This window comes from Garra rufa, chromosome 13 (genome assembly GCF_049309525.1).
Source record: "Garra rufa chromosome 13, GarRuf1.0, whole genome shotgun sequence".
Classification (NCBI taxonomy): domain Eukaryota; kingdom Metazoa; phylum Chordata; class Actinopteri; order Cypriniformes; family Cyprinidae; genus Garra; species Garra rufa.
The window spans coordinates 26,868,253-27,012,431 of record NC_133373.1 but is presented as its reverse complement, the minus strand read 5'-3'; the positions used below and the strand labels follow the sequence as shown (position 1 = coordinate 27,012,431).

General features: G+C 36.2%; 3 protein-coding genes across 7 annotated transcripts in view; 2 read left to right on the top strand and 1 right to left on the bottom strand.

Moving 5' to 3' along the window:
- The first annotated feature begins 41,890 nt into the window (after positions 1–41,890).
- rnf144ab (ring finger protein 144ab) lies at positions 41,891–77,791 on the top strand. Its single transcript, XM_073816483.1, has 8 exons — positions 41,891–42,122; positions 64,814–64,967; positions 65,909–66,013; positions 66,134–66,194; positions 69,833–70,043; positions 71,744–71,891; positions 73,468–73,557; positions 76,396–77,791. The coding sequence occupies exons 2-8, from the start codon at positions 64,833–64,835 to the stop codon at positions 76,525–76,527; spliced, it is 882 nt and encodes a 293-aa protein (XP_073672584.1). The 5' UTR covers positions 41,891–42,122; positions 64,814–64,832; the 3' UTR covers positions 76,528–77,791.
- Positions 77,792–120,564: 42,773 nt separating this feature from the next.
- Positions 120,565–123,320, top strand: id2b (inhibitor of DNA binding 2b). The gene is made up of 3 exons (XM_073817005.1): positions 120,565–121,747; positions 121,927–121,987; positions 122,817–123,320. Exons 1-2 carry the CDS (start codon positions 121,415–121,417, stop codon positions 121,981–121,983), a joined length of 390 nt encoding a protein of 129 aa, XP_073673106.1. The 5' UTR covers positions 120,565–121,414; the 3' UTR covers positions 121,984–121,987; positions 122,817–123,320.
- Positions 123,321–124,460: 1,140 nt separating this feature from the next.
- Positions 124,461–144,179, bottom strand: part of kidins220b (kinase D-interacting substrate 220b) — a 36,522-nt gene continuing 16,803 nt past the window's right edge. The window contains exons 14-30 of one of the 5 annotated variants that reach the window (XM_073817000.1): positions 143,984–144,163; positions 143,731–143,896; positions 141,942–142,093; positions 141,551–141,840; positions 141,331–141,471; positions 140,499–140,736; positions 138,988–139,076; positions 138,112–138,256; positions 136,641–136,803; positions 135,382–135,560; positions 133,812–134,032; positions 132,839–132,961; positions 130,294–130,326; positions 129,231–129,368; positions 129,041–129,139; positions 127,164–127,394; positions 124,461–127,089 (exon numbers count right to left, since the gene is read on the bottom strand). In XM_073817000.1, the coding sequence (XP_073673101.1) occupies positions 125,962–127,089; positions 127,164–127,394; positions 129,041–129,139; positions 129,231–129,368; positions 130,294–130,326; positions 132,839–132,961; positions 133,812–134,032; positions 135,382–135,560; positions 136,641–136,803; positions 138,112–138,256; positions 138,988–139,076; positions 140,499–140,736; positions 141,331–141,471; positions 141,551–141,840; positions 141,942–142,093; positions 143,731–143,896; positions 143,984–144,163 (3,716 nt within the window). In that variant the 3' untranslated portion in view covers positions 124,461–125,961. The remainder of the gene's footprint in view (positions 127,090–127,163; positions 127,395–129,040; positions 129,140–129,230; positions 129,369–130,293; positions 130,327–132,838; positions 132,962–133,811; positions 134,033–135,381; positions 135,561–136,640; positions 136,804–138,111; positions 138,257–138,987; positions 139,077–140,498; positions 140,737–141,330; positions 141,472–141,550; positions 141,841–141,941; positions 142,094–143,730; positions 143,897–143,983; positions 144,164–144,179) is intronic. The other 4 variants (XM_073817001.1, XM_073817002.1, XM_073817003.1 and 1 more) reach the window with 4 other exon arrangements.

Genomic DNA, 144,179 nt, shown 5'->3' with positions numbered 1-144,179 from the left:
TTGTTTTTCATTGGTTAGTTTATGTCATGTGATCTCATTGTCTGGTATAAATAGTGTTTCAGTTGTCCCCTGTCGTGTATTGATGTTGTAACCTGCTGTTGGTGAGTTGTGTTTTTGATAGTTAAGCCTGTTTATGTCAAGTCAAGTCTGTTCAAGTCTAGTCTGTTCAAGTCAAGTTTGTTTAAGTTCATGCCAAGTCAAGTCAAGTCTGTCAAGTTTGTCAAGTCATTGTTTGGATCATTGTCTGTTTGGATTATGGATTTCTCGTCACTGTAAATAAACTGCACTTGGGTTCACCTCACATCTCGCCGTTTCAGTGGATTCATCGTTACAGTATATTATTATTATTATTATTATTTGGGAATTTATTGTTATTGTCACGTATCTGGTCTATCCTGTCATCATGAACTCTTGCACCACACTTCATGGACTTCATTTCCCACAAGCCACTGCTCTAATCACTGCATTCACCTGCTCTCACTTTACTGATTACTGCTCACAGCTGCACCTCATCACACTGTCTGCATTTAAGCCACTCACACACACAGCCACCTTGCGAAGTCTTATTGTTCCTATGGTCGTAATTCTAAGCGTTTATCTCTGTGTTGGATTCTCTGTGTATGACTCTGGACTGTGTACCCCATTGACGATTCCTGCTACCTGCCATTGCGACCATTGCCTGAGTATTGAACTGTTTACTGGATTTCCTACGTTGTTCCTGTTTTCCGGTGATTACTCTTGATTGTTGACGATTCTCAATAAATGCTGCGAATGGATCCGCACGTCTCTGACCCTTCCTTGTGACAGAAGACTTCGCCACTACAAGGATCCAGCAGCTAGCCCTGAGCCACAGCATAAGATGTCTGCCAATCCTGAGCCTGTTAGCAAGATGGCTGCCACGCCAGAGTCTGCAAGCAAGATGGCTGCCACGCCAGAGTCTGCAAGCAAGATGGCTGCCATGCCAGAGTCTGCAAGCAAGATGGCTACCGTCAAATCAGAGTCTCCGCCGCCGGAGCGCCCTCCAGTGACTGCGCCGCCAGAGCGCCCTCCAGTGACTGCGCCGCCAGAGCGCCCTCCAGTGACCGCTCGCTCAGAGCCTGCTCTTCCAGAGTCTCCGCTGGAGACGCCCAGCCCTCCTGAATCTCCGCTGGGGTCGTCCAGTTCTCCAGAGCCCGCTCCTCAAGAGCGTCGTCCAGAGCCCGCTTCACAAGAGCGTCGTCCAGAGGCCGCTTCACAAGAGCGTCGTCCAGAGCCCGCTCCTCAAGACAGCCTTCCAGAGCCTCTGCTGGTTCAGCCCAGCCTTCCAGAGCCTCCGCTGGTTCAGCCCAGCCTTCCAGAGCCTCCGCTGGTTCAGCCCAGCCTTCCAGAGCCTCCGCTGGTTCCGCCCAGCCTTCCAGAGGCTCCGCTGGTTCAGCCCGGCCTTCCAGAGTCTCCGCTGGTTCCGCCCGGCCTTCCAGAGCCTCCGCTGGTCCCGCCCAGCCTTCCAGAGCCTCCGCTGGTCCCGCCCGGCCTTCCAGAGCCTCCGCTGGTCCCGCCCGGCCATCCAGAGCCTTCGCTGGTTCAGCCCGGCCTTCCAGAGACTCCGCTGGTTCCGCCCAGCCTTCCAGAGCCTCCGCTGGTTCAGCCCAGCCTTCCAGAGCCTCCGCTGGTTCAGCCCAGCCTTCCAGAGCCTCCGCTGGTTCCGCCCAGCCTTCCAGAGGCTCCGCTGGTTCCGCCCAGCCTTCCAGAGACTCCGCTGGTTCCGCCCAGCCTTCCAGAGACTCCGCTGGTTCCATCCAGTCGTCCTGAGATTCCTGTCTGCCCGGTTCTGGTCACGGAGCTCATGCATGGACTGTTCCCACCCACCCTCCCTGCTGCTCCAGTCCCGCCACCTCTGTCTCCTGACAGTCCCTCTGCTCACCCACATCCCACCTTGGGTGCAGAGGACTTGCTGTGGGACTGCCAGTCTCCATCGGTGTCCAGACTGAGGGATCCCTCACCATCACCTCCAGTCTCAGAGTCCTGGACTCCACCTCGGCCCTGCGACCCTGCGGCTCCACCCCGGCTCTGTGCTCTCTCGTCTCCGTTGTCGGCCGTCGGCCCACCAGCTCCTCCGGGCTCCATCGTCTCTCCGGCTCCGCCCCGGTCAGTCGTCGCCCCACCTTCGCCTCTGGACTCTACTCCTCCGGCTGCGCCTCGTCACTCCGTCCTGCCGGCTTTGTGGACCTCCTCCCTCCCGTGGGCACAGCCTCGATCCTCTGTCACTCCGGCTCCGCTTGGGTTCCGCCTTGGCCCTCCGGATCCTCTGTGTCGCCCAGGACCATCGACTCTCCGGTTCCGCCTCGGGCTCCACCGGCTCCACCTCCGTCGGTCGCCCCATGCAGGAGCCAACCCTTCCTCCGCCATGGCTTCTCCCTCCGTCGGCTCCGCCTCAGTTCGTGGTTCCAATACCCCTACATGGACCTGGCCCTCCATCCCTCCCCCTGTTCCGCCTCCGCTCCACCACCCTCCAGGTTGTATTAGGTGGTTAGAGCGTCTGGAAGCCGCTCCTTGGGGAGGGGCTCTGTCACGTATCTGGTCTATCCTGTCATCATGAACTCTTGCACCACACTTCATGGACTTCATTTCCCACAAGCCACTGCTCTAATCACTGCATTCACCTGCTCTCACTTTACTGATTACTGCTCACAGCTGCACCTCATCACACTGTCTGCATTTAAGCCACTCACACACACAGCCACCTTGCGAAGTCTTATTGTTCCTATGGTCGTAATTCTAAGCGTTTATCTCTGTGTTGGATTCTCTGTGTATGACTCTGGACTGTGTACCCCGTTGACGATTCCTGCTACCTGCCATTGCGACCATTGCCTGAGTATCGAACTGTTTACTGGATTTCCTACGTTGTTCCTGTTTTCCGGTGATTACTCTTGATTGTTGACGATTCTCAATAAATGCTGCGAATGGATCCGCACGTCTCTGACCCTTCCTTGTGACAGTTATGGATGTATTAATGTGTATTAACTACATATTCTATATGGATTATAAAGCACTGTTTATAAATATAAAGTTGTTGTAAATATAAAGATATATTTAAAATGAAAATGAGGTGGCACATATATGACAATTCTGTGCACATACTTCAAAGTTCAGGAGCATTGTGTGCTAAATCATTGTGATGCATTTTAAATCAAACAAATGGACATGTCTTCTTTCGTTCTTCATACAGAGTAGACAATGTGGTTATAAAATTGACATTTCTCTCCCTCCCTAGTAGGTTGCTTTAGCACTCAAGATTGTCCATCTCTGTAATTCGATGAGAGCAGCCATTTAAAGCAGCCTGGGCTTCTTATACAGCCTTTGCAGGAGCACCACAGGGACTATGAGTATCGATCCACAGCCATAAGTAGGTCAGAGAAATTGCGACTAAGAAACAGGGTTTAGTCTGACACAGTTCCCCTCAACCTCCATCTCTGACACTGTGAGGCCATTTGCGTTCATCCATCTCAATGATTCTTCACAGGCTGTCTCAGTGAAGAAGGCACATTCTGTCGCCCCGAGTCGACTGAGGCACAGTACATCCTGTTTAGAGCATCAGGCATCAGTCTGCTCCCACTGGCAATTCCATGTTCCGCTTCAGGAAACCCTGCAGTGAAGGTCAATGGGTTTACAGCATTTTTCTCCTCCTTTTTTTACATTCTTACAGAAGACAAGGCATAAATTAGTCCTGTTTGTCTAACGGATCAAAGCCATGATCGTCTTTGCAACTAAACCTCCAGACCTCAGCGCAGCGCGCAAATGCTAATCATAAATACACCGACATTAAAGATCCAAGGACTCGGCTGACCCCAGGTTAGTTTAGAAAAAACCCGCTACGGTCATTTATGCTGACCTAAAGTCTTGGAAAATGAAAGAGTTCCAGCACTTTGAGTGATTAGAAATGACTAATCAGCCATCCCTAATGACAGCACTTTAATTATAGTGCTCTGTGAGTGCAAGCTTTGCTTTCGGCCCTTATCTGCCATCACAGGCAGTTTGCATATTTGCAGTGTACCTGAAAGAGTCCGGCAGGAGCTTTTCCTTATCTCGGCCTGCCTGGGATGTAAAAACAGCTCTCTGTTTGCAAAAGAGATGGGCTTGTGTTTATGTGTGAGTGTTTGTGCATGTGTGGATGTTTATGTGAAAGCTAGTCACACCATAATGTGCTACAGTGGGCTTTTGTATTGTGTCTTGACATGGTTATCCACGCTTTCATATGTGCTGAATACATCTGTAGTCATAATATTTACCTATTTCAGGCCTCTAGCAAAGTCAGATGAAACCTAGTAACTTGTCATTACATAAGTACATTATAGACATCCATTAACTCATTATATTTCTATTCAAACAAGCGCTGATGGTGAGTTAATGTTTCGCCAAATAGGAGAAACCTAACCTGAACTGTAATACGATATACTGAATATCTTGCATGAAAACTGTTGACACAGTTATCATTAACCATGGTTATGCTTATTATTTTTCATAAGTTACCATTAAAGTGCCTTAGGCCATTGGATCATTGGCTGGCTGTATCCAACCAATGGGCTGTGACTCATATAATTTATTCAGATCAGAATCAACTAGCATTATCTTCAGGGTAAAAAAAATTGAGAGAGGCTGGGAATAATTACTTGAATATTTTTTTGTGCACTTTGATGAGTGATTTGTAATCTGATTCAGATATTCCTTGTTTAAGGAGTATGAGAACCATATTATGGGAAGGAACAATGTGATAGTTCCAGAGATTTCCTCTGATCTCTCAGATATGATTGTTCTTGCTCAGACAAACCTCTGGTGGAGGACTAAGAGATTTGGCTATTTGCATTGGACATTCCTCTGCTTCTCCAGTCCAACCATTTTAGAGTAGCTGTGTTGTATAAGCACATTTAAAGGGATAGTTTACCCAAAAATGAAAAATACTACATGATTTACTCACCCTCAAGCCATCATATGTGTATATGACTTTCTTCTTTCAGACAAATACAATCGGAGTTATATTAAAAACTGTCCTGGCTCTTTCTAGCTTTATAATGGCAGTGAATGGGTGTTGAGATTTTTCATAAGTCCAAGTCTAATAAAGTGCATCCATCCATCATAAAAAGCAGTGATGGGAATAACGGTGTTATAAATAAATGCCATTATTAACAGCGTTAGTATCGTTTTATCGTTTTTTTAGCAGCGTTTCTAGTATCGAGTAATCAAACAAATTACTGTTTCCCCCGTTACAACGCTGTTACCGTTATTGACGGTTATATATGTGCCGTTACTAATTTTGAGTGAACACAGACATGTGTCACAGGGAGTCAGACTGAGACGTGCGGATCCAATTGCAGCATTTATTGAGAATAGTCAACAGGCAGAAATAATCACCAGGAAAACAGGAACAACGTAGGAAATCCAGGAAACAGTTCGATACACAGGCAATGGTCGCAATGGCAGGTAGCAGGAATCTTCAACGGGGTACACAGTCCAGAGTCATACACAGATAATCCAACACAGAGAAAAACGCTTAGAATTACGACCATATGGAACGATAAGACCTCGCAAGGAAGTGTGTTGCTGCGTCCCAATTCGCATACTATCCGTCCTAAATAGTATTCGAAAATAGAATTAGTATGTCCCAAATCGTAGTATGTTCAAAAAAGTATTCCAAAGATTCCCGGATGGTCTACTACTTCACTTCAGAATTCGAAGTGCGGATCAATGCATACTCTAACGGCTAATATTGCCCACAACACATTGCGCGGTGAACGAGGATTCGATTAGAACTACAAACACGCATAAAAAGTGTTAAAAAACTACAAAAATGGAGGATATGCGCGAACAACAGGTAGAGAAAGGGGTTTGATTGAGTGATAAATAATCAGTGTGTAACCTGATAAAAAATATATATTTTAAATGTTATCCTCGTTATATTTCATGTGCAGCAACATTATGAACTTTTATAATGATAGTTTGGTCATTAACGTTTAAATGCATAATTATGCAAACACAAGCAGAGTTCTCGACATAAAGACTCCTGAAAGAACGTGCCTCTCAGGAAATTAAATTAAACGAAATGTAGATAATGTTAACTGTGATGATTGACAGGGCAGTCAGGTAACCAAGCAACAGAGCGTCCGTTTAAAAAGCAGTTATGACGAAGTAGTATGTCCCAAAGCTAGCCTACTATTCTGCTACATACTCAAAAGTATGTACTTTTTCTTCACAAAAAGAGTACATACTTTTAGGGCGTAGTATAAGTAGGCGAATTGGGACGCAGCATGTGTGTCTGTGGCTTAAATGCATGTGGGTAAATGTGAAACAGGTGTGTGCAGCAATCAGTTCAGTGGGAAACAAGGAGCAGCTGTGTGCAGTGATTGGTGCAGTGGCTTATGGGGATTGCAGTCCAGAATGTGTGTGCAAGAGTTCATGATGAGAAGACAGACCAGATACATGACAACATGATTAATATTCATGAACCCAGCAGCTTATTAATCCTTGGTGCATTTTATATTGTTATTAGTATAGAATTTGTAGTAGTTTTTTATCTTATTATTATTATTTAAATTTTTTTCCCTTTTTTTATAGAAACACTAAATGACAAACGATATCTTAAGCACCTAAACCAGTCCTAAGTTCAGTCAACATGACAAATATCCATTCATGCATGGTTATTCTAATTACTGAAGTTTAATGCTAAATTATCATAATATCATATTATAATGCTTGACTGACTGATGCTAAGTGTACTTTCAGATATTTAGAAAACTGTGCCATTAATCAGATATTTAATATTAGTCTGGTAAGTAAACTAAAAAAGTTACTAGCCAATGGTGATTCTATTGCTAAGGTCCGTAGAGGGTTGATAGGTAATATTTACAATAATTTATTAAAGTTAATAGGTGTCTCTCACATTGTCCCAAAGAAACATTAAAATAGTTTAGATTACAATACAATGTTTTATAATAATTATTTTTCTATTTACTGTCCATTTCATTCATTTAATATATTATTGGGGACAACCAAGTTATTTGACATTTAAACATTTTTTTTAAAGTAACACAATAGTTACTTTCCCTGGTAATTGGTTACTTTTATAATGATCAGTTACTAACTCAGTTACTATTTGTGAGAAGTAACTAGTAACTTTTTTAAAGTAACATTCCCAAGAGTGATAAAAATTGCTCCACGCAGCTTCAGGGGGTTAATAGAGGCCTTTTGAGGTGAATTGATATGTTTGTGTAAGAAAAATATTTTTAAAATTTTATAAACTGTAATCTCTATCTTCCACTAAGAGAGAGTGGCATTTTAGCAAATGACATAGGATGTAGGCGAAGCATTAACGCCGATGAGAATTAGCTCGTCGTGTGAGAACCAAGTTTTGTTTACAGCAAAGGAAAACCAGTCTCCTCTTGACTTATATTTACATATATATTGAAATCCTCTGACATTTTTCTTCACAAATCCTCATGTTTTGTTTTGTTTTGCTCTGTTCACTGCGCTTCCACATTCGTTGCTTCTGCATTTGCAGTTTCTACGTTATTCACTGGAACGCCACTCTCGCGTGAATGTGCGTACGACAGTTAGCGGAAGCTAGAGATTACAGTTTATAAAGTTTTAATTTGGATATTTTTCTTACGCAATTGCATCGATTTGCAGAAGGCCTTTATTAACCCCCTGTGAGCCATGTGGAGCACTTTTTATGATGGATGGATGCACTTTATTGGACTTCAAAATCTCAATAGCCATTCACTGCCATTATAAAGCCTGGAAGAGCCAGAACATTTTTTACTTCAACTTCAATTGTATTCATCTGAAAGATGAAAGTCATATACACCTAGGATGGCTTGAGTCTGAGTAAATCATGAGGTAATTTTAATTTTTGAGTGAACTGTGCCTTTAAGCTTTGACTTCTCTAGCTGTTGGGCCTAAAGTGAAAATTTTGTCAAACTTATGTCATTTTTTAAACTCTGGTAACACTGCTGTTTTCCATAAATTGTTGTTGAACAGTGGCTATAGTCTGTCAGGTTCAAAATATAATAAGTCTTCTGAAGTCATACAAGTCGCACAAGGAAATTATCCAAACAAATGGTGCGTCACAATGTATCATTCAACGTTTCATGTCAATCATGTCAAACAAAAATGGTTCTTAACCACTTATGAAATGCAATATCTAATATCCACATTTTTAAACTGTATGTATGGCAATTTATTGAATGACATTTCTTATTATTGTCATTTATGCGTAGGTTCAAAATAGCAGCATTTTTGTGAATTCAGTTTTTGTAGCAATGAAAATGTACAACTGTCACTAATGCATCCCTGCTGAATAAAAATAGTTTCTTTACAAAAAAAAATATTACTGACAAAATGTTGTGAAGGATATTATATATCACAATGGCTGATCTGTCTTCAAGACTATGAGTGCTTTATGACTAAGTGAAGGAGTGTGTTTTATAGCATTGTGACGCACTGTACTGTACCAGATGACAGTGACACATACTTTTTATCAGAAGCGGTCATATCGCAATGACACATATTGTATCAGGCTACTGATTGTGCTTGGATCCAGATTGTATAACTGACTTATTATGTTTGAATACGGTTGGCCTGTTTTTTGTCATGGAGGCATTTGCACTTATACATCCATACCTGGATTTCCTTGATGTTTCACACTGCACTTGAATCAGTGAATGATGGTCAATAAAATGGTCAGATGAAAGAGAATGAGGGCAAGTGCTGAGGTCATGAACAAGAATCCAGTCGGTACATTGATGACATCTTCATCGATAGTACTGAGTACAAGCGCCCACCTTTGGATACAGCTCTGTCTGTGGGCTCCAGCATGCTGTGAGAGTCTGTGTATGTGTGTACAGTCTGTTCTGTTCATGCTGTTCTGTTCATCAGTACATCATCTCCTCTCCTCAGTTCGACTGTCAGTGCTGAAATGGTGAGTGGGTGTCCGACACAGTAATGGGTCAATCACTCCGAAAATAAGACTTTTTCTTCTGACTGAGCACGGAGGAGCTCTGTTCTCACCTAATGTTGTGAAGGTAATGATACACTCTGCACTTCAATGATGGTACTGGGTTACATAATGATACAATAATGATAATGACTATTCAGAAGCTCAAAGAAACCAGGTTGAATAGAGAAACACGTCTTCAGTAAACTTAAAAAGGCAGAGCTGAATGGAGACCTTATTTTAAAGAAAGGCTTGTTGTATCATAACAGCACAATTTTTGACGAAAAATAAGACAGTGACACAAAAGGTGACTGTTGTTGTGAAGTTATCTCCCAACGATCAAAGATGAGACACTGAAATTAACCAATCACAAACTTTTAATAATCCACTGACGTTATCTGTTTAATACTTTTCATATCGCTCACGATTTGGAGATTTATGTAACACTCGTAGCACTTATGTTCTCTGTGATTCATCCGTGAGTTTTGCTGTCCTCACAGAACATTATTTGGGGGCTGGTGTGTTCACATGTTCAGAACAGTGTGTGTATTATGGTTATTTATTTATTATTTTTCTTTGGAGCTGACAGGCAGAGATAGAGCATGAATCATGTTCTGCCTACTCTCAGACAGCAGTGATAATATCGGCGTGCTAATGCAAAGTGACCGGCGAGCGCATAGCACTTTCACACCATCAGTCATGTTCCCGTAGCAACATGATAACGCAGGAATAACATTGAACAAACAATGTTGGAACTGTATGTTGGTGTGGGAGGCCAGAGGCTAAAAAAAAGTACCCAGCAGAGAGCTGTTGATTATGCGTGGAAATGTGTGGGAAATTAGTCGTGTAATGACTGTACTTCTTATATATTGATCAATTTATTTGCAATGTTCCATTGTTTCGGTTTGCAGTGGCCAGCTGTTTACAATGTACTAAATTAGTACCTTGGTTTTAGCATGTTGTTCGGGCATTCATCATGGTAATAATATGGCGTTCATTGAAGTATCTTTTAAAATGACATATTACAGAATTCTATAGAGAATATACTGTATGTAACTATAATTGGAGGTGATGCTTAAAATAGCATCTCATTGGAATAATTATTATTGATGTGCAGAAGTATATATTTGTGTATTTAGTTAGGGCTGTCAAATCGATTAATTGTGATTAATTGCATACAAAATAAATGTTTGTGTTTATACTGTGTATATTTATATGTATATATAAATACACACATGCATGTATATATTTAAGGAAAAATGTATGTTTTTATATCAAATATATTTTTATATAATATAAATCATATTAATATATATGCAGTCAAGCCCGAAATTATTCATACCCCTGGCAAATTCTTAAGTCAGAATTTGCCAGAGGTATGAATAATTTCGGGTTTTATTCAACCAGCAAGTTTTTTTTTTTTTTTTTTTAATTAGAAATGACACAGACGTCTCCCAGAAGATAATGAGATGATGTACAAGAGGCATCATTGTGGAAAAAAGTATTACTCATCTTTTATTTACATTTGAACAAAAAGTGGCATGTCCAAAATTATTCATACCCTTCTCAATAATCAATAGAAAAGCCTCTATTGGTTATTACAGCAATCAAATGCTTCTTATAATTGCTGATCAGCTTTTTAAGTTAGGATTTAAGTCAGGACTCTGGCTGGGCCACTGCAAAACTTTAATGTTTTTGTCTGCTAACCATTTCTTCACCACTTTTGCTGTGTGTTTTGGGTCGTTGTCGTGCTGAAATGTCCACTGGTGCCCAAGGCCAAGTTTCTCTGCAGACTGTCTGATGTTGTTGTTGAGAATTTTGATGTATTGCTCCTTTTTCATGGTGCCGTTTACTGTGATTAGGTTCACTGGTCCACTGGCTGAAAAACACCCCCAAAACTTTAGGTTCCCACCACCATGTTTGACCGTGGGGATGGTGTTCTTAGGGTTGAAGGCTTCTCTTTTTTTACACCAAATGAAGGCTACATCATTGTGGCCAAACAATTCAATTTTTGTTTCCAGAAGTCTTCTTCTTAGTCCAGATGAGCATTTGCAAAGGCCAAGCGGGCTTTTGTGTGCCTTATCTGGAGAAGTGGTGTCCTCCTTGGTCTGCGTCCGTGGAACCCAGTGGTGTGCAGTGTCTGTTGGACTGTCTGCCTTGAGATGTTGCCACCAGCAGAGCCCAGATTCATCAGGATGGCCTTGGTGGTGATCCTTGTATTCTTTTTTACCTCTCTCACTATCCTCCTGGCCAGCACAGGTGTCACTTTTGGCTTCTGACCACGTCCTCTGAGATTTTTCACAGTGCAGAACGTCTTGTATTTTTTAATAATACTTTGCACTGTAGCCACTGGAACTTCAAAACATTTAGATATAATCTTATAGCCCTTTCCTGACTTGTGAGCAGCCACAATGTGCAGCCGCAGGTCCTCAGTGAGCTCCTTTGTCTTAGCTATGACTGTCCACAAACCAACAGCAGAGAGCTTCTGTTTTTCACCTGTTGAGTTGATTAAAACAGCTGTTCCCAATGAATCAGGGTAATTAGGATGCTTTAGAACAGCTTGGACTATTTGGAATGGTATAGAACTTTGGATTTTCCCATAGACTGTGACAGTTTGCAAAGGGTATGAATAATTTTGGACATGCCCCTTTTTGTTCAAATATAAATAAAAGCTGAGAAATATTTTTTTTCCACAATGATGCCTCTTGTACATTGTCTTACTATCTTTTTGGAGGAGCCTGTGTCATTTCCAGTCAAAAAAAAACTTGCTGGTTGAATAAAAGTAACTTTAAGTCAGAATTTGCCATGGGTATGAATCATTTTGGTCTTGACTGTATATGACATGTTAAATATTGACATTTTTTTATTCCGAATGCAATTAATCATGATTGATCTCGATTAATTGATTTGACATCCCTAATCCCTTTCTACTCATTGGAAGATCCTGAAAAAAATGTATCACAGTTTCCACAAAAAAAAAAAAAACATTAAGCAGCAAAATGAATAATAATAATGTTTCTTGAGCATTAAATCATATTAGCATATTTGAATGATTTCTGAAGGATCATGTGACGTTAAAAACTGGAGTATTAGCTGCTCGAAATTCAGCTTTGCCATCACAGAAATAAATTACATTTTAAAATATATTAAAAATGAAGTAATTATGGACCACAAAACCAGTCTTAAGTCGCATGGGTGTATTTGTAGCAATAGCTAAAAATACATTGTATGGGTCAAAATTATCAATTTTTCTTTTGTTAAAAAAATCATTAGGATATTAAGTAAAGGTCATGTTCTATGATGATATTTTGAATATACCTAAACTTAATTTTTGATTAATTAAATTTTTTTTGTTTTGCACCCTCAGATTCCACATTTTCAAATAGTTGTATCTCGACCAAATATTGTCCTATCCTAACAAACCATACATCAACCGAAAGCTTATTTTTTAAAAAATTTTGACGATTCTTTTACTGTATTTTTAAGGAAATAAATGCAGCCCAATAGTGAGCACAATAGACTTCCTTGAAAAACATTAAAAAATCTTATGAACCCCCAAATATTTAACAGTAGTATATATAATTTTAATGTAGGAGGGCCAATAAAAGTTTAGCATTTAAACTTTAGCTTTGGTTTAAGTTCACATCATTTATTTTGTTTAATGGAGACAATAATTGTCAGACCTCCTGCAGCACTACCACAGATCCCCCTGTTGAAGACTCCTGATGTGGTATATGAATATGGTGATCATTTAGCACAAAGATATAAATCAAAGTACTATGATCTGATGCGATACCGCAGAAGTACTTTTGTAAGAGTTATTTGTTTGTTTTAACCAACATGATTTAGTCACAATAGCAGTGTCAGCTCGATCAATACAGTTTAGATCACTGTGTGTGTCTGTTTGGAGCCTGTGCTTATGGGAGGTGGAAGTGAGCGCTGAATCAGGTCCTTGTGGCGCCTGTGGCTGGGGAAATAGGAGAAGTAGGTTACTCTCCAGACATTTGAACTTGAAACACTTGGCCGACTGCCTGTGGAGCTGCAATCCCAGTGCACATACTGGATTACTTTACTGCCACCTGCTGGCTGTGGAGATTCAGATTACATTGCATTTAATTGCTGTGAAGCTCATTCTCCCTGATTATGCTTTCATTCATGCAGTCGCATTCGCTCTGTCAGTCCCTCGCACACGGGGACACTTACTGTTGTGTTCTCTCATTGATATGCATGGTAAGATCCGTGGGCTGAAGGTGGTAGTGTTTGTGTATTACCAGAGGAAATTCCTTCTGCTGTGGTGGTCTGCTTTATCATGGGCTGACAGAAGACAGGTGTTACTGCACACAGACTACCCACCGTCCCCCATTTCTCTCTTATTCATCTTTTTCTGTTAAAGGTGAATTGTGTAATTTCTGGGCCACATGTGGGCAACACTCTGACATATCGTGCAGCAGTAAGTCGGCCAACCCAAGTGCTAGAAGACTCACTTCTTCTATCATGTCCTGTTTCACCTCATAGCTAATAAAAATAAAGAAATAAAGTTTTATCATGACAACTCTCTGAAGATTTTGCATGGTAACAGATATGGCAATGTTAATGTATTTGGTCTTGGCGGAATAGATCTGCTACGCTGCTGAATTGCTGCTGCTGTTGGTTATTGTAGAATATTGCTGCTGCAGGAGCTTGCTACTGCCAATACATACACCGATACAGTGCTGTGATTATTTAAGACATACTGCTGTTGCACAAATAACATATATAATAACTCGTAGCAGATCTATACAGGTGGAGCTGGGGAGGTGGAGGGTTTCAGAGGAAGTCTGAAATTGCGCTGCAAATTACTCTAGTGAATGCTAACCAGCCATAAGTAAAGTAGTAAGTTCACTGGCTGTGAATGCCGTGAATATCATCAGTTTGCAATAACGACTCATTAGCCTCTAGAATTTCACGACAGAACTTGGCATTAATGATTGTTTTCAAACATGTTTCCCAGTTACTCAATCTGTCTGCCATTGCTTGTTCAAAACAGATAACCCACCGTTTTTTTTTTTTTTGTTTTGTTTTTTTTTTGCAAATATAACTTAACAGCTGACAGGAATATAGTTATAGTTTATACTTCTTAAACAAAATAAATTTATGAATCAATACTCCATACGATATTAAGATTTGTTTTTATAGGTGAAATCTTGAATATGTGTATTTTGTCTTTTAAAATAATGCTTCTCGAATACATTTACACTACCAGCCAAAAGTTTTTGAACAGTAAGATTTTCAATGTTTTTTTAAGACGTCTCTTCTGCATCTCTTCAAGCCTGCATTTATTTGATCCAAAGTACAGAAAAAACAGGAAAAAAATGAAACATTTGTATTATGTAAAATAACTGTTTTCTATTTGAATATATTTAAAATAAAATGTCATTTATTCCTGTGATTTCAAAGCTTTGAGATTACACTGACTCTACAAACTTTTGGTATAGTGTAAAATAGTGTAATAGTGTAATAAAAGCTTTTTATTTCAGATAAATGCTGATCTTTGGATCAACAATTTACTCAACTTTTTTAAATATTGATAATATTTAATAATAATAAAATGTTTCTCGAACAGCAAATCAGCATATTAGCATCTGATCATGTGAGACTGAAGACTGGAGTAATGATACTGAAGATTTAGCTTTGACACAGGAAAAAAATATTTCATTGTAATGAATTTATTTTAAAATGTATTCAAATAAAAAAACAATTACCATTTTTTAAATAGTAAAATATTTTAACATTTTACTGGTTTCTGTACTTTGGATCAAATAAATGCAGGCTTGGTGAGCAGAAGAGACTTCTTTAAAAAACATTAAAAATCTTACTGCTCAAAAGCTTTTGACTGGTAGTGTATCTTAATTTAGACTGTTTAGATATTTGTACTGGAAAACAATACAAAAGTATAAATAGCGTTTTAGAGATTTTTGGATTAAGTGAATGAGATTGTAAAGAAAACTCTGATGATTTGTTTAGTTTATATATAGAACGAGGTACAACTCTGTTCTTCTTGAAGGTTCCCTGTTGTGTCTATCAAAGAAAAAGGTAGATGTAGGTTTATCACAGTTCTGCAGACCTCTGCTCCTCTCTTCTCCTGCTCTTTCCCTGTCTGCAGCCTCCCCTGGTAGTCGCACCCCTAGTCTAAACAGTATTCCCTGTTATCTGGGGCCCCTGTGTTGCCTGGTACTGCAGGACCTTGGAGGGCCCTCCACACCCTCTCTGAACAGAGCAGCTCCCCAGTGTAGAGGCTCCGTTGGCTGGCTTATCTCCTCGCCTTTTGGTCCCGAAAGGCTTGTGCCCCATTCTTCTGTGTCTAATCTACAGCCACTGCTCCTGCTGGTTCAGCAACACTCATTTTCTGACACACTGGAAATGAAGCATGCAAAGAGCATTCCCAGAACTGATATTCACAAACACTTCAGAGCGGAAATACAGTCTCTGTTTATTATGTCACTAGTTTATTATTCATACTGTATAAAACAAAGCACAAATCACTTGAATGAGATATAGCTCAATAGCAGCAGGATGTATTGCCTTCTCATCACCGGATTTATGTTTGATATGAGAGAATGAGTGAGAGGTCTGAACAGCCATCCTTAGAGAGCAGATGAGGAAATGACCTCATGCAGTCTGTGCGGAGGCGCTCGCTAATCAGTGGCTCATTTCTGCTCTCTGCCCCCAGGCAGCTCCTCTCTAAAGCACACTTCAGTTCAGATACTGGATATCCAACGTTCCTGTTCATGTTTTTAGGGGCTAAGCGCTGAAGGTTCACCAGAGGTGCATAGCCCCTATTGTTTTTGTAAGAGAAATGCTCTCCCTGCCATGGGAGTCTTTGGCAACCCGTTTGGAGGAAGGCTGTCAAATTTGGCACACTGATTAAGAGGGGTCTTTGCAGTCAAACCCTCTAGCCATCAACTCAGATCTACTGCTTATAACCTTTAAACCCTTTGGTTTAGAAAAAAAATAGTTTTTGCTAACCATCTTGAGTTGGTGTTATAGGGATAGTACACCCAAAACTGAAATTTCTGTCATTAATTACTCACCCTCATGTAGTTCTAAATCCGTAAGACCTTCATTCATCTCCAGGACACAAATTTCTGAGGCTGCATAGACAGCAACTCAACTACCACATTTAAGGCCCAGGACATTGTTAAAATAGTCCATGTGACATCAGTGGTTTCTATTGCAGTTGAGCAAAATATTCCTTTGTCAAATTGCCTGAAAAAGCACCTCATGCGAGCATAAAACATTTTATGCGATATGGAGCAAAATTGACATGTTTCCATTAGACATACTTTTAATTCGCAATTTCAGTTTGCACAATTTGAAGGGTAATGGAAACGCAGCTGTTTTAAAACACAAAACACATTACGTGTCAATTGGTCTTTAGGGGTCCGTTCACAGAAACCATTTTTGTTTTGATGCGTAAGAGCAAGTCAAGCCGTAATTGAAACAGATTGCATGCCACGTTTGTCCATTCAATGATGCTGACATCGCAAATACGAGCATAAACCTGGGGTTTACAAATGTGAAACCTTGAAACCTGAATGTCCCAGATTAATCTATGAGATTAAATGTGATTCATTGTGTCGACCTTTTGTTAATTTTAGTATTTTTTTTTGTCACAGTGTATGTTTTATAGGTTTTCACAGCAAAACCTAAAGAGATGGTTCACCCAAAAATGAAAATCTGTCATTAATTACTCAACCCCATGTAGTTCTAAACCCGTAAGACATTCGTTCATCTTTGGAACTCAAATGAAGATATTTTTGATGAAATCCGAGAGCTTTCTGACCCTGTGTAGACAGCAAACCAACTATTATGTTTGAGGCCCAGAAAAGTAGTAAGGACATTGATAAAATAGTCCTTGTGACATCAGTGGTTTAACCTAAATTTTATAAAGCTACGAGAATACTATTTGTGTGCAAAGAAAGCAAAAAAAAAAAAAAAAACTTATTTAACACTTTCTTCTATTTCGTGTTAGCCTCCATCTGGTATCCTCCACAGTTACTGAGATTAACTGTAAAGTCACTCTGAGATCTTCTAAAATCTTTTAATCGAACTTTCAACAACAAATAATTAAAAGCGCAGTACCCTTGTCTTTGTAACAGGCACGACCTGCGCATCAGCATTACACAATTTTAAATTAGCGGTGTGTTAATGGTTTGGTCCCAGCTGCAGATGCCTGTAAAATGCACTTAGATAATGGATCTGGGTCTGTAACCAAGCTATCATTAGCGTGTCCAGCGCTCATTAAGACACATACATTAATGCAGATTGAATGAGACTGGGGGCCCTTCGCGTTTCACAAATGACTAGACAGCTGTTCCATAAGACTGAGACATAACCTTTTAACACACTGTGCCACTTTGTAACCTGTGCGGTGATTAAGGAGACGCTGCCCGGTAGCCGGACTGAAAAATTCACCTAATGCAATTCCCCTTCAGGGGACTTGGCCTCTTATTCCCAATGATTTCATGTGTGCAATCTATGAATGCCCGGCCCACATTAACAGACATTGTCCTTTAGGTTTATGGGCTTTATGGGATTAATAAATAAGCTGCCTGTTCAGTGCTTCCACCCCTCTGTCTTGACTCTGTGGTTTGTCTGAATTTGTTTGAGTATGTGTGTACTAAATGAACTCGTGGGAGTTGTCGTCCAAGTTTTCGTCTAGTTAGGGTTTATTTAATGAATGCAAGAGGCATGGGGTGAAAATCAGGCTGGCTAAATATTTGGCTGTTTGAGAGGCCCTACTGTCGCCGGTGTGAAAATACTCCCTCTTGGTCTATCATCACTATGTAAGTCATGTTCATTATTCTGCTATAAAAGTTTATTGCATTATGAATCATAAAATAAATTGGGCAATAATCAAAACAGCTCCTATCATCATGTGGCGTATGGGAATCTGTCTTCACCACGCTGATACTTCATGACTAATCCACAGAGTGTCAGAATGTTGTATACTTGTGTATAATAAATAAATACATAAAAACTGAGTCTTTTCTCAAAGTAAATCGTATTGCTGTATCATTCAGTATGTGAGCTCTGTTGCCATAATTTTAAACACTTATTTGAAAGCCATACAGTGTGCTCTGCTTTTTCATTGTTTTGTCTTTGATGTCTTTAACTGACCCACACATGTCTTGCATTCTTTTGCATCTTTCAAAAAAGTTATAAATTTATTTGCATTTTAATGAGCGAAATAAGTATTTGACCCCCTATCAATCAGCAAGATTTCTGGCTCCTAGGTGGTGTCTTTTATACAGGTAAAGGGAGTGCTCCTAATCTCAGATTGTTACCTGTATAAAAGACACCTGTCCACAGAAGCAATCAATCAATAAGATTCCAAACTCTTCACCATGGCCAAGACCAAAGAGCTGTCCAAGGATGTCAGGGACAAGATTGTAGGCCTACACAAGGCTGGAATCGGCTACAAGACCATTGCCAAGCAGCTTGGTAAGAAGGTGACAACAATTGGAAGAGGAAATGGAAGAAACACATAATAACTGTCAATCTGGAATCAGTCCAGAACTACGTGGGAGGATCTTGTCAATGATCTCAAGGCAGCTGGGACTATAGTCACCAACAAAACAATTGGTAACACACTACACCGTGAAGGACTGAAATCCTTCCTTAATGACTTGGAGAGGATCTGCAAAGAGGAGTGGGACAAAATCCCTCCAGAGATGTGTGCAAACCTGATGGCCAACTACAAGAAACATCTGACAGAAACTATTTTTGTTTTGCTGCATAAGAGCAAGTCAAGCTGAAATTTAAACAGATTGCATGCTGCGTTCGTCCATTCAGTGATGCTGACATTGCAAAAACCTGGGGTTTACAAATGCGAAACCTTGAAACCCAAATGTCAGAGAATAATTTATAAAATTAAGTGTGATTAATTGTATTGACCTATTGTTAATTTTAGTATTTTCTTTGCAAGTCACAGTGTATGTTTTATAGGTTTTCACTGCAAAACTTGGGTTAGTTCACCAAAAAATTACATTTCTGTCATTAATTACTCATCCTCATGTTATTCCAAACCTGTAAGATCTTCGTTCATCTTTGGAACACAAAGGATGGCAATTAAATGATCACACAATCTTGGAGTTTGTCAAAAAACAGTAGGTAATTTTGTCAGTGATTTTTACACAGGTTGTGAGACATAAACATCAACATTCTGGATTCGGACGGCAATAAAATCACAGACTACCCTCTATAAATGGTGGAAATTACTTATGTAACTTATGAAACAGTTACCGTCCAAATAGCGCTTTAGAGAATAAGTTTTGTGTGCAAAGTAGACAAAACAACTTTATTCAATAATTTCTTCTGCTAAGCCAATCACTCGACATTAAATAATTCTGTTCCAATGTACCACATATGTCAGCACGCTGGATGCCTTTTCCTCATTAACACAACTGTGGAGAAATAAGCTACCTAAAGATGAATGTGACTGCTCTCATTACTGCCTTTAAGCACATGGCTCCCTCCCTTTGCATAACTTAGATCTCAGTGACAAATTGCTTCAAATTGTCTCTGCGCCGTATTAAATCAGTGGCTCAAAAAAAAAAAAAAAAAAAACTTGGAAAGTCTGGCACTGCAATGCACATGAGCTGCAGGCCTCCCACGGTGAGATTATTAAAGTGAGTCTGTAGCTATTCATCACCCCCAATAGAGACCCGCAGGCATCAAATGAGTGTATCGTCACCCAGTGACTTATTGTAATATGCCAGCCGACAACAGGCCACATGTATTGCCCTTAATGACTTTGCACCGCATCATGGGTCATTCTGCGGTGGGATTATACAAAATAACAGGCCTGATATTTCACATGAAGTAATTTGTTAAATGTATGCAATGTGTTCATCTATTTGAAACCATGCAGTCAGAGGCAGCAGAGGAGAAGGTAGAATAAGGTAGAATCAGCTCATGTGGATACTCCTCAGTATTATATCTGAGATATCAGATGTGTTCATTATCACACTACAGTATGTATGAGTTGCTCGCAATGCATTACACAGTCAGCAAAAGGCACAGTCATTCTAGAATTTCAATAACAATGTGTTCAAAATTTGTTTTTGCTCTCTCTTGATTTTTTAAGGAAAACAGCACTGTATCACTGTATCAGCAGCCGTGTATTAATGACCATGCCAGGCTCTCTTCATTATCATGTTATCTTTATTTGCTAAGTAAATTGTTGTGCATGTGCTTAACATGCCTTTTGAGTTAATTGGGCTTAGACTGTTTCTTTAAAGTCATGGCTGGTATTTTTGTCTGTGAAAATGTGGACTGTGGTCTCTGGTTTCCCTGATCAATAGATAAGCACACAATTCCCTGAAACCAGGCCCCTACTTCCCTCTTAACATCCAAAAGACACAATAACAGCTTGATGATTTCGATTGTGGAAGGAAGACCATTATCTTAGCTGAGGGATCTGTTGTAGTTTGGGGTTGGTTGTCTAGATTTAATATATTACATTTATCAAAATACATTAAAACCATTATATTGTTATATATTATATACAATTCAGGATTCTTTGATGGATAGAACGTGTGTATATATATAAAAGCAATATCACACAGGTAGACGTAAGATATGGCTGTATTTCGGCACAGCTGTGATTCAGGCAGAATGCCGTAGGTAATCACAGCATGCCGATATACAGCCATATCTCACATCTACGAGTGTGATATTTCATTTTTAAAACAGTTCGACAGGATGAGTGTGTAAATACATAAGAAAGAACAACAGAGTGTCTTTGTTTCTTTTGTGCAGAACTACTTCCTTCCAAGTAATTACTAGTAATTAAGGTACGGTGAGTTGCTTCATAGAAAGCTTGTTGTATTTCAGTATTAAAAGCTTATTGTTGTATATGTAAAGTATTATGAGAGAGATGGGCTTGTTGAGTGTGATTACCTTAAACTGATACAGCATTCATTCTTCAGCTAAAAAAACAAAAAACAAAAAAAAAAAACATTATTTTGAATGTCCGCTGAGGAAAACGTTATCTTTGTCGTAACGTTAATATCCTTTCATCTGTTAATGGTGATTTCTGATGACAGCGCTGCTCAGTGCATTTGTTCACTGCATCATGCTGTTGTTAAAATTAAAAATAACTTCTGTTTAAAAGAGTGTTTATTTTTCAATGTAAAAGGCTTTACTGCTGACTCGTAAAAACAGTCTATCTAATGGCGGAACAATATAACTAAAATCACCATCACAAGCACGCACACCATTTCTCAATACTGAACAATAATAAATACTATTATTTTAGTAAATACGGTATTAATTACTGCTATTATTTACATAAAATAGTATCCATCTAATATTTATTAAACGACAACAACAGCCATCATAAAAGTTGCTAGGCAATTCAGTTTTTGCCAGAACTATTTGCTCTGGAACAAATAATAGATTAATGAGACCAAAAACTGTCCTTTAGATTTACCCAAAACTAATTATATCTCATGTTTAACCACTACATAGACATCAGAGTCAGCGGCAAATTCCAGAAGATCTGGCCACGGTGAAGCACTCTCGCCGAATTCATGAGCACTAAACGGCAGCTGACGCCCTAAAGCTCACATCTCAGAAAATGTCAACCCAAATTTTCAAATAGACATTATCTTTATTAACAAACCGCATATCTGAAGTCCAAACAAGTACATTCTAGCCTAAATATGTCTTGAAACTACATTCCGTGACACAAAAATAGTATTGTTCTTAAACTGTAGTGGATTTGGGTGTCTGCCATGACACCCACTATGAGAAGTACGGCAAGTGAAGTGATACATAATACAAATGTTGAAGGGGTTGGATGAGCTCCGAGGACCAGAAAGAACTGTTGTATAAATATATACACACACACATATATGTATATACACGCAAACAATAGTTCTTTCTGGTTCTCAAATCTGATTGCCTGAGAGATTTCTTCAGGTGTGCAATATTTTAGTGATAACAGAACTCAAATTGTTTTACCATTTGTATTACTCTGTTTGCAGTATTTCTAACAGTGAATGTCTTGGCGGATGCCCAAATCCAGTATAATTTAATAAATAAGACTGCTGTTGTGCTCGGAATGTAAGTTTAATAGTTTTTTTAGGGGAGAATTTACTTGTTTAGACTTTACATATGCAGTATTTTTAAATAAAGATTTTAAATAAAGATAAGTTCTATCTGAAAATTTGTTCCATGTTTTTGGAAATGTAAATCATGAACACGCCTAGTTCAGCCTCACCTCAGCTAGATCTTCTGGAATTTTCTGCTGGCTCTGATGTCTCTATAATGGTTAAACATGAGATATAATTCATTTTGAGTAAATCTAACGGCAGTCTTTGGTCTCTTTAATCTATTATTTGTTCCATAGCAAATTGTTTTGGCTGTGGGCTCATAACATTATATTTTATAACTTCAATGCTGTGTATTAGAGTGCTGCATTTGTACCTGTGTTTTATAGTGGATGTTGTTGTTTATTTAAGATAATTATTATTGGAAAAAAAAATATATATATAAATAATAGTAGTATTTAATAATAGCATTTTTATGAGTCAGCAGTAAAGACTTTTATATTAAAAGAGACTGAAATGTGGTTGTAAACAAGGCAGTTATTTTTACTTTCAACAACACCTTGTAAGATGCAACAAATGCACTGAGCAGTGTTCTCATCAGAAATCACCCTTAACAGATGAAAGGATACTATGACAAAGATACCGCTTTCCTCAGTGGACATTCAAACTAATGTTTTATTGTGAATATGAGATTGAGCTGAAGAATGAATGCTATATCAGATGCAGGTAATCACACTCACTTAGTCCATCTCTCTCTTATAAAACTCTACATAATAAAGTTAAATACAGTAAGCTTTCAATAAAGTAACTCAACATTCCTTCGCTACTAGTTCTAAAGTGATGTTTTCAAATAGTAATGGAGGCTTGAGTTTAGCTGTTAAGCTGTCATACTGTGATTTGATTCTGTGGCAGAAGAAGGGTTTTTAAAGACACTAGTTGTCTCTTTCTTTATTTACACACTTGTGAACTGTTGTATAAAAGCAATATTGCTCATATATTTAGAATAAAAGCATGAAATATGTACGTGATTTTGGATGCTCCATGTAATGTTGCATGCCAGCTGTGATCATGAGACACTGAGGCAGGCACATCCATACAAATACATTTTTAAACATATTCTAATGTATTCACAGGTCCGTTGACATGTTCCCAGAAATCCGTCTTACCTTATCTGAACCACACTGTGTGCTGTAGTTTATAACCCTGCTGTTTACATCAATTCCTCAAATGTATCCAGGGCAGAAGCATGTAAAGTGCTTCTTGGTGAAGGCATGTAAATGTAGAGCATGAATATTTAATCATGAAATGTGTCCAATGACTTAGGTTTGCATTACTGTACACTATTTTTATAACATATGTAATTTGACAACATTCTCCATATACAGTTCTAGCTATTAAGTTAATGCACAGCTTATGTCTTCTGTGTGTAATGGATGGGTGCTGCATTAATGATTCAGCACAGATGCAAACTCCACAGAGTCTCATTCACAGTCCATAGGACTCGTTTTTACTGTGCTCTGGAGTGGCACCACATCTGAGGGAGCCACGTGGGGAAACGGGGAACACGGCTCCTCTTCAGGCACGCAACGTCTGTCTAGCTTGCTGTGGTAATCTTGTGCGACGTCGTGAAACCACTGGCCTGAATGACTGTTGTCATGAAGCGAGAGAGTATGGATGGTTCCTGTGTGTGTGTACAAACTTACCTGAGGGCATACAGGAGGATTGCGTGGTTCAGTGCTTAATGGCGCTTACTACCGCCGTGGGCATGGACATGGGGATACACACTGACAGGGTCACGCAACAACCGTGCCCCAGGTCACATCTCTTCCATGCAAACCTCCAGTGGATAATGCAGGATAACTGTCACATATTGTAACTAAAAGCTTGATTCTCTCTTTTCTGACATTGTAGGTGCAGGGATTTGTATGAGTGTATGTCTGCCAGGTCAGTTGCGGTTAATGTTAGAATGGGCTCGGTTTGGGGCTAAATCACTTTGAAACATTCCGATCATTGGAAGTCTTGCTGAAGAACCTGCAAACAACCCAGCTCAAGGAAAAATTTGACCCTGGACCACAAAATCAGTCATAAGTAGCACGGGTATATTTGTAGCAATAGCCAACAACACATTGCATGGGTCAAAATGATCAATTTTTATTTTATGCCAAAAATCATTAGGTAAATCGTTAAGTTCATGTTCCATAAAGATATTTCATAAATTTCCTACTGTAAATATATCAAAACATAATTTTTGATTAGTAACATGCACTGCTGGGAGCTTCATTTGGACAAATTTTAACCCGTGTGCATCAATTTTATGTGAAGCTTCAAAATACAGCAAAGTTTGGTCTATGAAAATGATTTATGAGCATTTTATTTATATTAAATATATATTTTATACAACATTTTGAACTCAAAAATTGATAGAAAACTAAAGCCATAAATCTAAACAAGTTGTGTTCTAAATTTGAGGTTGATATCTCAAAAAAATGAGCTTTTACTAAGATTTTGTTTGGATGTAGTACTGTGGAATACCCAGCGGAAGGATTTGTGATTCGCAGTACAGTATAATTTCTCTCTCTCAAACATAACAGGTGCGCACACACAAGCACACAAACATTATATTTAGGACACACATACAAACCATACCAACATACACACAGTTATAGCTGCATAATTTATCCAATTGACTCTATAATATACTATAATATGCTTAAGCAGAAAACCGAATAAAGCAAGCATTTGCCAAACTTGAAAAAATAGCACCATCTAGTAAAAAATAGTAACATTTTAAATTTTGAAGCCTTTCCAACAGAATGAAAGCCTAATAACAAATATAGCATAATTCGATAGTTAAATGGCCCTGGGATTAAAAATTTAATTTTTAATGGGTTTAAATGAGGACATTTTTGTCCTTAGGGTGCTTAAGAAGGACTATTTTTTGTACCTAGTGTAAAATAGATTATTAAAGGAAATGAGGGTAAAAAATGAAAGTTCCAATAAAAATACACACATGTGCCAAAATGTATGCAGTTTGCATTAACACAGGCAATATAATAATAATAAAATAAAATAAAACTGAAAAAAAAATGTCCATAAGGTCACACGAGGCGATTTTCTCAATATTTTGATTTTTTTTGCATCTTCAGATTCCAAATTTTCAAATAGTTGTATCTCAACCAAATATTGTCCTATACAACAATCTATAGATCAATGGAAAATGTCTATATTTTTGTTTAAAATAAACCCAAAATAAATTAGCATTTATTAATGTTCAACAAATAATAATAAAATAATAAACATTTTTTCAATTGCTTATTAATAAATTTTCACTTTTTGATTATTGCTGATGCCTCTAGTAATTGTGTAATCATTTTAATTTACAACCTATTCAAGTCAGCCAAACAGTTTTAATCAATAATTGAGTTACATAAAACTACTGAGTTTGTCCATATTTCCTAAGCTGGAGCTTCAAACCACCATTAAAGTATTATGTAAAGTAAAGTAAAATGTAATAATCTAATATAATCTATTAATATTACTCTATATTTAAATTCTTCTGAAGCCAAATGATAACTTAGTGTGATAAGCACTTCAAAATAAGTTTTTATTTATTCATTCCATTTTTATTTATTTATTGTTGCCTTCTCTGCATTTTTATTTTTGCTGTATCTTGTATAGGAAGCCCATTTACTCATTATTATGACATAAGTCATAATTATGACAAAACAAGTCATAATAAAGATGTTATTTTTTAAGTAAATATATTAGATGATAGACTACTTTGTAAGACTTTGTCATAATTCTGACTTAGTATGTCATCATTTTGCCATTTGGCATAATTAAGACTTGATGTCTCATAATTCAGACATTTATGTCATAATTATGTTTTTTATATTATAATTATGATTTACCAAAGCATTCTTTTATTTTTTATGTGGCAGAAATGAGCTTCCATTAGCTTGTGTGCTACCATACTTTGCTATTGTGGTGTTGTGAATATTATTGGCTTTTGATAAATTGCTATATAAAATTTATGTAATAGCCAAAAATACATTGTATGGGTCAAAATTATCTAGTTTTCTTTTATGCCAAAAATCATTAGGATATTAAGTAAAGATCATGTTCCATGAAGATATTTAGTAAATTTCCTACCGTAAATATATCAAAACTTAATTTTTGATTAGTAATATGCATTGCTAAGAACTTCATCTACAACTTTAAAGGTGATTTAATTTTTTTATTATTTTGCAATATTGCAATATTTTGATGATTTTCAAATAGTTGTATCTCGGCCAAACATTGTCTTGTCCTACATAAATCTCAATTTCAAAACATGCCATATTTGTGACATATTTAGAATGTAAAAATGCAACATTTAAAAACACTTTTGCTACATAAGAGACATACTACATAAAAGAATAATCCCCGCTATAATGATAATAATAAGAAATGTTTTTTGACCACCAAATCAGGATATTAGAATGATTTCTGGAGGGTCATGTGACACTAAAGGCTATAAAAGCATGTTTCTGCCACTGAATAGAAAAAAAAAAAGTAAAAAAAAAAAAAAGGTTGCCACTCTTTATTTCACAATTCTGACATTTTTTTTCTCAGAATTGAATGATACAGATTTGCAATTCTTTTTTTCTTAGAATTGTGAGATATATACTCACAATTGTTAGTTATAAAGTCAGAATTGCGAGATATAATTGTGCAATTCTGAGAAATGTAGTCAGAATTGCGAGATATAGTCACAATTCTGACTTTTTTGTTAGGATTGCATGATATAAACTCAGAATCACAAGAAAGAAAGTCAGAGTTGTGAGATAAAAACAGACAATTCTGACTTTTTTCTGCAAATGCGAGTTTGTATTTTGCAATTTTGACTTTCTTTCTTGCGATTCTGGCTTTTTACTCCCAATTGCCAGTTATAAAGTCTAATTTTGAGGGGAAAAAAGACTGATGTTCTTAGAATTGTACATTTATGTCTCACAATTCTGGCTTAATAACTTGAAAATGGTTATATATGGTATTTTATGGTATAGATGTAGTTATAAACTCGCAATTCTGAGAAAAAAAAGTCACAATTGTGAGATAAACACTTGCAATTCTGTCACAGTTGCAAGATATAAATTCAATTCTGAGGAAAAAAATTATGATTTTATATCTTGAAATTATGACTATTTCTCAGAATTACAAGTTTGTGTCCCGCAATTCAGACTTTATAACTTGCAATTACGAGATTATATCATGCAGTTCTGAGAAAAATAAAATAAAATGAATTTTGAGTTTATATCTCGAAATTCTGATTTTCGAAAAAATCATAACTGGAAGTGTGTATCACACAATTCTGAGAAAAACGTTAGAATTCCGAGATGTAAACTCGCAATTGCAAGGAAAGTCAGTTGTGAGGTACAAAGTCGCAATTACCTTTTTTTTTTTTATTCAGTGGTGGAAACAGGCTTACACTCTTATAAATAAAGGTGCTTCATGATCCCATAGAAGAACCTTTTTTGTTTAAATGGTTCCATGAAGAACCTTTACCAAACTTTATGTTTCACAAAATGTTCTTTGTGGCAAACGAAGGTTCTTCAGATTATAAAAAGGTAAGAAAGAGATGGTTCTTTAAAGAACCTTTGACTGAATGGTTCTTTGTGGAACCAAAAATGGTTCTTCTATGGCATCTCTGTGAAGAACCTTTTAAAGCACCTTTATTTTTAAGAGTGTACATAGAAGACTTGAGTAATGGCTGCTAAAAATTCAACTTTGGCATCACAGGGAAAAAAATCAATTGTTAAATGATAAAAAAATTTGTACAGTATTTTTTTTACAAAATAAATGCAGCCTTGGTGTGCATTTTGACCCTAAACCTTTGAACAGTAGTGTATGTGATTTAGGTTATGCAGGATTGATTTTATGCTTTTGAAATAGTCTTGTAGCCCCTACCAAACGAGATACCAGCATTCAGTTTAACCTTGCATTTAATTTATGATTCTGACCCCGAAGCTTTTTACACTGACACAAACGCTCTTGATAGTGTACTGTGTTTTCTTTTTTTGCTCCTTTTTGTCCGCTCCACATTTGTATCATGTTGCTGAGTTGAATGGGCCAAGCCCTGGAGTGACTACTTTGTATAGAGAGAGATAGTGCAACACAGAGGAGGGAGTTGAAGGTAAGCTCCACTCCCTTCACACACTCCTCAATCTCAGAAACAGGATCTCGCCCAGCCCTATCGTGGCTTTGAAGAGATGACTGCCGTTGTAAATGGCAGCAGTGGCCAGGGGCTGTGCGTGAATAATTGAATAGAAGAAACTCCACAATGCCACATTTCCGTTTCTTAAGAGCTCTGTGGGGCTGTCTCAGTTACCGGTTATGTGCAGAGAAAATGGAGCTCCTTTGAGTCGATGCCTTGGTTTTTTGCAGCGCTGAGGGCTACGGGTGAGGTGACAAAGACAGGGAGGCAGCCTCAAGATAAAGTTTGGCCAGCCATTATGTGTGCTTTTTCCAGGCTTTTAGTCTAAGCCTCAGGCTGGACTGTGCGCAAGCCTTTGTGTGAGACTGATGACATTGATCTCAGAGAGGTGTTTCAGCATTCCTCACTCTCCTTCTCATTACCTGACTCATCCGCTTTCTGATGCCTCTGACCACAGCCTGTACACACACACACAGAGAGAGAGAGAGAGAGTCTGGCGCTAGCCTGATGACCTTCAAGATTTGTGACTCTAGCACAGGGGTCCCCAAACTTTTTTCTGAGAGGGCCACATAATTTTCATTTCTTTAATGGGGGGCCGGGTCGGTTTACAAAAGAAAATTCCATGGGCCGGACTGACTACTATTATTATTATTATTTTATTGTGATTTTACCTGTATTTTTTATACCTTTTAATGCTAGAATAGTTTATTATTTTGTTATGAACCACACAGACAAATGATTTTTTTTTTTTTTTTCAAAAGATATACAGGTGCATCTCAAAGTAGAATGTCATGGAAAAGTTCATTTATTTCAGTAATTCAACTCAAATTGTGAAACTAATTTAATGCACACAGACTGAAGTAGTTTAAGTCTTTGGTTCTTTTAATTTTGATGATTTGGCTCACATTTCACAAAAACCCACCAATTCGCTATCTCAACAAATTAGAATATGGTGACATTCCAATCAGCTAGTCAACTCAAAACACCTGCAAAGGTTTCCGTCAAGCTGTCAAAATGGTTTCTCAGTTTGGTTCACTAGGCTAATCATGGGGAAGACTGCTGATCTGACAGTTGTCCCGAAGACAATCATTGACACCCTTCACAAGAAGGGTAAGCCACAAACATTCATTGCCAAAGAAGCTGGCTGTTCACAGAGTGCTGTATCCAAGCATGTTAACAGAAAGTTGAGTGGAAGGAAAAAGTGTAGAAGAAAAACACCAACCGAGAGAACCGCAGCCTTGAGAGGCTTGTCAAGCAAAATCGATTCGAGAATTCGGGTGAACTTCACAAGGAATGGACTGAGGCTGGGGTCAAGGCATCAAGAGCCACCACACACACATATCAAGGAATTTGGCTAGAGTTGTCGTATTCCTCTTGTTAAGCCACTCCTGAACCACAGACAACATCAGAGGCGTCTTACCTGGGCTAAGGAAAAGAATAAATGGACTGTTGCCCAGTGGTCCAAAGTCCTCTTTTCAGATGAAAGCAAGTTTTGTATTTTATTTGGAAATCAAAAACACTGAAGTCCAGTGTTACTTTTCCACAGTCTGTGATAATTTGGGGTGCAATGTTATCTGCTGGTGTTGGTCCACTGTGTTTTTTGAATCACACGTCAAATTCCTCAAATGCTATTGAGTCATTTTGTCATCACTCTGTATTTTCTAGCTGCCTCTTGCATCACCTCTTCGATTGCGATGACACATTACGTTGAATGTACATTTCTGTTGGTGAATTTAACAAATAATTAGGCTATGTTAATAACTAAGGGAAATTTTAGTTTGAAAGCCAACTTTTATTATCAAATACCGATATGATATGTGACCCTGGACCACAAAACCAGTCTTAAGTCGCTGGGGTATATTTGTAGCAATAGCCAAAAATACATTGCATGGGTCAAAATTTTTGATTTTTCTTTTATGCCAAAAATCATTAAGAAATTAAGTAAAGTTCATGTTCCGTGAAGATTTTTTGTAAAATTCCTACTGTAAACATATCAAAATGTAATTTTTGATTTGTAATATCCATTGTTAAGAACCTAATTTGGACAACTTTAAAGGTGATTTTCTCAGTCTTTTAGATTTTTTTGCATTCTCAGATTTCTGATTTCAAATAGATGTATCTCAGCCAAATATTGTCCTATCCTAACAAACCATACATCAATGGAAAGCTTATTTATTGAGCTTTCATATGATGTATAAATCTCAGTTTTGTCAAATTTAACCTTATGACTGGTTTTGTGGTCCAGGGTCACATATAAGTAAAACATATTTAAAATTACATTTTCAAAATATGTCTCTGGCATTGTTCAGAGGGCCAGTCCAAATGTGGGGGCGGGCCACATCCGGCCCCCGGGCCTTAGTTTGGGGACCCCTGCTCTAGCAGGTGTAAGAGCAAAGATATTATGACCAATAGGAAAGACTGCAGTGTGCCTTTTCTTCCATTATTGTTATAGGACCTCCAGAGACCACAATAAAAATCTGGGATTGTAAATTTTATTTATACCTTGCAATGAGCAGGAGGCCAGGTTTCACCTGAGAGTATATAAAATAAAAAGGTAATTTATTTCTCATAATTGTCACCCTGGACCACAAAACCAGTCTTAGCAGGGGTAATATTTGCAGAAATAGCCAAAAATACATTGCATGGGTCAAAATGATCGATTTTACTTTTATGCCAAAAATCATTAGGATATTAAGTAAAGATCATGTTCCATGAAGATATTTTGTACATTTCCTATGGTAAATATATCTAAAATATGTTTTATTAATAATGTGCATTGCTAAGAACTTCATTTGGACAACTTTGAAGGTGATTTTCTCAATATTAAGATTTTTTTTGCACTCTCAGATTCCAGATTTTTAAATACTTGTTCTATCCTCTCGACCATACAATCAATAGAAAGCTTATTTATTCAAAGCTTATTATTTATTATGTATAAATCTCAATTTCAAAAAAAAATTACCCTTATGACTAGTTTTGTGGTCCAGGGTCACAATTATAAAAAATATTTAAAAAAAAAGATCTTATATGGCAAGTATCATAGTTTCACTCTATTTTAGGCAGAACTTGACTGTTTGTGCAGGATCTTTTGAGTTTTACTAGCTGTAAGGTTGTCAGAAATCTCCACAAAGTGATGGATGCGTGCAATGAACTTGTCATATGCAGGAAGCTTGAAGCATTTCGACTGGCAGATCTTTCAAGTCCTGTAACAGAGAAACAGTTCAGTGGTCCTGTGGTCTTTATGTAATGTGGGAGAACAAGGACAGAAGCTCAGCTGTATCAACTCAAACACTATAGAAGAGGATTAAGATCTATATGCAGAGGGTTTAATGCCGTAAGACGGTGACAAAAACCCTGAATCAGGATGTCAAAAATGTCTCTAGAACATGCAATAATAAACCTGTAAATCATCCAATTTACAATCAGCCTCTGATGCTGTTTAAGTAAGGCTTTATTATTTAAATCTTGGTTTGAATGCTAATAAAACTAAATAGTTGTTATTTTGAAGTTATTAGAGATCATTAAGTAGCCTTACTTCTCTGAAGCAATGTTAAGGTTGTATTATTAGCAAAAAAAGAAACTTGTGTCCACTACTACTTGATTGTGAGGATGTTGTGTACTAATTTGCTCCTTCTTAACATCTTTCTTCCTTGAATGTTTTGTATTATGGTGTGTAAGGATTAATAACAGACTGTAAATCCTCAGTACATAATTGTGTCTTGTATTGTATAATAGAGTGGCCTGGCCTTCATTATCTGCTCAGTGTACTGGTATTTAGTCATTTACAAAGCTATTTTGGGACTTTTTGCTTTGAATCATATTGTTTCATTCAACATATTTGCTGAAAACAATTTTTTTCTTTGTCAAAATCATTATACTCTTTCTGGACCTTGAATTGCATGATACAAACTTGTAATTCTGATTTTTTTTTACTCAGAATTGTGAATTATAAACAGAATGCTGTAAAGGTATAAAGTCAGAATTGCGAGTTTTTCTCAGAGTTGCGATACTGTAAACTCAATATGCTGTACGTTGCTAGTAATACATTCAGAACTGCGTGATACAAATTCACAATTTAGATTTTTTTTTCAGAATTGCATACTATAAACTCACAATTGTTATAAAGTCAGAATTGCGTGATATAAACTCACAGTTCTGACTTTTTTCTCAGAGTTCCATAATATATACTCGTAATTGCTAGTTATAAAGTTAGAACTGTAATATTCAGACTTTTTTCTCAGAATTGTGATATAAACTCGCAATTGCAAGTTATAAATTCAGAATTGCAAGATATAAACTCACAGTTCTGCCTTTTTTCTCAGAATTGCAATATCAAAAGTCAAAATTGCATGACATAAACTCACAATTTTGACTTTTTTTGTCAGAATTGTGTGATATAAACTCTCAATTGTGAGTTATAAATGCAGAATTGCAAGATATAAACATAATTCTGACTTCTTTTCTCAGAATTGCGATATAAATTCGCAATTGTGAGTAATAAAGTCAGAATTGTGTGACATAAACTCACAATTCTTATTTTTCTTGGAGTTGCCTGATATATACTCGCAATTGCAAGTTATAAATTCAGAATTGCAAGATATAAACACAAATCTGACTTTTTTTCTCAGAATTGCGTGATATAAATTCGCAATTGCGAGTTATAAAATCAGAATTGCATATAAACTCACAACTACGACAAATAAAGTCTGAATTGCAAGATAAAAACATCCAATTCTGACTTTCTCGGAAATTCGAGTTTGAATCTCGCAATTCTGACTTTTCCCTCAGATATAAACTTGCAATTGTGAGTTATAAAGTACAGTTTTGAATTATTGAGTTTATATCTCACACTTTTGACTTAGTAACTCCCAAATGCTTTATTGTTTAAATGCTTTGTGTTTTTATTGTCTGTTTTCTTTTGTAAAGCACTTTGGTCAACATCAGTTGTTTTTAATTGTGCTATATAAATAAACATGTATTGTCTGATAGACGTTGGTCCACTAATGTGTAAAAAGTACATTTATAATTCAACTCATTATATACAAGTGATGGAAATTAACAATGTAAAACTGTCTTATTAGGACTGTCTATTGGTGGGAGGTGGAGCTGCAGGCTCAGATATTAGTAATCAGCAATTACATAAGTTCATAAATGTTTCTGCATTGATTAGTTTTGATACCTTTCATAAAGAATTAAAGATATTCATGTTCCTGCTACATTTTTAATTAATTTGTCTATCCATTCTCCCACTTACAGCATACAAAAAAGAGAGAGAGCCCTAACACGAACTGTCCTGATCCACATCCCCATCTATTCGCAAAGTGGTCCACGATCCTGCGATGCGAAGCAAAGCGACAATGGGATCAGTCCGCATTTGCATTATGAGCACACAATGCATGACACAAGCTTGCCCAGAGAGATATTTCTGCTCAGAAAATATCTGGCTTCAGAAGGATCTGTCTGTAGTGCTCAGCGTCACTCCACTGACTCTGTCTCTTGCTTATTAACAAACCAGCCTGTCACTTTATAAACCCTGTTTCAGCTTTCCCTCAGCCGTACACACATACACATCATGAAATACACTTAGACAATGGCAAACACACAGATTGTCCATTCATTTTAAGTGAAATTGTCCGTCACAGAGCATGTTGAGGTAAAAATAATTGTAACACTGTAATGCATATTAGAAATTTTGGGGACTTGACCCTCTTTACGTCATCCTCAATGCCAAAGCCTGCAATGTTTCTCACGAAAGGAGCAAAGAGAAGAAAACTATGTTTGAACATTTTAATATGCCTTCCAGGATATCTGGAAATGTGAATATCCAAAAATAACTGAAGTAATGACAAAACAAGAGAATGACACCTACTCTGAAAATCGCACATACTGTACTGTAACAGAGACGTGGAAATGATCTACGCAGGGATTTGGCAAGCTTCTGTGTTTGGATTCAGCTCCACCACGGATGGTGAGCCGCCTGAACTGATGTCTAAGTATTATTTATTTATTTATAGCACATGGACAATATTTCTTCTTCCTCTGCGGACAATGACTTCACTTTCCTAGTCTATTAGTAAATGTTGAGAGGAACATTACGAATAAGAAAGGCTGTAGATGTATTACTTCATATTAACTAATATACGGTGAGGACAAAAATTAGTTGATCCCCTGCTGATTTTGTATGTTTGCCCACTGACAGAAATGATTAGTCTGTAATTTTAATTGTAGGTTTATTTGAACAGTGAGAGACAGAATAACAACCTAAAAAAATCCAGAAAAATACATTTCAAAAAAGTTATAAATTGATTTGCATTTAATGAAGTATTTGACCCCTTTGCAAAACATGACTTAGTACTTGGTGGCAAAACCCTTGTTGGCAATCACAGAGGTCAGACGTTTCTTATAGTTGGCCACCAGGTTTGCACACATCTCAGGAGTGATTTTGTCTCACTCCTCTTTGCAGATCCTCTCCAAGTCATTAAGGTTTCGAGGCTGATGTTTGGCAACTTGAATCTTCAGATCCTTCCACAGATTTTCTATGGGACAAGGTATGGCTAGGCCACTCCAGGACCTTGATTTGCTTCTTCTTGAGCCACTGCTTTGTTGCTTTGTTCTCACCCAAGATTTGACGGTACATGGCCCTCTCCATCGTCCCTTTGATGCTGTGCAGTTGTCCTGTCCCCTTAGCAGAAAACACCCCCAAAGCATCCCTTTAAGAGAGTGCTCCTAATCTCAGCTCATTACCTGTATAAAAGACACCTGGGAGCCAGAAATCTTGTTGATTGATAGGGAATCAAATACTTATTTCGCTCATTAAAATGCACATTAATTTATAATTTTGAAATGCGTTTTTCTGGATTTTTTTGTTGCTATTCTGTCTCTGTTTCTAACATAATATTAAAATTATTGACTGTTTATTTCTTTGTCAGTGGGCAAACGTAAAAAAATCAACAGGGGATCAAACTATTTTTTTTTTCTCACTGTAGTTAAAGGGATAGTTCACCCAAAAATGAAAATCACCCAATGATTTACTCACCCGCAAGCCATCCTAAGTGTATATGACCTTCTTCTTTCAGACAAATACAATTTTATATATTAAAAAAAAATGTACTGGCTTTTCTAAGCTTTATAATGGCAGTGAATGGCTGTTTTAGATTTTGAAGTCAAATAAAGTGCATCCATCCATCATAAAAAGTACTCCACATGGCTCCAGAGGTTAATAAAGGCCTTCTGAGCAGAATGCGTTTTTGTAAGAAATATATCCATATTTTAAACTTTATAAACTGTAATCTCTAGCTTGGTGACGTAGGATGTAGCGTAAGCTCCGGTGAGAATGGACGAACGTGGAAGCGCAGAGGAGAGAGCAAAACAAAACACTGATCACGAATTAGAAGTACAAAACAAGGATTTGTAGAGAAAAATGGCAAAGGATTTCAATATAATCCAAGAGGAGACTGGTTTTCCTTTGCTGTAAACAAACCTTCTCGACAGTTAGCGGAAGCTAGAAATTAGGGTTTAAAGTTTTAAACATGGATTTTTTATACACAGATGGCTCATTTTGCCTCAGAAGGCATTTACTAACTCTCTGGAGCCATATGGAGTACGTTCTATGATGGATGGATGCATTTTCTTAGGCTTTCTTGGCCATTCAATGCCATTATAAATCTTGGAAGAGCCAGTAAAAAATTTTAATTTAACTCCAATTGTATTTGTCTGAAAAAAGAAAGTCACATACATCTAGGATGGCTTGAGGGTGAGTAAATCACGGGGTAATTTTCACTTTTGGGTAACTATCTCTGTAACTAGTGTAAACAAGTGAAACCTTATTGTCTTTGTGTGTATTTTGTAATCCACTCCCCTTGGAGTCTAGACATTTTCTGATAGGTTCAGATTCTGATGTTTAAAGGATCACCGGGGCCCACGGGAATCAATGTAGGGCTCTTATACAACCCCTCCAGTCTGCAGGGAGAACAAGGCATTAGCCTTACAGCTGCTAATGGAATCACTTCCACCTGAAGTGATGGACACAGTCCGGTTGGTTTCCGCTGGGAAAAGAACTGCAGCTGGGCCGAGGAAAGAAGCGTTACGGCTTGTAACAAATCCGCACATACCGGTCTTCTCATTCCCTCCCCTGGAGTCTGTCACCGGCCCTGTTCATCTAGTAAATAACAAGGCTGCTCCTGGTTATGTCATTAATTATTCCAGGAAATAAAGGCTTGGGGCTTTGGGTATATAAACTCAGACGAAAACCGCAGCCAGATGAGTGAAGTCATTCAACTGCCTGAGCTCGAATGAAACTTGTATTATGACAACAATGGTGAGGTAATGCCACCTAGTTTAATCAAGGTGCGCTAGGACAAAACTAAGAGGGGGAAATGATAGAGGGATCATCTGGACATTGTCTGACTGACAACAGTGCCCCAACCATCACCCTTGACCTCAGGGGTTCATTAGTTCAGACCAGGTGGAGAAAGAAAGGAGGGGGAGATGTATGGTTATGGTGCAGGAAAGAGGAGAGGGACACTGGGATTGAATGGCCTGCGGTGGTCCGGTGTCAGACTGGGTGATGGATAACAGATCCAAGCTGCTGGTCTCTGCCCTGCTATAGTCCTGTAATCAGGACTTTTCAGATGAAAAGAGACTTATTGTGTTGAATTTGGCACAGCGATTCACCCTCAGGTCCTCTGCTTCTTTGCATCACTTGAAAAGTTTCACAAATACTGTATGTGTGATCAGAAATCAGTTCGCATTTTCTCTAATGACCATAACGTAAAGAGGTCACATGGCTTTGCGCTCTTTCCAGTAATTCAATTAGTGTCAAAGGGGTTCATTGGACTGCGCCGAGAACGGCCCTGCGCACACAACCCCAGAGGTTAACGTAGGAGCAGAGAAGACAGCTAGATGGATCAGTGCCTCCGGTTAGCTCAAGCATGAAGATTTAATCAAGATTTTAAAAAAGATGAATTGACTCCATGTAATGAAATTGTAATGGGCATGGTGGGCCTAACAAAACAAAGGGGTCAGCAGGTATATGACATGGATGTTCTGCATCTCTAGCCCTTATCTAACCCTCTTCCATCTTCTTTGAGGAAAATATATCAGAGTCAGGAGGACGGAAGAATCCAGACAAAGCTGAATAGAGGTATGAATCATTTAAAGTACGACATAAGAGGGATGTGTACAATAAGTAAATAAGTCAAGATAGGGTGATCAGGACCCTGCTTTTTACAAATGAATATGAAATATGGCATGAAATATTGATTTGGGTTATAAATTGGGGATTGAATTATAATTTTACCTCTAATAAGTTTCTGCTAAGAAAAAGTCCATCACAATGTACGAAGCAATCGGTCTAGTGACAAGACGATATCGTAATATTACAGTATTATTAAGTCTTCTTTACTTTACTTTACTTTTACAACTTTATTAGTCCCACAAGGGGCAATTGAAAAGGGGCAGTAACATCACCACACATTTGATAAAACACAATACATGCACACTACAAGAAAAGATACAAAGTTCACAACCCATCATGCTTGTCTTAATTCCATAAAAAATACCATTGTGGAATTCAACAAAAAATAAATAAATAAATAAATAAACAATAAACTCTGCTAAGACTTTGAATTATACAAACGAATAGCCTCTGGAATAAAACTAAATTTATATCTATTAGAAGAGCATTTAATGCTCCTAAATCTTCTGCCAGAAGGCATTCTGTGGTAATTTGACTGATTACATTGACTGTTATCATCTGGTCAGACTAAAACTTCAACTAAATTAAAGGAATAGCTCAGCCAAAAATGAAAATTCTGTTAATAATTCCTCTTCAGAACACAAATTAAGATATTTTTGATGAAATCCAATATCTTTCTGACCCCACATAGACAGCAATGCAACTACCACGTTCAAGGCCCAGAAAGGTAAGGACATCTTTAAAATAGTCCATGTGGCATCAGTGGTTCGACTGTAATATTATAAAGCTACAAGAATACTTTTTGTGCCAGAGGAAAACAAAAATAACAACTTTATTCAACAATTTCTTCTCTTCCGTGTTAGTCTTCAATGCACGTTCATTAGAGTACAACAACGTGTATGTGTGGTGCTGCTGAAGCAGAAGCCAGAGATTTGCGCACAAAAAGTATTCTTGTAGCTTCATAAAGTTACAGTTGAACTACTAATGTCACATGGACTATTATATCGATGGCCTTACTACCTTTCTGGGCCTTGAATGTGTCAGTTGTGTTGCTGTCTATGCAGGGTCAAAAAGCACTTGGATTTTATTAAAAATATCTTAATTTGTGTTGCAAAGATGAACAAAGGTCTTACAGGTTTGGACCAGCATGAGGGTGAGCAATTAATGACAGAATTTTCATTTTTGGGTAATGTATCCCATTAAGCAGGATTATGGCACTATTGTTTTCTGTAGAGCTGCTTTACAGCTGTATTGTATCTTGCAACATTGACACTGGTATTGAACTGAATTGAATAAACAACGAACTGACTCGAACTGTATAATTACATTGCTGCCTTTTGTAGAACTGCAGAAACTGAACCATCTCCATTGCTGAGTTTCTATAATTGATTCTGCTGCTTCCTGTTTATCTCTGTGAAGCTGCTTTGACAAACGGTATTATATTTAATGTGCTATAGAAAAGTGGCTTGACTTGATTTGATTTGACAAATGTATGCTGCTGTCCTGAAAAACATTCACAGGCAAAAAAAAAATGCACAGCTCATACAGAATCACCTTCAAACCAAGCTTTCTGTTGGTCAATAGCTATGGCGAATTTGCATGACCAAGAATGTGAAATCTGTGGTGGGAAATCCTTACAATTGTAAATTTCTCTTGAGAGCTAAAGATTTCATCACACAGATTTTGCAACAAGTTTGAGTTGGTCAGCAGATTCACTGTGTTGACCAACAGACACCTGCTTGGCTAGAAAGTGACTTCTGTTTAAACTGCTTTGTACATCACAACACTACTGACAACAGACAAATGACCTTTTTGTCTGCAAAATTTCACAAATGTTACTGTTTTTCCAGATTGCATGGATCTCTATTGAAATAACTGGTTTCGCCCACAAACAGTTTTCTAGAACTGCTTCACATACTGATTTCGGAAGGTGTTTGTGTAATACTATGTCCTTTTAACAGCTTTATCACAAGCAATTTAACATTTCCTTCAGAAGATACCACCCAAATGCAGGCAGGAAAAAAGCTGACAGATTAAAGTGATCCTTCATAGCAGAAACATTAAAAAAGAAGAGAATTTATCTCCAAGCCATACTGGAGCCGAAGAGGAAAAATGCAGCTACTTAAAAAATGGTATGACTTGGACTAATGAACAAAATCCCATATGTCTTCTTATGACATAAAACATGGCAGCTCTCAGTGTTGTATCCCTTTGTACAGAAGCAAATCCACTGATTTGCAACACATGAACACAGAAACCCACCACAGGATCCAGGTCGATATATGACTGTTTTCTTTAGTCAGACAGATTGCAGTATCTGAATGAGAGGCACAAAACTATCACCTTCAACACGGCACACCATCCATTTGGAATTCCGAACTGCAATTATTCCCTTCCTGGTGCAAGGAAGTTGCCATAGTGACTTGGCCCTGGGCTACATGGAGTGCAAAGGTAAACACCAAACCACAAGGCAATATCTGACCTGCTGTGCTTGCCAACATTTTTTACCAAGAAAGCTGCATGCTTAATATTTTCTCTCTCCTAACAGCTCATTTCTTCCATTGCTGTCTTGTCAGTATAACTGTGAATATACCCAATAATATTAAATGAATGAGAAAAGAAGTACTTAGACGTTTGGGTTATTTTACAGCCGTCACAAAATGTTATTTCACAGATGTGAAGTAAATCTAGGAAATACTTTTAGACTTATTAATATTAAAATTTAATGCATTCATAATTACGCAGTGTGTAAGTTAACTCTGTGAAGCACTATCCTGCAAAATACAGTGTGCATGCTTTGCAAGACATCCTTTCCAAACATCAGATTAGCATTAAGATTATTATGCAGACTTCCAAAACAACCAACATCTTGAAAAATAACCTGCTCTAACATGTCCTGACATGTTCTGCGGTGTAGACAAGTGCATTTTTTTATTGCAGCATGAATTAAATGTTTTGTGACGTTGCCACATGCTGTATTGTAAACTTGTAAGCCTCACACTGACACCTTGTGGCGAAAAATGGTACTGGCAGTACAAAATGTGCCAAACTAGAACAAATTGTATAACATTTTTTTATAATTATAAAAAAGAATTATATCATAAAATTGTAAAATTTTGCATATTATTTGCATATATTTTGCTTATTATTGCTGCTAAAAATGGTCAATGATTGTCATGTTTTGGGCTGTACTAATCGTCAGACTAGAAAAAACATTCGCCCCGGTTTCACAGACAAGGCTTAAGCCTAGTTCTAGACTAAAATGTAAGTCTGAGTTGTTTCAACTGAAATAAAATTGCACTGTTTGATCTTAAAATATATCAGTGCCTTTGTTTTGTCTTAAGATGTACACCAGTAATATATTTTTGTAAGCATATTTATAAAAATTACTTAATTGTCCTAATTGAACTATGGCCTAATCCTGGTTTAGTCTAAGCCCTGTCTGTGAAGCCGGGCCTTGGAGTACTAAAGACTGCCGAAGATTAAAACAAATCAAAGAGAAGAGTGCAAAAAACTGTCTGAGGAACATAAGGCATTTGTGGTTGACCAAATAGAATCTTGACAACATTCGTGTTTGTTCTTATCATTTCCAGTCAGGTAGGTGAAATATTAGGCTAATATCTTAATTAATACGGTTTGTACATATCTTTACCACCTATTAACTTTAGTTTGTCAAAGCATTGCACCCTTTCCTGCTTACTAAGTCCTTCTCTATATGATCTAACAGCTTCCACATGTTTTTCTGTTGTTTAGACAGCATAAATTAGCAGAACAATGTATTCAATAGTACATTAACCATGCAATTTACATCCAATTATCGTCAATATGGCCGCGCATCCAGGTAACTGACAAAATCGTGATGTACAGTAAGTGCAAACTCTTTATAGGTTTTAATTTTGGTTGAACTATCCACCTTATTCTTTAATGCTGAAGTAAGCCCATAGGTGAGATTTCCGGTTCATTAGCCACTATAGGTAAATAACGAGAAGAACAACGTGCAGTAAACAGTAAAACTGTTTGTACTACAAACCAGTGTGCTTATAATTAAGATAATACATTAAAATAATATGATAAGACACACCAATTTGCAATATCAAGCCTCAAAACAAGCTGTTTTGTACAGCTAAAAATAGCTGGATGTGGATGAGACCGGAAACCAGACCCATACCATTTACAAAATTGCCGCGCCCACTCTTACAGTAAGAAAAAGGTGGATAACTATATAAAAAGCAATATTTAAATGTATATTAACTGCACAATGAATGCTGTTGCTGTTGTAACGTCTCATGCACAGGTCAAATTAGGACATGTACGATGCTGCTAACAAACACCAGCAGATGGCAGTTTTTGTTTATCTGCTGTACACCTAAAGCACTATCCGCGTCGCGTCAGCAGAGGGCGCCCGTGAGCGCGCACGTCGGTCGCGTCTCAGCAGCAGCAGCCAAGCGCCTCCAAGCGCAGTCAAATGGCGCCTCTCCAGAGAGCCACAGCGACCAGTGCGACCAGCTGATGTTAATTAGGGCAGATAACGCTTCTCTGATATATCAGTCTCTTTTTGTGCTATGATTTTTTTAATTTATTTGTGACAAATGTGGACGTATAGGAACACAACAGTTGTGCGTGGAGCTGATAATATTCTTATTACGGATTGACGGCTAATAGATTCTTACTAAGGTAAGCGATGCATGCAATGTTGTTATTATGACAATGAGTAGAGTGGTGTATTCATTGTTAGTTCTCTCCATTCTGATGGCAGCAGTGATTTGTTTTGGTTGCATGCCACCTTGCGCGTTGTATCTTAAAATGTGTCCGTTTTACACGCTGTCTCTTTAAAACACGTATATATTGTATATAAAATTTATTAGTACACTGGTGTTTGGGAAATCTCAGCTTGTTGTCAGGTTGAGGCGATTCACATAATCCAGGGAAACTCTATTATCTTATACGTGTCATTAAGGAAGCTGGTCATACAACAGGTTTCCCCAACAGGGCTTTCCCTCTAAATATGACCACAGTGGCTTTAATGTACTATAATAAGAACAGTTAGCTATAAATGGATGTTATTTTACTTCATAAATGTACTTTTAGTAAACCTTAGTATTGTTTTCGGACAGCTAGACCACTCAGAAAACAGATAAAATCGTGTGTTCCCCTTTCCCAGGATATAGCTCAGTCAAAACATGACCTTTTGCAATGTTTGTGGGAGTTGTTCTTAATAGTTCGTTATATAATGCCTGACAGACTACTGTTGATTCATTGGAAGATTGTGCTTCCCACATTGGTTGTTTATTCAGGATGTTTAATAGATAAGAAAATCAGTTTGATGTGAAAATGCATTTTGAACAAAACCAACTGACAGTAATGACAACCAACCTATTTACAATAGTTTTTTTCCCTTATTTTTCTTTTGGATGTTTTTTTTAAATAATCAGTTCAAATGGTAGTTTAAATATGCCTGTATTTTTGTGTTATTTAGATGCTTTTATAGTTTTTATTTTTTCTTAATTTTAGCTTTGGTTTTAAATATTACTATATCGATTTTATTTGTTTTTATTTTAGATTTATTTTTTATTTTTGTTTATTTATTCACGTCCATTTTAGCTATACTCGGATGTAAAGGGGGCAGAGGGGGCTACCTCTGCCCCCTTTACATCAGAGTATAGCTAAAATGGACGTGAATCTGGGTCACTGACCAAATCTTGAATGCAAACCCTCTGTAAATAAAAATAAAAAATAAATCTAATGGTGAGAGAGTTGGGCTTGTAACCCAAAGGTTGCTGGTTCGATTCCCACACCGGCAGGAATTGAAGGTGGGGATTGTGAATAAAACAGCGCTCTTTTGTGCATGGCACTGAACACTCGTGTGTGTGTGTGTGTGTGTGTGTGTGTGTGTGTGTGTGTGTGTGTGTGTGTGTGTGTGTGTGTGTGTGTGTGTGTGTGTGTTTTCACTTCTCACTGCTGTGTGTGTGCACTTGGATGGGTTAAATGCAGAGGGCCAATTTCGAGTATGGGTTACCATACTTGACAATACGTCACGACTTTCACTTTAAACAGCACCATGGATTTCATGGTTGATGTACTACTGAATACATTGTTCTGCTAATTTATGCTGTCTAAACCACGGAAAAAACGTGTGGAAGCTGCTAAATCATATAGAGAAGGACTTAGTAAGCAGGAAAGGGTGCAATTCTAAGTCAATAGGTGGTAAAGATACATATAAGCAGTATTAATTAAGATATTAGCCTAATATTTCACCTATCTGACCAGAAATAATAAGAACAAACACAAATGTTGTCAAGATTCTTGCCCTGGAAATCCTGGTTCAGTTTGGCCAACCAGAAACACCTTTGTTCCTCAGTTTTTTGCACTCTTCTGCTTTATTTGTTATAACTTTTTGGCTCCAAATGTTTTTCCTGGTCTGACCGATTAGTGCCTCCCAAAACATGACAACAATTGACCATTTTCAGCAGCAATAATCTGCAAAATAAGTGAGTTTCGTTCAGTTCAGTGGCATTGTTTATGTTCAGTGCCGCCTTGTGAAAACACTCTACTAATTTTCAGTTAGTAGCTCTTTAATTAGTTCTGGTTTTAGTTAATGCTAATAACCCTACATGTAACCACAAGTGTGGTTTACATCCAGCTTACACAAACACAATTTATTTCAGTTTTTATCAGTCTGACTATATTTTCATCCTGTCCTCAGTCCACTATAGAAGAGCAGGGCCGAGTTGGACATATGCCCTGTTCATGCATACAGACTCCTGCAAAGCCTCTCAGCTTAGTTTGACTCGACTAGCAGCTACAGCCCTAGCAGTTGCTTATTTTGGTCTGTGGCCAATCTGAGAGTGAACCAGATGATGCTTGATTCGAGTAAAGAACTCTAGATATATTGTAGTATCTGATCTTTTGATTGGCAGCCTGTTTTGAGTTTTGAAATTAAGTACTTATGAACTGTTTTTTGACAAGAATGATAAATATAACCTGTAGTGTGTAGAAACCTACTGTTAACAGAGAACACATGAATTCATTTTCGTTCATTGGTTTAATGTGAAAATTGACGCCTTTTACATAAATTGAGATGTTCAGACATAAAGATAAAGAGAGGGGAAGTTGATTGAGCCGAGTGTGATGTTACAGAAGCGGGCCGAGTATGAAAGAGGGGCATTAGTGTCTGCCGTAGTACAGCTGGTCAGCTCTGAATGTCCCTTTCATGAAATGCACAGGGACTTTCCATGTCCGGAACAAACTGTGCCTGCCAGAATTCAGTCTTCCTGCTCTATACGCACACAACCGCTTTAACTATTACATCAAGGATTTGTTAATGTCTCGGCACAGATAGGTGAATTGTTATTAAGGCCAGAAAAATTTAATTAGCCTACTAATGTGTCTTTTATGAATTTTCAGGTCTGTGATCAGGGAGCTGTTTAGCATCTCTTCAGTGTAGTGAGTGACAAGAGGCTGAGGTCAGGTGACTCACCGCATGCTGATCACTAACTTTATAGAATGTGTGGTTTATTGATGTCTAGTGGAGCATAATATCAGCCCACATTTGGGCTGTCAGATCATTTTTAGGGCTGAATGATGCAAAATGTGAAATAAAAAAAAGATGAAGAGATAAAAGCATTCCTAGTTTTAACATGACCTATTCTTCACACATTCTGCTCAACATTTAGTTTTCAATCACTGAAAATGGGTAATTTTGAACATCTGAATATGGAGCCTCGTTGAGATCCCCATATCTTGGGGAATGAATGATGTAGGATTCCGTTTCCATTTCCAAAATAAAAATGAAGATTCCAAAAGTAAAATTTAAGAAGAGCTACAATCTGAAATCAAATGATTATATCTTGACTACTTGAGTTTTGGGCATGCAAACTTTGGAAAAAGAGTATTTATGACACTCAGACAGGTATGTTCAATGCAGTAGTTTTGACAGAAGGAAATGAGATGCATCTCTAGTTAAAAGAAAAAAGTCTCATATTTTTGCAAACTGACCCACATTTGGGTTTTGACCACTAAAAATGTGTACAATTTAACGTTTTACTCCTGGAGCCATATTGAAATTCTAAAATTACTGGAACTGAACTATATATGGCCTTAAAAAAGGGAATTTTGTTTAGACTCAATATCAAAAAAGGGCATTAAGATATCTTTAATTCTTAAGCAATGCAAATTTTGGAGAAAAAACTTGAAAAGTGCTCTTTCTCCATTTTTAAATGGTTATCATTGGCATATAATGTAACAAAGATGGCTAAAGTCAACAGATTTTAATAACAGACCCAGCACTCTCTGTATAAAAATAACATTTTAATGCTGCCATCTTTCTTAAGTAAGCCCCTGCAATTTGGCTCTGAACCTCAGGTGAAAATTGCCAATTTGACCCCCCCCCCCCCCCCCTTTATAAAATAGTATATTACTCAATATTCATCCATGACATTTAATATTTTGGCTTTCATCACTATACATGTTTATCTTTCTTTAGAAACATATTAGCAAAATCAAAAATTTTCTGAAATTTGGTTGATTTGACATGGAATGATTCAAATGGTATTTTAGTCCAAAGACTGATTAAAACTAAATCTAAATTTGCTGGATTAAATGGCAGACTGCTTTCACAGTCAAACTCTGACAGACTTCGAATGAGCATTAATGTATCTTAGCATATGTGCTAAATATTCAAGTGACTAGAAGATAAAAAATTAACTGGAACAGTTGTCACACAGATCCAGTTTCAGATGAAAAGCATGAATTTGTTCATATTATGTGCATTCTTTAAAGAGGTTCATTTGCCACTTTAAAGGAGTAGTTCACTTTCGAAACAAAAATTTACAGATAATGTAGTCACCCCCCTTGTCATCCAAGATGTTTATGTCTTTCTTTTTTCAGTCGTAAAGAAATTGTTTTTTGAGGAAAACATTTTACGATTTCTCTCCATATAATGGACTTCTATGGTGCCTCCGAGTTTGAACTTCCAAAATGCAGTTTAAATGCAGCTTCAAAGTAGGGATGCACCGAATATTCAGCCACCGAAAATATTCGGCCGAAAATGGCCCAAAAGCACATTTTCGGTTTTCGGCCGAAAGACTTTTATCACCGAAACAAACACGGCCGAAACAATACGTTGACGCAAACAGAAACCGCAGCCTGCACGTGCTTGTCTGAAGCAACACATCTGCGGTGTGGACGTATATCAGTATATCCGAAAAAGACCCACGGATAGCGATTTGCAAAACATGTAATGCCGAAATTTCAAGAGGGGGTGTGTCTGCAGTCGTGCATGCAGCCAGTGATGAGAGCAGAGACAGATGTAGCTTTCAGTGAGTGAAAAACAATGGCTTTACGTTGATGTTACGTCACAATATTTTAAAGATATGTCCTTTCTATATACTGTATTTTTATAAATATTTATGTTTTAAACCATGGAGGTGAGCCAATGGATATCACACAAGCAACGTGAAAACTGCGCAATATGTTAAAGCGAAAGTGAAAACTGACAGTGCTTTCAGCATCTGACGTGCATTCTCTCAGAGACAATAAGAGGCGATTATATTTTATATGCTGATATTAATTTAGTCGCCTAATATTTTTCTTGTGCCCTGAACATGGTGGGAAAAAATAAAAAATGTATTTTGTGTAAGGTTTGTTTTTTTTGAAAGACTTAAATAAAGCTCTTAATTTTCATTGATGACTGCAGTGTTATTAGGGGTTAAGAAAGTCTTAATTATGATTTCAGGTGGTCTTAAATGTGGGGACTGAAAGACAAGAATTGCGATGAAACTTCAAAAGGCTATCCATTGAATAAATATGAGCGCTGCACGTTTCAAAGTCATTTGCTGCGCTGCTTTGTGTACTACCATTCTGACAGCGCCTCCTACTGGAAGAGAAACACGTAGAGTTGTAAATGTGAACTGATGGATCCACAAGATAATGTGTTATAAAAATGTAAACAATTTAAACAAAGGCAGTAAAATATATGTATATGTTATTTAAGTAATATAATATTTGATTGATAACAATTGTTTAAATTAATATAATTGATTTATTCTTTGAAACTTTAATATTAATTTATGCAATTGCAATGCTTTGATTTTAGTAAGATTAGTACACAGTCATAGCCATAAATGCAATGGTACTAATAATTGGAATAATTCTTTCGGTGTTTCGGTTTTCGGCCAAGAATTTTCATTTCGGTGCATCCCTAGTTCAGTGTTAAATAAATATTTTGAAATTGTTTTTGTTATTTGATTTATTTCTCTGAAAAGCAACACAAAATAGTAAAAAGCACATTTTTACTATTTAATTATTGTAACGGTGAAAAAATTGGCAAAATAAATGGAAAAAATGCGAAACACCGCGTTCGGTATTCGGCCTTCGGCCAAGCATTTCATTTCGGTGCATCCCTACTTCAAAGTGCTCTAAATGATCCCAGCCGACGAAGAAGAGTCTTATCTAGCCAAACGATCCGTTATTTTCTAAAAACATTTTTACACTTTATATTAAACAATTTATATACTTTTTAATCTCTACACAGAGTACACACAGAGCTAGACAAGACGAGCATTTGGGGTTCAAAAGTAGGGCTGGGCGGTATATCGAGTTCTGGGGATAGATTCCCCAACGCGATACGGGATTATCCAATATCGTTCATATCGATATGGCACATGGCGCGTTCTGCATGAAAACGAGGGTTTTAAATCGCCGCTAAAAAGCATTGACCCATGATACGAGCTACCCAATCACAAGTACTTTGCATCAGAACCTCTGCCGCAAATGTACAGTGAGGTCAGAGGAAAGCTTTCCTAACGGCTCGCAAAAGTGGCTCAGTTCGTACTAACAGCCGATTTATGGTCTAGCCCCGGGGTCGTAAACTGTGAGAGAAAAACGTTGATGGAAAACGCATTATGTTGGGGTTACGTCGCAAAATATTGTAAATATATCTCTTTATACTGTATTTTTATACATATTTATGTTTTAAACCATGAAGGTGAGCCAATGGATATCACACAAGCAACGTGAAAACTGCACAATGTTAAAGCGAAAGTAAAAACAGCGCTTCCAGCATCTGATGTGCACATACTCTCAGAGACCATGATAGACGAATATACTTCATATGCTGATATTACACAATAATTTACTTCCCTAATATTTCTCTTGTGCGCCGAACACAGTGGGAAAAATATTAAAAGAAACGTATTTTGTGTAGGCTAAGGTGGGTTGTTTTTGAAAGTCGATGTTTAAATTAAAGCTCTCAATTTCATTGATGACTGCAGTATTATAAGGGTTAAGAAAGTCTTAATTATGATTTCAGGTCGTCTTAAATTGGGGACTAAAAGGCAAGAATTGCGATGAAACTTTATAAGGCTATGCATTATATAAATATGAGCGTTGCACGTTTCAAAGTCAGCTGCGGAGCTGCTCAGTGAACCAGACCAGTCTGATAGCGCCTCCTGCTGGAAGAGAATCATCTGACATTTTTAATCAGCTCATAAGTCGGCTGTTGTCAAAAAGATTAATGTAAAAAAAAAAAAAAATCAATCCATGGTTTTAAGCTGCAAACACGTAGAGTTGTAAATGTGATGGATCGTCAAGATAATGTGTAATTTAAACAACTAAGGCAGTAAAATATATGTATATGTTAATTAATATAATACTTGATTGACAATATTTGTTTAAATTTATATAAGAATTGATACTTTTGACTCTTGAAGGCTGGAATGTGAATTTTATAATTTAAGAAAAAAAATTTTGTTTTGTGAAACCTGCATCTGAATTGTAAATCATGCTTTTTACAGTCATTTTATTTATTTATTTATTTATTTTTGTTCAGGTCTTTAAAAAGCTATTCAAATGTCTAGAATTTAAGATAAAATATGCTGCAGATAACCTGGTCTCGTAAAAAACATAAATTTTTAAAATTTTAGTTTTTTAATTTATAATTGTCCGGACCTCGGCTGGTGAGCAGGGTTCATTACTGGACCACGAGCCATTTTAGTTGAAGACCCCTGGTCTATTTTTTTTTTTCATGTAAATTTTTTTCATAATTTGAAATATGTTGTGCAGCTTGTAGTGTTAAGCAGGAGAAACAACCTGTACTGTATTTTATTTATCAAAGATTTTGTGCAGCTGTTTATTTGTAAACAGGGAGGGAAACCCCTGTGTTTTAATTATATTTTGCTCATAAACTGCACTGTAAAAAGTTTGCTGTAAATTTTACAGTAACTTACTGGCAGCTGGATGCCAGTAAGTTACTGTAAAAATGTTTACAGTATAATTACTGTAAGTGCATTTACAGTACTAAAAGACCTTTACTGTAATTTCATTTACAGTATTTTTACTGTAATTTCATTGACAGCATTTTTACTGTATCTTCAATTACAGTATTTTTACTGTATTTTCAATTACAGTATCAGTACTATAGAGTTTATTTTCATTTATTTTAAACTTTTTTTACCTGTAAAAACAATCCAATTGTCGTATAGCACTGTATTTTAAGATTTTTACCACCCCAACCCCATAAAAATCACAATAACTCATAAGCATTAGTTCTGATAATATTCTTTTTATTTGTTGAACATTTTCTTTTTAAAAGTACAAATTACAAATGTTGACCTCTAGGATACAGCAGAAAAAAGGGCATCACCACAGTCCCCTGGAGACTTTGTATCATGGCAAACATACACATACTGAAAAGCAAAAATAAGTAAGTACACTACCAGTCAAAAGTTTTTGAACACTAAGATTTTTTTAAAGAATTCTCTTCTGCACACCAAGCCTGCATTAATTTGATCCAAATTACAGCAAAAGCAATACAATTGTGATAAATTATATAAATGAACTGCTATTTGAATATATTTTACAATTTAATTTATTCCTTTGATCAAAGCTAAATTTTCAGCATCATTACTCGTCTTCAGTATCACATGATCCTTCAGAAATCATTCTAGTATGCTGATAAACATATTTTATTTAATTTTTAAATTTTTCAGGATTCTTTGATGAATAGAAAGATATTATTTAGCAAGGATGACTTAAATTGATTAAAAGTGATGATAAAGACATTCATAATGTTACAAACTATTTCTATTTCAGATAAATGCTGTTTATCTGAACCTTCTATTCATCAAAGAAACCTGAAAAAAATCTACTTCACTGTTTTTAGCATTATATTAATCTCAGCAACATCATAATAATAGTTTTTGAGCAGAAAATCAGATAATTAGAATGATTACTGAAGGATCATGTGACTGCAGTAATGATCCTAAAAATTCAGCTTTGAATTAATGACATTTTAAAATATATTCAAAAAGAAAACGGCTCAAAAGTGTACTGTTTTTGCTGTACTTTGGATCAAATAAATGCAGGCTTAGTGAGCAGAAGAGACCTACTTTAAAAACATTTAAAATCTTACTGTTCAAAAGCTTTGTCTGGTAGTGTAAATAAAATAAAATCATACAGTAAAAATGAGTTTGTGTTGTGTTAAATTTTAGTAATTTTGAGTCAAAGTTGACAAGCTCTCTGATGAGAAACAGCAGAATGGAATTCAGGCTGATGCTTGTTGTTTGCACCCTCTTTCCAGAAGTCCATCTGATCTGTGACTGTCAATGCATTTGCTGCCACAAAGATTGACTGTCTGAACGAACCTGCAAGCACAAGAAAAAAAAAAGATTTTTTTAAAGCAGTGTTTATAGAATTTGCCTCAACTGTCGAACTTGATGCTGTATGCATTTTTTTTATTTTTATTATATACTACATATGAACGCTGTAGTAAGAAAAAAAACTGAAGAAACTTTTTATTGAAATTTTTTATAAAGAATTTTATGAATGGGCCAGTGAATCACTGATTCAAGGTGTTTAAAAAAGGTAAATTCATTCAGTAATTAAACACTGCTGTGTGCAGAGACGCAAGACATGGCTTTGTTTAAAACCGTTTTTACTAAATGTAGCACAAAGACAATATTTTCTTCATGATTTAAATGACTTAATATTACATTCTTGTTTATCTAATTTTGTTGCCCTGACACTTAGTAAAGTCTGCCACAGACCATGCTAAATGCTAACTAATCTGTTCATATCAACATTCTAAACGTGTGTTTCCTAGAAAGTCTGTGCATATAATAAGCCTACTACGATTAAAAAAACTCTATTTGTTGCTTTACAGTAACAATAATCTAAATTTGACAGATGGTAAGATTGCTATTATGAATTTAAAGGTTACAGTAAGGTAAAGACACCTGAAGCAGCTGCATTTTGCTGTTTAAATGCTGGTTTAATAGAAATAATTTTAATGCGCATGCAAACTCAATCTTGATGTGACAAGACATGGTAATAAAAAACATTCCCAGGGGGGTGTTCCATAAAACAAGTTTACCAAATAAGCCAGGCTTATTTCAGTTAGTCTGACTTATTGTCACTTGATTTGGCACAAAATAAGTCAGACTAACTGAAATAAGCCTGACTTATTTGGTAAACTTGTTTTATGGAACACCCCCCAGGAAATGAATACCTTACGAAATACAATAAATAACAATATAAATACAATATAACTTGCTTAGGATAAAAGCATCTGAAAAATGCATGAATGTAAATGCAATGTAAAACAAAATGTGTTTTGGGTTACCTGATTCTGCATGTCTGTAAAATGGACAGCTGGCTGTATGATGATTCTGCATCTAATGGTCAGCATCCAGTTAGTGCTTGGAGAAATCTCCTGTAACAGACAGTGTCACAACACCCTTTTAGTGTTATTATAGTTTATGGTCAGAAAAGACAACTACTGTACAGTAATACAATTTACATTTTTAATAAAATAAGCATTTATCATATTTATTAGCAAAACTTGCTATATTAATATATTGCTAGCTCGTTACTCTCTTTAAAAAGTCAACCCGTTCTGCAAGTCAGTGGAGAACAGCAGCCTGTGGCTAATTTGGCTAATTTAGTAACGTTAACATTAACTTAGTTAAATTGATGAAAGGGGAAGCTCACCTGTTGTTTGCACCGCGACGACGGCAATCACCAGAAAAGACTCTAATACACCTCCGATGCAGACGACATGACCACGAGACCACAAACTTGAAAATAAAACACAAAAGATGCAGTTAACCGCGGTGTTCAGTTTTACCTCAGTGTTTCATGTTAGCGCGCTGTTTATGTCACGTCTGTCACTGAAGGGACCCGTCTATAAAGTTACATACGACATTCATACACACATTTCTTACTTAAACATCATTTGAAGAGAATTACCTTGCTAGCTATAAAGAGGCAGCGTTTAAAAGATATTAGCTGCTCTGTGACTAACGTTAAGTTTGTCAACTTCGGCTTACTGACATTATTAGCTTACCAGTTCATGTTATCGTCGATACTATGGCAGTCATTCACAGAAGAAGATCCAAAATACACCTCCGCGCTCCGACGTTACAGACGACATCCAGACCAGAAACTTGAAAATAACAAACAAAAGAAGGGCTTGAAAATACAGTTTAAAATCTCCACAGAAACAGTGGTGTTGCTTAACGCACTTTACCTCAGTATTTCACCTCAGTTTGCTGTTAAGCTTGAGTAAGGGCTCGTCAGACGAACTAACTTGCATTAAAGGGCAGCCGAATATACAAACGTGTTTCTCAGTTTAAATAAAGTTTATTTCGACTAATATAGGTCACCTTAATTTACTCACCAGTCCATGTTTTCACCGTTATGGCGGCGCCCCGGCCGTCAGTCAGAAAAAAAAGGCTACCGACATGAAAAACACGATGAATATTGTTAGTTTGCTGTTAACAAGTGAAAACAAATTAATATTGATCAGTTTTTCATAAAACAAAAATAATATACTAACCTTTTTGTCGAGTTATTGATGCAACATACATTTCTCTTTTGTCCTTTTTACCGCCACTTCCTCTCAACAGGAGAAAAAAAAATCTCCCTTGCCATTGGTCAATTTTTCGCGGGCAAGTTCACTACTGTAAACGGATTTACAGTAGTGGAGAATTACAGTAGTGATCATATATTTTCCCATAATCCTTTGCAGTTTACAGTAAAATACTGTATATACATTTTACAGTATCTTACTGTAGATATTACAGTAAAATACTGTTCAAATTACAAAAATCGGTTACAGTGTGTTTAATAAAGTTTTAATAAAGGCTTTGACTCTTAAGTAACCATTTATGGAAAAATACCGGATATATATCGTATACCGTCATTCCTCCTAAAAATACCGAGATATGAATTTTTGCCCATATCGCCCAGCCCTATTCAAAAGTATATCAATTGTATTTATTTATTTTTTTGGAAAATAACTGATTTGCTAGATAAGACCCTTCTTTCCTCGGCTGTGATCATTTAGAGCCCTTTGAAGCTGCATTTAAACTGCATTTTGGAAGTTCAACCTCGGAGGCACCATAGAAGTCCATTATATGGAGAGAAATCGTAAAATGTTTCGTAAAAATGAAGATTCCAAAAGTAAAATTTAAGAAGAGCAATCTGAAATCAAATTATTATAGTTCACAGTGAGGCCATGTCACAATTGTGGCTTTTCTGCTCAAATCAAGTATTAACTTCAAAAACGATTCCTGACATTAAAAGAACAATGAATGGCACTGGATCTGAACAGATCAGTAGAAGGAATCCCTACGAAGTAGGTTAATCTTCGAGTTAATGAGGCCACAGGCCAGTCACTTCAAAACAGAGATTACAAATTCACCAAAAAGTAAAAAAGCAACCTGCTTTCAAAAACTTTGGACACATACCAAGTATTGATTTAAATGCTTATGAGAACACAGAATACACAAAGAACAAACTCTCCTACATATTTCTCGGTATTCCTCAGACATTGTTGAATGGGAGATGATGGGTGTGCATTTTGAACTGCTACAAATCCTTTGATCCCAGCCATTCAAATAATCTGTTAAATCCTCTTTAGATCATGTTGTCTAAACTGAAATGGAACAAGCCCTCTAGAGATTCATCTCTTGAGCTTTTCCAGTGATTTCTGGTGCACAGTAGAGTTGGGAATCGAAAATCGATTCCGATTCTGGAATCGGATACTTAAGATAAAGAATCGGATACTTGTTATAATATTAAAATTTCGATTCCTCGTTTCGATTCCTGGTTGCATTTTTTCCATCTAGTGATCTGCCAGGACCTTCCGTGCGTGCAATCTGCCAGGACTTTACGTGGTAATGTAAACATCAGTCGAAAAGATGGATCACGGTAAGCGTTTAAAAGTGTGTCTACGCTTTGTAAAAACCGAAGACAAATCTACCGCTGCACGCAAACTTCATCTTAGAGATCTGCAAGGGACGGATTTTAGTCCTGCGCCCGCCCACTCCAGAAGGAATATATGTTATTTCGTCCCGCAAAAGCCCACATAAAAGTCACTTATACCCCCGCGGGAAGACAGGTATCTACTTTATCTCTTGGCTGCATGAAACAAACCCTCCCGGTAATGTAAAGACAAAAATGATCAGAGTAATAGTAACGAACTCGCGCGTGCCTAATGTATTCATTCTTGTATATCGGAGTCGTACATTAGGCACGCATAAGTCCGCTGTTGATTCACAAACTATTCATGCTTTCGGTGCTCTGAACCAGTTCACAAAAAGAGCCTCTGATCCATAGTATTTTTGCGTGAAATTTCAAAATATTTGCATAGTTTTCAAAATGAATGTCCTGTGAGTTTTTTATAATGAATGCTTACCCATAAAGGTGGATCATGTAAGGGTCAGTGGTGTTTAAGCACATATGAGCACCAGCATAAACAGATTTACAATGTATTTACTGTATTTTTCATGTATATGTTTATTTTATAATGAATACAAACAGTAGATATTCAGTCACTTAAGAAAGAGTACTCTGAAGTTGTGAAGAATGTCTGAATTAAATAATTTAGCTGCTTTAAATCTGTATGTGTATTCATGTTAAAAAGTTAGAGCAGAGGATTTTCTTTTAAATTCAAAAGTATAGCTTTAATTTAAAGTTTGTTTGATTTTTTTTTTTTTATAACATGCAGGAGAAAAATAAAAAGGCAAAACTAATGTTTAGGTTAATAAAAAAAGGTTAAAAAATAAACACCTTTAGAGGAAATGTCAGGCATAGGGGGGCCTTGCAAAACTGACCCGAGAAGAAGGGGGCCCTGATATAAAAAAGGTTGAGAACCCCTGTAATAAAATAATATGTTGCAAGCTAGCACTGAAAATAAACATGTTTAATATATTAATGTTTGACTTTTGTGTTTGTTGTTTTTTTTTTTTTTACTAAATCGGAATCGAAACTGGGAATCGAAAAGAATCGGAATCGATAAGTGGAATCGGAATCGGAATCGAAATCGATAAAATTCAAACGATACCCATCCCTAGTGCACAGTGCTATTTGTCACTTTACTAACACTTACTAATGATCTCAAATCCTTGTTTGTGAGATTAGACGTCTTATTACCCACATCTTTTCATTAAACGATTAAAGTGCATTCTTATCATTAAATGATTCAATTACACTACAAAATATTATTAATTGAATGATTGCTTTGGTGTCTACATAATTTAATCAAGATTCAGTTTCAACAGTAATTCACTTAATCTTTTGAGATGATAAGATTAAATGTTTAATTCTGAACTTTCTGCAGATGAACGGTAATAACCAAAATATTTATACTAACATTTTTCCTATATGTGAAACAAAATTTTGCACGTTTTCGTTTAGAAAGGCTTTTGGCATACAAACAAATCTTATTCTGTATGCACTGTTACACCAGTTCTCAGTCTTGCAGAGCATACAGTAGGTCTGTGCTTTTAGTCATGCATATGCTGGCATGCGTATGGCAAAAACAGGAAGTGTTGCTGTTTCCTTGGGCAGAGCTCACATCCTGTGCTTGGCAGGAACACTCTCAGCTCCCTCTGACCTGCACATTGACTTGCAGAGATTATTTCAGACCGCACTGTTCTAAATGAGGGTGTATGTGCTTTTGTATTTTTTTTGTATTTTTTTTTTTTTATCAGAGTTTGCCTGCTGTCTGTTCCCACATGGCCACACAAAACACTTTTTTTTATCTTTTTATCCCTGTCTTAACAATTTAAAGCGGTAAACTCTTCAACAAATCTATATAGATATATACAGTGGTGGCCAAAATGATTAGAACACTAGTGTTTTCACCAGCTAAAGATGGTTTTAAGTTAGTTGTTTTATCTTTTGCTGTAACACTGCTTTCAAACATACATTTTGCCATTTAATTGTAATAATCCAGTGAGATTTTGACAACAGCCAGTGCTCCACACAGAGATCATCCAGTTTGTCTGGAATGACATGAAGAAACAGAACAAACTGAGACAGACTAAATCCAAAAGCACTGTGGCAGCATGACCAAGATGCTTCAAGAAACCTACCTGCAAAAGTTTTAGGCACTAAAAATGCTGTAAAATGAGGATGCTGTCAAAAAATAATGTCATTTTCTTTATCAAGTAACTTTTATTAATTAAGTTAAATCAACATTTGGTGTGACCATCCTTTGTGTTTAAAGCAGCTTTTGTCCTAGGTGCACTTGTGCATAGCTTTGCAGGTAGGTTTCTTGAAGCATCTTGGAGACATTGCCACAGTTCTTCTGGATTTAGTCTGTCTCAGTTTCTTCAGTTTCTTCATGTCATTCCAGACTGGATGATGATGAGATCAGATCTCTCTGTGGAGCAATGGCTGTTGTCAGACTCCTTGTGCAAACTAAAATCTCACTTGATTATTACAATTAATGGCAAAATGAATGTTTGAAAATGTAAACTGATATTTCCTACTGACACACTGCAGCAAAAGACAGAAATAACTGACTTAAACTATTTTTTAGTCGGTGAAAATACTAGTGTTCTAATAATTTTGGCCACCAATGTATAATAACCTATCAGAATAGTGTGCTATATATCAAGTCTTTTGACGTCATACCATATTAAGGTCTAAAGAGTGGCAAATATTAAAGTGACAGAATTAATCACTTAAAAATTCTGGTTCTTTAATAAATGGTTCTTTTGATTCAGATCTCATCAGTGAATCAGTTGATCCAGGTCACAAAAGCAGGCTGAATGATTTATTCATGAAGCTGACTGAATCAGTTCTTGAATTGAACTCATTGGTTCAGTTTGGTTGGCAACAGCCCTCTAGATTAGAAAATTCATTTAAATTGAAAAAACATGATAGTCAGTAAGAGTAATCACTTTAGAGGGAACTGTTTCTTTAACAACATTAATAATACTTTATTTTTTGTTTTCAACAGGTTCCATGTCCATAGCCAAGTTCATGAAAGTCTTAGTCTAATTATTGTAGTCTGAACTTAAAGTTACTGTGAATGGTCTCTTTCTCTCTGTCTCTGTCACTGTCTTTCTCTTAGCAGCAGTCTGACTAGCTTAGACCAGTTACGCTTGTTTAAGTATTCACATACTCCTCCTTCGTAATGTAATCCAATTAAGCAATTAGGTTGCTCAGGGATTTCAGCTTTGTTGCCAACACAAATAGAAAGACCTGTCAAAAGCATGTGTTTAGGCTTATTTAAAGTGTTGCTGTATGGTTTCAGCACCTTTTAAAAGGTAGTGTGAAAGTTAGTGTAAAATGTGCTGTCGCTTTGAGTTCATCCTTATGTTGTCTGCATTAATGTAAGATAATGTGTTTTAATATTTCTTCCAAAGGTCTTGACTATAGCCAAACTGTTTCTACCCTGCTCAAAGAGACAGTTGGTGCGACAATTGAGAACAGCTTAATTTGGCTTTAACCTAGATAGATTAAAATAGATCTTACGTAAGACCTTTATCATTTGTTATATAATTTTACACATACTTGTGCTAAAAGCTTAGATGAAAGCTAAATTGCCAACAAGCCCCAGTGCTTTTTGCAAAACTGAGCGAAACCAGCTTTCTTATTAAGTGATCTGTGTGGGCTTTTAAATGTGCACAGTGCACACAAACACACTACAAGAAAATGTGCTTAACAGCTAATTCAGACTATTAACCTCTGTCAGCAGATAGAAAAGGTTCAACTACAGTGCCAAACTGTTGGACGCTCTCTGTCCTCATTTTGGACCCTATAAGGGTTCATTGTGCCAAACTGCTGTGCATGACCCAGTTATATAGGGTATTTCCTGACCTTCCCTTCCTGACCTATAGAGGAAGAGCTCCAGATGTGGTTAGTCGCTGTCTAGATGAATGTACAAAGGAGGTTTATAGGTCACCTTTCATGCCTGTGATTTTCCCCTTTGATTTTGGGTGTGGTGGATGTGGACATCTTTGTTTCTGGTAAAATGTTCCTTTTAATATAATTTGTTCTAGTTGTTTGTTTTTGAATCTTCTGTTTGAGTGGTTAAATCTTTGGTAGAGTGCCTTCTCAGAGGTCTGTTGGTTTTTTTTTTTTTTTTTTTTAGTTGACAGGCATTTGCTGAATCTCATTTCAGAGACTGCGTCCTCCGGAGGTTGCATTTATTAGCTGCAGACCTCACCGTGGTGGACTTATTTAAGAAAAGTGACCTTTAGATTGCAACGTAATAAAGAAATTACAGTATTTTGCACCTCACAAAGAATAAAATAATTTTATTTATGACACATCCTTGATGACACATGCAGCCTACAAATGCAACCTCCAGAAGACGCAGCAGCTGAAATTTGGAGTCTACCAATATTATTATTTTTTTTTTTACATGTCAAGCAGACATATAACCAATATTTACTACAGCATTTTAGTGGCACGTTAAAAAATACAAAAAAATATTTTTATATATATTCTGAAATATTCAGAGAATAAAATTGAAATATTTTGAGAATAAAGTAATTGTTAAGAAAATAAGTAATATTCCAAGAATAGTCAAAATATTCTGAGAATAAAGACAAAATATTCCGTAAATAAAGAAATTGTTGAGAATAAAGTAATATTCTGACAATAAAGTTGAAATATTTTGAGAAAAAAGTAATTTTCCAAGAATAGTCAAAATATTCAGAGAATAAAGTCGAAATCTTCTGAGAATAAAGACAAAATATTCTGTTAATAAAGAAATTGTTGAGAATAAAGTTGAAATATTCTGAGAATAAAGTTTAAATATTCTGAGAATAAAATTGAAATATTGCGAGAATAAAGTAAATGTTGTAAATAAAGTAATATTCTAACAATAGTTGAAATATTCAGGGAATAAATTTGAAATATTCAGAGAATAAAGTAATTGTTAAGAAAAAGTTATATTCAAAATATTCCGGGAATAAAGTCAAAATATTCAGGGAATAAAGTCGAAAAATTTAGGGAATAAAGTTGAAATATTTTGAGAATAAAGTAATTAAGAAAAAAGTAATATTCCAAGAATAGTCATTTATTATTATTCTCTAAAGTTATTCTCTAAATAAAGTGTTTTGAGAATAAAATCGAAGCGTTTCAACTTCATTCATGTAATTTTAGATTTCTTTTTTTAACGTGGCACTAAAACACTGTCGTAGATATTGTATATATGTCTGGTGTAAAAAATGTATATGTCAAAATTAAGAATAACAAGGACTCTAACAAAAACTCTTTAAATATAATAAAAATTAAAAATAAAATACTATACTAATTTAAATACTATGATTTTATCTGCAAATAGTTTTGGAAAACTGAAACCATGTAAATGCTTAATATCAGTGTCAGTAATCAGTTGTAGTGTCATTTCTGCACCGATTACTTTTTAAATCGGTTGCATCAACACTTTTTCTTGGTAATACAAACTGAATAAAAATAACATTTTTGCTCTAATCTATTCCCAACTCAAAAATGTGAATACCTTTTGCATTCATGTTTGGTCAACAGTAGATTTGGTTTAAATAAGCCATTTAAGTTCAATATGTTCTAGTTGTCATAACCAGGAAATGGCAACTAACTATATCCATTGTTCAAATCTGAAAAAAAAATATATAGGGTGAGATTTAAACTCATCCATTAGGAATTTGCATTTTTAGAAAGTGGCCATTGCAACTTCAATGGCTGATTGTTTCATGCGAGTGAACAGGTTTCTGGAGGGGAGATATTGAAACTTGTCTGGCCATTGGATAACCTTCATTGACCAGCCCTCGCACCAATATAATATAGTTGTTCCCGATTACATTTGATGTATTATGGCTATTCTGTAAGAATGTGGCTACCATTTTAATGTCTGAGACAAATTTTGGTAATTAAAAGATTTCTTCTGTAGTAGGGCAAACTGCAGGATTTATCATTTAGTGTTGCATTCACTATTAGAGGCGTTTAACTGCTGCTGTGTGATGTACAGTATATGGGCGTTAGGGCTGCACGATATTGGGAAAATATGCGATATTGGTGTTGAATATTGCGATAACGATATTTCTTGCGATATTACATTTCCCTAGAGAAATGCTTTAATTATTATTATCTATTTTTTAAAATCTTTTATATATGTAATGATCATGCTAAAATAAACAGGTAATAGATCTTCTTCTGTCATCTGAATTAAATCTAATTCAGGCTAAAAAAAAAAATTTATGTCAAGGAAGTTTTGACTTTAAAAGACTATGAATGACTTAAAACCTCGGCAGATATTCTGATTTCTGGTTTGCTGTTACAAAATGAATTGCTTTCAAACATTACTTTTTATTTACATGTAAGAGCATCTTTTAAACTAAATATTTCCTTGCCTTGCCTGTTTTTGTTTGTTTGTTTTTTTAAATAAAACATTATTAAACACAAATTTGATTAAAATTACTATTAAACTTCAAAAAGTTAGGAGCATCAAAAAAAATGAGGAGCACCCAATTTCTTTTTAGTAATGCACTGATCTTTATTCTTCATGGCTGATTCCAATTGCCAGGCAAATCAAATGGGCTGTTTCTGAAAGCCTCAGAATCAAATTTGTAAAAAATTACAGTGTAAATAACAAAAAATAGACAATAAATGCAGCCATATTCAAAGTAGACTACTCTTTCAATATTCAAAGTGCAAATAGAGACCGAATTTTTTTAAGTGATACAGAGTTATAGACAACTTCACAACTTATTATAGCCCACATTCTAATGACAGCCTAGATATTTTATCTAGCCTAATTTGCGTGGGGAGTCGCTCTCTAAACGTGGGGTATTAAAATTGCTTTTAAATGCGCGTAGCCTACGCGTTTTACTTTTGGTTTCGTTTTAAGGATCGTGCAAAACTCTCGGCAGTGCATAGCATGCACTCTGCAATACAAGAGATTACTTTAACAAACCACTTGAAAGTCGGAGGACACCAACAGGATTTTGAAAAGCGTGTCCCCAGTGGAAAATACTCCCCTTCGTGAGTGGAACTCGGCCGCTGAGTTATCATCTGATGTGAATGAATGCCGCGTTGTACCTTTTTACTGTCCACAATCAAAAATCGTCATACCACACACCCCTAATTGCAATGCAGTTTGTGCAAATCCGGAACAGAGGTTTTAGAAAAAAAACATCCGGTTCCTAGTTCAGCGGTGCGCATTGTCAGTGACGGGAAGACGGCTAATATCTCAAATCTTCATTAAAGGTAACAATAAAGATTAAGTTTAAATGGTTATTTAATGTTGGAGCGAACGGCGAACGCATCAGCTCACAGCAGTCTGTGCAGTAGTTAGATTAGCAAAAGTTTTGTAAAGAAATGAAACTAGGTCGCACCACACCAATTTCTCGCACTCGCACAAATGCTCCCAAACATAATTTGAGGTTGTGCAGATTAAATTTTGGGAGCATAAACGGTGGCAATTTTGATTCCTGTACAGTTCTTTTTAGGCAAAAGTTCAGCGCTGCTGTCATTTTCTCCCTTCATACTCCTGCCGTATTTATTTTTCATTCTCTGCTCTGAGCCACCGGGTTCACCTGTTCGCCCGTTCTAGCCAATAGCACTATAGAACCTACTTGTGAAGCGGGTATAAAGATAGTAAGCCCCCATCTGTTTGGTCAAATGAGGACAACCTATGCATGCAACGCACAAATGTTTGGCACATAAATTAAATGTCAATTATCGCAACTCTCTGCGATACTGATATCGCGTATACTAATATCGCAATAACGATAATTTTTCGATATATCATGCAGCCCTAATGGGCGTCCAATGAAGTTCTGACAGAATCACAAATTATGGTTTGCAGTTTTATAGTGTAACGGCTCTTATGACAATTGTCTAATAAAGAACCAATTAGATGCACAGCAAGTGGCGACATTTGGTGCAGTGTGTTTGACAGAGAAAGAAGTCTTAAATTGCGTTCCCTTCATGTTATCAATCTCGTTTGCTCTGGAGAATGAGCAGTCAACGAAACACACCACAGAAACTCCACAACATTTTATTTTCATCATTTCAATTTGAGGATGTCAGAAAGAGCTGTGATTACCACATCAGCACTGTCCAAAGTGTACATCATACAATCATTCCGACAAAAAGCACTGTTAAGATGTCTCGCAGTCAAGAACTCACTGGGGACGTATGTGACAGGCGATAATCATAAAGGACAGAATAATCTCACCACATACACGTGGCTTTACATATGACACACGAGTGTCTGGTTAAGGCTGTGTGGGTGTGCTGACGGAGGTGAGAGGCCCAAACAGAGACGCGGAGCCTGCTGAGAGCCCTTTGCTGTTTGGGCTGTCGACTGTTCCCACCACAACACAATGAGATTCTGCAGGCGCAAGCACATGAGTCTCCATCTGTCTCCACCTACACAGATATCTGCTGTGGGGAAGCGTACTAACTAGACCATCTGAATCTTCCTCAACAATTAATTCTTTCAGCACATGATAATGTGTAGCACGTGATGAATTGGTACAGTGAATCACATTACTTTTTAGTAACTTGAGGTGCAAAAGTTTTGCTGAGCAATATTGTGAAGGTGCTTTTGAAAGTTTACAGTGTGTTTTGCAGAGGCCTGTTTGTTTTTAGCAAGCTGCGGTGTGTTGCTCGTACTCTCTGAGGGAGTCTTTTCTGTAGGGCTCTCAGTAGAGATGGTCATTAGTTTTCTTCAGGTTGCCAGGCAGCAGTACTGAGGGATATTGATATACTTGCTATTGACTGATTGGACAAGCCCTTGGCAAACAGCAGAAGCTCTCTGAAGGGAAAACTCTTGTTGCAGACCAAACATTTTAATAGATAAGAAATGAGATGCCTCAAATCTTTGTCTACATAGGTGAAGTGTCCCCCACCCCCATTGTTATTACCTTCAGACTACCTTTGTCAATGCTCACTTAAAGGGATGGTTCACCCAAAAAATGAAAATACTGTCATTAATTACTCACCCACATCTCATTCTAAATCTGTAAGACCTTTGTTCATCTTTGGAACACAAAGATATTTATGATGAAATCTGAGAGCTTTCTCGTCCTGCATAGACAGCAACACAACTACCATGTTCAAGGCCCAGCGAAGTAGCAAGGACATTCTTAAAATAGTACATGTGACATCAGTGGTTTAACCGTAATGTTATACAGCTATGAGGATACTTTTTGTGTGTAAATGAAACAAAAATAATGACTTTATTCAACAATTTCTTCTCTTAGCTGTCAACATGTGTTTTAGCAAATCTCAGAAATATTTATTTTCCTTATTGCTCATTATAATGTTGTGTTCAGTGTTGTTATCAGAAATTAAAACACAAAATTAGGATTAAATGTTTTCAGTAATTGAATTAAAGCTGAAGTGAAATATAAATGTTAGACTAAAAACTTAAAACTTAAACTTAAAAACTAAAATTAGAGATGTTGCATTGGCAACTAAAATGAGTTTGAAGAACTAAAATTACTAAAACTAAAGGAAAAAATTACAGCTAATAGAAGTATTAAGAAATAAATGTTATACGCAAAAAAATATTAAAAATGAAAACACAAAATTAAAGGTGATATGTGAGCCTAGACCACAAAACCAAGTAAGTCTTAAGTAGCATTGGTGTATTTGTAGCAATAGCCAAACATACATTTTAAAAAAATCTTTTATGCCAAAAATCATTAGGATATTAAGTAAAACGTTTTCCATGAAGATATTCTGTAAATATCCTACTGTAAATATATCACAACTTAGATTAGTAATATGAATTGCTAAGAACTTAATTTGGACAACACTTTAAAGGTGATCTTTCTCAATATTTAGATTTATTTGCACCCTCAGTTTCCAGATGTTCAAATAGCTGTATCTCAGCCAAATATTGTTCAAACCATACGTCAATGGAAAGCTTATTTATTCCACTGATGCATAAATGTATAAATTTCAGTTGACCCTTATGACTAGTTTTGTGGTCCAGGGTCACACATACCGGTGATTTAAAATTATTATTAAATACGCTTATAATATTCACAAAATAATTGATTATATTTTGCAGTGTTCTGTATTTTTTTTTATTTAAATGAAATATGTTATTTATCATTTCTGTCTGTCTTTAGTGTCCCAGATCCGTGTACCATGAGCAGCTCTCGCTACGAACCCAGCTGGGATGTGGACCTGGCGCCCCTTCTGTCCTGTAAACTGTGCCTGGGAGAGTTTCCCCTGGAACAGATGACCACCATCTCTCAGTGCCAGTGCATATTTTGCAGTCTGGTAAGGACCGCGTCTTCAGAGGCCACTTTAGTGTGTTTTTCAGCAGAGCGCATTCCAGTCTTACAAAACAAATTGTAAAACAGCCTTTTCACAAATGAGAATACAGCAGTAATGTAACTGCAATAAACATACAGGAGCTGGTGCTTATATGCCTCTAAATACTGTTTGTGAGTCTTTCGCATTAAGAATTTGAAGATCACAGTAAATTTAACTTTTGTCTTCTGGGATGAAAATGAAAAAAAAAATTATATTTAGGCAAAATAAGAAAGAATGACACATCTCAATTATATTCAAAAGTTTTCACCCCCGGCTCTTAATGCATAATTTTTTACTTCTTGAGCATCAGTGAGTGTTTGAACCTTCTGTAATAGTTGCATATGAGTCCCTTAGTTGTCCTCAGTGTGAAAAGATGAATCTCAAAATCATACAGTCATTGTTGGAAAGGGTTCAAATACACAAAAATGCTGGAAAACCAAAGAATTTGTGGGACCTGAAGGATTTTTCTGAAGAACAGCGGGCAGTTTAACTGTTCAGGACAAACAAGGGACTCATGAACAACAATAACTAAACAAAAAAATGTGGATCAACACAGTGTAACAACACCGTATTAAGATACGGGTCATTTTTATAAATTCAACTTCTATTTTTTCTTGTGGACTATATGCAAACATCTTTTATGTGAAGTATCTTATTCAGAACAGCACTAAATAAACAATTCTGTACTAATGCTTTGACAGTTGTTTTTGCCATGTATTGGCTTCTTGAATCTTAATATTGGCCAAACTTGCAGCTCTTGAATGTTGTCTCAGCAGAATGCTGTGATGGTCTAATGTTGGCTTGACTACAATGAACAGAGTGTTTGTGGGTGGAAACATAACTACAGGCAGCAGTTGTCTCATTATTTTTTCAAAGATGAAAAAATAAGAATCTGTCTCTTACAGTGCTTGAAGCAGTATGTCGAACTCCTCATTAAAGAGGGCCTTGAAACGGCTATTAGCTGTCCAGACTCTGCCTGTCCAAAACAGGGACATTTGCTGGAAAATGAGGTAAGCACGCTTAAAATGTGTCAAATAATTGTGCTGTATTCAAAGGATAAAGTATTAAGACAGTCTCTTGCCCACTGTCACTGGCCAATCTTGCTCATATTCTCTCTTTCTCTGATGTAGATCGAGTTTATGGTGGCTAGGGAAGTCATGCAACGTTATAAGAGACTCCAGTTTGAGCGAGGTGAGTTTTCCTGAGAGATTTGAGAAAAACAATTTAGCATTTTACACCAATTTTTAATCAATTTTATGACCCCCCTCCTTGAAGTAAAAGGTCTGGGTTTTTTTTTTTTTTTTTTTTTTTTGCCGCTGTGCCTTTAAGAAATGCATTGTACAGTCGTGCCCAAAGGTTTTGAGAATGACACACATATTAGTTTTCACAAAGTTTGCTGCTAAACTGCTTTTAGATCTTTGTTTCAGTTGTTTCTGTGATGTACTGAAATATAATTACAAGCACTTGATAGGTTTCAAAGGCTTTTATCGACAATTACATGACATTTATGCAAAGAGTCAGTATTTGCAGTGTTGGCCCTTCTTTTTCAGGACTTCTGCAATTCCACTGGGCATGCTCTCAATCAACTTCTGGGCCAAATCCTCACTGATAGCAACCCATTCTTTCATAATCACTTCTTGGAGTTTGTCAGAATTAGTGGGTTTTTGTTTGTCCACCCGCCTCTTGAGGATTGACCACAAGTTCTCAATGGGATTAAGATCTGGGGAGTTTCCAGGCCATGGACCCAAAATTTCAACGTTTTGGTCCCTGAGCCACTTAGTTATCACTTTTGCCTTATGGCACGGTGCTCCATCGTGCTGGAAAATGCATTGTTCTTCACCAAACTGTTGTTGGATTGTTGGAAGAAGTTGCTGTTGGAGGGTGTTTTGGTACCATTCTTTATTCATGGCTGTGTTTTTGGGCAAAATTGTGTGTGAGCCCACTCCCTTGGATGAGAAGCAACCCCACACATGAATGGTCTCAGGATGCTTTACTGTTGGCATGACACAGGACTGATGGTAGCGCTCACCTTTTCTTCTCCGGACAAGCCTTTTTCCAGATGCCCCAAACAATCGGAAAGAGGCTTCATCGGAGAATACTTTGCCCCAGTCCTCAGCAGTCCGTTCGCCATACTTTTTGCAGAAGATCAATCTGTCCCTGATGTTTTTTTTGGAGAGAAGTGGCTTCTTTGCTGCCCTTCTTGACACCAGGCCATCTTCCAAAAGTTTTCGCCTCACTGTGCGTGCAGGTGGCTCACTGCCATTCCTGAGCAAGCTCTGCACTGGTGGCACTCCGATCCCGCAGCTGAATCCTCTTTAGGAGACGATCCTGGCGCTTGCTGGACTTTCTTGGACGCCCTGAAACCTTCTTAACAAGAATTGAACCTCTTTCCTTGAAGTTCTTGATATTCCTACAAATTATTGATTTAGGTGCAATCTTAGTAGCCACAATATCCTTGCCTGTGAAGTAGTGTTGCTTTCGTCAACGAAAATTATGACTAAATATCGTCGTCAACGAACCTTTATCACGTGACGAATACGAGACGAGACTAAACGAAAATGCTGGTCATGTGACGATGACTATAATAAAATGTATAATGCAATATCGTTGACGAATAAAAACGAGACTAAATGTGGTTTACAAAATAAAAACTATGCTAAAATGTCTCTTCATTTTCGGCAACAAAAACGAGACGAAACGAAATGTTATAACGTTAGATTGATGTGCGCATGCCCAGTAGCCAGAGCTGTATCCCTTCTAGACTAAATCTCAGAAGACGTCACTTTCTCAAGCCCCACTCGCGGAATTATCTAGCTAGAAGACGACTACAAACGAAGTTAAGTCTGACACAGAGAAAGGGACCGATGGCCGGTCAGCTGTGGTTCGTCTTTGGGAGAAAAAGAAGAAACGACACATACATTTTTTCCTACTTTTTAGTAATGATGGGAAAATGAAGCTTTTCGAAGCACCAAAGCGTTCCCCTCAACTGTATCGTAGAAAGCTTTATTACTCGAAGCTTTTCAACACGTTGTACACTAATGACATCTTGTGGTCAAAGGTGGAAAACGTTTCTTTTGCGTCCCAGATGTCAAAGCGATTTTTGGACAGTTTCATAAAATGAATCAATTTGTGCTACGAAAACCATAAGAAATATTTTACTTACACAAATTAAGTAATCTGTAAATAAACTTTTAAAAGTACAAGCATGATTTGTGTAGCCATAGATGATCAAAGTACATTAGGAATATTGTTAAATTGACTAATATTATTATTAATTAGAAGTGCTTTTGAAGCGGGAATCACTACAAAATGAACATGCACAAAACTACACATGTACATATTTATTTGTATTATGATTTATTCTTAATAAAGAAGTGAATGACACTTGAAACCTGCGCAAGGGGGTTGTGTTGTTTGAATCAGAATAAGAAGCAGTCACGTTTGTTAAACTTGAATATATAATTTTTTTCTGGCATTGTCATGTGATGCTATTTTATTTATTTTATTTCAATCTATGTGTGTACTTCTAACATGTTTGGTAGGTAAAATAAATGTTGTCATTTCAAATTAGAGCATCTTCCATGTCTGGAATGGATGTATTCTTGAGCTTATAAGGTAACAATAATATAATCTTGTTTGAAATGGGTTTGGCTAAAAGAAAACTTTGGTTTCGTCTATACTACTAGGTACATATACTATATTGACTGGGTTAAATAAAATTGCATTACTAAAAATAGACTAAAATACAATTTTCATTGACTAAAAATTGACTAAATGTCATCAGTTTTCATCAACTAAAACTAGACTAAAATGTCATCAGTTTTCGTCGACTAAAACTAGACGAAAATAGTCATGGGTAATTCTGACTAAAATAAGACTAAAATGCTCAGACTTTTAGTTGACTAAAACTTGACTAGACTAAAAAGAGTATGAACGTGACTAAAACTAATAAAAACTAAAATGACAGCTTCACACAAAGACTAGACTAAAACTAAAACTAAAATCGGCCGCCAAAAACAACACTACTGTGAAGCCATTTTTATGCAAAGCAATGATGGCTGCACACGTTTCTTTGCAGGTCACCATGGTTAACAATGGAAGAACAATGATTTCAAGCATCACCCTCCTTTTAACATGTCAAGTCTGCCATTCTAAACCAATCAGCCTGACATAATGATCTCCAGCCTTGTGCTCGTCAACATTCTCTCCTGAGTTAACGAGACGATTACTGAAATGATCTCAGCAGGTCCTTTAATGACAGCAATGAAATGCAGTGGAAAGTTTTTTTCGGGATTAAGTTCATTTTCATGGCAAAGAAGGACTATGCAATTCATCTGATCACTCTTCATAACATTCTGGAGTATATGCAAATTGCTATTATAAAAACTTAAGCAGCAACTTTTCCAATTTCCAATATTTATGTAATTCTCAAAACGTTTGGCCACGACTGTATTTGGAATTAATAACACTTTGTTTCTGTAAGATGGGGCTGTGAGTTTTGTCATGTCTAATAAACTATTTTAACCGCTTAATCTTTCAACGACAACCTCTTTGAAACTCCTGCATCAAATTTTGGCACATTCATAAAACTTTTACACAGAACTATGCAACATAAAGTGATCAGGGTGTTAAATGATTCATTCAGAATTTTTTGTAGCTTAGTTTTTACTGGGAAGGAGTTCTTAAGTTACAAGATACAGACTAACAGTATGTGTTCATACATAAGCCTCTTTTATCTCAAAATAAAATTTAATTCCTCATATCAAGCTGGAAATATAGAGGTCTGAAGTAGTTTCCAATCAAACGTGCTGTTTGTTTTTTCCTTGCAGAGGTGCTTCTGGATCCTTGTCGGACCTGGTGTCCATCATCTGCATGCCAAGCTGTGTGCCAGCTGAATGAATCTGAGGTGCAGCTGCCGCAGCCAGTGCAGTGCCCTCAGTGCAGTCTGCGTTTCTGCTCCGCCTGCAGGGCAGACTGCCACACCGGCCAAGCGTGTCAGGAGAGCCTGCCAATTACCACCTTCCTGCCTGGGGAAAATGGGTACTTTCACTAGTGTACTTTCATGAGTTACTCACCCTCATGTCGTTCCAATAAGACCTTTGTTCATCTTTGTAACACAAATTAAGATATTTTTGATGAAATCCGAGAGCTTTCTGACAGTGCATAGACAGCAACGCTACTGCAACGTTCAAAGCCCAGAAAGGTAGTAAGGACTTTGTTAAAAGAGAATCCGTGTCAGTCTTTTTCGTGTGTACACGAGAGTACCACAATGCATGTGTGTGCATTCCTTTGCTTGCAAACAAGGCGCAGCACATCCGGGTTCTACATCAGAACACTGGGTCCTGCGTTATGCGTGGTACTTGTGAAGTGTCCTCAGCATCAAATCATGCAGTATTCACAGCAGAAATTTTGTTTCTGTGTGTGCACCTCATTATGTAAAAATAAAAATATCGGTATACTTTAAATAGGGGAAAGAAACCAAAGTATGCATACACTTTTTAGAAACACGACTGGTATTCATTTTAGTACAGTTTCTGTTTGGATTTAGTTGAATTTCAGCAAAAAGATGGTGGAAACTACAATTTTCTCAAGTTTCAAGTTTCTCAAATCAAAGAGTTCCACAAGTTTTTCTTATAAATATTATGCACATCTGTTTTCAGCATTGATAAGAAATGTTTCTTGAGCAGGAAATCATCATGTTAGAGTAAAAATTCAGCTTTGCCATCACAAGATTTTTTAATTGTAATATTTCACAATTTTGATCAAATAAACAGCCTTGATGAGAATAAGATGTTCAAAAGCCAAAAAATATCTTACCGACCCCGTACTTTTGAATGTCAGCGTTAACATTAGGGCTGGACGATATGGCCAACGTTTATCACGATATATTTTTAATTTCAGTTGATACAATATAATTCTTATAAAACTATAAAATATTTTTGCAATAAAAATGGTACAAATAAATTCATGTTCACTTTTTATTTGTATTTAGCCTTGATGCAAACAAGAAATGTGAAATCATAAGACTCTCCTTAATAATATTAATATTTTTAACTTAATTAAATCTATTATTCCTATAGATTGAAACAAAAGTGCGTCAGCCAGTATAAAGGATATTAAAAGTGCTCAGAGTTGCTGCAGAAAAAAAAAGAGCAAAAACAAAGAAATGATGGGTTTACTGAAAATGCAAATGCATTCTTTACCAGCAGGAGGCGCTTTTGGAGCGGTAGAAATGGCAGTTTCTCTGGTAGCGGCTGTACACAAAGCAGTGCTGAGCTCATGAACACTACTTTATCAGATAAAATGAAAATGTCATCAAATCCTTTTCTAAAGAGAGTCAGTTCCCTTCAAAAATACATAATTATAAAACACCCACGCTGTGTTTTGATTTTGAAACGTGCAGTGCTTATGTTTATTCAACAAAGTCAGCCACCACAAATAAATCAATGTATGGAAAACACTGATAATGTATGGTAGTGTTTAAAAATCACATCACAGTTATTGAAAAAGAAAATTATATCACAATATATATTGATATTGCATTATTGTCCAGCCCTAGTTTACATCTAAAGCATGTTAGTAAGTTGAAATTTTAGTTTCCTGAAATTTTTTTTCAGAACATTAGGAAAAGTCTTTTCTTATGGAACTAACACTTCAATGTCAAAGATATTCAAATAGCCATGATGTCTCTCAGACCCCAAACAGAACATGATGTTCGGTTCTGTTCTCTCCACTTTCAGCTCCAACATCAAGAGTGAGGACGACGAGGCTCCGATCAAACGCTGTCCTAAATGTAAAGTGTACATTGAGAGAGATGAAGGCTGTGCCCAGATGATGTGTAAAAACTGCAAGCACGCCTTCTGCTGGTACTGCCTAGAGTCATTGGACGTAAGTTGTCCATACAGTTTGACCTGTGTAACTTGTATTTATTGCTAATATTTTAAATGGACCCAAAATTAGCGTTGTTTTTGGCGGCCGGTTTTAATTTTAGTTTTAGTCTAGTCTTTGTGTGAAGCTGTCATTTTAGTTTTTATTAGTTTTAGTCACGTTCATACTCTTTTTAGTCTAGTCAAGTTTTAGTCAACTAAAAGTCTGAGCATTTTAGTCAGAATTACCCATGACTATTTTCGTCTAGTTTTAGTCGACGAAAACTGATGACATTTTCGTCTAGTTTTAGTCAATAAAAATTGTATTTTAGTCTCTTTTTAGTAATGCAATTTTATTTAACCCAGTCAATATAGTATAAGTACATAGTAGTATAGACGAAACCAAAGTTTTCATTTAGCCAAACCCATTTCAAACAAGGTTATCTTATTATATTATTATTACCTTATAGGCTCAAGAATACATCCATTCCAGACATGGAAGAAGAATTCTAATTTGAATTTACAATAAAATCAAATAACAAGCCCCTTGCGCAGGTTTCAAGTGTCATTCACTTTTTAAGAATAAATCATAACGAATAAATATGTACATGTGTAGTTTTGTTCATGTTCATTTTGTAGTAATCTCCGCTTCACAAGCACTTCTAATTAATAATAATATTAGTCAGCTTAACAATATTCTTAATTTACTTTGATCATCTATGCCAACACGAATCATGCTTATATTTTTATAAGTTTATTTACAGATTAATTCATTTATACCTTGTGTAAGTAAAATATTTCTTATGGTTTTCGTAGCACAAATTGATCTCTTTTATGCAACTGTCCAAAAATCGCTTGGGCATCTGGGACTCAAAAGAAACTTTTTCCACCTTTGACCACAAGATGTCATTAGTGTACGTACAACGTGTTGAAAAGCTTTGAATAATGAACCTCTTTAGGATAGAGTTGAGGGGAACGCTTCGAAGAAATGTCGTTTCTTCTTTTTCTCCCAAAGACGAACCCCAGCTGGCCGGCCATCGGTCCGTTTATCTGTGTCAGACTTAACTTCGTTTGTAGTCGTCTTCTAGATAATTCCGCGAGTGGGGCTTGAGAAAGTGACGTCGCCTGCGGTTTAGGCTAAAAGGGATACAGCTCTGGCTACTGGGCATGCGCACATCAATCTAACGTTATAACATTTCGTTTCGTCTCGTTTTCGTCAACAAAAATGAAGAGACATTTTAGCATAGTTTTTATTTTGTAAACCACATTTAATCTCGTTTTTATTCGTCAACGATATTGCATTAAACATTTAATTATAGTCATCGTCACATGACCAGCATTTTCGTTTCGTCTCGTTTTCGTCAGGTGATAAAGGTTCGTCGACGACGATATTTAGTCATAATTTTCGTTGACGAAAGCAACACTACCCAAAAATATCTATACTAATTATCATAAAAGTTGAACTGTATTGTGATGTATTTTTACATATCTTATTCATCCATTTGTGCTTGGTTAGGCCAATATATTGTGGGATTTTCAAAGTGCTGCTTTTCCATGCAACTTAATGTAATGCTAACATCGCTTCTTTGCCTCCTCAGGATGACTTCTTACTGATCCACTATGATAAAGGACCCTGCCGGAACAAACTGGGTCATTCCAGAGCCTCCGTCATCTGGCATCGGACACAGGTATGTACCACATGATCATATGCCTTTAGACTGCAGATCTGAAGTGCTAAACACAAGCTGGCCCATACAATTCACCTGAAATAACCCAGCATTTTCTAAAAGCTTAGAGCGTGATTTATATTTCAATACTAGGGAGATATATGTTTATTACAAGAGTGCCTTATGTCACACTTGCTAATGGCTTACTTTACAGTGCAGGGAGACTGAAGATTTTATTTTATTTATTTATTTATTTATTTATTTATTTATTTATTTATTTATTTATTTATTTTTGCGGGAATAGAGAGAGAGAGAGAGAGAGAGAGAGATGGCTGATCAGTACTACATCAAACTAATAGGCTTTTCAAATTTGATACAATAAATTATACTGCCGTTCAAAAGTTTGGGATCAGTAAGATTTGTAATGTTGTTTTTTTTAAAGAAGTCGTCTGCTCATCAAGGCTGCATTTATTTGATTACAAATACAGACAAAAACAGTAATATTGTGAATATTGCAATTTAAAATAGTGGTTTTGTTTTAATATATTTTAAAATAGTTTATTCATGTGACGCAAAGCTGAATTTTCAGCATCATTACTTCAGCATTCATTGTCACATGATCCTTTAGAAATCATTCTAATATGCTGATTTATAATCAATTTATTAAAAACCGTTATGCTGCTTAATATGTTTTTGGAACCTGTGATACTTTCAGGGTTCTTTGATCGATAAAACATTAAAAAGAACAGCATTTATTTTATTTATTTATTTTTTTGTAAAAATATACACTACCATTCAGTTTGGGGTCAGTAATTTTTCTTTCTTTCTTTCTTTGAAAGAAATTAATACTTTTATTCAGCAAGGATGTGTTAAATTGATTAAATAGTGATAGTAAAGGCTTATATCAGGAAAGTGAATAAATGCTGTCATTTTTAACTTTTTTTATTCATCAAAGAATCCTGAAAAAGTATCACAGGTTTCAACAAAATATTACCCGGCACAACTGTTTCCAACATTGATGATAAATTAGAATGATATCTGAAGAATTATGTAACACTGAAGACTGGAGTAATGGCTGATGAAAATCTCAGCTTTGCATCACAGAAATAAATAATTAAAATAAATAAATAAATAAATAAATAAATAAAAAAAAATAAATATATATATATATATATATTTATTTATTTATTATTTTTTTTTTTTATTATTTTTTATTTTTTTAACGAACAAACAAATATATATATATATTTGTTCGTTCACTGCCCTTCAAAGGTTTGGGATCAGTAAGATTTTTAAAGGTTTTTCTTATGCTCATTAAGGCTGCATTTATTTGATCGGAAAATACAGAAAAACTGTAATATTGTGAAATATTCCAATTTAAACTCTTTTCTATGTGAATATATTTCAAAATGTAATTTATTCCTGTGATATTTTTTTAGCATCATTATTCCAGTCTTCAGTGTTTCATGATCCTTCAGAAATCATTCTAATATGCTGATTTATTATCAATGTTGAAAATGTCGTGCTGCTTAATATTTTGTTGGAACCTGTGATTATTTTATTATTATTTTTTTTAGCGTTTCCAGCATTTATTTAAAATTAGAAATCTTTCGTAACTATATAAACTACCATTTAAAAGTGTGGGGTCACACAATTTTTATTCTTTTCTTTTTTCTTTTTTTTTAAACTTAATACTTTTATTCACCAAGAATGTTAAATTGATTTTAAAAAAGTGATTGCAAAGACCCTGGACCACAAAACCAGTCTTAAGTAGCACCGGTACATTTGTAGCAATAGCCAAAAATAGATTGTATGGGTCAAAATTACAGATTTTTCTATTATGCCAAAAATCATTAGGACACCAAGTAAAAATCATGTTCCACGAAAATATTTAGTCAATTTCCCACCGTAAATATATTAAATCTTAATTTTTTATTAGTAATAAGCATTGCTAAGAACTTAATTTGGACAACTTTCAAGGCGATTTTCTCAATATTTAGATTTTTTTGCACTCTCAGATTCCAGATTTTCAAATATTTGTATCTCAGGCAAATATTATCCTGTCCTAACAAACCATACATCAGTTGAAAGCTTATTTATTCAGCTTTCATGTGATGTAGGAATCTCAATTTTGAAAAATGTACCCTTATGACTGGTTTTGTGGTCCAGGGTCACATATGTAGATTTATTATAGATTTATTATAGATTTATATTTTGAATAAATGCTGTTTTTTTTTAACCTTTTATTAATCAAGGACCCTGAAAGAATCACGGGTTCCAAAAAAAAAAAAAATTAAGCAGCACAACTTTTTCCAGGAATCAGGAATTAAATTTTAAAATGCATTAATACAGAACACCATTGTTTTATACCGTAATAATATTTCACACTATTTTTTTCAGTATTTTTGATAAGTAAATGCAGCCTTGATAAACATAAGAAATCTTTAAAAAACATAAATCTTACGGATCCCAAACTTTTAAATGGCAGTGTATTTATATATTACCATATATAAATTATAGCATGCTTGCTTGTTGACAGTTCAATATTTTTAGAGCTTAGTAGTAGTTTGACTGTCTTTTTATCTCTTTACTAAATCAGTACCAGTAACACTAGGACAGACACCAAGATACCATCACAAAACCATTACTGCCCTCCTGTGGCTGAATGCCATCCGATTTGACCTGTCACAATCACAATCTATTTATAGTATCTAATGTATACTGGTTTAAGATTAGCAAGTTGTTTATCCTACTGTTGTTTTTTTTTTTTTTTTTTTTTTTTTTTTTTTTTTTTTTGTTGTTCCTGTCTTTTTTTTTCTTAACAATTGTGTCTGTCACTTCTGCGACTTCTGTGCCCAGGTTGTTGGAATTTTTGCTGGCTTCGGTCTGCTGTTACTAGTGGCCTCTCCGTTCCTTTTGCTGGCCACTCCTTTCGTCCTTTGCTGCAAGTGCAAGTGTAAACGTGGCGACGACGACCCTCTTCCCACCTAGGCTCCGTTTCAGCTTCGGGAGGTTACGTTCAACTCTTTGACAGAGGATCAGCTGTGATCCCGTCTTGTTCTCCTAAGCACACTTTGCAGGTGCAATGGTAAAAGACTCTGTCCGTGAGACTGCGATTCTGAATATGTTGACTTGCACTGAAAGGTGTTGCAGAGGAGCAGAGAAGCTGATTGGATGAGCCGTTGGAGTTAAACAGATCTGTACTGTTTGGAAGCAAACACTTTTCCTTTGTCCGTTTGTTACACATTGTCTTGTATCTTTTCTCAGCATCACAGTTTCTTCACTTTATGTGGTATTAAGGTTAACTAAGCTTTTTTTGATGTTGTTTATCCTGAGATATAACAGACTTGACAGGAACATATTTCTTGGCAGTGCTTTAATAATTTTCTTGTAGCATAGTCACATAACCTCAATATCTCAGCCAGTTTTTTCAGTCTAATTGCATATGCATGCTGGAGGCTGAGGATGTTTCTCTTTTGTACCTCGCATACAGGGTCTAATGAGCCTTACCCTAACACTTGCTTCTATAGGCTTCCTATATGCTCTTTCTGAACCTTGTTCTTCCATTTGAATCTACTCAGATACTGTACATGCACCATAGACGTAGCAGACGTCACCTGATGCCTTTTTAAAGCTTGTAGGCTTGGGTGTTGCTGAAAGATTTTATTATCCTGGTATCAGACAGTTGGTCTCATATCAATCACTGATTATAACCAAGCTTCCACAAACGTATCATTTAAAGTAAGCTAATATTTTATACTATCACATATTTGTAAATTATGTCATCTACAGATTTTGTTGACATGACACATATGTTGGCTTTTGTTTGTGTTTCCAACCCAGAAGGGTTTTATCCACAACCTGTTAAAGATTCAAATACAACCTGCATTACCATGTGCCTGCCAATTTGGGTCAGAGTAATCAGGCCAGTGAGGCTTAACTTCCTACTTTTTTCAGGTCACTCTCGGAGTTGTTTATTTAATTAATTTATTTTTTGGAGTAATACTTTTGGGAACAATTTGCCAAATGTGATGTGTAAGTCCACATGTTCACTGTCTAGCACATTAATAACTGGTTGATGACTAGGGTACACCTAGTTTTTGTTCTTGTTCTGTTAAATATGCCTTTAATTTTTATTTTTTGTAAACTTTTTTTTTTTTTTTTAGTTAACACTTTTTGTAGCTAACTGTATATATGATGTGTATTTACATGTACATGTTTTTCACCTTTAAATATATTATTATGCTGCAATGCAGTTATCTGACTTTTCTTTTGCATTAGAACAGCTATTTACAGAGTATCTACCTTTTTCTTCAACACAGAAGTAAGCCTATGAGTGAGACTTCCGCTATAGGGAAATAACGAGAAGAATATGTATGAAAATAAAGTGCAGTAAAACTGTTTACACTACAACCCAGTGTGCTCATATTCAAGATGATACATTAAAATAATATGGTGTAATATGGTGTAATATCAAGCAGCAAAACAAGCTGTTTACTACAGCTACAAATAGCTGGACACTGTAAATTTTATGGGTCTGGTTTCCGGTCTCATCAAAGGCGGCTCCCACTCATACAGGAAGAAAAAGGTGGATTTAAAAAAAAAAACTTCTACATTTAAAGAGGGGTGGATACAACATGCAATGTTTCTGTGACTGTCGCAAGTACGTAAATATGGCCACTGGGTGTCTATAGTGTGTTTTTCACAACGCATCATCAGTCGGCCATATTGGCGGCACTGAAGGTAAACAGTGGAACTCAACTGTATGAAACTTGCATATTTTGCTGATTATTGCTGCTGAAAATGGTCAACCATTGTCATGTTTTGGGCTGTACTAATTGGTCAGACCGGGATACATACTATAGACCGCCAAAAGTTATATCAAATCAAGGAGACGAGTGCAAAAAACTGTCTAAGGTAGGGCTGGGCGATATGGAGCAAAAAATATATCTCGATATATTTTGCAATATCTCGATATACTATATATATCTCGATATCTTTACAGGATAAATAACCATGCAAATAATAATGCAATAAACAATAAATAATAATAAATAATAAATAATAATGCAAAAACAAATATGCCAAATTCCAAAGTCTTTTTTTATTGAAACTCAGAGGTAGGCAGTTCAGAACAAAGTACTTCTGCAAATTTTCTTTTGAAAATCCCTGTATACATGTTAAAGCTGCATGATTTTGAATAAAATGAGAATCACGTTTTTTTTTTTTTTTTTTTTTGCTTAAAATAAAGATCACGATTCTGGAGAACTTTTTTATTTTAAAGATTTACCCCTGAACATTAGGTTATCAAACAGAAGTAAAATAGCAGTAAAATAAGAGATAATAAACTTTGCTTTAAATTGAAAGAAATTTAATGAAAAATAATGTAATAATGTACAGAAATAAAAACATTAAAAAAACAAACATACAAAGGTATTATGTCAGAGTAAAGCGATTTAAAGATTCTTAGCTAGAAACACTAGCCTATCAACATTTTATGGCTGTCACCGTCCACTTTGTGGGATGCCCAAGTTTACTTCACCATTTTACAAATAAATCCTAATCTAATCATGACAAACTATATATCTTTGGAAAGGTCTAAGGGTTTCTAAATATATATTAGACATTTTGTTGTGTTACAAATTATAGAGTGCACCTTAAAAATCTACTTCCTAACAGGAGTTCTGACCTTTTTCACAGACATCCTTGTTGCCTTTTTCCCTATTACACTTTAGAACTAATTAGAAATTATATATCAGATGAAAACTTACAATTTCAAAATTCATCCTTTGAAAGCCATTTTAAAATCAAAATCATATTACAAAATGTTTTTGCCCATGAATTATAAAGATTTAAGTTTCAATTCTTCATTTTCACGTCTCTGTTCAAAAATGGGAGTATTAGTTAAAGGTTGTATCAGAGATTTCTAGCCTGAAACATAAAGTGTTAATCGTGACCTTTCATCACGATCCGCTCGCTGCCTGCCCCATAAATTGTCTGTGAAAAAAACGCGTCTCTGTGGTCAGCCTAGGGTCCGAGATATGCCAAAAAAACAATCGGCACTACCAACTTTTCCACACATAAACAAACAGTGTTCCAACCAATCAGCGTCAGGGGTTTGGTGTTGTGGACTTTCGCTCCGCCTCCCTCACATCCCTGCACCAGTAGGAAAGTCCACAACACCAAACCCCTGACGCTGATTGGTTGGAACACTGTTTGTTTATCTGTGGAAAGGTTGGTAGCGTCGATTGTTTTTTTGGCATATCTCGGACCCTAGGCTGACCAGAGAGATGCGTTTTTTTCACAGACAATTTATGGGGCAAGCAGCGAGCGGATCGTGAAGAAAGGTCAGCTGAAATTGACACTTTATGTTTTAGGCTAGAAATCGCTGATACAACCTTTAAGGGGTTAATGGATCGTCATGCTCATAAATGGTTCCATTGCTCTGCTGGTCCATAAATCTGGCACGATCGAAGTACTTCTTTCAATATTCAAAGTGTAAATAGAGACCGAATGTTTCAAGCATGATACAGAGCTATCTACACAACTACACAAGTTATTATAGCCCACTGCCCACATACTAATAACAGCCCAGATATTTTATGTAGCCTAATTAGCGCGCATTGGGGAGTCGCTCTCTAAACGCGGGGTATTAAAATTGCTTTTGAATGCGCGTCCGTGTTATACTTTTGCTTTCGTTTTGATCGCGCGAAAATCTCGGTTTGTGGTGCTAGAAGCTTTGGTCGGCACCAACTTTCAGCATTTACGGCAGTAGACGTCCGACACCTTAAAACCAAAGTATCTCCATATAATGGAGCCAGTTGTCCTTTTTTTTTTTTTTTTTTTTTTGGCGACGAGTTCTGTAGCCTCCGGGCTGGTTGCGGGCGCCGCCATGTTGAATTAGACAACAGGCGAGGGGAGGGGGAACAAAAGTAATGAGGCGGGGGCGAGCACAGCACAGAGAAGGCAAACAGGCAAAGTGGCGAAAATTTAATATAAACATTATATCGATATATACGATATGTCAAGATTCATATCGAGTTTAAAAAAATCTCGATATATTTTAAATATCGAGATATCGCCCACCCCAGTCTAAGGAACAAAAGAAATTTGTGGTTGGCCAATCTGAACCAGGATTTCTAATCATTTTTGGTCAGATAGGTGAAATATTAAGCTATATCTTAGATAATACTGCTTAATACGTATCTATGTTTACCAGCTATTAATTTTAGTTTGTCAAGATATAGCACCCTTTCCTACTTACTTAGTCCCTCTCTATATGATTTAGCAGCTTCCACACGCTTTTTCAGTGGTTTAGACAGCATAAATTAGCAGAACAATGTATTCAGTAGTACATTAAATGGTTACTCCACCCCAAAGTGAAAATTTTGTCATTAATCAATTACCCACATGTTGTTACAAACCCGTTCGTCTTCGGAACACAATTTAAGATATTTTGGATAAAAACCGGGAGCTATGTGGCTGTCCCATAGACTGCCAAGTAAATAACACTGTTAAGGCCCAGAAAAGTATAAAAGACTTTATCAAAATGGTTGCTATCAATAATCTGCTATCAGAGGTTCAACCATAATTTTACGAAGCTACGAGAATACTTTTTGTATGCAAAGAAAACAAAAATAACGACTTTATTTAACAATTCATCTCCTCCGTGTCACCGTAACACAACTTCGGAGAGTATCCTCTGGACGCAAACAGCGTATGCTGTTTTCTGTCAGCTGTGTCCCGTAGATACGCTGTTTCGTTCGAATCAAAGCGTAAATAGACGTCGAAAACATATCCGCATGTCGCAGCTGACAGTGAACAGCATATGCTGTTTGTGTTCAGGTGATACTATTCAAAATGGCGGTACGGTGACGCGGAGGAGACAAATAAATTGTTGAATAAAGTCGTTATTTTTGTTTTCTTTGCGTGCAAAAAGTATTCTTGTAGCTTCATAAAATCCCGGTTTAAATCCAAAATATCTTAAATTGTGTTCCGAAAACAACATGGGGGTAAGTGATTAATGACAAAATTTTCATTTTGGGGTGGAGTAACCCTTTAACCCTGGGTACGGGGTACATCGGGTAACTGACCAACTTATGACATACGTTCAAACCCTCCATTAAACATCTGTTAGCCATAACACAGCATTTTCACACTGCAAAAGTTTTACAGAACGGGTTTAGGTGCTAACCCCGCCTCTAAATTAAATGTTTCTTTACCCGCGGTCGAAAGAGGGGTTTAGAATGCAGTCAGGTTAAGCTTGGTGTGAAAAGCCCTCGCCACTTCTCAAATGATTGAAAATGTTATCATAAATCCATGTCAAAGACTATAGAATACCCAAGACATGTCACTCGTGTAGTTTTGAATGGGGAAAAATGCAACGTTCGTAATGGCCGAGAAGTGAAAGAGCCAATCGTTGATTAGTAAAGTCAGCGCGTCACTGCAGCTGCCGTTAGAAGTCCCGGTTGCTATAGAAACGATCGGCGCTCTAAGACGTGCGCTCAGTACTGCGCATGCGCACTGGCTCATTTAGCCGGAAAAATAAGCGTATTTTAACGCTATTGGAGCACAAGGAACCATATTTGTGAGGTAGTTCTTGTTGGATTTCTTTGGAGATTTAAAATATGAAATTTAACCCTAAACTTGGTGAACAGTTTTGGAGAATTTGATGTTTCCCCATTCAAAGAGATAGGAGCTGCACTTGCCTGCCCGAGAGGCGTTTCAAAGATGGCCGCCGAGTGACATGATTTGTCTTAAAGGGACTTTGATCCATGTGAAGTCTCACACGAACTTCCATAGTTTTCCATCCATCCTAAATACTCGATCAAACATGTCAACGTCCATCTTTTGAAGAGCGTGAGAGGTTTCGCTGGGGTTCTGCTGCAGCATCTGGTGGGAAGCCGAAGGGCCGTGGCTGACCGAGCAGAGGGGCTCTCGCGGGGCCAGTGGGCATCTGCCTCGACCCGCTACACTTCACCCTCCAGCATCATATATTCATGCGCTGCTCCCCCCGCACCATCTGTGTCCACGCTCACCAGCGGTTCGCACACGAGCTCTGGTGACACGCAGGACGGGCAGAGCAGGGGTAGGGCATGGCCGCGCTACAGCAGACTGCGGAGCACTAGGCTGTGCCAACACGTAGGAAAGCGAGAGACAGCAGCACAGCTGTCTTCCTGTCACTACACTCGCTTGGATGTTAAATTAGAGTTGTGACTGTGAGCATGTGTCCGGAACGCTTGTTTCAGAGTTTCAATGCAAAGTAAAGTCTACTTGTGCTTTTATTCAGCTGCACTGCATGTCTTCAGCCACAAGATGGTATGACTGACTCACTTTTTTAGCTTTTATGTGTGAAGTCAGCAGTCTAAAGCCATTCACTTCCATTGCTCAAGTTTTGCTTTATATAATAATGTAGAAACACCATCAGTTTTGGTTTTCTGCGTGTGACCCGCTGCTTTCACTATCTCTGACCAGACCTCACTTTCCTCCGTCATGTGCCCCATCCGAGCAGCTGAGACCCAGCGGCTCGCTGGCAGGTGTTGGTCCTCCTGTCGGCCGCAGCTAAGGGAACTTCGCTGGGCCTTTGTGCCCGCTTCAGCCTGGCTCTGCCGTCCCGCTGGCAGATGGCATCAAGCTGCGGGCGCCTCTCCCAACTATAATTACCAGCTTCAGCTACAGATGGAGACAAGCAGGCGCGATGGTCCCTGTATCCTCTGTGGCCTTCACCAACCTCCGCAGTCTGCCCTGAAAAGCCTAAACAGGCCTGCTGCTAGGACAAACCACCACACACTTCACCAACTGCTAAAGTGTCTGTGAGCTTCCTGCAGATTAAATACTGTGTAGATGTTCCATCGTTAGTGTAATATCAGATGCGCACTGTTAGCTTAGTATTATTGTTATTAACACAAATTAATGTAAACTCTAAGATGAAAGTAGCACTATTTTAGCAGCTTCTCAACTAGTTGAAGCGGTATAGGCATTCATTCTTTATTGTATTGCATCTTTCGTTGTAATTACTTTTGATTGAGTTACTTTTTGTTGTTGTTGTGGAAAGCAAATTCAGATAGATTCCATTTTTAGTTCATAGGCCTATATCTAAAATACTAAAGTTGAACAGTGTTTATGTAGAAATATTAAGTCAGAAATCTGTAGTGGTACTATTTATTTAGGTAGATACTAAACTGATGAGTTTTAAAATAGTGACATTTTGACTATTTTGATTTTGTACTTCTTTGAAGTTACTTCACCATCAGTCAGTCTTATTAATGTTAACTAAAACTAAAATTGTAAAAGTTTTTTAAAGATTGAAATTAAGCTGAAAGTTTTTGTTAGTTTTTGTAAGTACTAAATTTACTAAAGCAATAAGCTGAAATAAAAATACAGGTAAATGTTTTAAAAATTAAATAAAAAACTACAATTAAAAAGAACTGAAAATAAAAAGTAATTTAAAATATGAATAAATATTATAATAGTACATTAAAAAGCACAGCTAAAATTAAAAAGAAAACTGAAAAAAGTAAAAAAAAAAAAAGTTATTTAAAATATTAATAAATACTATAATAGTATATTAAAATGCACAACTAAAATTACAAATAAAAAAGTAATTCAAAATTTTTGTATTTACCATAAAAAACAAAGTTAAAAAGTAATTTAAAATATTAACAAATACTATAATAGCATATCAAAAAGCACAACTAAAATTAAAAAGAAAACAGAAAAAAGTAATTCAAAACATTATTAAATACTATAATAGTATATTAAAAAGCATAAACAAAATTAAAAAGTAATTCAAAATATTACCAAATACTATAATAGTATAAAAAACACAACTAAAATCAAAAAGAAAACAGAAAAAGTACAAAGGTAATTCAAATTATTAATAAATACTATAATGGTATATTAAAAAGCACAACTAAAATTTAAAAGAAAAAAAGTAATTCAAAATATGAATAAATACTATAATAGTATATTAAAAAGCACAACAAAAATAAAGAAAACTGAAAAAAAGTGATTTAAAATATTATTAAATACAGTAATAGCATATTAAAAAAGCATAAATAAAATTGAAAATAAAATAAAAAAATAAAAAGGAATTCAAAATATTAACAAATACTATAATAGTATATCAAAAAGCACAACTAAAAGAAAACAGAAAAAGTACAATAGTAATTCAAATAATGAATAAATACTATAATAGTATATTAAAAAGCACAACTAAAATTAAAAAAGAAAAACAGGAAAAAGGAAATTCAAATTATTAATACAAACCATAATAGTATATTAAAAAGCACAAGTAAAATAAAAGCATATATAAAATTAAAAAGAAAACTAAAAAAGTATAAAAAATAAATAAAACAATAAAAAAGTTATTCAAAATATTAACAAATACTATAATAGTATATTAAAAAGCACAACTAAAATAAAAAAAAGTTATTCAAAATATGAATAAATGCTATAATAGTATATTAAAAGCACAACTAAAATGAAAAAGAAAACAGAAAAAAGTTCACTCATTCTAAATATGAATAAATACTATAATACATTAAAAAGCACAACTGAAATGAAAAAAAGTTTAAAAAAAAAAGTCATTCAAAATGTTAATAAATACTAAAGTAGTATATTAAAAACACAACTAAAATGAAAAAGAAAACTGAAAATAAAAAAAAAGTAATTCAAAATATTAATATTTTAATATTATATAAACAATACATACTACTGTATAAAACGCTGTTATCAGTGCTTGGTGTTTACATTCTTCTTCTCTTCTTTCTCTTGTCTCCACCAGAGAAAGGTTACCACTATCAGACATCCTTTAATGTCTGAGCTCCTTTCCCTCCAAACTAAGCACTCCCCCACTCTGTCCACATCCAATCTCTGTTGAAGGTCACACAGTCATCGGCTCCTGGTGCAATGAAAGCATGATGAGATCTGTCCTTGATGACCAACTGACCTTCACTGATCACACTGAAACAACTGCCCAGTCCTGCTACTTCACACTGTAACACAGCACAAGGTATTTCCAGTTCTTTTGCAACCTTATCCCATCTGACTTATGGTTAAGGCTTTTATCTCATTACTAGCAGGTTGTTATTCACTTTTCACTGTCTGCATGTTCGCTCAATCCCTTACATGGATAAAGTGCAGGGCTGCATCCCAGTTCTTGTACACTAAAATGTACTTTTGAATCTGAACTGAATCTAGCTTGGCAAACACTAATTCTAATCTTATATACACTTTAGGTTGCATATGTCAACTGGGCACATGCTTTTTCTTGTATCTCACCATGAGCTTCCCGTTGTGGCCAGAATCAGATTCAAGATTTTTCCGGCCTACAATGGAGCCAATGATTATCTACAAGCCATATATTCCCAGCTGGACTACACCGATCAGCTAATTCTGGTAAGAGCAGCATTTTATTTCACCCACATGAAAACCTACTACGAACCATGCTTGTTAACCAAATCTGGCGGAACTGTGTCCTTTCTGGTTGTTTCCTTTCTGACTGTGGCCAAGTATTTTATTTTGAATCTTGCGACATGATCTTAATGCACATTGCAGCTCGTTGAGATGCATCTGCGTGTATGTGAAAGTGTTTTAAAGTGTGCCTAGACTAGCGGGAGTTGGGTTAGTTCTCATGCCCAGCTGGCTCTTCTCTGAATCAGACATGGCTCTGCAGTAACAGATGGGTACTCTGGGGAGACTTAGAGAGAAACACGCCTCACATATCAGACACTCTCTGCTCTAGATCCACACTACTCTCAAGATTGCCCCTCGGTCCTTGAGGGAAACCGCTATTCAACATTACTCCATTAACTCATTAATATATTAAATATGACATTACTAACTGGATAGTTTGCGTCAGCACTTTGGGGAGACTGCAGGTGGAGTGACTTTTATTAGGCTGCTGTAAGCGACTGTGCATCCATAAACCCCATCCCTGAGCAGCGTTAATCACGGCAGAGTAATTACTAACACTAATGTTCGTTATATCGTGTATCATTATGATTTTAATTAAAACATGCTATTGACGCACATGACCAGGAAAAAGGTGCAGAATGTAACAATGGTTTTTTTTTAAAGGAAATAGTAAGATTACTCTCATGACAACTCTCTAAGAGTTTAGCATGGTAATGTAAAGTAGCATTGTTAAAGTGCTCCTATAATGCCATTTGAAATATTGGCTTTCATGCAGTGTGTAATGTAGCTGTATGTAACTCTGAAAGTTACTTTTAAAAGTAATGCGTTACAATATTGCATTACTCTCTAAAAAATTAACTAATTACTTTTTAGTAACTTTTTAAATCTTGGCAGGGCTTGCTTGTTTGTTTTTAATATAAGAAGTTCTATTTTTGACAAATGTAAAAGTTCTTTCACACCAAAAGTGAAATGAATAGTAAATGTCAGTTTATCTAAAGTAATTTTTACTTATTAGTGTGGTTGAATTAAAGGTTCCAGAGAATGCATTGATAAAATATTTTAAATTGTTCTCTGATATCTACATAGAAGGTATATGGCATAGGAAAGGGCAAAAATTCTCCAGGAACAGTTTTACAGGCCCATTTACAACCCTAGGATTTGTCCCTAGAATGAAATGCTCTGTCACGGAGCCCGAGCCGCTATTAATATGCAGGTCATTGAAACTGCCGTTTTTTATGCACATCATTTTACTTTCACTTTTGAGATTTGCAAATGCACATGCTCTGTGTAACTTTATACTACAGCGGCAGTACTTACCACATATTTTACAAGTTTAGATGCTTGTTAGTGATGCTCAAGATCTGTAAATCATTCGTCATCTTCCGTGCAGTCATCTCTCCTTACTCTGTTTATGTGGTAAGTGAAATCTTTTGAACTGCAATGTAACAGGCTACTGCGAGCAAGAAGCTAACTGTGTCCTTTTAGTGGCTCGCCTTATTTTATTAGAATGCGTTATTTGTTTTCCATGCCTTTCTGAGTACAGACACCAACCCATCCCTGCACTTAACATCCTCTGCACAACCTGGAACACTACATTTATTTCCGTGATCTGCCATTTTCGCTAATGTCCTCGCTTTGTTTTTTTCACAATAGGCTAGATATATAGCCTGTTGGGGGAGTGACTATTAATGATCACGACTATAACGTCATAGTCTGTGTTATGGTAGGATTAGCCTATTTTTCATTGGTCTTTTGCAAACACCATATTTAGATAAGGAGGAGGAAACAATGGTGTTTGAGACTCATGGTACAGTGCCTTGCGAAATTATTCGCAAGTTAAACTACTTTAAATTACTTTTTTTCCAATATATACTACACTCCCTACTCCATAATGGCAAAAAAAATAGGTTTTTAACATTTGTGCAAATTTATTAAAAATAAAAAACTGAAAAGATCCCGTTGCATAAGTATTCATACCCTTTTCTGGGACACTCGAAATTTAGCTCAGGAGCATTCATATTGCTTCTAGATGTTACTGCACTTTGAGTGGAGTTAAACTGTGGCAAATTAATTCATTTGAATGAGTATGATTTAGAAAGGCACACACCTCTCCGAAAAGGTCTAACAGCTGAAAATGCATTTCAGAGCAAAAACCAAGTCCTGATGTCAAGATAACTGCCTGTAGAGCTCAGTGACAGACTTGCATTAAATGCAGATGTGCAAAGCTAAATTTGTAAAATTTACACTCCATACACCATAATAATGACAAAGCAAAAACCAGATTTGCAAATTTATTAAAAATAAAACACTGAAATAAGTACATTGCATAAGTATTCATACACTTAACTCAGTACATAGTTGAAGCACCTTCACAGCCTCAAGTCTTTTTGGGTATGATGTGACAAGCTTTGCACATCTGCATTTGGCAATTATCTGCCATTCTTTGTCTCACCTTTTCACCTCTCAAGCTCTGTCAGCTTGGATGGGGGCTGGCAGACATTTTCTAGAGTCCTAGTTGTTCCAATCGTCTTCCATTATGGATAATGCTTCTGTGAACCTTCAATGCAGCAGATTTTTTTCTCAACTCTTCCCTAGATCATTGCCTTAACGCAAGTCTGTCACTGAGCTCTACAGGCAGTTATCTTGACCTCAGTTTTTGCTCTGATATGCATTTTCAGCTGTTAGACCCTTTCTGAGAGGTGTGTGCCTTTCTAAATCATACTCATTCAAATGAATTTGCCACAGTTTAACTCCACTCGAAGTGTAGTAACATCTAGAAGCAATATGAATGCTCCTGAGCTAAATTTCAAGTGTCCCAGAAAAGGGTATGAATACTTATGCAATGGGATCTTTTCAGTTTTTTATTTTTAATAAATTTGCACAAATGTTAAAAACCTATTTTTTGCTTTGCCATTATGGAGTAGGGAGTGTTGATTGATGTGGGAAAAAAGTAATTTAAAGTAGTTTAACATAAGGCAGCAACATAACAAAATGTGGAAAAAATGAAGGGGTATGAATAATTTCGCAAGGCACTGTATGTCATGTCCATCTACAGAAAAGTTATTATTCAACTATGCCATGGTAAATACAGTTTTCCATTCTATGGCACCTTTAAATCTTAGAAGGTCAGCAGCCAAGTTAACATTGGTTAAAGGGGCTATATGCAATTTTCTGAAATTTAAACTCGCGACTGACACCTGTGGCCAAAAAACGGAACTGCTCTTCCTTTCTGCTCGCTCTCGCACGTGCTCGTACGTGCACACTTCACAAGTCATCCACTGCAAAGAAGTCAACATTATGTTTACAGAGGTAAGAACAGTCAAATACATATATTGTTTGAGAAACTAAGTTTGTTTGCAATATATATGACACAACAAAATGCACAGTAGTGCTTCGGAGTTATATAGTAATAGTGTTTGTATATTTCAGTGTTTGTTTTGATTACATCTTGATTACATCAAGTTTATGTAATCATTTGGGTTTATTGTTCACAATATAAATCTTTTGTGGTGTTTTGACTAATTTTCTGCTACGTTTCCGACTTGAATACATGAGACATTGTAATAAGAAACGCCCGACTCAAGTTTCCCAGGTGCGCTTGAAGGCAGCATAAGTCATGTGCTTGTCAGAATGTATGAGTCATGTTAATACACTCTTTCCGTAAAAACACGCAAAAACGCAGAATGAATAACTAAAACATAAAGAATTCATAAAATTGTATTACAATAATGTCCTCATGTCCTTTCAAGGACAAATCAACTTATGTTATAAATAAAATAGTCAGTGTTTGATTTACTTTCACATAAAAAAAAAAAAAATGTCAAAAATGTTATTTTACCCTGGACCACAAAACCAGTCATAAGGATAACATTTTTTGAAATTGAGATTGATACATTATCTAAAAGCTGAATAAATAAGCCATTCATCCATATATGGCAGAGATGCTATTTGAAAATCTGGAATCTGACAGTGCAAAAAAAAAAAAAAAAAATCAAAATATTGAGAAAATCGCCTTTAAAGTTGTCCGAATTAAGTTCTTAGCACTGCATATTACTAGTCAACAAATAAGTTTTGATATATTCATGTTAGGAAATTTACAAAATATCTTCATTGAACATGATATTTACTTAAAAATTGATTATTTTGACCCATACAATGTACAAATACACCTATGCTACTTAAGATTGGTTTTGTGGTCCAGGTCACATTTTAGGCTGAGTAAAAGTTAAATAAATGTACAATTAACAAAATGTAATGAATATAAATAAAAAACCCTGACTAAATTTAAAGGATGTTTTCATAAAAAGGCAAAAACTATGACCAAAGCAAAAACAAAAACAGCGAAAAGACATTTCAACACTGCTCTTGAGGGAGTTTTCCCATCCATCCTATCTGTCACAGTATCTGCTCGGTGAGGCAACAGTGCTGGGACGGCCATGGCTAATGGGGGCTGCAGCAGGTCAGGTCAGTTTGGAGAAGGAAACATTGGGGAAGAGAGGTAGAGGTGACCTTCTTACTGTACCATTTTAGCCTGTCCAGGCCGGTGCGGTAGAAGGGATGTGTCCGTGGGGAGAGTCAGACAGATGCTGTTTCTCTCACTCTCTCTCTTTTTCGCCCTGTGGGTGAGACAGAGTGCAGTCTGGCCCGTGCAGCTGCCACCCGCACCATCCGGAGCCTCTTCTGCCTGCTTCTCCTCGATGACCTACACACTAAACTTCACTTTTGCTGGGACCACACCAGTTCAGGCAAGAAGAGCTTTAGGAATGTAACCAGAGCTTCAAATAAGCATCTTTATTGACAGATCGTCTATTGACATCCGTGTGCGCTTGTGTGCGAGTGTCAATGATGAGTGAGTGAATGAATGTATGGGCGAAGGGGGTTGGGAAAGAGAGCCAAAAGGGAGGGGAGGCTTCATACCAGCTGCTAAACATGACATTTCCTGGCTGGGCCTTCGGTCCCCAGCAGGGGCGACATCTGTGTGCCTGCCTTTCATCCCCCTCTGCTCCTCAGGCAAGATGGCTGAACTACCTGCAACAGGGCACAGGCCCCAGAGACAGCCAGCACTCTCTACTCCAGCCAGCCAAAGCCTCTCCCAGCTGGGCTCCTGTTGCCTGGGGCCTGTAGCCCAGGCACCCAGCTGCAGTGTCTACCCTTCCCCTGGCCCTGTTTGATCCTCCGCCCGCAGTCCCTCTGTACACACACCAGTCACCTCCAGCCCTCGGAGGAAAGATCATGCTGGCTTCGCACCTCTGAGCTGTTCAAGCTGGAATTAGAGGTTTTTGGTCTTGTGGGAGCTATATTTGTACATAGCATGCTTGCTTCATTGCTAACTTGACATGCTACTATTTTTTCAGTAGCATGGCAGTGGCTCAAGTGATTGGTTCCTAATAACAAACTACTTTTTCCAACAAGTAGCATTGTAGAGAGACAAAACATATTCTTTTGTAGCTGTGTTTCTTTTGCAGAATGCTGTTCAAAATTCCCACTGTTATATAGTGTCAGAAAGTCTGATCATTTCAGGGAATTCAGACATAAACCAGATGAACAAGAAACAGTTCACTGATTGTGCCTAAGTCTCTGTTCCGAAGTTCTGTGTCTGAAATCAGTTACTGTCTGAGTACTGCATTTAATAAAGAACTGCTCGACTGTTCTAGACTGCTGGTCTCCTATAATGTCAGCCACATCATTGTTATTAAATTATATAAATATAATATAAAGTGATATATATTATGACTTATTAAAAAATACTGTAAAAACTGTAATATTGTGAAAAATTAGTACAATTTAAAATAACTGATTTCTATTTTAATATATATTTGAAATGTCATGTATTCATGTAAGCTAAATTTTCAGCATTACTCTAGTCTACAGTGTTACATGGTCTTTCAAACCTGCTCAAGAAACATTTTTATTGTTATCAGTATTGAAAACAGCTGTACTGCTTAATTTGTTTTTTATTTGATGACTTTTTAACTTTGTTTGAACTGTTTTAAATGATGCGTAGCTTGTAGCGTGGCAATCCACAATTCCAAACGAGTTTCTTCAACACTGGTTCAGTGTAAACCCAAATGTTGTCTTTACTAAGTAATCTTGACTAAACTAAACATTTTGGGCCCATAAATCAAAACCAAAGTTTGTGTAACTTGTTTACCTACACTGTAAACCCAAATGTTGTCTTTATTTAAAAAATGAAGTAATCTTAACTAAACATTACTTTAAATCAAAACACAATGTTTGTCTAACTTGTTTACCTACAAAATATGTAAACTTAAGATTTCAAGTGCTATCAACTTAAAATCTATTGTGATTGGCTGTGCAAGCAGTTCTGCCTGGCAACAAAAGAACTAATGCACTGATTGGTAGATAATGACAAAAAGCAGGTCTCTTCATTTTGTCAAAAAAAAAAAACAGATCTCTCAAGACCTCAGCTTCTTCACTTACCAGTTTGACTTAATTTTATACAAAAGTTCTTGTTGAGACTTAACAGAGGTTTAGATGTTAATGCTTTAGTGAAAAGTTAAAGTTTAGTCAAGTTTGATGTCACCGTGATAGAGATCAGTGTTTGCTTAATTGTGCTTTCAAGCCTTGATTTCTTATTAGTTTTTCTGCATTAACTTCGTCTTTCTAAACCACATTCCTTAAAACAAGAAGAAATCTGATCCGATGATAGCCAATGGCTATCATGTAATAGTTTTATTCACCAGTCTCTTTGAGAGGTTAACCTACATTAGCTACAGTGTATGTTAGTACGCATTAATAGTATGAAATGTTGAAAAGTTAAGTGAACTTATTTAAGTACAATACAGTATATGACCAACAAATCAAATTAAATTTAAGTAGAGTGTACAAGCGTGTAAGTGGACTTAACATACAAGTTTTAGGACACCCATTACTCAGGTCAATTGATGGAATGAGTTTACTCAATCAGTTGAGTTGAGTCAGGGTTTTCAGGATTTAGGCGGATTCTCTCTTGCAGACTCACAGTGCAAAACAAAACAACAGTCACGAATTACGCCTGTTTCACACATACTCTGTCTGCAGTGCGTATGCAGTCCGTGTGCGTTACGTATGCGGTGCAGAAGCAGCACGGACTCATTTTGCTTTCACACAAGACGCGTTTGCAGTCCGTTCCTGATCCGCGGCTGTTTACTACAAACACAACAAGAGATGCTCCGATCAGCATTTTTGGGGCCGATCACCGATTACCGATCACCAAGATCATGATCTGCCGATCGCCGATCACTGCCGTTCACAGAATGGCAGAGGAATGGGAATCTTTGATCTATAATCTAGCAGAGTTTGCACCATTTGTAGAAATGAAACTAACTCTAAATTAACTATATTGGGGGGAAAAATAACTGTAGAAATAGGCTACAGTCAAGATCTTGAAGAACCACCAAGTTAGGGTTGTAGACGATAGTACAGTGTATCGATGATAGTTAGAGATATCGCCAATTGCTGATGCCTTTGACGATAGCAAGACTCAAAAAGGTGCCTAACTTTAGCGATGCAGTGCAGAGAGTCGGTTCTAGGATGCTTCAGAAACTTGCCGTGGTATAAACACACGCATAGAGTGGCTACATGCAAGAGATTTTATTCATCATACAGTGTAGATAGATAAACTGATTATAACGTGAGTGTTTTTAAAGTGCATCTCTCACTAGACTAGGCTACACTAGTTAGTGATGAAGTTCTTTGATAATGTAAATGTTCTTTGCTTGTTATTTGTAGCTGCTTTTTAAGATGATGTAAGGATTATATTATCCAGCATTGCACAGTCATTAGGATAAAGGTAGTAAAATGTGGTTTAGGCTGAATTAAATACGATATATCAGAATCTGTCTGTATATAGGAAACATAAACATTCACCTCAGTAACATCTATATGCGTTCATTAGAATTACGATGCGATAAAATGGCGCTAAACATACGCACGTGAATTACACAGGCACCGTTTCTATTCTGTATGAATTGAACTACAACATGAACTGATGACAACAATCAGACATACAGCGGTAACATTATTGCAATATGACGGGTATAGAAAGATACATGCATTTACATTCAAGCACGCACATTTACCACTCACTGACGATTGCAGAGAATTATGAAACTGAAAGTAAACTTAAACTTCTCCGCCAAAACTACAGTCAATGCTCTGTACACGCACAACTTAGTCACATGCCCAATAATAAGACTACTAACGATCGGTTTTTGCGAGAAACTGAACAGTATTTATATAATTTTTTACCTTTGATACACAGCCATGTCCATCTGTCATGAGCACGAGTTTGGCATCAGTCACGTCACATTTGCACGCTCTCTGGCGTAGAATACGCAAACGCCGTAAGGGGAAATCAGTGAAAAGTCCCGGATGCAAACGTAATCTTTTAGCTTTAAATCGGTTTAAACAATCAGGATACGCGCAAGTAATTACCATTTTGAATAGCCGCTATACCCATAATCTCTGTGCTCTGTGTAAACAATGAGTGTCGTATACACGCGACAGATCGCTTCCGGCGTTTGCGTATACTACGACAGAGTGCGTTCACATGTCACCAGCCGGATGCAAAACTCGTGCTCATGACAGATGGACGTGGCTGTGTATCAAAGGTAAAAAATGATATAAATACTGTTCAGTTTCTCACAAAAACCGATCGTTTCGTGTCTTAGGACATCAATGTATCGTCACAAGCCGCAGGGTGTAATTTGGATTTGTCTATGCATGTTTTTGTTTACTTTTAAAGGTTTGGTGCCCATCCACATCCATGATATGGCTGACAGACTGCACCGGTTTTCATTAAAAATCTTTAATGTTTGTGTTTTTCTGAGGAAACAAAGTCACCTACATCTTGGATGCCCTGGGGGTAAGCAGATAAACATCAAATTTTCATTTTTGGGTGAACTATCCCTTTAATTTGTTATTTTGATTTCAAATCCAAACGTGCTTTTCAGCATTGTGATCCTCTTTTATCACAGTACAGTAATGCAATAGACATATTCATGTTTAAACTCAATAAATATAAAAAAAAACGTAATATTCAATGCACTTGACTTCTATATTTGTATATTAAGTTGCTCAAGCAAGTTGCAACACATTTTAATTTAAAACTTACCACAGACAGATAAAGATTTAATGCGAAAGAATGGCATGAAAGCACGAACAGTCGGCTCTCGTGCCTTTCTTTCGCATTAAATCTTTAATAAACACAGTCCCTTAAAGAACTTTTCTACCTCCACAAGTGCATCTATTATGTTGCTGCATTTATTTAAAAGTGCACTTTTCCTTGTTTTAAACCTAGTCAAAAAGTGTGAACGCTCTAATCCGTTAACATGGGTGCGGAAAAAAATTCGCAACGCATACGCACTGCAGACGGAGTATGTGTGAAACAGGCGTCAGAACTACAAAAGAAGGATTTGTCAAGCCGGGCTCACGTGGTGCGATTTTGGCCATGATTTGGCTATCTGAGACCAATTTTGAAAATCCTAAAAGATTCCTATAATCCTAGGCTAAAATCTGAATCGTCTTTGATCGCTGGTTTGAATGGCTGTTGCAATGAAATTTTACCTCTGACGAAATTCAGAAGATTTGTCGCACAGTCCTGCAGTGTGACTTCTCCTACGACGAACATCAAACTTTCTCTGTTTTTCAGATTTCTTCTAATCGCATAAACTGCTCCCATAAGCCGTGCACGGAAATCATATGATATGTTGCCTTTGCTACAATAAACACCGGTTGCGCTGCTGTTTCTTCTTTTTTTCTTAAATACGCCACTATTTCTGCCATTTATAATAGTATCATTCTTAATGACATTTTAGCCCCGCGTGTAATGCAGCTCACATTAACATGTATAGGTTGATAATGTAAAACTCCGGACAAGTTTTCTTGCGCGCACCCGTTTTTAACGCGTCTTGACTGTACGAATGTGCTGATCATGTCACACTGTGGAATCTCAGTTGTTATTAATGTCAGACTGTACGACAGTCAAGACATGTTAAAAACGGGTGCGCGCAAGAAAACTTGTCCGTAGTTTCACATTATCAACCTATATAAACGTTGAGTGACTGCGAGCTGCATTACACACAGGGCTGAAATGTTGGCTATCATGAAAAGTACAAACGGCAGCAATACCAACGTATTAGTGTAAGCAGCACTACACACCCACATGACAAAAGAAAAATGTCGGAAGATTTCGATATAAACCAAGAGGAGCCAAGAGGTTTTCCTTTGCTAAAGTCAGAAAACTTTGCTTCCTTTGCTCCTGTAAATAAATGTTGGTTTTCACAAGACTCACAGGCGCATACGCAATGCCGACATCTGACGTCATCCGCCTAGAGCTGCTTCTGTGTACAACTGTTAGTGCAAGCTAGATTAAAGTGATTTTTATGGTTTAAATATGGATATTTATTTTACAAAATGCATCAATTCACTACAGAAGGCCTTTATTTACCCCCCGGAGCCATGTGAGGCACTTTTTATTATGGATGGATGTGCTTGTTTTGTTTGATGAAGAGAAACATCTGCTCACTGCATTATAAAGCTTAAAGGAGCCAGAACAATTTTTGATATAACTCAGTTTTTGATATAAGTCATGTTATACATCAATTACAGTATAATTGAGAGCTATCAGTTTTAAAGGGATAGTTCACCCAAAAATGAAAATTTGATGTTTATCTGCTTACCCTTGGGCATCCAAGATGTAGGTGACTTTGTTTCTTCAGCAGAACACAAACGTAGATTTTTTACCAAAACCGGTGCAGTCTGGCAGACATATAATCGCAGTGGATGGGCACCAGACCTTTAAAAGTAAAAAAAAAACATGCACAGACAAATCCAAATTACACCCTGCCGCTCGTGATGATACATTGATGTCCTAAGACATGAAACAATGTTTTTTTGCGAGAAACTGAACAGTATTTATATATTTTTTTACCTTTGTTAGACAGCCACATCCATCTCTCCTGAGCACGAGCTCATCATCCGGCTCCTTACATGTGTACGCGCTCTGACGTAGTGTATGCAAACACCGGAAGGGGAAATCGGTGACAAAAACAACAGTCCCGGATGAGTTCGCACAAGAAAATGTAATCTTTTAGCTTTAAATCGGTTTGAACAAGCAGGATAAGCGCAAGTAATTACCATTTTGCCGCTATACCCACAATCTCTGTGTAAACAATGAGTGTCATATACATGCGACAGATCGCTTCAGGTGTTTGCGTATACTACGTCAGAGCGTGTACACATGTAAGGAGCCGGATGATGAGCTTGTGCAGGAGAGATGGACGTGGCTGTGTATTAAAGGTAAAAAATGATATAAATACTGTTCAGTTTCTCGCAAAAACCGATCGTTTCGTGTCTTAGGACATCAATGTATCATCCCGAGCCGCAGGGTGTAATTTGTATTTGTCTGTACATGTTTTTTTTTTACTTTTAAAGGTCTGGTGCCCGTCCACTGCCATTATATGGCTGACAGACTGCACCGGTTTTGGTGCAGTTTAACACGCTAATTTTTACAGCATTAAAATAAATAAATCCCAAAAAATTCTGCTTACATTGTTCCAAACCTGTATGACTTTATTTCTTTTATGGAGCACAAAAGTAGAAATTTTGAAATGTTTTTTGGACCACACTGACATTCATTGCATGATAAAAACATTCTCCAAAATATCTTGTGTGTTCCACAGAAACAAAAATGAAATTCATACAGGCTTGGAATCACACAAAGGTTAGTTAATTACAACAGAATGTTCATTTTTGGGTGAACTATCCCTTCGAACTATCATAAGTTGATGCAGAAGTTGCTGGTTACAGGAAAGTACAGCATATCTTGCCATTTCCAAAGTTCCTGTAACTGTGTACTTTCAAACCCAGCCTGTCTTGGTTTCATGAGAAGATTTAATGACTTTGGAGAGAATGGTGCAGGCCAGTTATAAATGGGAAAAGATTTGTGATTTTTCACCTCAGTTCATTGATGCTAAGTTTCTCACGGAAAATATTGTCCATGCAGATTTTCCTCACAGATCCCAAAACTCCAGTTTAAATTGCAAAACTCCAGGAGCCACAGACTTATCAAAGCCACATGTTGAGTAGAGGACTCTGGTTTGCCACAGTGAACGCCTGGACAGTGCGGTTTTGGACACTTCTAGTTTCTCATCTGTTTGCTGCAAGGTTTCTACATGGAAAAAAATGGGAAATGTATTCCGGGAAGGATGACAGCCATGATTATGTTATTGTGTTATACGTCATTTTGTAATCGGCATATACAGAGAATGTAAATGTAGAAGCTGAACGAGCGTTATTGCCTTAGTAGCAATTGTTGAGTAAAGCGTAGCTGGCAATTTAACAAGTCACCATAATGGTTATGATACTCTGAGCATATTTAACATAGTGAGCATTTGGAAACTTGAAAAACACCAACCCCCTCTTATGACTTTTAAATGATTCCCAAAATGATTTCAAACTATCAAAGAATGAACTCTGAATCCAGGAAAACAGATTTATTACGAGTCATTTGCATTTCTACTCATTAGCCGATCTTATTCTGTCACCATTTTCTCAGAAATATTCAAGCGCATCTGCTTTGAGCTCCTCCGCAACAGCCAAAATCTTTCTCTCTTCCACTTTGTTGACTGAGTACGTTATCAGCAAATTTCCTAATGGAGGTGTTGGGATGTCTTTCTCTTGGGTTAATGATTTCCTTTTCTGTACCAGGCCGTTCATTCATTTTCTTAAGAGAATTCAGTCCCGCCCTTCACTAAGAGACAATCAGTCCTCTGTGAAAGCGATGGGGCAGTTTGGCAAGGAATGGATTTCCTCATGTCATCTCTCAAGGAAAAAGTGTGCTTGGCTCAGAATAACAAAATATAACACTGTCACAACGTAAGGCAAACCCACAGCCTGTGAAGAGCAGGCACCTAGCCAAGCACTTTTATGAGAGTGGAGGACATATTTATGCAGTACTTACACTAATGGAAGCACATTTAAGAGGTGCAGGCAGGGAGGGACATTTATGCATTTTGTTTTCTCCTTAAACTTTCTTCTAAGAAAAGTTTAAAAGAGAGCTCAAATTAAGTTTAAATGGGCCAAAATCTTATTCAAAAATAAGAATTCCTCTTGAGATTTAGCAACAGGCCTATAACACCATGTTGTAAAACAAATGTTGCACAACTAATTGCCAATAATCTTAGCTTGCAATTAAATACAACTTGGCCTACAACAATTAAATCCTCAAAAATTCAGGTAGCAATTGAATTCAAATTAAATTGGAGTAATTTCAGAATTATACTTTAGAATGTCAGCTTGGTGTGAACAAATATGATTCTTCTGTGCAATGCAACTAAAAATGATTTTGTTTTTAATGGCAAAAAATTTGGTTTTGGTGGAAATCATTCAAATATTTTTTTTTTCATGCTGAAACTCTTGGGAGCTTTATTAATCATTAAGATCATTCACAATATACTGTCAATGTATTCATTTCACCCACCTGGATATTGATTAAATTACAGTCAAACCAAAAATTATTCAGACACCAGATACAATTTTTGATATTTTTTTTTACTTGTGGGTGCAGGATGCTACAGTTCATTTATGTAAGTGAGGCTAGCAAAATAAAGTACATTGTGACATATTATAACTAACATTTCTTCATACAGGGGACTACCAGTAAAACTGATCAAAAATTGACACATTGACCTGTTACATACCTTTCTGTCCAAGTTACCTGACATTATCAAGGTGAATTTGTTCTGACACAGTTTAACTCTTGAGTTCTTGTCATATTTTATTACCATTTTCTAAACTAGCAAATAAACAGAGATAATGTGAGACATTTTGAAGGTGTCTGACTCAATTTTGGTTTGACTGTAGTTCATTTATGATTATTAAGATGAATTTGTTTTGAGGCAGTTTAACTCTTGTGTTCTTGTCATATTTTATTACCATTTTCTAAACTATAGCGATAAACCAAGATAATGTGAGAAATATTGAAGGTGCCTGAATACATTTTGGTTTGACTGTATCGTCTTTGTTTTACAGAAGAAAATCATACTGGTTTGGAGCGACATGGGGGGGAGTAAAGTTATCTATTCATTTAATGTTATAATGTCACTCTTCTGCACACTATCAGCTCCTCTGAGGTGCTGAAAATGACAGAAACAGATGATGAATTGTACACTAACTAAAAAGCGTTACATACACACAGAATGTTTCTGTTTCCTCATTTATCCGACACCACCTGAGTATGAGAAAGGTATCACACCATGCAGCTATAGGCAAAGAAGTTCAAACATTTACCTAGTAAATGTGTTGCTCAACAATAGAAGCTCACTAATAATCCTGGGCGGTTTGCATGTTATCCTCTATCTGCCCTTTCAGCCGGCTTGCCAGCCTCACTCTATCGGCAGATTGCACGCACACATGCAAAATACTATTGGGGGTCATCGTGCAGCTGCACAGCTCTGGGCATCCGCTTACGCATATGCATACACAGAAACACAACACGCTGTGAAATATTCAAATGCTGAGATGGGTGTGTTGTCCGTGGTACAGTGCATTACTGTCAAGTGCTACAAAAGAGTTATTCTTATTTTGCACACTCAACAGTCACCACACCCCCTGCTCAATAACAGGTTAGAGAATAACTGTTTGTCTTGCAAATGACATGACAAGCAATCAGTTTCATTACATGAAAGAAGATTGGCTTATTAAATAAAGTTGTCAAAGGGATAGTTCCCCAAAATCAAAATTTTGTTTCTTTCTGTAGAATGTAAGAGCAAAAAACTAACGAGAATTATATTGGTTGATGTTTTCCATGCAATGAATAAATATTCAAGCTTGAAAAATGAACCGTAAAGTATCAAAAAGTAATAAAATGGTCAATTGTTGTCATGTTTTGGTGTGTACTAATTGGTCAGACCGGGAAAAACATTTGGAGTACTATAGACTGCCAAAAGTTATAACAAATTAAGAAAAGGTGCAAAAACTGGCTGAGGAACAATGCATTTGTGGCTGAATTGAACCAGGATTTCTAGGGCAAGAATCTTTGCAACATTCATGTTTGTTCTTATCATTTCCGGTCAGGTAGGTAAAATATTAGGCTAATATCTTAATTAATACTAATACTAATACTAATAGTTGACTAAGCGTTAGTCGACGAGAAGAGGCTTGGTCGACCAAAATTTTATTAGTCACTTTGTCGCAGAAAAAAAATTCACAGAAAGTGGTAAAATCACGCAGTCCGTGGTGGACAGATCGTTAACGGCTGGTCTATGTGGTAATATAGTACATCGAGCAGGACATCCAAATGCTCACCTATAATTCATCAACCTTAAATTTGGCTTTTCATCTGAAATATGTAAGTAGTAGCAACTTTACATGGCCATTCAATCTAATGTTAACTCGCGCTTGCTGACAAACGGAGGCGCTGGTGTGGTCACTTGCTCTGTCATTTTTGGTCATACAGATAAAAGGAATACATCTTTCGAATCTGTAAAGACTACATTTATTTGTGTTCACTCACACTAACAACGAAACGTTGTGCTTTTGTAAAATAATGAAAGAAAACAGGATGGGCTTTCTGCCGTCTCTGTGAACTTGAGCATGAAACTTCAAAACTCTACTTGCCTTGCAGACATGAAAAATATATCTATAAAGAGTGAAATATCTACTTTTAAATGAACCAATTCAAATGAAAGACAAATATTCTTAGATTATGTAATCCGTATGAAACATGCATACATCTATCAATCAATTATTAAAATGTTAATGCAGTCTCCTTGCTGTTTTTCCCTGACACATGTATAATTATTATATCTGCCTTTGCGCTGTGGCATGTTTTGCGCACACTTGAGCACTTATGTAGGCAATTAAAGGCTCATAATTATGATTTATATGGTTTATTAATACATGTGCGACTAATGCTTAAAATAAACTAGTTGACCAGAAAAATCTTTAGTAGGGGCAGTCCTACTAGATACATTTGAGTGCGTTGAGTTTAATGCTACTCTTTGCATTCATCGCCTGTCTAATAAAACTGTTAAAGTATCTTTTGTGTTTCTACAAAATAAAACTGGAAATCGGGTCTGTATGATGTCATTTGGAGGCAATGCAATGACACGGTCCGTTAAACTAGTTAAATTGCTTATTTCTCTGGATTTAAACATTCTTGGAAACATGTAAGTACACAAGTCAACAAAATATGTAACACTGTTCTAGTGGTTTTTGCATACTTGAATCCAAAAACCTTACATATTGTGCCTTTAAATAGCAATATAACATAATTGTTGAACATGTGGACTGTCTTTGATGCTTTTGTATCCTTTATGAAACTTTATGAAAGCCTCAATGAAAGTCTCCATTTAATCTAACTGTGTGGAAAAGAGCAACCAATAATATGGTGCTTATGTGTTTTACAGAAGAAAATCAGTCATAAGTTTGGAACAACATAAGGGTGAGTAAATAATTTCATGTGAACTATCCATTTCTATCAGAATAAATTCAGACATGTAGACAGAAAACTCAGAATACTCTACAGATATGTGTTTTCAGACTTGTCAGGCCTCACTCTGACACTGATGGAAATGAGAGGCTGATTCCTGTGGTACACCACAGCGAGCTGTAAACTTTCAGAAATGGATGATAACCAGAATCCCTGAGGGACAGCGAGACACTTTCTACCAATGGCTCCAAAAGCACAATACACTGGCATTCAGCAGACAGTGAGTCTAAATTTTTCTGTGTTCCCTGGTTGTGTTGTTGCTGTTGTTGTCAATTTGTTTTGGCACATTTTCTGCAGGCTTGCATTCTGTAATTTAAGATAATTAGTGTGCTGACGTTTCGCCAAAACTTGAGACATAATACACTAGTAAATTGATTTTACTAATAACATTTTGCATTGCATGGATTTATAAAAATAACTGGAAAAGCAGTTTAAGTAAACACACTTGCTAACAAGAAATGTGGTTATTCGGTTATGTGCATCATGTAAGAGAAATGTGAAACTACAGAATTGAACCAGTTTTTGCTTCCACTAGGAATGATTCATTGTTCTGGCATTAAAATCCAATAACCCAGTGGTAAATGAGCCCTTATCTATATCTTTGTTGGAACATTGTTTGTTATACTTGACATGGATGCCAATGGAAACCCATGTATGTCCTACTTTTGTAACTTGGAGCATGTAGAAGGTGAAGTTTCTCGGAGGCAGTTTTCACTCTAATGGATCAGGGACCGTTAGGTGACCTGACTGAACTTGTGCTGGAGGAGGTCCATTGCTCTGCGATGAAATACAGAGCTGGAGCACCTCTTCTGCTCGGGAAGAATCTGCTGATGGCAGCAATTGATGTGCCAGGTATCCGATTAGAAAAGTGAAGACACAAAATGCTTACCAGCACAATGCAATTCATTGATACTGCAATGTGTGGTAGATCAGCATCTGTTTTACAAATTTTAAAAAATTATAACACCACAAAAAAATTCCATTTCAATGAATAAGTATAAACAAGTATAGTATGATATTCATAGATGCGTAAACACTGTGGCTCTGTGCTCTCAAAAAAATTTGTTTGATTGATTGTTTTGTTTGTTGCATCCAAACCATTTTAACTTTTTCTTTTTTTAACTTTTTTTTTTCTTTTAAGTTTTAAGTTTTTAAGTTTCACTAAATATTTATACACTACCAGTCAAAAGTTTTATTTAGGTTTTTTAAGTTTAAGTTTTTCACTAAATATTTGTACACTAGCAGTCAAAACCTTTATTTAGGTTTTTTTTAAGTTTAAGTTTTTCACTAAATATTTATACACTACCAGTCAAAACCTTTATTTAGGTTTTTTTAAGTTTAAGTTTTTCACTAAATATTTATACACTAGCAGTCAAAAGTTTTTAAACAGTAAGATTTAATGTTTTTAGAGAAGTCTCTTCTGCTCACCAAGACTGCTTTTATTTGATCTGAAATACAGCAAAAACAGTAAAATATTTTTACTATTTAAAATAACTGATTTCTATTTGAATATATTTTAAAATGTAAAATGTAATGATTCTTCAGAAATCATACTAATATTCTGTTTTGCTGCTCAAAAAATATTTATTATTATTATTACTATTATCATTATTATTATTATTATTTTGAAAACAGCTGAGTAGAATTTTATTAGGTTTCTTTGATAAAATGGAAAGTTCAGAAGAACAACATTTGTCTGAAATAGAAATCTTTTGTAACTAAAAAAAAATGTCTTTTGATCAATTTAAAGCGTCCTTGCTAATAAAAGTATTAATTGCTATAATTTTTTTGTTCCCCAAATAAATTTTAAAAATAAATAAAAACAATTATACTGACTCCAAGCTTTTGAATCGTATAATGTATAATGTTACAAAGGATTTTTTTTTTTTTTTTTCAGATAAATGCTGATCTTTGGATTTTTCTATTCATCAAAGAATCCTGAAAAAACTTTACTCAACTGTTTTAAATATTTATAATAATAAAAAGGTTTCTTGAACAGCATATTATAATGATTTCTGAAGGATTGTTTGACACTGAAGACTAGAGTAATGATGCTGAAAATTTTGCTTTGATCACAGGAATAAATTACATTTTAAAATATATTTAAATAGAAAGCAGTTATTTTAAATAATAAAAATATTTCACAATATTACTGCTTTTGCTGTGTTTTGGATCAAATAATTGCAGTCTTGGTGAGCAGAAGATAATTCTTTAAAAAACAAAAAATCTTACTGTTCAAAAAAACTTTTGACTGGTAATGTATTTTATTGTGTCAGCTTTACTTAAATTAACATTACTGTTTTAAATAGTTTAGTTCTAGTTAACAAAAACAACACTGATCGCTGGGAAACCTAACTGAATCATTATTTGCACAGTTTCATTTGGTGACAATAGTAGTGCAGAAATTACACATTAAATCATTTTCTAACTTAAAAAAATATAATAGTGTCTGTAACAACTTCTGTGAAACTTGACAGTTCTCTTTCAGAGTACACAGAAAAGAAGGAAGTACTCTTGGAAATGACAGAAGAAGCGAGACGTAAGACACTTAACATGAAAAATGTCTTGTTAGGAAATAAAAGATTGGTTTTGTGGCTGGGCTTAAAGCCAGTGAAAAATATTTATCACTTAACTGATTTTATCGGATCTGCAAATCATTACAGCTCATTAAAGGCCATAAGTCTTTCTTAAAAAGGACTTTATTTAGGGGAAAACTTCTATCTGTGTCTATTTGCAAGCAAGGTAAATTGCTCTCTCATGAATTAGATCTGGAGGAACCTAATCTTAACACTTAACACTATCAAAAGCTCTGAAACAGCTGCTAATATCAGGTTTAAACAGGGCAACAGGTGTCCCAGACATGCTACCAAAAGTGTAACCTTGACAATTTGAAGAAGAAAAGTTTAAAGTACCCCCAACTTCTCAGCATTGCAGGAAGACTAATCCTAACCAGCCATTTCCTCACTTTGTTCGCTTCCCTCCAACAGATAAGAGCCACACGCATGCTGAAACGTGCAGTTCTTCGACATCCACCGTGCCTGTGCTAACTCTCAGGAATGTGAGAGACAGTCTGTGGACGATAAGCAGACAGCGGACAGGAGATTACAACGTCTGAGGGAGGAAAAGAGAGGACAGAGTCTGTTTTCAAGACCCCTGAGCAAACAGAGAAGTGAGAAGGTACGATTGTCGTGTGTTAATAAATGATAACGTCAGTCGTTTACAACATAGGGGTTTGAACGCTGTAAAACTAGAGGACCGTAGAACGTTAAAAAACACCCTGTCTGTGATGGGGACCTCCCTCCTTGCGCTCGGTGGCAGATTAGATTATCTGTCTCAATGCCTTCTGCACACACATTTGCGGATGTCCTTGCCCAGGGAAATGAACGCACCATTCCAGGGTGGAGACCAAATCATCCTGGAAATAAAAACAGATTTGAGATAAGCTCTCTGTCCATCTTTAGAGTCAGCTGGACTCTCTTTAAATCTATTATGAAGATCCTAAACTGCATTTATAATCACCTCACCCTAAACACGGGTAATTAAAAGCAGTTTTCACCAGAGCCCAAAATGTCCTTAAAAAGATTCAGGATGCCTCAAAATGAGATGATTACTGCTCTGTCCTGACATAATAGTGAGGGTTGCACTGAAATCCGAGCTATTGTCTCATGATTCACTGTCTCCAGTGTCTGCGCAAGGTCTCGCCCACAACACTCGCTCCTAAAATCCACAATTTTTAAAGCAACGTCTAGTTTGTATCTTACAGATAACATTTTTCATTTGTTAGGCTTTTAATTCTTTATTTTCTGATCCAGTGCAAGCTGTTATGAGATGGTCTGCCAAGAGAAGAGTTCACACATGACTTCTGAGGTGACCTTGTTGCTTGAAACTGAGATGCTAGAGAGCAGAACCTGAAGTTTGCGCTAAAATTATTCACGTAAATAAAGATTAATTATTTTTAAAGTTCACTTTAGATCTGTAAGTTTAGGGTTTTTTTCCCAGAGAATGTAAGTTAACTATAAAATATACAATAATTGTCTAGATTAAAGAAATTTAAATTAAAACTCTATGATATTACAGCCCTCCTGGACCATATAGTCGTTTATAAATAATGGCTTATCTGCCTTTTCAGCCATAAGCAATAAAATTGCATTTTGTAGCTTATATGTGGCACTTAAATTTTTATTCTGTGTAAGCACAGCACATTGCGTTTGATATCATCTGGCAGTGATAATGCAGTAGAAGTGGATTTCAAACAGTGCTATGATTTTTGGAGAGCTATGACAGACGCTCTATGGCATAAGGACAGAGGAACCTCACAGATGGCTTCTAATGGCACTTACTCAGGAAGCGAGAAGCTTCTGCTTTCACCGTCATCGCAAGACCATTAACTAATTATGACAATGGTGAATCACAGGTGCAGAATATGACCTCTTGTCAGTGTAAATCTCTAAAATGGCACTACACCAACCAAAAAATGCTGGAGAATAATCGAAAATATAACAGCTATGTGAAGCATTGAGATGAAGCTAAAAACAAAGGTAACTGCATAGGGATGAGGCCATTGACTGCAAGACTATGAATACTGCAAACTGCCAAACATACATTGGGCCTTCTACAGAATTGGTTCAAAGTCAGTGTTGGAAACGTCATGAAAAAAAAAAATTCCCACAAATTTTGTATGCAAATTGTATAATATTCGAGGTACAGATTTCTAGTAATTTTGTGCAGTTAATTCTCATATTGTATTTTCAGAAAGTTTTTAAATATTTGTCACTACCGAAACACATTAATGTATAATTTAATAAGAAGGGTTATATTGACCTATTTAGATTTTGCTTACATCATGTTTGTAAATATATATTTTTTTCTACTTTAATAAAAAAAGTTTTTAGATGTAAATCAATAACAATTACAAATTTAACTATATTTCGAGTGTGATTTATGAGATTTGTTGTATTTTGAATCTAGTTTTTATTTGTAAGACATAAAGTTGGTCATACTGATTTTAAACTTAGGGATTCATTAGTTTGAAAATACATTGAACCAAACACTATCATAACATCTTAGTTGATAATTCAATATAATTAATTTTTGACATAACATTCCATGTTTCGGTTGTGAAAGCACATTTTCGGTAGTGACAGTAATGTTTTAGTAGCGACCACATCACATTACAGAATTTTAACTAAAACATACTAAAATACTAAAAAAATGCAGAACTGGACTAAAATTTATTACGTTTATTTCCCCCAAATACATGATTATGTGTTCCCTTTTGTCACTACCAAAAACAATGATGTTTCTGTCATGACTGTTTTTGGTAGTGACAATTTTATGGCATAACACCCCCAAAAAAGTAAGATGACATTACCGAAACTTCACTAAATGTTTCGGTCATGACTGTTACGGTAGTGACAATTTTATGGGATAACACCCAAAAAAACAAAGATATCAGTGTCTAAACTTCACCAAATGTTTCGGTCGTGACAATTTTATGGGATAACACTAGGGGTGCAACGTTTCAACTCAATACTTTAAAGAGAGCTTAATATTTGCGTGCGTTTTAAGGCGTGGGTTTGCGCACTTCGGATGAGCACACACACAGATCTTCTCACTGTGCGCGTGAGCTCGCGTCTTATGGCTTTTAAATGTTTAAACTGGCAAAGCTTAAATAAGTTTAGTTTAAATCCAGATAGCAATGTGAGCTGTTCAGGTCTTGACAATTTTTGGGCATAACACCCAAAAAAAGCAAAGATGTCACTACTGAAACTTCACCAAATGTTTCAGTTATGACTGTTTCGCTAGTGACAATTTTATGGGATAACACCCAAAAAAGCAAAGATATCAGTGTCTGAACTTCACCAAATTTTTTGGTCGTGTCAATTTTATGGGATAACACCCCAAAAAAATAAGATGTCATTATCGTAACTTCACTAAATGTTTCAGTCACGACTGTTACAGTTGTGAAAATTGTATGGGATAACACCCAAAAAAAGCAAAGATGTTTCTACCGAAAATTTTACAAAATGTTTCGGTCATGACAATTTTATGGGATAACACCCAAAAAAGCAAAGATATCACTATAGAAACTTCACCAAAAGTTTTGGTCAATACTGTTTCGGTAGTGACAATGTTATGGGATAACACCCAAAAAAAAAAAAAGATGTCATTACCGAAACTTCACTAAATGTTTCGGTCATGACTGTTACAGTAGTGACAATTTTATGGGATAACACCCAAAAAAGCAAAGATGTCACTACTGAAACTTCAAATGTTTCGGTTGTGACTGTTACGGTAATGACAATTTTATGGGATAACACCCTAAAAAGCAAAGATATCAATACCGAAACTTCACCAAATGTTTCGGTCGTGACAATTTTTTGGGATAACACGTAAAAAAAACTAAGATATCACTTTAGAAACTTCACCAAAAGTTTAGGTCAATACTGTTTCGGTAGTGACAATGTTATGGGATAACACCCAAAAAACCAAAGATGTCACTACCAAAACTTCAAATATTATGGTCACGACTGTTACAGTTGTGACAATTTCTAGATTGTGTAAATGTTTCGGCCATGATTAATAAAATATTATTTTTAAACTTAACAAAAAAAAAATCAAAAAGATATTTTTAAAAACAACAATGGAATAAAGTGCAAAAAGTATTTCAATATAGTTCAAACTTAGAGACTCATGTTTGAGACAGCCACCCCCCATTTGCATTAAGTACCCAGTAAATGTTGACTTTATATATAATAAGCTTACTGATATTTGAAATATTATTGTAGGTTTTAGTAGATAATAAAATGATCTTAGTAAAGATCTAAGATTTGAATACTTAAATGCTTTTTAAATGTTTTTCTGATTGCGGGACACCATTGTGGACCAATTCTGTAGAATGGCCCATATATGTATGTAATAAATTTTAAATAATACAGTACTGTATATAATACCATTTGAGTTTGTTTCAACCTACAGAAAGCTTTGTTTTGTTTTCCATCAGATGAACAGAGAGCTACAACCTGGCAAACTTTCAACAGTTTATTGCTTTCTCAGAGACACATTCAGCGGGCCAACTTGGTGGCTGGACTGTGTGCAATATTAGTTTTTATTGTTTCCAGCTGCCTAAATGATGACTGCATGTCAGAGAGATGCCACATATCTGGGAAAGCTTGACATTAATTTAATCTCTCCGCAATCATCTCTGCTTATAAACTTTCAGTGGCCCATACAGCCACTCCTGCCGCTTTTATTGCATTTCATTCACACCCAGTTGAAAAGCCCTGGTCCTGCTGATGTCGAGTGAGTAACACTGCTGCATTCCATCCCCCCTTGTAAATACACAACATCTTTAGATGTCAAATCTTAATGTTGGCATGTGGCATATTGTAAGTAGTGCTGGTGTGTGAATAAAGCTTTTTCTGAAGCAGTGTGACAGTGACATGAGAGAACGCGTAAGTATCATGCACAGACTTCAGAACCGCAAGAGTTACAATTCAAGGTTGGTGCCCATCTGTTAGATGACCTCTACTGTAAATGGTGTGTGTGTGTGTGTGTGTGTGTGTGTGTGTGTGTGTGTGTGTGTGTGTGTATGAGAGAACGAAAGAGAGGCTTGGTTTGAAGAGCAATATAAAACATCTAATGTCATATTTTCAACCCGCAGTTGACCCTGTATTGGTATCAGGTGTGAGGACGGCCATAAAGGTGACCAGCACAATTCTGCAGAAGCCACCTAGATCAAAACCAGCACTGTCAAAGGTAATGAGTAAAGCTCAACCACAGAGTAATGCATTTAAAAAAGTGAAAAAGAATTATAATTCAAAACTTAAAAAACTCTTTGGGAAATATTTCCAGAACCAAAGCTGTTGAAAAAGAGATGAACTGATGCACTCTACTCCAAACCTGTAAGACCTTTGATCATGTTCGGAACACAAATTAAGATATTTTTTATGAAATGTGAGAACTTTCTGACCCTGCATAGACAGCTTTGACTATGGTAGAACCCTTGCTGTCTATGGAGAGTCAGAAAGCTCTCGGATATCATCCAAAATATCTTATTTTGTTTCCGAAGATGAACAAAGGTCTTACGGGTTTGGAACGACAAGAGGGTGAGTAATTAATGACAGAATTTATGGGTATACTAACCCTTTAATGCCAATTCTTTGAAAAGAAATCAGTAATATTGTTGAAACTTTGCCTCACCTCAATGAAGGACAAAGTAGGTGATCCTGCAGCATGTGGAACTTAAGACTGATGAAAGACATAGACTCACAGTGGACGTACTGGTGAGTTGAAGACAGGACAGATAAATTAGGTCAAGCCTTTGTGGTGAGCAGCCAACAAGAGTGACAGCTCCATTACCCAGAGGTGGGCAGATGCCCGCAGCATGCAGCTGGGGCAGGTGGGGGGAGGGGGGCGTTAACGGGGCAGGGTAAGCAGGTGTTCTCCCTGTGGGCAACGCCCTCCCCATCCTCAACAACCAGCAGCAGCCCCCCAACTAGGCACACTCCCCATGACACCCACATATGGGCTCCCCACCTGGACACTCAACCTACCACACTCAGCTGAACACCAGGGGAGGAAAACTTCATGACCGAGGCAAGCGCACCTAGAAAAAGAGACGTACTGTATTGAGGGCTTGTGTTCAAAGACAGTCCAAAGGTATAGCTGTGAAGACCATCGGAAGGGTAACAATTATATAGCAATTTGGTTTTGTCATAATGGTGAAGTATTGTGTAGTCAGAAGTTGCTCTAGTTGGTTTGTCGTTGATGACATGGGTGGGGAAGCCCAAAGAGCCTTAGGTGCAACTGGCACACATTTGAAACACCTGCAGAGTTTGTTTGTGCACATCAGTGCTGGAAGTAGCTACTAAAGTTAGCGTCTAACTTAACTACATTTTTCTGTAGCATGACAGTAAGCTGCCTTCAAAATAATGTAGTTTTTCCAGTAATGACCTACTTTTCCAATGAGTTGAATTGCTACATCGCTGTTTTTTATGTCTGAGTGACAAATCAAATGCAGTTACCTAAACAAATCCTCTTTCTCTCATGTTGTACTGAAAAGTCCAGTTCATTCTACTGAATCGGATCTTCTCTTTCTCATATGTTGCGTTGTAACGACATTCATTCTAGTGAGTCAGCTTGTTGCCTCATCCTAAACCAGAGGTTCTCAACTCTGGCCCTCGAGGTCCACTTTCCTGCAGAGTTTACCGCCAACCTTGATCAAGCTCACCTGCCTGTAACTTTCTAGTAATGATGAAGAGCTTGATTAGCTTGTTCAGGTGTGTTTGATTAGGGTTGGAGCTAAACTCTGCAGGAAAATGGACCTCGAGGGCCAGAGTTGAGAACTCCTGTCCTAAACCAATCATTTTTTAACATCCAATTCATTCTAGTGAGTTAGTTTGTCCTTAATAGTGTTCTCTCTGTCTCTTTCTCTCTCTTATATATAGAGTGTTTGCACATACAGTATGTCACGATTTGGCCAGTTACCCGGATGCTCGGCCATATTGGAGATACTCGGATGTAAACAACACAGCTTGCACGGTTAATGTACTACTAAATACGTTGTTCTGCTAATTTACGCTGTCTAAACCACGGAAAAACATGTGGAAGCTGCTAAATTATATAGAGAAGGACTTAGTAAGCAGGAAAGAGGGCAATATTTTGACAAACTAAAGTTAATAGGTGGTAAAGATATGTCCGAGCAGTATTAATTAAGATAGTATCCTAATATTTCACCTACCTGACCAGAAATGATAAGAACAAACATGAATGTCAAGATTCTTGCCCTGGAAATCTTGGTTCAGTTTGTCCAACCACAAACGCCTTTTCCTCAGACAGGTTTCTTAACTCTTCTTCTTGATTTGTTATAACCTTTGGCAGTTATATGTTTATATATATATATATATATATATATATATATATATATATATATATATATATATATATATATATATGTAATGTTTTTCCAGTTTAGTACAGCCCAAAACATGACAATAATTGACCATTTTCAACAGCAATAATCAGCAAATAATGCGAGTTTCCTTCGGTTCAGTGGCATTGTTTACGTTCAGTCCCGCCAAAGTGGCCAATTAATGACGTGTCGTGAAAACCCTCTAGAGTTAGTCAGTTCTTCCCAAACCTATCCTTTCTCACAAACGTTGTTTTGGACAGTCTAAGTCATTCTAGTTAATCGGTTCGTTCTCAACAGTCTTCTTTCATTAGTAAATACATTAATTAGTAGGCTACATCAATTAATTATTAACTCGGGTTGTCCGAAACGGATCCTATCCTCATGTAGTTGAAATGTTCAATTAATTCATATGCTTATGCAGCGTTGAGAAGTCTGATTCATTCTAGTGAGTCAGTTCGTCCTAAATTGATCCTCTCTTACACACGTAGCGTTGGACAGACTAATTCATTGTAGTGAACCGGTTCGTCCTAAACAGTCTCATTAGTCAATTCATAGTCATGTTGTCCGAAACAGATTATATCCTCATGTAGCGTTGGATCATCCAATTAATTCTAGCGAGCCGGTTCCAAAGCTGTCCTTTCTCCCTTATGCAGCATTGAGAGAACTCTGATTCATTCTAGTGAATCGGTTCATCTAGACGGCTCTTTCACATACAGTGTTGGATTCGTTTATTATAGAGAACTGGTTCGTTCAGACGAGCAGATTACAAAGCGATTCACCGATTCGAGTCCCCGTACTATTTTCAAGTAGTTTGTTTTGTTTTGTATAAATTTCCCTGTTTTAAGTTTGATACAGTTTGATGGATTTAGTTCAAAACTACTCACCGTGTTTGTGCCAACAAAAGTATCTTCTGATATAATTGTTATCATTGCATAATATTTCAGGGTTTCCGCGGGGTCTTAAAAAGTCTAAAATTTAAAAATCAAAATTTTAGGCCTTAAAAAGTCTTAAATTCGCTGTTCTAGGTCTTAAATAATTTTACACAGGTCTTATTTTTCCGATGTCCATGTAACGCTACCTCTAATGCTCATTTAAATTCTCTTTTTGTTGTTTCCGTGGTGTTGTAGTTCTTTATTTCACAATTCCAAATATAATTTGCTGTATTTAAACTACAAACGAGACCAGCATGCAATAGCCAATCAGCTTTCTGTTATTGGCGCGAGTCTCTCTCGGATTGTACCGCAGAAGTAAAATGGATTTAACTTTTTAGCTACGAGGAAGTGCAAGTTTAGCGATACTTGGCTTGAAAAAACTGAATATAGGGCTTGGCTAAGGCCAGTTGCTAACAACTACATTTTTTTCTCCCTCTGTGGAAGTTACTGCATCTTCAGAATCGCAGTAGCATAATACAGGTCAAACTACCTTTTTCTGTATATAATGTTATCAATAATAATAAGAAATATAGGTCGAGCTAGCTGACCGCCAGCCTTCGAAATACTTTTAAAATGTTTTTTTTTTTACTTGCCCGACCGAACAAACCACCTGATTAAAACTGAAGTGACAAAAACAACTAGCGAAGCATCGAAAGGCAAGAAAGATTCCTATTTTAATACATTCAACGTAAACAGAAATTGATAATGGATATGTGTGTATTTTTGGTCTATTTGTGACATACTTTAAAACAAATGAATGTAACAAAAGAAACACACTGAGGTAAAAATTTCAAATGTATAGTTTATTTATAACATGATATAGTTCAGTAATATACCAAGTGAGCTTTTTGCTGAAAATTCTCACAATTACAAATGTTACATTACTTTTAGCTCAATAAAAAATTTGTTAGTCAAGTAGTTACTTAGATATTAGACAATATGCAACATTAGCAGAAGCATTCTCCTAGCAACGTTTTGCTATAATTCAGTGTTTTGCTCGAATCAGTTGAAATAACTCGCTCATGAAGTGACTTACCGCCACCTGCTGGTAGTTTAGTGTGTTTAAAAGTATGCCTCCACACCCAACATTTCTAATGTATATATTTATAAATCAATAAATGTATTTAAAACATGAATCTGACTTTTAATTTTGCAGTGTAAATTATGTAATCTCACTGCTAACAGCCATTTAGAATTTGATAAATTCATAAAATAAATTTCAAAGGTAATGCATACATTTCAAAAGTAAAAAAAAAAAAGCCTTTATAAAGGTAAATCAAATATGCAGATTTAATATGTAAAAGCTAATAGAGCACTGATGAAAATATTGCTTCAGAATTTTTTTTTTTTACGTCAGATATTTCTAGTGGTACTTTTATGGGGATAGTTTGTGTGGAATAGTATCTGCTGATATGAAAAGTTCACAGTATATCATAGTAATAAATTTAATTTATGACAGCCATGAAATTGTGTTTACTTTTTACATTAAACACATTAAATATTACATGTATGCATGTAATATAATATCTATTTCCATTACAGGTTTCGGTCTTAAATTTCATATAAGGTGGTATTAAAAAGGTCTTAAAAAGTCTTAAATTTCACTTGTTCATATCTGCAGAAACCCTGTATTTGCATACTATTTTTATATTAAAAAATACCGCCCTCCTTGTTCAGTATAGTTGAGCACTGGTATATATGAACATATTTATTTGCTGCCATTTGGAGGTCAGCACTAGATCTTGGTATAGAAAGAGACGGTAGCTGCAGCTCCATCCATCATCTGTGATGAAAGCCACAACTACATTAGCTTCCTCTTGCATTCTTTACTAACAGTCAGGTGTGACCTCTCCCCTAAAGTGTGAAAGTATATTTCCACATCAGTCTTTTTGAGCAAACCCTTCCCTGTCTTTCTTCACATGACATATATGTGTTTTAAGCACATGGCTACCTGACACAGGTCTGAGGTCAATTCAGATGTAGTATCTAAACCTCTACTTCAGTGATCCTTCTGATTCCCACCTTTGATGTTTCAGCACCGTTCTGGGGCAGCAGGGCAAACAGCACCTGTCCTGTGAAGTCATGCCTGAGGCATCTCTCAGACTCAAACTAAAAGAGCATGTAAACGACTGCACCCGAGGCCATCACCATTGGCTGGATCTGACGTGATAGATGTGGAAACATGCATCTGCCGCTTCTGGAAATCTTTGCTGAAACACTCTATCAGGTAACAAATACATGTTGATATGGGTACAGGCACAATACACACAAAACAAACTGTTAAAGGTGCGTTAATCTGTGGTAGCCATATAATCCGAAAAAAACCAGTGATACTGGTGCATGTGGTACAGCATACTCAGCATATTTAACAGCTTTTCAGTACTAAAAATTACTCTGTTCGAAAGTTTACATACACTTGATTCTTAATGCTTTGTTTTTACCTGAATGATCCACACTTACTGATGCTTCAGAGGGAAAATGGTGCATTAAGAGGGGGGTGGGGGTTAAAACCAGGGTTTAAATTGGTCCGGGGCTGAGCCCAGGCACATAGACTGCAGGGCTCGCTATAAACACTTCATTAACCCCACACAAGTAACCAGATTAAAACATCAATAACCAAAAATAACTAGGCAATCACAAAAACACAAGTATTATTCTGATTTTTTTACCTTGAGAGTAAGTGGCGAATAGTGGATATAGCTACTGTATATAATGCATGCACTGACGGTACGGTAAGGTTGCGCTGCTGAGATGAGGCTCACGCAGCCTCTCCAGGAGAAATCAAAATGCGCAACACAAAGAAACTTAGCATGATGAGGTAAAAATTCAGAAAATATTTAGATTTAAAATACAGTTAGCTAAGCAACATCACACGTTTTCACCATCACGACTGTTCAGTAGTTCAAGTCCAATAAGCAAGTACAATAACATTAGGTCACATTTTAGGTGCAGCATAGTAGACTGCTTTTGTTCTATTTCAGCAGCAAAAATAATTTCAAAGAAAGAGAGCAAAACCACAGTGCATTTCACAGCAACCAGTTGATTCACTGCTGAATAATTCATTGTTTTGAACAAATCAGTTGAGTCAAAGTGTCATTATCTGATGAATCAGTCGTTTGAACGAATCGTTGAATGACTCACTCATTAGGCACTTGCCATCAACTACTGGTGTTTTAATTTTGTTTAAAAGTATAACTTTCCCCCATAATTTCTTGTGTACATTAAAAAAAAAAACTTAAAACAATCTCATAACATTATTTAATTCAGTTGTAATTTTCAGTGTAAATGATGAACAATATTCATATTATTGTAGAAATTGTAAGAATTTGAAATGAAAGATGAAGTATGAAGTTAGGGGGGAAATGCCCTTGAATTAAACATTTGCAAAAAAAAGAAAAAAATCAATAAATTTTTATATATATATATATATATATATATATATATATATATATATATATATATATATATATATAAAACAAATCCCAATTTAACCCCTGATTAAAACTTTTTGTTTGTGAAAATCAAGAAATGTAACTTATTTTGTCTTCTGGGGAACATGTAAGTATCTCCTGTAGCTTCTGAAGGGCGGTACTAAATGAAAAAATATGATATTTAGGCAAAATAAGAAAAATGTACACATCCTCATTTCATTCAAAAGTTTTCAACCCCGGCTCTTAATGCATCATTTTTCCTTCTGGAGCCTCAGTGAACATTTGAACCTTCTGTAACAGTTGCATATGAGTCCCTCTGTTGTCTTCAGTGTGAAAAGATGGATCTCAAAATCATACAGTCATTGCTGGAAAGGGTTCAAATACACAAAAATGCTGAAAAACCAAAGAATCTGTGGGACCTGAAGGATTTTTCTGAAGAACAGTGGACAGTTTATTTTGGTAAAATAATTAACCTTTTTGACATTTTTGTAAATTTTGACTTCAACTGTATTAAAGTAATATATTAGAGTATAAAGTCACTTGCCTAGTACATAAATCTAAGTAGAAATGACATTTGAATTTTATTGTTTTCAGTTACATAAAGAGGCATATCTTCTCAAATACTAAACTGGGCTTACAAATATTCACAATAGTTTATTTCACACTATTAAAACTGTTCAATACTGTTGTATTTACATTGGTAACTTATTGACACTCAACCTCATGCTACAAACACACACACACACACAAACAGAGGGTACAGAGCCAAAATGTGGGGCCATAAGTTGATATGGGAAATTACTGTTTCTCAGAATACACACTGACTGAAAATTGGCATGACTTCAGGAGCACTCTGGATTGAGAAAACATGTTCTTCTGCTCATATTTCCCCGAAACAGCTGAGAAAAGAACATTATCCTGAAACTCTATTCTTTTTGGCTTGTGTACTTCAGTAATGGGCACAGGGAGAGCCAGAAAGGCTAGCTCTTAGTTCTGTGTGATGCTCCAAGGGATGCCATTCAGTCATGTAAAGTTAGACACATTCCTTTGTGTTTGCACCACTGATAGTCTCAGGAGGAAAAGGTCAAAAAACATTCACCGCTGTGTAATTTTAAGATACTAGTACTACATCATGATGGCTCACAGATTCTTCCTTTGCATAATAAAACCAGTAAACATTTCCCATTCTACCACTACAGGAATATTTTACATTTTTAAACGCCAGTTAGGTCACTGTGACGTAAATGGGAAACATTCTATCACACAAATAACATTTAAAAATGTACCACTGCACTTTCGTTTTATAAGAATCGTATTTGTATGAGATATTGGAAGCCTAATGGACACTATTTACAGATTCAGGTTCAGACTCAGGTAGGGGTGACCCGGACTAGACAACAGCTGATCCTGCTTTATCAGGATTGTGTCCCTAAGCGCTGCACTTGACCTGCTGGAACTGCAAATAGTATACTGCTGTCAATTACTGTAGATGAAAAAGTGAGTGCGTATTGCCAAGCCAGGTAAACAGAGTATATTTGACTAAAGTGCGTGAGATGACAATTATCGAGGGCTTAAAAAAGAGACTGAGGGAAAGATGAGGAAAAAGACACGGGCTGAAATCTGCTGCAGGTGCGCACAGGCAGGAGCAGCGCGAGAGTGAGAATGAGAGTGCGTGCATTCACACAGCGCTGAAAGTCAAAGAAGGTAACCGGCCGCAAGGCGCCAAAAGTACAACTCTGTTGCTCTGAATGAAACATCACGCACCTGGCGCCAGAGAGTCGCGAACTCAGGGGGAGCGCGTTCACTGGTGATGGGCACTTCGAATCATGTTTTATCGAACAGTTCGTTTCAAAGAATCGGTTCAGTAACAATTCATTGGTTTCTTACTTTTTGTTTGCTGCAGCCATGAAACACATTTAAACCTCTTGGATGAAAATGCTTTTGCACGTAGGCTATTAATAAACCGTATTTATTCAAACCACTATGATTTGTATGCACGTGTTAATATAGCTGTCATACAGTCAGGTTTTATTTGTAAACATTTCGATTCCTCACTCTAGGCCTCAGTTCACCTCACATGATCTGACCAGTTCTGATTTGGTTTTTGGCTCGTTAGACAAGTTTTTACTTGTTTTCACAATGTGTATTTAATATATGGCAAGTACGTAAAAAAATGTGTTGTATAGTCCTTTCCACAATACATATTGTTTCAAAATATAATGTTAATGCATACAATATATAGAGGGTTTGCACTTACGTCACGATTTGGTCAGTTACCTGGATGCGCGGCCATATTGGTGATGCTCAGATTTAAACAACAGCATTGATTTCATGGTTAATGTACTACTGACAACGTTGTTCTGCTAATTTCTGCTGTCCAAACCATTGAAAAAAAAGTGTGGGTGCTGCAATTTATATTGAGAAGGACTAGGGCTAGGGAAGGAAAGGGTGCAATATTTTGACAAACTAAATTAATAGCTGGTAAAGATATGTACGGAAAGTATTCCTTGCGATATTAGCCTAATATTTCACCTACCTGAACAGAAATGATGAAAACAAACACGAACGTTGATTCTTGAAATCCTGGTTCAGTTTGGCCAACCACAAAGGCCTTTTGTTTCTTGTTTTTTTTTTTTTTTTGCATTCTTCTCCTTGATTGGTTATAACTTTTGGCTGTAGTCTATATTAATGCAAATGTTTTTCCCACTCCAAACGATTAGTACAGCTCAAAACATGACAATAATTGACCATTTTCAGCAGCAATAATCAGCAAAATATTAGGGTTTCATTTCAGTTTAGTTGCATTGTTAACATTCAGGGCCGCCGAATGATGACGCATTGTGAAAACACTAATAATCGCATGAAAATAATGATATACATTCACGCAAACAAGATTTGCAGCATAGTATCAGTTTTGCGATTGGTTGTGGGCTACACATCCCAAAGATCAAAAACAGCACTTACTGATTCAGTTTGGTTAATAAATATATCTTTCCACAAAACAGTTCAACCAATCCATTAGGAAGATTCGACTCAACATATTGTTCACTAATCAAAAAGCGTTACAATACCAAGGGCCAGCTGCATAAATGTGTCACTGTTAAGACTACGTCTTAAAGGGCTAGTTCACCAAAAAATTTAAATTCTGTAATTTATTACTCACCCTCATGTTGTTCCAAACCAGTATAACCGTTCATCTTCAGAGCACAAACTAAGATATGTTTGATGGCGAAAACAAAAATAACGACTTTATTCAACAATTCTTCTCCTCCGCGTCACCGTCAGCAACATTACTGATGGTACACGATGGTACACATTTACTTTGAATGGATGTCAAGTGTTGCCGAGTTGAATTGTGGGTCCATTGCATCACGTTACTGGCGTTGCTCACGGCAGAAGTTGAAAACTTTTTAAGCGCCAATGCAGGCTTCAGCCAATCAGATCGCCTTATGCAAAAACCCTGGTGCAGACGTTAGCCAATCATGTTCACGCAACACCAAAAAACTAATGTAGTCATACAGCAATGTTGCGCTCCGGGCGTCCCGTGTTCGAATCCTGACTCGAGGACCCTTCCCGACCCCGCCCCCCATCTCTCTCCCACTTCGCTTCCTGACAATTCTGATCTGTCCTATCAAAATAAAGGCAAAAACGCCCAAAATAAATCTTAAAAAAAAAAAAAAAACTAATGTAATTGGCTGCTGTCACTATGATGGTCGTGTCAGCACCAAGCTTCAGACACCTTCCATCAAGTGTCGATCATTGAGTAAAGTAAAGTAAATATTTTTGTAATCTTTACACACAAAAAGTACTTTCATAGCTTTATAAAATTACAGTTGAACTACTGATATCACATGGACAATTTTAATGATGTCCTTACTATGTTTCTGTCATTACTGTGGTAGAACCCTATTGAGGGTCAGAAAGCTCTCAGATTTCATCAAACATAACTTAATTTGTGTTCTGGAGATGAACAAAGGTCTAAGGGTTTACAACGACATGAGGGTAAGTATGTAATTATTGACAAAAAAAAATTAAGAACTAGTCTTACTAACTAGTAGTTAACCAAGGTCGTGGGTAATGAGTATTGCTTTCTGAATTCAAATTAGACCACAATACGTTTTTATAAAAAAAAAAAAAAAAATAGACGACTAATTTGTAAGACTAGTCTAAGCCACAGTTGCAATATCTATGGCTTGTTGTAACAGTTAAAAAAGTTCTGCATACCAATTCGTTTGCATGAAGTTAAGTGCACGCAAAAGGGACTTAGAGATGGGCAACGAAAAAAAACTTGCAAGAAAATAAACATCTGGCGTCAATAAAGTTTTCAATATTACTTGTTTTTTAATGCCGTGAGACGGTACAAATGCAAATCCCTTGCAAAATCAGTTCCCTTGATTATTTATACATGTGATGTGATGTTATTTGTCCATGCACGCAGTTGCTCAGATACTCTCCAGCACGAGGAAAGAATGCAGAGGATGTGGGAGGTGCTCACGTGCTGCAAATTTGGCCAATGTTGATGCCCCGGTTCACAGAATGACGTCGCCTCATCGACCAATCCGCTTAATTCTTTATGCCTTATAACAAACCCAGCTCGGTTGCTATATAAACGCATTGACAACAAGCTTCCAGCACAGATCCGTGGGAAGAATCGCATGCCCTGAAATTAACCACAACATCGTGATCCACTATGAAGGCAGTCAGTCCGGTGAGGTCCATAAGGAAACCCGCCTTGTATTTTTCGGAGCATAATCTCGGTATTACACGGAGCAAGAGCTCCTTGGACGACCCGCTCAGTCTCCTGTACAACATGAATGACTGCTACAGCAGGTTGAAGGAGCTAGTACCGAGTTTACCGCAGAACAAGAGCGTGAGTAAGATGGAGATCTTGCAGCATGTCATAGACTACATTCTGGATCTTCAGATCGCACTGGACCAGAACCCGCAGCAGATCCTCGGACAGAGCCCTCCAAAAAAGACTGTCAGATCACTCGGAGCTGATATCAGCATCATTTCCTTCCAGGTAAAGCAAGTTTTAGAACATTTCATACTTGCATTTCATACTGACCTTGCTGGTAATAATGTTAAGTGACAACAGAATGCAATGCAATTCAATCAGCATTAATGTGAAACAACAACTTGAAATGTAGCCTGTGCTGACAGAGACACTGAAAATCATTGTTTACCTCTGTTAATTAACAGCCCAGTAACCCTCAAAGAGAGATCAACTCAGATGACCTCATAGCCCTGTCTCGTTGAAATGGTAAGTTAGATGCTCTACTCTGAAATTGAAGGTTTCACAGGAGAAGCTGCAACAAAGTAAACTTTTGCACGCTGGGCTGTTTGCTAGTGGCGTAGCGCACCTGTACATATTTATTATGACTTATTAAAACACAGAGATATTTCATAACGTTATTAAGTCATGATATAATGCTTAATAGAACACGTTGAGTTGGTAACCAGTCATAAGGGTAATTTTTTTTTTTAAATTGTGATTTATACATAATCAGATTTATCCAAATAAATAAGCTTTCAATTGACGTATGGTTCGTTAGGATAGGCCAATATTTGGTCGAGATACAACTACTTGAAAATCTGGAATCTGAGGGTACAAAAAAATCAAAACATTGAGAAAATCGTCTTTAAAGTTGTCCAAATGAAGTTCTTAGCAACACATATTACTAATCAAAAAGTAAGTTTTAGTGTATTTACGGTATAACACTTAAAACATATCTTTACTTGTTATCCTAATGATTTTTTTGGCATAAAAGAAAAATTGATCATTTTGACCCATACAATGAATTTTTGGGTATTGCTACAAATATAGTCGTGCTACTTAAGACTGTTTAGACTGTGCTTATAGCTACGTTATTTTAATAAAGTTTATCAAGTTTATGTATGTCAGATGCTCGTGTAGACTCCTCCATCTGGAGCTGTATGGGATTGCCCGGTATTTCTCTAGTGTTTGGTTAAAAGTCCGAAAAAAACGTCCAGTGGCTTCCTCCCTGGCGCCAGTCTGTCCGGATCTGTGTCCTTTTGCCTTCTCTAAACACGCCTCTCTCTCTCCCTCTCTCTCACACAATCTTTTGCAGGTGTTTCGGTCGTGGAGCAAAAACAGGGGCTTTTTGTGTTTTTTGTCCCGTGTCATTCGCCTGGACTTCGTCTTGAATGACAAAGGATTTCCCTCAAACGGACATAAAAAGATTCCGAGTTAGTTATATACGGACTTTCATATTCTTTCTTCCAAAGGAAGATTCAAAAAGACTGGAGAGTTTTTAAAGGAAACCCGTAATTAAGCAAGCAATCTTTTTTTTTCTCTCCTTGCTTTTATGTTGTGAATATGTTGCGCAAAAAGAGCGCGCGTTTGACCAGGCTGCGGACTCTGTAAAAATGTACTTTTGTTTTCTCTTTCTGCTGAAAATGTGATGTTTATAATATTACAGAATTTTTATAAATATAACGTAAATGGCACTTTTATACTGTATATAATTAATTGCTAAGTAAGAAAGTCAGTGTCCTTGTCTGAGGTATAGTTACAAATGCATTGGTTTTGTTGTATTTTTCGTTTTTGCAAATGCATAAATCTTATTAACTTATTACCGCTCAGGCTGTGAAGCTATTCTCTTGTATTGTATAGACTATGAGGGGTTTGTTTGGGACAGTCAATAACGAAAAAAAAAAAAAAAAATTCTGTCATTAATTACTCACCCTCATGTCTTCCAAATCCGTACAAGCTTCGTTCATCTTCGGAACACAAATTAAGATATTTTTTATTATACCAACAGCTTTCGGACACTGCAACGATTAACCGTCAAAGCCCAGAAAGGTAACGTTAGTAAAGACGTCGATAAAATAGTCTGTGACATTAGTGGTTCAACATAAACTTTATAAAGCTAGGAGAATAACTTTTGTGCGCAAAGAAAACAAAAATACCTACTTCATTCAACAAATTCTTCTTTTCTGGGTCAGTCTTCAATAGGCATTAACGAGAGTATGACCAAACGACGACGCCTGCATGGTGACATAGAACCCGGATGCACTGCGCCTTGTTTCTTGTCAGCGTTCACGAATGTACAACAAATGCGTGTTAAGAAGACTGACACAGAAGAGAAGAAACGAATAAAGTCGTTATTTTTGTTTTCTTTGCAAACAAGTATTCTAGTAGCTTTATATAATTAAGGTTGAACCACAGATGTCACATGGACTATTTTAACAATGTTCTTACTACCTTTCTGGGCCTTGAACGTGGTATTTGCGTTGCTGTCTAGGGTCAGAAAGCTTTAAGAGTTCATCTCAATTCAAATAAAATATCTCAATTGTGTTCTGAAAATGAATGAAACGACATGAGCGTAAGTAACCGTCAGATTTTATATCGGATGTTACATGAAATAGAAGTTCAGAATACTGTGATTATGAGTCAAGGTATATCATCAAAAAGGTGTTTTATTAAAAAAAGTTTGTTTAACGGTGCTAGCTAGGGACACAGAAAACAATTATGTTGCGTAAAACAAATCTTACGCAATAGAAAGTCAACATCTGAGTCATCAAATAATTCAGACGCTGAATGGCCACTCGTAAGTGTTCAGGGTGTGGGATATAATTGTAATGCATGAACTACTGGTGCCACCCATCTGTAATTCACGGTACTAAAATAAGTGTGCTCAAAGCAAATCGTCTCGTGGGAACACAAAATGTTTATTTCAGTCTTCCTCAAACAAAGACTCAAGAAAGATGGATACTGTCAGTGCAGGTTTATTTCATTCCACGTTGAAGACAAGCATCACCAAACACGTTTTACTTTTCAGGACAGCTGCCAATAGTACAGTTATAACTGCTAAAGTCTAGCCTCACAGGGCATGCCGTTTCTACTGGCTAATTTAGGACTGCAGTGTGACACATGCTTGTCACTGCTTATGCACTACTGTAACTACAGCACAATGACAGCGTGCAGGACAACAATACAACACATTTCCAAACCAGAATGAATGTTCAGTCGTTTTTAATGGGTTTACTTGAGTAAATTAGTTTTTTTTTATCCTTTGGGAAACACTACTGTTTTTTTTCCCTACAGCTGTGATTCCAAAATGCTTTATAGCCATACAACTGGAGACATTAATACGTGATTAAGCTACTAATACTGTACGGAAACACCACATATACAGTTAAGGTCAAAAGTTTACATACACCTCGCAGAATCTGCAAAATGTTAATTATTTTACCAAAATAAGAGGGATCATATAAAATGCATGGTATTATTTTACAAATAGTCCACAAAAGAAAATAAGTTTATAAGAATTTATAAAAATGACCCCGTTCAAATTCTTACCTGAATGATCCACAGCTGTGTTTTTGTTTAGTGATAGTTATTCATGTGTCCCTTGTTTGTCCTGAACAGGTAATCTTTGTGCTGTTCTTCAGAAGAATTCTTTGGTTTTTCAGCATTTTTGTGTATCTGAACGCTTTCCAACAATGACTGTGTGATTTTGAGATCCATATTTTCACACTGAGAACAACTGAGGGACTCGTATGCAACTATTACAGATGCTTCAGAAGGAAACACAATGCATTATAAGCCAGGAGGTGAAAACTTTTGAACAGAATGAAGATGTGTACATTTTTCTTATTTAACCTATTTAGTACCCTCCTTCAGAAGCTACAGAAGATACTTACATGTTTCCCAGTAGACAAAAATATGTCACATTTACCCTGATTGCATTTTCCTTCTGGCGCATCAGTTCAGTTGGAAAGGGTTCAAATACACAAAAATGCTGAAAAACCAAAGAATCAAGACTCAAGAATCAAAGAAACTATCACTCAACAGAAAAACAGCTGTGGATCATTCAGGTAACAACACAGTATTAAGAATCAAGTGTATGTAAACTTTTGAACGGTCATTTTTATAAATTCAGCTATTATTTTCTCTTGTGGACTATATTTAAATGTCTTTTATGTGAAATATCTTATTCAGGTCAGTACCAAATAAAAAGTAGCATGCATTTTGTACAATACCTCTTAATTTATATGTAAAGGTGTATGTAAACTTTTGACCTCAACTGTATGTAACTCTATAAGATGGTGGATGATGAGTAGGTGATGGGACGGATGTAAATGAAGCCTACTTCAACTATACTTAACATTTAGAAACGTCACATATCACTGTTTCACGTATTCAGGCATGCGTTAACACCACAAAACATTAACTGCCAAAGACCAGAATGCAATAGATCCAGACGTTGCCTACAGGATACTTTCACGCTCTTCTCCGAAGGTGACGGTGTCAGAGGACACTTTGAGGATCTCAGGAGGGTCTCCAGGGTTGAGTCCCCTCTTCAGATGCACCACACGGACGTTCTCATTTTGGGTGGTGCTGGAGCCGGAGCCAGGAGTCATGATGACGTCACTTCCAGTGGTGGTGGAGGAGCTATCTGTGGGTTGGCGGACGTTGTTTCCCTGTTGGGCGTTTGTGTTGTTATTGAGGGTGGTGTTGCTGGGTGTACGGTTGAGGTTGTAGCTCTTGGAGGAAGGCCAGCTCTCTTCGGGGCTGCTGGCCAAAAGACTGCACTGGTCCTCGGAGCAGATGGACATGCGGGCGATAGCTGGGTCTTGGAGGCCACTCAGACTATTCGGAAGCCCTCGCTTTCGAGCGGAGTTCTCGTCATCCAGCTCGATCAGGTTAGCCCTCTCAGACTGGGACAGGTCGGCTTCTTCGTCTTGCAAGGAATGGTTGGGAGAGCTTTCGTTGGAGCGGACGCCTGAGTCCGAAGAATCCTTCTTATCTGAAAGGTAATCCTTACCTTTGGCCAAAGATCGATCTCCAGGATCCGAGGCTTTAGGGTCTGGTTTCTTTCCATCCTTAAGTAGAGGGGCGTTATCGGACTCTTCAGACTCTTCATCATCACTGGTTAGTTTCTGGTAGCGTAAACCACCGCCAGGCTTTAGCTTCAGATCAGCACCTTGGAAGAGGCTTACCTTGTCTCCAGATGTCTTGCGTCCCAGAAGGGACTTTGATGACCCGTGGTCAACCTTCTCATCCTCTTCTGTTATAGGATCTAAAGTAGCCGCGTCTGCCGAAGCGAAGTCGGTATTATCCGTCCCGGACTTGCTGCTCCCTCGTTTTGAAACGGATTTGCGGCCATCTTGGTCACCCCCATCCTTCTTCTTGTCTTCAGAGTTGGAGTGCATTAGCTGGCCAACAAAAGGTGGCACAGGCTTCTCCATTCCTGCTTCAAGCTGAGCCATGGAAGCGATGTATTCCTCGTAGGCATTGCGGTACTCGGCCTGCTGCTTGTCTGTTAGCTTGCAAATTTCATTAGAGGATTCTTGAGAGTTGAGACTGGACATGCTAGGTGTACGGTGAGTGGTGGCCTACAGAGGACAAGAGATGTTGAGATAAATGGCCGTAAAAAAAGGTTTGCAAGAACCTAGGAAGAAAAGCTTACCATCCACGGAGGGTTGGGCTGCCTAGGAGGCTCATCCAAGCCCACGTTACTGAGCTCCTCAAAGCTGAGGTTGAAGTTGTACATGGGTGAGGTGTCCGTGTTACCGCCACCTCCTCCAACGGATGCTCCGGTGTGCCTACAAGGCTCCACGTGGCCAACCGTGATGCTGCCCTGCTCGCTAGGAGCCTCCTCATGCAGGATCTGGCTTTCCACATGACGGAGCTCCAACACCTGCACAACATCAACTCGATTACTCCAGTATCTACTGTCATTTGCACTATTGGGTCAATCTTACATTTCTTGATGATTTACGTGCTTTTTTGTATACCTTGTAAACTTAGGAATTCTCCTTGGTGAAATTATTGAACTGGCTAACACAGACAAGGTTTGGTCAAATTTCAAAAGACTAAGTAGCAAAAAGTCTGTAAAAACTTGCCATGCATGCAACTATTTTTTAGCAAAAGAGTTTATGAATTTATGGCTATCCTGTAATATTTTAAGTTATTATTATATATATTTTATTTTGTGAACTTGGTAAAAGACACTAAATGCATTTAAACATTTATAACAATTAATTAAAAATAAATATAAATAATAAACATTAAATCACATTTCAAACATATATTTAATATATGCTTTATATGTATTCATATAATACATGAAATTATAACATTTAAATAACATTTTAATATCAATCACATTTCAAACATATATTTAATATATGCTTTATATGTATTCATATAATACATGAAATTATAACATTTGAATTTATAAATTTAAACAAAAACACATTTAAATTATTTATTTGAAATGTATTATTTATACATTTAATATTAAATAAATATTAAACTCATCTGAAATTATTTCATGTATTCATGTAATACATAAAATTAATAAATTTAAACAAAAGCACACATTTAAATTAATACATTCTAAATATATTATTTATAAATGTAACATAAATATTAAACTCATTTGAAATGCATTTAATATGTACTTCAGATGTATTTATATTATACATAAAATTGTATACATTTTTATACATAAATTTATGCATTTATAATTTATTGTTTTTAAATAATATGTATAAATTAATAAATATACTAATTTGAAATACATATTTTTATATGTATTCATGTTATACATAAAAATGGAAGTTTTGCATTTATAAATTTAAACAAAAGCACACATTTACATTCATAAATTGTACATGTATTATCTATAATTTTATATAAATATTAAATAAATAATAAATATTAAACTAATTTTCATATGTACTTCGTGTATTCATATAATACATAAAATTATACATACATTTATAAATGTAAACATTAAATTTAATAAATACTAAACTCATTTCAGTTACATATTTCATATGTATTCATGTAATACATTAAATTTGTAAATTCAAAATTTCCAATTTTAACAAAAGTATATTTCAATTCATATATTTTACATTTGATATAGATATTAAATATCTGAAATTTTGAATTTATGAATTTAAACAAAAGCACACTATTAAATTTATTATTTTAGTATTTATAAATGTAATATAAATATCAAATAAGTAATAAATATTAAACTAATTTCAAATACATATTTCATATAATACGAAGTTTATGAAGTTAAACAAAATTCATACATTTTAAGTTTATTATTTGTACATGAATATAAATGATAATAAAATAATAAATATTAAACTTATTTCAAATACTTATTTTCAAATGAACGTCACATATTCATATAACAGATAAAATTACATATAAAATTTGAAATTCTGAATTTATAAATGTAAACAAAAGCACACATTTAAATTCATACATTTTAAATGAATCATTTTTGTATGTTGGTTATATAAATAATAGAAAACTACTTACTGTTGTCCTGAAAAGCTGCCAATCTCCAAAATTCATGCTCATCTCTTTCTTCAGCTCATCAATATTACATTGAGACAGCACTCTGCCATTTATGTTAGCCTGAGAAAAAAATATAATAATCATCACACAATCAGAATGTCATCCAAAACAACTGAGCTTGTTATTATCATTTTTGTTCACAAATACACACCTTCTTAATGGTGGCTGTATACTGAGGAATCAGGCTCTGGTCAATGCCGTCGATAAGCCTGACACGCTCACAGACGACATCTGTGCTCATTGAGCTGAGCAGTATCGACGGGGTGCCTGAGACCACCGAGGCAGAGCCCTGGTACAAACAACACACACAACCATTAGTGCCACTCAATTACATCACAACAGTGTGCATATGAACGATCTCTGAAGCCTTCAGACTGCTACCACAAGAGATGAACCATGCAGATTTTCAGAAAAAGGTCCAAAGGGGATGCAAAAGATCTTGAATTAAAATTCAAGGAAGAGAGGGATCAAAAAAGGTACTGCAGAGGAAAATACACAATGCATTTTGAATGTATTGATATCAGCGGGATTTCAAAGAAGCTAGTGCAAATCTAGAGTGACAGGATGGTAAGGAAAAAGTTAGGGATACACAGTTCTACTCAGAATTTGTTAGTGCTGGAGTGTCACATCTACCACCATACTTAGCATTAAGTATTATGTAGCTTTCAAATAGCTACGTCTAATTATAACAAAACCAAAAATTGTGACCTACACTACATAGACTATAAATACAGACCTCTGTTAAGGGAAGTCAGAGTGGCACCTGGGTTCTATACTTTTAAAGTTTTCTGACAGAACACTTCAAAAGTTCAGCATCCAGGCCACGCTGTGTGAGAAGCTAATTATTTCAATGGCTTTTGCGTCTCATTGAAACAACTGAAAGGGTATAGAAACATTAATTTTTTTATAAGAAAAGAAGCTTGAAAGACCCTGAGGAAGGAGAAGGACTTAAGTTCAATGTGAGCAAGTAAACTACGCTCCATGTTAGCAACAATTTTTTTGTAGTTAACTGCAATATTTGACTATGCATCTAACTTCAACTTAAGCACTTTTATTCCTCCTTCCCCACTGTTAAGTGATTTTTTTTTGTCCCATAGTGCATGCCGGGGTGCGAGTTTTAAAAAGAGTGTTAGCGTGTGTTTGTGAAGGCGCGTGAGGAGGGGCAGCATCGACAGAGCAGCAGAACTTAAGCCGAGTCTAGAAGGATTCAGTACCTGCTTCTTTTTGAAAGATGGTACCTTACCCTGCTTGAGGAGAGAGAGAGAGGAAGAGTAGGGAAGAGACAAAGGAGGTGGAAATCGTGAGGGAACTACATTCATGTTGATGAAAGAAAGATGGAGAGAGAGTTTAAACAGGGAGCAAATGAGTCTTTCTCTACAGCATGTGGGAACTGGTGGACTGTGAAAGCCTCCGGTGAACATTAAGGCAGCTGGTGCTTGACGTCACTAGTGCAGAGCCTGTTTGAACACTGGCATCTTGCTTCTATTCTCACACAAATGAAGCTTAAAATGTACCAAATGTCAAACACTTAGGTATAAGGCACTTTACACAAATAGGGTACAAAACAGCGACTGAAAATGATTTTTTTTAATTACACTACCAGTCAAAAGTTTTTTTTGTTTTTTTTTAAATAAGTCTCTTCTGCTCACCAAGCCTGCATTTATTTGATCCAAAGTACAGCAAAAACAGTAAAATTTTTAAATATTTTTACTAATTAAAATATCTGCTTTCTATATATATATATATATATATATATATATATATATATATTTAAAATGTAATTTATTTTTGTGATGAAAGCTACATTTTCAGCATCATTACTCCAGTCTTTAGTGTCACATGATCCTTCAGAAATCATTCTAATATGCTGATTTGCTGTTCAAGATTTATTTTTAATAAGCTGAGGACATTTTTTTCAGGATTCTTTGGTGAACAGAAAGATCCAAAGATCACCATTTATCTGAAATAAAAAGCTTTTGTAAGATTATACACTATAACATTCAAAAGCATGGAGTCAGTATTTTTTTTAGAAAAAAAGAAGAAATTATAGAAATTAATACTTTTATTTAGCAAAGATGCTTTAAATTTATGCTTAAATGCTTTAAATTTTAATTTAAATTTAAATTTAAATTAAAAGTGATTTATTATGACAGAAGACATTTATAATGTTACAAAAAATCTAGTTAGCCGTTTTTAACATAATAATAAATGTTTTTGAGCAGCAAATCAGAATATTAGAAGGATTTCTGAAGGATCATGTGACTGAAGTAATGATGCTGAAAATTCAGCTTTGAAATCACAGGAATAAATTATATTTTAAAATATATTCACATAGAAAACAGTTTTTTAAATAGTAAAAATATTAAAAAAAAATTGTACTGTGTTTTCTGTGATTTGAATATCACAATTTATTTTTTTCAAATTCCATTTTTTTCCCATTTAATTTTCTTTAGACTCTGTCTAGAAAAAGCATGTCTAATTAATTGAAATCATAAAATGTAGACAATGTAACAGCGATGTATTAAAAGTTTAACAAAAAGTAAATTTATAAGGCCTTATGAATGTTTTTAATTTTTCTCAAATTCAGTTTTTATTTTTACCAAAATCTGTGTTTTCCATTAATTTTCTGGATTCCATTTTAAGGGTTTCATTACAATTTAATAACCAAATTATATTAAAATATTTATTTTATTTATTTATTTATTTATTTATTTATTTTTCAGAAATACTGTTGAGTATTTACATTTTTCTGGTAAATAAATTCTGGTAAATATTCCTTAAAGAATAATTGTTTTAGTAGAAGTAGTACTATCATTACATTAAGTAGTATATCTCTGTCACAATTTCTTCAAGTTAAACCAAACTTTTATTTTGACGGTTGCTGTGAAGATCTTCAAGTTTCTGTTTGATACATGATATGACAGGTAGTTATCTCAAAAGAAACTGTGAAATGCTCATGAAGTTACTCTTTTTGAGTTTAGTTCACGTTTATGTGTTCATGTACTCGTATATTGAGGTGGCTGAAAACATCACAAGCGTCAAGCGCACTTCAGTATGTGTGTAGTCAACGAAACCGCGTGTTTGCGTTTGCGCTATTCATTCACACAGAGACGCATACAACATAAAGGATTCATATTTAAATAGTATTTTTGCAGCTTAATATTCACAGACACACGTTTTGATGTAAGTGTACAGACCTAGATTTAAGTTAATTTTGACAAATTTTGTGACATTCCATGTTACATTTTTATGATTGGATTCCACGATTCCGTCTACGTTTTCCACATCACAGAAATCATAAGGCCCTAAAAATGTTAAAATGCAAAAATATGCTGTATATTTTATTGTTGGTCACATTTGAGACTGTCAAGATTCGGGACGGGACAAAGTCTCTATTTAAAGGGAGCATAAAGACATTTGAAAAAGTTACAGAACCCTATTCGTACCAAGTGCCACAAAGAATATGATAGACTTTTATTTAATCACACATTACACTTAGAAAAAGCATGAAGTATATATGGAGCAACACCATGACAACAGCAAAAATAAAATAATACTGACAGATAAGACAAGAGGGAAGAAGAAACTTGTATATTCATGTTTATAAAAGGAAACACCTGCAGAGCAAAATTAAACATTAGCTGTAGAAGAAAAGTATGTCAGCAAGTGAAACCCTAGCAAGAACATCTAACACTTAGCACTATGCTGTTATCCAAAAGCACAATGTCTAGCAGCTTTTTGTTCATGACTAGTACTTACAAGTCCACTGCTATGGTCCTTGGGATAGCCGGTTTTAATGAATGGACGTGGAAGAACATGAGCGGGGAAGGAGCTGCCAGCATACTGCCGTGGCAGCTGGTATAGATGTTGGGGGAAATATGGCTGAGAGACCAAGTTTGGAGGAAAAAAAAATGTAGGGAGTGAAAATATAACAGAAAATCATAAACAAATACATGCAGGAATGTTCAAGTTCAGTACAAGGAAAATCAATAAACAGCATTCATTATCAATTTCGACTTGCCCTTCCATTAAAGAATCTTACTTCTCTTAGAGAAAATGTTTGGTATTCAACAATAAATTGTATTGAACCTGAAAGATTCCTTTAAATCCAAACATGTGAAATAATGAAATAACACTCAATCTCTCTCTCTCTCTCTCACACACACTCACACACACACACACACACACACACACACTCTCTCTAACATGTACAAATGCTTAAAAAACAAATCATTAGGTGGGATACAATGTGCACAAACATGTCGCCTCATAAACACCTCATTCTGTTACATTAAGGGGCTGAACTTAAGAAAACAAGGCAAACGCAAATCGAAATGACGCTAAAACGAAGAAAAATAATCAGTGAAACACGAGCACAGGGAAATGAATGAAAAATTGTCTGGGTGGGCATGTGGAAATGTTTGGCACTGAGGCCGAAATACTTTGAGAGGTGTGTGCTCGTCCAAGGGACTTCCCTCATCTATTAAACGAGCCGACGTGCCTAGTAGAGCTCCCTGAGGAAAGTTAAGTCTAAAACACAGCTGAGTCATCAATCTACACTTGACACTGTTTATCAGTTTTAACTGGACCCATTTCACCTCAAATTCCCCCCAAGGAGATGACAATAATCTAATGATAGATTAGAACAAAAACAGTTTCTGATTTAGTTTAACCTATCAGAAATGTTCAATTCAAGTGATCTTTTGTGTGTTATCCGAGCGGTGACACTCACCCTGTTGTAGAACGGGTGTTGCGGCCCGGCCATGCCGCTGAAGTAGGCGCTGTGGGGCTGAGGAGACACACCTGGCGGGTTGAACGGCCCGTTGTATGAGGCAGTAGGGGAGCAGGCAGAGGACTGCTGGCTGTAGACTGATATTGGACGGCCCTCCTGCAAAGGCAGCGCGGGATAGGTGACACCACTCATGTTCACTTGCTCCCGGGCAGCACGCACATCTGAGAAAATACATGGAAATACATGCTTTTCAACAGGGTATGACAGAGGTATAATATTAATATAATATAAATATTATTTTATGTTCTATTCGTTTTCTTTAAGGTTTGTAATTTTGTCAACATTGTAAAAGTTGAAGCCTTTAAATGAAAAAAAAATTTAAAAATAGTAAAAAAAATAAATAATAATAATTATATATATATATATATATATATATATATATATATATATATATATATATATATATATATATACACACAGACATTTTTGTGATTTTGTAATTTTCTAGCAATAAATATTACATTCAAAAACATTTTTTTTAATATCCATATATTAATATCACATTTAAAAATGTAAAATGAGTAATAAATTAAATTTGCAAATTTTGCATAAATTAATCAAAAAAACAATACTTAAAATAATTACTATTAAAAAAATGCAAATTTAGCATAAATAAATCTGTCAATAAGCAATTAATTTACATTAAATTAAAAAAAACAATAACATATTACAAAAATAATGATTACTAATTCAATAATATAAAATACAAGCCAGAATGAGTGACAGCGTAACATTAGCATAATTTAGCATAAATTAAGCTGTCAATATGCAATAAACTTTACATAAAAAACATTATTAAAACATTATTATTATTTTAATAAAATAAAAAAACTAATCAGAATGAGTGACATCGGTGCAAATTTAGCATAAATTAAGCTGTCAATATGCAATAAACATCAAATAAAAAAGGCAATAACATATTATTTAAAAATAATTACTATTTCAGTAAAATAAAAACAAACCAGAATGAGTGACTGCATTGCAATAAAGATAAAATAAAATAAAATAAAAACATTTAAAAAATTACTATTTCAAAAAAATTAAATGAAATACAAACCAGAATGAGTGACAGTGTTGTAAATTTAGCACAAATTAAGTTGTCAATATGCAATAGACATAAAATAAAACAGGCAATAACATAATATTAACAAAATAATTACTATTTCAATAAAATAAAATAAATACAAATCAGAATGAGTGACGGTGTTGCCAATTTAGCATAAATTAAGCTGTCAATATGCAATAAAGATCAAATTAAAAAGAAAAAAAAACATTATTAAAAAATAATTATTATTTCAATAAAATAAAAACAAACCAGAATGAGTGACAGCATTGCAAATTTAGCACAAATTAAGCTGTCAATGTGCAATACACAATCAATTTAAAAATCAATTACAGATGATTAAAAAATAATAAATACTAATTTAAAAAAAAATATAAAATAAAATAAAGCTGTGACTTAAGCTGCCAGATAGTTTAAATGTGATTTGTTTTTAAGAGAGACATTTACCTGCAATAATCTCTCTGAGTTTTGGATCTAAATTAACAGTGCAGGGAAGAAAGGTGCGGATGTCTCGAGCTCCCAGCACTGGAGTTCGGGAAGAAAGGAAAACCTCAAAGCTACGGACATCACCATCTATCTCCAGCAAAGGCTCCACATCTTTAGTGGTTGGAATGTTCTTGGAGATCCTGTCAGGCAGCACATGAAAGATACAACTTGAGAAACATGAGACAATACTAATATTTTAAGGTTTGTAAAAGTTAGTTTAGCATGTGTTGAGCGTCCATCACGTTTGTACTAAAACAATGCAGGTCTTGTGAGAATGACTGGTTTTAACATACCCTGGCATAAATTACAGCGAGCCTTGCCAGATCAAACAAAGTCATGATGGTTTTACTGAAAATGAAAATGATGCTGATATAACTCAGCATTAGCACCACAATATCTTCATTTCATTTTGTGTTTCTGGGGCATGAGCAGTTTTAAGAGTGGAAGGAGTGTGAAGACAGCCAGTATCAACACAATACAGCAATATTACTGATGCTCTCGACGCCAAACCTCTTCATAAAACCACAAACTTCATATGTTTCCACTTAAACAGACCTAGGGGTTTTCAAAAATGCTCTATAAACCCCTCAAAATGTCAGAATACACCCATTTATTCCTCTCTTTATACTTGGGTACAACAAGATCTACACATATGTCGCTTGTGTAAAGAAGTAAACAACACGAGTGCAGTCAGTATATTCCATAACTATTTCAAATGTGACAACAAGACAATATCTATGCAGTGACACAAGCCTTACATGAATAGCATCATCTGACTAATCACCGTAGGGAAGCCTATCTAATGATCTGGACCTGCTTTCTTTGGCTTCATCTGACATTCTGTGGCCTCCCATTATTCGTTTCCAGGAAGCTTCCCAAAGGAGACATTTTTCTCTTAGACCCTAATGGGCTAACGAACAAACTACATGCAAAAAAAAAAAAAAAAACATACAGGGCGAATGCATTACATAAGATTATACTGATACGGTACGGATTAGCAATGATTAGAGTTGCTGATCTCAAGTTTAAAACAACAGTGTGTTTCTGGCAATCTGATGGCATTATGAAAGAGCTGCAAAACTACTGTGATAAAGCCTGTGGTGAAATTAAAACATCAGGAACTGTGTTAGCTCAAATGCAGTTTGCTAGAGATCTACATTACATCATAATGCCATTATAAAACAGAAATAGAGTCATGTGGTTTCTTTAAAAGCCCTTACCTTTCATAGATGGTTTTCAGAGTTGTCTGATCTGGGATGCCGTCTGTCTCTTCTAGGTACAGTATGAGCCAGGATGTGCGATATGGCCACTGCTCAGTCAAGTTGATCCAAGATGCAAGCCGGTCCCAGTTAAAACTTATCTGATTGGCCCTCAGCAAGCGGCCTGAACAAGAAGAGCATACTTCATGAGTACTGAATGTTCAGACTTTTTGATTTCAGATCTAAAACTTCATATTCTATTAGAGTGACTACATACTCTACTGTTCAAAAGTTTGGATTTGGTATGATTTTTTAAAGAAGTCTCACCATGGATTTATTCGATTAAAAACACAACAAAAACTTTAATACAATTCTGCAACTTAGATGTTTCAGAGTTAAAGGACAAGTTCACTTCCAGAACAAAAATTTACGATTTTAAATAAATTTTAAATTTTATAAATAATTTACTCACCCCCTTGTCATCCAAGATGCTCATGTCTTTCTCTCTTCAGTCGTAAAGAAATTTAGTTTTTTGAGGAAAATATTTCAGAATTTCTCTCCATATAGTGGACTTCTATGGTGCCCCCAAGTTTGAACTTCCAAAATGCAGCTTCAAAGGGCTCTAAATGATCCCAGCCGAGGAATAAGGGTCTTATCTAGCAAAGTGATCGGCTATTTTCTGAAAAAATGACAATTTATATACTTTTTAACCTCAAATTCTCATCTTGTCTAGCTCTGTGTCAATTCTGTGTATTCAGGTACAGGACAGTTATTATGGGTAAATCGAAAAACTCCCATCTCATTTTCTTCTCCAACTTTAAAATGTAATTACATCGCTGTTTTACATTTTTTGTAAAATGAGATGGGAGTTTTCAGACATACCCTAACTGTCTTGAACAATAAACAGAGTTGACGCAGAGCTAGACAAGACAAGCATTTGAGGTTAAAAAGTATATAAATTGTCAATTTTTTTAGAAAACAACCAATCGTTTTGTTAGATAAGACCCTTCTTCCTCAGCTGGGATTGTTTAGAGCCCTTTGAAGCTGCATTTCAACTGCATTTTGGACGTTCAAACTCAGGGGCACCATAGAAGTCAACTATATGGACAGAAATCCTCAAATGTTTTTCTTAAAAACTAATTCTTTATGACTGAAGAAAGAAAGACATAAACATCTTGGATGACAAGGATGCAAATTTTTGTTCTGGAAGTGAACTTATCCTTTAAACAGGATACTCAAAATGAAAAAATTGGGTCAATTAGAAATCATCTCATTTGGATCATGAAAGGTGGCTATTACAAACCAGACTAAACCTGTTTAGTTATTGGTTAACATTACCTAATAGCTCAAGTGATGTCATTGGGAAAGGAAAGTTGTTTCAGAGTAAGAGCAAGTTTGATTAAAGATTACACAGAGAAAGTTTTGTCTTTAAAATAACATCCTATCATAAATCATTTTAGGAACATGTTGGCCTTAAAGATTGAATGCTGACCTGTGACTGATACAATGTTGAGGAGTCTCCTCATGGTCTGAGGGCTGATGTCACTGAACCAGTCCTCAGTGACGAGCAGTTTTGTGAGGTCAAAGGACATCTGACGCGTGACTGACCTCTGCATCTGTCGACGCCGATAAGTATCCTGAGGAGAGATCAGCTAGATTTAAATCACGCTTATTATTCAAAATCAATAGCATTAAGGAATACAAGAAAGGAAAATGTCAGGGGAGAAATTTGGAAGCCTTTTGTGACATGAGCATATCATGTGGTAAAACATGACTGTCATTGGATTACAGCCAGACAAACTGCACAAAGACAAGCCATGAGATTCCCAGAGAGGATGAACAATTAAATTTGTCTTTGGAGTTCAAATCACTATCAAATGAAGTTACACACAAAACTATTAAAGGGCTAGTTCATCCAGAAATGAAAATTCTGTCATTAATTACTCACCCTCATGTCGTTCCAAACCTAAGACCTTTGTTCATCTTCAGAACACAAATTAGGATAGTTTTTGATGAAATTCAAAAGCGTTCTGACCCTGCATAGACAGCAATGCAACTGAAATGTTCAAATGGCGCAGAAAGGTGGTAATACTCTCGTGATTGAGAGATGGAGACTGACACGGAAGAGAAGAAATTGTTGAATAAAGTCGTTATTTTTGTTTTCTATGCAGGGTCAGAGGGCTTTCGGATTTCATCAAAAATATCTTATAATATAAAAGGTCTTACGGGTTTGGAACGTCATTAGGGTGTGTAATTAATGACAGAATTTGTCATTTTTGGCTGAACAATTCCATTAATCCTATCCATAATCGCTAATCATTATCATATAGTCTTCTGACAAAACAAAGCAGCATATTTATCATCTTACCCTGCGGTTAAGAGTCGTCTTACTGCCAAACTTGGTCTGGTCACCCAGGCTGTTCTGGGACAACTTTCTGTCCAACTCCTCATGCCAACCTACAGCAAGAAAATTGTAAGAAATTATCTACACAAGCACCACTAAATATGTTCTGCCTGTCTTTTTTCATTCAGCATTTGACTTTTTTACAAAGACATAACAACTGACACTTGAAACAAAAATATGTTTGGCTACATTTTGTACAATCCCATTCAAATATTTGGGGTCAGTATTTTTTTTTTTTATTATTCAGCAAGAATGCATTAAGTTGATCAGAAGTGAAAGTGAAGACATTTACAGTGGTGGCCAAAATTATTGGAACACTAGTATTTTCACCAGCTAAATATGGTTTTAATTCAGTTCTTTTCTTTTGCTGTAGTGTGTAGGAAATATCAGTTTGCATTCATTTTGCCATTAATTGCAATAATCCAGTGATTTTTGTTTGCACAAGGAGTCTGACAACATCCAGCGCTCCACACAGAGATCTGACATCATCATCCAGTCTGTCTGGAATGACATGAAGAAACAGAACAAACTCAGAAAGACTAAATCCAGAAGAACTGTAGCAACATCTCAAAGATGCTTCAAGAAACCTAGCTGCAAAGCTACAGTACTGTTAAAAGTTTTAGGAACTTGTGTAAAAAAAACTGTAAAATGAGGATGCTGTCATAAATAGATTTTCTTTATCAATTAACTTCTATTAACTAAATTAAATCCACATTTGTTACGACCATCCTTGGCATTTAAAGCAGAGCACTAGCTGTTGTCAGACTGCATATGCAAACAATAATCTCACTGGATTATTACAATTAATGGCAAAATGAATGTTAGGAAATGTAAACTGATAAATTGCTGACACACTACAGCAAAAGATAGAAATAACTGACTTAAAACCATTTTTTTAACTGGTGAAAATACTAATGTTCTAATAATTTTGGCCACCACTGTAATGCAAAAGATCTTCATCCTAAATAAATGCTGTTCTTTTGAACTTTCTAGTCATCAAAGTCAATCCTAAAAAAAACTGTATTATGATTTCCACAAAACTATTAAGCAGCACAACTGTTTTCCAGTCTGTGATAATAATAAAAAAATATTTCTTGAGCACCAAATCAGCATATTAAAATGATTTCTGAGGGTCCTGAAGACTGGAGTAATGGCTGCTCAAAATCCAGCCTTGCCATCGCAGGAATCAATCAAATATTTTAAAGTATATTAAAACACAAAACAGTTCTTTCAAGTTTCTTTTCTTTGGATATTTCACAACATTACCATTTTTACTATATTTTTGATCAAATAAATGCAGCCTTGGTGAGCAAAAGAGACCTTTCAAAAACATTAAAGGTTCTTACTGATCCCAAAATTTTGAACGGTAGTGCATATAACAAATAAAAAGAATACTTCTCATAATAGTCAGTCATTATTTGAAACACAAGACGTCCTACTGTATTTTAACCCCTCTTTCCAATGTTAATACAAACCCTCGGAGTTCCCAGCATCTCCATTAGCAGGTGTGGGTGCACACATCTTCTTTGCACTGCTGAGGCCACGGCTGTTGAGGAAGACAGGCAAGTGGACAATGTTGCGCATATAGTCATGTCCGTTGATGTTGGAGTCACGCAGCACGCTGTTTAGATTCTGGTTTATAGCTTTAATGATGATGTGAGGATCACTGGCGAAGACAGAGATGAATGGACCCTTGGAGAACAGCACTCTCACCTAATCAGAAAAAAAATGTACAGGTTTTCATTATAGGCCTCAAAATTATATAACCGTTTATAGCAATTAAGGATTTACTCCAGCTTCAGAAGTCAGTTCCCATTTTCCATACATTTAAACTGTAACTGTACAATAAAATAATTTTGTTTAGAATAGGAGCACTGACTGTTATCAGGATTTCGATAGAATTGACTAAATAGATTAGGGATGCTGCTGGTTATTACTAAAAACAACTGTCTGTTCAGTCTTTGTTAGATTTGTAGGAAAGCCAGTTCTAGGAGACCACTGTCCTTTAAAATAATTAAATCAGCTTGAAGGCACCACTGCACATGACAGCGCAGACTAACGGTTTTGTAAGAGGTTTCATGGCAAATGACAATTCAAAAGGGAGACTGTTCCAGAAATAGATGGATGATGCTTTCAAGTCAGATTGAGGCCTCTATGCACTAGTGTTATTTTAGCATTATTTATACACTATTATAGAAGTTATTAATAATTTGAATTAGCATCTATTTTTATATTTTCCGTTGGTATTTTAGTAGTTTTATTTTAATTAACTGAAAATAGTATTTGCTTACAACTGCTGGTACTCACCGTGTCAAGCATCTGTAGCACTTTGTCCTGTTCACAGGAGTCCAGACCATCAATGATGACAACTAAACGTGTCTGGTTCTGGGTAAAGCCGTCTATAGTCTTGGCCATCTTCGCCATGAGCTCCACTTCATTCTTTAAGACCTGTGAAAAAAGTTGACTATCTGTGATGCTGTATACAAATAGCTTTGTCTATAAGTTCCTCAGAAGCCTGTCAACTAACCTTCATAAAGCCCTCACTCTTTAGCTTGTGCATCTTGTTGGCGGCACTGTGCAGCCTCTTCCTCTGTGAGTTCAGCACTGAGTCTGTCACCTGCCACCAGGTGCGACAATTAAGCAACAGGGCCAAACCAACAACACTCGCCATAGAAACCAGCACTGCGTTCACTGTCTGGTTTTCCCCATCCACCTTGAAGACGGCCAGCAGGGCCATTCCCATGATCAAGCAAGCCAGGATGAAGAGGAAGATAACGAAGGATGGGATGCAACATGTCTTCTTCCACTTCTTTTTGCCTGAGGGTAAACAAGGTTACAACAATCAATGTAATGTAGCAAATATAGGCTGTATTTACTTACATAGACTGAATAATTGAGGATGGTAAAGTGGCCTTTACCTTGAGTCTCCTCAGTTTTAAAGACTCTGAAAAGTCTGGTGGCCAAGAAGCCAAATTCCCTCTCACAGGCATCCGAGAGAGTAGCGATCATTTCAGCCATGGATGTCTCCCCACCGACACTGGATAACCTGTTATAGTCTGTGAATAGGAACCTGAAAGAAAGAAAAAATCCAGTTCTAACTTCCCAAAGAGTCACATTCAAACCTTTTGCTTTCTTCCACTAAAAAAAAAAAACGTTAAACCATTACAAAAAACACGAAAATGTAATCAATATACATCCATAAAACACATAAACATAAACAGTTGAGGTCAAAAGTTTACATACACTTCACAATATCTGCAACATGTTAACACAAAATGCATGGTATTTTTTATTTACTACTAACCTGAATAAGATATTTCACATAAAAGATGTTTACATACAGTCGACAAGAGAAAACAATAGTTGAATTTATAAAAATAACCCTGTTCAAAAGTTTACATACATTTGATTCTTAATACTGTGTTGTTACCTGAATGATCTACAGCTGTTTTTTTTCTTTGTTTCCCAGAAGATAAAGTAAGTTACGTTTACCCTGATCTTCAAATTCAAAAAGTTTTCACAAACCCGGCTCTTAATGCATCGATGTGCATAATGAGTGTTTGAATCTTCTGTAATAGTTATGTCCCTCAGTTGTCCTCAGTGTGAAAAGATGGATCTCAAAATCATACAGTCATTGTTGGAAAGGGTTTAAATACACAAAAATGCTGATAAACCAAAGATTTTGTGGGATCTGAATGATTTTTCTGAAGAACAGTTTAACTGTTCAGGACAAACAAGGACTCGTAAACAACTACCACTAAACCAAAAAAAAACAGCTATGGATCATTTATGTAACAACACAATATTAAGAATCAAGAATAATGGAATATCTTATTCAGGTCAATACCAAATAGGAAAATAACATGCATTTTGTATGATCCCTTTTATTTTGGTAAAATAATTAACATTTCTGCAAGGTGTATGTAAACTTTTGACTTCAACTGTATATACACATGTTCAAAAGTTCCAAATCAATAAAAACAGTAACATTGTGAAATACTACTGCAATGTAAAAGATCTGTTTTCTATTTTAATGTATTTTAAAATGCAATTTATTCCTGTGATGCAAAGCTGAATTTTCAGCAGCCATTACTCCAGTCTTCAGTGTCACATGATCCTTCAGAAATCATTTTAATATGCTGATTTTGTACTCAATAAATATTACCCATTTTTTTCAGTAAGGAAAACAGTTGTGCTGCTTAATATTTTGCGGGATTCTCTGATGAACAGAAAGTTCAGAAGAGCAGCATTTATTTGAAATAAAAATATTTTGTAACATTATAAATGTCTTTGATCAACCTGATGATGAATTCTAGCTGATTAAAATGATTAATTTCTTAAAAAAGAAATCTTATTGGCCCCAAATTTTTCAATGGTGGTGTGTAATATATACTTAAATAATAATACAATTAAATAATAATAATAATTATGTTTGTTTTAATTAATATATTTTTATTATTATAATATTAGTAAATAATAACAATTCATAAACTGGAAAAATATACATAACAAACATGTGGGAAAACCTTACAGGTATCACTGATACTGCTGCACTATGCTGCCCTTTACACTTTAGTGTCTTAATGTTGCAGTGACCATTGGCTAGTAAGTCAACACCACATCAATGCGTGATTTTGAGAAAAAAATGGGAAAATGACAACTCTTATCTTAATGCCTTAATGGTTTATGTAAAGTACAGGCAATTACCTGACAGGCAGAGCACGGGTGGTTTGTTCCGGCAGCTCTGGTGGGTTGACGAACATGAGTTTGAGCAAAAGCTCCAGGTATCCGATGTGTCGGGCCAGACGGGTGCTAATAACCCAAGCCCAGTTCCAGCTCTCACCCTCACGCCTGCTCCCAAAGTACACAACCACTGTGTAGAAATGGAGAGTTGCTCATATTTTTAGCATGAATGCAGAACTTACTTTTGGACAATAAATAATGGGCCTGTTTTTCTTACCAAAGAAGACATAAAGCAGTGCCAGAATGCTGAGAGAGATGGCGATAGCCAGCTTGGGATCCACGGTGAAGCCGAGCACTAGCGCTACAGAGCCGCACAACAGGAGCGATAATAACACAACCAGCCAGGAAAACTGGAACAAAGGCTCCACCTGCTGACCTGCAAATGTCTTCATCTCATCTGAGAAAGAAATATG

Bases quoted from the DNA above. Each gene is read 5' to 3' on its own strand.
- rnf144ab (XM_073816483.1), top strand. From the start codon at position 64,833: ATGAGCAGCTCTCGCTACGAACCCAGCTGGGATGTGGACCTGGCGCCC. The intron at 64,968-65,908 runs GTAAGGACCGCG...TGTCTCTTACAG, and splicing joins AGTGCATATTTTGCAGTCTG to TGCTTGAAGCAGTATGTCGA. The intron at 71,892-73,467 runs GTAAGTTGTCCA...TTGCCTCCTCAG, and splicing joins ACTGCCTAGAGTCATTGGAC to GATGACTTCTTACTGATCCA.
- id2b (XM_073817005.1), top strand. From the start codon at position 121,415: ATGAAGGCAGTCAGTCCGGTGAGGTCCATAAGGAAACCCGCCTTGTAT. The intron at 121,748-121,926 runs GTAAAGCAAGTT...GTTAATTAACAG, and splicing joins TCAGCATCATTTCCTTCCAG to CCCAGTAACCCTCAAAGAGA.